Below are 141493 nucleotides of genomic sequence, written 5' to 3'. Positions count from 1 at the left end.
ATAACGGCTACCGATGGCCTCCATAAAAGTAAAAGGGAGCCGCCAGGACCTGTTGTTTGGCATTGCACCCTGTTATAAATACGGCGATTAAAGTCATGAAAAAGAAAAAACTTTGACGGCTATTCACAACAGGGAGTAACGGCAGTGTGAAAAGGGCCTAAATAAGTCACATTTCGGGGATGCTAAAATGTGTTCCTTTTTCTTTTTTTAAAGGGCAAATCTCATGTTAAAAAACTTATCCACACCTGAAGCAGAGGCTGCCACGCTCCCTCCATAATGCTCTATTATAGAGCCGAAGATTGACGAACGGCTCTCCCATAGAACTATATGGAGGGGGTCGTGACGCCCTCCTGTGCTACAGCGCAGAAGATTGTGGGGGGCCCCAGCGCTCGGACTCCCCGCGATCTACTGTAAAACTTATCCCCTATCCTTCCGATAGGGGATAAGTTTTCTAACATGAGATTTGTTCTTTAATTAACATATTGTGTGCAAAACAACTATTTTCCCATAGACTTACATAGAGAACATTAATGTAAAAAATACTGCAAAAATCGTTTTGTGATTTTGTGGATGCATTTTTGATAATGAAATATGCCTGAAAATACATTGTGTGAATCTTGTGTGAATGTTAAGGTAAGACAATTTCCCATGATAAAAACACATACCTCTAAATAAATCATATAGTGAACAAATAATTATCACTATACAAATACAAATTATCACTATACATATTACCACCATACTGTTACTGACCAAATCCTGTATATTGAGACTAATATTAATGTGGTATGGTGGGGTGTGAGGTGCAGGGCAGATGTAATTACCCTAGGGGCAGATTGCATTAACCCCTTGTCCTTAACCACCCGAAGGTATACCAATGGATCCTGGGCTAGGCAGGGGGGCTGTCAAGGTCTGAGTAGTTGATCCGCTGTGCCACTGGAGAAAGTTTTCACCAGAGCCTGCCGCAAAAGCAGGATGGACTTGCTTCGGCAGGCAAACTTCCAGGTCGCTACTCCTGATACAACTAACCCACAGTGGCAGCCGAGGTGAGACGTGATACAATTTAATAAGGAATTTCAGAGTCAGGGACTGGCAGGAATGTCAGGGCTGGCAGCAAAGAGCGTGGTCAGGAAATGTAGAAAAACGGTACTGGTACACAGTATAGACAGGTCACTGCAAGATACACTTTCTCAATGGCTGGGGTCAAGAGGAAGGGCAGACACTTTATAGGGTCAGCGCCCGGCTAGGATCAATTACCGGTGCGCTGGCCTTTTAAATTTCAGAGAGCTGGTGCGCACGTGCCCTAGGTATGCGCGCGCCGGCAGTCAGAGGAAGTAGAGGAGCAAGGAGTACATTGAGGTAAGTAACCGCCTGCTGACAGAATGCGACCGCAGCCGGACATGCTGGCCCTTGCACTGTGTGTCCCTGATGCTGTACAGGGAGATGGGCTGTGAGTACGCCCATGGCCAGCATGACCAGCCACAGCGTGTCTCATAACAGTACCCCCCCCCCCCCCCATTAGGTCTCCCCCTCTTTTAAGGCTGTAAGAACCTCAGCACGAGATCCCGATCAAGAATGTTCTCTTCTGGTCCCAGGACCTTTCCTCAAGACCGAACCCCTTCCAGTCCACCAGGAAGAATCGTTTCCCCCTGACAGTTTTGGTGGCCAGAATTTTTACCTCAAAAACGTCAGGAGCACCAGACACAGCAGTGGGAGAGACATTCCCCTGGGAGAAGCAGTTGAGGACTAGCGGCTTAAGGAGGGAGACGTGGAAGGAGTTCGGGATGCGAAGAGATGGTGGCAGGCAGAGCTTGTATGGCTTAATACAGTTCAAGATCTTAACTGGGGATCCTCAGACGTACCGTAAATATTTGGCAGACAGCCAGACCCTGTCTCCAGGAGAGAAGACTGGGGTTGGCCTTCTCTTCTTGTTGGCCTGAGACTTCATGCGGGAGGAGGCAAGAACTAGAGAGGGTCGGGTTTCCTGCCAAATAACAATAAAGTTTCGAACCTGATCATCAACAGCAGGAACCCCAGAAGTAGTGGGCAGTGGATGAGGGTGGCGACCGTAGACAATGAAGAATGGAGAAGTTTGTGTAGCCTCAGAGTCCCGGTGGTTATAGGAAAACTCTGCCCAAGAAAACAGATTGGCCCAATCGTCCTGCCATGCAAAAACAAAATGGCAGAGATAATCCCCTAAAATTTGGTTCACCCACTCTACCTGGCCATTGCTCTGCGGGTGATATGCCTAAGAGAAGTACAACTTGACCTTGAGGCGAGAGCAGAGAGCCTGCCAAAATTTGGAGACAAACTGGACCACTTGATCAGAGACAATGTGTAACGGCAATCCATGAAGGCAAAAAATATGCCGGAAGAATTGATCCGCCAGCTGTGGGAAGTCCAGGCAGAGGTTCAAAATGGGCCAGTTTGGAGAAACGATCCGTGACTACCCAAATGACCGTGTTGTTGGAGGAGGATGGCAGATTCGTTATGAATTCCATAGCAATATATGTCCATGGACATTCCGGAATGGGCAAAGGTTGTAAAAGACCCATAGGCTTGAGACGAGGAATCTTGTGATGGGCACAGTTAGTGCAGGAACTAACAAAATCGGTAACATCATGTTCCAGGTTCGTCCACCAACAATGACAGGAGATGAGCAGAACGGACTTCCGTACTCCAGGATGCCCGGCCAGCAAAGAAGTGAAATGTCCCCAGTTCAGCACATTAAGTCTTAGACGATGAAGCACAAAAGACTTCCCCAAGGGTACTTGCTGAAGGTCGACTGGCACTACCTCAATCAATTGGTCAGGAGGAACAATATGCCATAGGGTGGAGTCCAGGCCCACCACATTGGAGGACCTAGAAAGGCAATAAGCTTTAACGTTCTTGGCCGCTGGCTAAAAATGAATAAGGAAATTAAATCTGGAAAAGAAAAGAGACCATCTGGCCTGTCAGGGATTTAGTCATTGAACGGATTGTAAATTCAGGATATTTTTATGGTCTGAGTAAATATTGACAGGATGACAAGATCCTTCCAGAAGGTGACGCCATTCTTCCAGGGCGAGCTTAATGGCCAAGAGTTCCCGATCTAAATGGTGTAATTCCTCTCAGCAGGAAAAAACGTCTTGGAAAAGAACCTGCAAGTCACCGTTTTACCCCTGGAATTCTTCTGGGTCAGAACCGCACCAGGACCTGGAGAGAAGGCATCCACTTCGAGAAAGAACAGATTTTCTGGGTTGGGTCTCATCAGAATAGGTGCGAAAGCAAAAGCTGACTTCAAACAGGGAAAAGCTTCTTCAGCCTGATCAGGCCAGGATTTGGGGTTACCATTCTTCTTGGTGAATGCCACCATTGGTGCTACCAATGTAGAGAAATGCGGTATGAACTGTCGATAATAATTGGCAAATCCAATTAAGCGCTGTATAGCCCGCAAGCCAGAATGTCGTGGCCAGTTAAGAACAGAAGACAGTTTGTCATCGTCCATCTGGAGGCCTTAGTTAGGAACAACATAGCCAAGGAACGGTAAACTAGTCTTCTCAAAGAGACATTTCTCAAGTTCGGCATAGAGACGATTACTCTGAAGACGTCGCAGGACCTGGCGCACATGAGAGCGATGAACCTCCAAGTTAGACAAGAAGATCAGGATGTCGTCCAAATACACCACAACGCAAGTATAAAGGAGGTCCTGGAAAATTCCTGGCAACGGCTGGGGCGTTACAGACACTAAATGGCATCACTAAGTACTTGAAATGCCCGTCACGGGTATTAAGGGCAGTCTACCATTCGTCTCCTTCCCGTATTCTGATCAAATTATATGCTCCTCTTAGATCCAGTTTGGAGAACACCTTGGCACCCCGCAGGCGGTCAAAAAGTTCTGAAATCAACGGAAGAGTCCCCGGTAATCAATACATGGGTGAAGAGACCCATCCTTCTTCTCCACAAAGAAAAATCCAGCACCAGCAGGGGAAGAAGATTTTCAGATGATTCCCTTCTGGAGATTCTCCTTGATATACTCAGCCATGGCTTTAGTTTAAGGAGCCAACAAAGGGTAGATTCTTCCTTGCGGAGGCGTAGAACCAGGCTGAAGGTCAATCGGACAGTCACAGGGACGATGAGGAGGAAGACTCTCAGCCGGTTTTTTGCAGAATATATCTGCAAAGTCCTGATATTGTGGAGGCAGACCCGGCCGAGAAGGAGGAGGCATAGAACACTTCAGTTGTGGAGTCGCCAGACAGCAAGTCAGACAGTCTTACCCAGCGAGAGACTTGGCCGGAATGCCAGTCAAGAACTGGGGAGTGACGTTGCAGCCAGGGAAGACTGAGAAAGAACCGAGGAAGAACAGTGGAGAAGCACACAGAACTTTATCCTCATCTTGTGCAAGACTCCCACTTGCAACATTAGTGGTTCTGTGAGAAATTGCACCGCGTAGTTCAGGTATTCACCATTGGCAGAAGAAATGTATAAAGGCTTAGCGAGGCGTGTGACCGGAAGACGGTATTTGTGGACCAGGGAGGCATTAATGAAGTTGCCAACAGAGCCCGAATCCAAAAAAGGCTGAAACGTGGAACGAGAATCTGGAAGAGATGGAAAGTTAAACCGGCATGGTCAACCTAGGAGAGGGAGTATTCGCACCTAGAAATGCCTCTCCCACGTGCCCTGGTGCGTGTGTTTCCCAGATGTTGAGGCCATAGAGGGTAATTACTGCGGAAATGCTACGGCTGGCACAATAGAGACACAAATTTTCTTTACGTCGGCAAGACCTCTCCTGCTGGGTCAAGTGGGCTTGATCCCCCTGCATAGATTCCTCAGCTGCTAGCGGCATAGGAGGTTGAGGCGGCCGCTGGAACATCGGGGCCAGTCGGGGATGACGACACGTCTGGGCTGGTTCGTGTTCTTGGTTGAGTTATTCCTGCCTCTCGGCAAAGCACACATCGATGCGGGTAGCCAACAGAATAAGCTCACTCAGGGAGGACGGAAGGTCCGGTGCGGCCAGTGCATCCTTGACTCTGCTGGAAAGGCCCTTTTTAAAAGTGGTGCATAAGGCCAAATCATTCCAGTTCAGCTCAGAGGCTAAAGTGCGGAACTGGACCGTGTAATCTCCAACAGAAGAGTCCCTTTGGCGAAGGTTCAAAAGTGCTGTTTCGGCTGAGGAGGCCCGTGCTGGCTCTTGGAAGACGCTGTGGAACTCCAAGAGAAAGGCTTGCAGGTTGGTTGTCAGTGGTTCACTTCTGTCCCAGAGAGGGGTTGCCCAGGCAAGAGTCTTCCCAGAGAGAAGAATGACCACAAAAGCCACCTTGGCACGTTCAGTCGGAAATTGGTCAACCATTAGTTCCATATGCATGGAGCACTGGGTCACGAACCCCCTGCACAATTTTGGGTCCCTTTCGTTCTTCGATGGCAGGTACAAACAACGTTTGGGACTGAAGGATGCCACAGAAGCTGCTAACACCAGAGGAGGCACTGGTGCAGGTTGCGGCTGCTGCTGCTGGTTGGAGAGGGGCTGCTGCTGCAGGGCGGAGAGGGGCTGCTGCATCATAGCGGATAGCTGGTTCAATTGTTGCGCCTGTTGTGCAATCTGCTGAGACTGTTGGGCCACGATGGTGGTGAGATCAGCAATGCTCGGCAGAGGCAACTTGGAGGAATCCATGGCCGGATCTTACTGTCATAGTCTGAGTATTGGCTCCACTGTACCACTGGAGAAAGCCGCACCAGGGAGCAGAGTTTAAGGAGCCGCTGGTTTCACCAGAGCCCACCGCAAAGCGAGATGGACTTGCTGTGGCAGGCGAACTCCCAGGTACAACTAACCCACAGTGGCGGTCAAGGTGAGGCATGATACAATTTAATAAGGAATTTCAGAGTCAGGGACTGGCTGGAAGGTCAGGGCTGGCGGCAAGGAGTGTGGTCAGGAAATGTAGAAAAAACGTACTGGTACACGGTATAGACAGGTCAATGCAAGATACGCTTTCTCAATGGCTACTAGGCACAAAGATCCGGCAGGGGTCAAGAGGAAATACAGACACTTTATAGGGTCAGCATCCTGCAAGGACCAATTATCGGTGCGCTGGCCCTTTAAATTTCAGAGCCCTAGGGAATGGGTACGCGTACGTCGGCAGTCAGAGGAAGCAGAGGAGCCAGGAGCGCGGTGAGGTAAGGAACTGCCGGCTGACAGAGTGCCACGGTGCTGCCCGTCCTTGAAGCTGTACAGGGAGACGGACTGTGAGTACGCCCACAGCCAACATGACTGGCCACAGCGCGACTCATAACAGGGGCAATGAAGACCCCGACACCAAGTTACGGACAACGGTAGCTTTACTGAGGGTAGACAGTTGTTACAGTCTACGCAGTACAGCCAGGGTCCAAGGAGGTGACCAGTGATACAGAGACCTTGCTTGTTTGCTGGGACTTATAGTTGGACCGGAGAATTTAGTGCAGGCCACGCTGGGTAGACAGATGACTTGACTGACTTGTGACTGACACGATGGGGACTTTATCTTACTTGCACTTGACTTATAGCTGCAGGACTTGACTTGAGGTCTCCACTACTCTGGACACCCACTCTAGGCACGACTTGACTGGACCTCAGCAGGAAGCAAGAGGGATAAGCTAGCTCCACCCAGGGCTTATATGGGGGAGACTAGCAGAGAGCTCATAGGTCACTCTGGGGGTCAGCTGGTCACTGGTACCTCCTGGGTAACAATCACATGGTATATTTTATCAAAGGTATAACACATCTTTTAATATCCAATATATATGCAAATGGAGAAACAACCACAGGGAGCCCTGGGGACACTGCCTGATAGGGCAGGAAAGGTACGGGGTAACACCATCCCATACTGGGCCACCACAAACTCCCCCTCTTAATTACAGTCGTCCTTGACGCCCAGTCCTGGGGAGTGGAAGACCGAAGCTACCACTGGGGCCAATGACAGTTCCTGAGGCATTTTTTAAAACAATGTCCTTTCCAGATCTGATGACAGAAATGAGTCCATGTGGCATGGTGAATGCCCATACATGCTCTTAAACATATGCTGGGAATTTTGACCTTGTAATTGTTTTCTTGACACTCTCCAACAACAATATGCATAACAATGATAAGAGACTTCTCGGATTGGGCTGCCGGAGGCTATCTACCTAATGCCTTGGCTACTGGGGTCCCTTGGTTTTACACACTTTGGTTATCTCTGTCTCTGTATGTGTTTTGTATAGCTATAAGGAATACCTTCTTGCCAATAAAGTATCCTGGACACTTGGACAGGAAGAAAAGTTAAACATATTGTCATGTCTGTCCTGGTCTGTATTAACACACAGCCTATTGGTTTTGCTGTATGTAAACAGTTTTATGATTCCTGGTCAGGGAAGAGTTAATGTCTTTGGCTTTTTCAGCCTCAACCTCTGTTAGCCAATAGCCTTTTGGGTGTGTCTATTTATAGTCAGCCCAGCCTAGCCTCAGTGCTGGTGATTATCCTCATTATATCCTGACTTGCCAAGATGCTGGACATGCTGCTGATGGAGGCTGGGTGAAACACTCCTTATTTGAGCTTTTAATCTACTATTTCTGTTTTAGCATGCACTTTGTATTTTCTGGTTTTAGCCATGTTATGTGGCATGCTCTTAGCAGATTTTAAGCTGTGTTTGTTTAGTCGGTTTTAGGATTTATTTATCCTTTCTTCTATGTGTCTGTTCACACTGTGTTTTCTCTTGTATCCGTTTATGTGAAGTTCTGTGTTTTTTTATTTCGGTTTTTCTACTGGGCCAGCATCCTGACCTTGGTGGAGTGTGCCGCTGGCCAGTAGTCTATTTGGATTTATTATTAATGGCTACTCCTATAGTGGAGTGGAGTGGCCAGTTTGTGTGTCCAGTATGAACAGTATCCTATGTTAGGCATCCCTGTTTCTGCTCCATGGTGACAATCCGGTCTACTGGAGGTTTTCTGAGGGATTGTGACTCCTGTCTTGTGTTCAGTGTGAACAGTGTTCTATGAATATTTATGTGTATCTGGCATTCCTATTACATGTCAATGGGGACTTCGTGTCTACTGGAGGTTTTGCATAGGGAATGCGTATATTCCTGATTAGCGATAGATGCCTGTTTCTGGTTCAATGGAACTTTGTGTCTATTGAACGATCTGGGGGATTATGCTATATTCCTGTCTGTTCCTAAAGTCTGTTGACTTATCCCTTTTCCTGTGTGGTGTTTTGAACTCTTTGTTTATTTGTTATTGATTTCAGATCTTTGGAGCTCTGTACATGACTACTGATCTATAGTGTCATCTGTTCACGACCACGGATCTATAGTATCCTCTGTTCATGTCCACTGATAGTGTCCTCTGAACTTAATATATTATAGAGTTGTTCCTGTTATGTTTCTGGTTTGTGACCCAGCACTTTAGTTCAGGAAGGGACCGGCACCCAGTTGTCGATCCACCGTTTAGGGTGGATGGGCAAGTAGGCAGGGAGAGCGGTTTTAGGGTCAGTTCATGGCTCACTCTCCCTGTCCCCCTGGTCAGTCCCTGACACATATATACATACATTTGAGACTTGTGGACTGGGACTACATATAATGTTTCAGTCCTAACTGATATATTTACAGGAATGTGGACTACTTTTACCATATGACTGGACTAGGTGTGGTACATAACTTTTTCAGGTTTTAATGCGAGTTATTCTTTGTACCTTGCTGGGAGTTGTCCTTGGGTTGACCATTGGGACCTACGCAACACCACTTCTGAAGAGTCTGGAACTCTTCGTACAGCTGGAACTGTGGCTGGGTCTTCCTCAGCGAATTCGAGAGTGGGTACAGGCTCAGGACTGGCAGGACAGTCGCTGACTGTGGTGCTGGAGAGACTGATGGTAGAGTTGGCACTCTGGAAACTGGTCTATAAACTGGAGCCAACCGTGACAGGACTGGAGTAGAAATTAATGTTGGTGGAACGGACCCCGAGGTTGGCGAGACACAGAAGACCGCAGGCTGACTCAGGGAAAACATAGGGAAGTCCATAGAGGGATGAATCCCCTCACCTGGGACGTACTCTCTGGTCTGACAGCTGGAGGAGATGGTGCTGGGAGCACTGGCAGATCTTTTAGACACAGTTTGATTCGGTTGCGATGAACAACTTGTTGCTCATACCCAGGCTTTTGTACTTCATACACGTCAGAGTCTGGATAGGGTATGGCCCTCACCGTGTACGGTCCCGTCTCCCAGATAGAGTCTAATTCATGAGTTTTTGGAAATTTTCTCAGCCACACTTTAGCGCCCAATTGAAGCGTTTTGGCGGAGGCATGATGGTTGTAGTCTTGTTGCTGTCTTTGCTGTGAGGTCTTACAGGTATAACAACAACCCACATGGAGTAGTGATCCACCATGGTGAGAGCATAAGTGTACCCTGGGTAGGAAGAAACAACTTGACATGGTCTAGCGCGACCAACTGGTTAGGCCTTTCATTCTGGATGGAATGAAGGGGTGCTCTGGCGTGTTTGTGCACATTCTTGGTGCACCATTTATTAATGTCGCTCTGCATTCTGATCCAATAGAATCTGCTCCTGACAGTAGCTTTGATCTTGTGGACGCCAAAGTGTCCCAACCATCACCGGGTCTCTTCGGGGAACCAGAATCTGATGAAGTCGATCACCAGAGAACGGATCCAAAGAATTTCGGTACAACAGTCCCTTGTGCACAATCAGTCGCTTCCTCTTTCACCACAGATGTTTCAGCTCATAGTCACACTGGGCCCAGTGTAGACGGGTTGGTACCTTTTTCGCCAGAAGGTAATCCAACAGATCCCCCATGACTCGACTTTCGTTCTGAAGAGTCTTCCAGGTGTATAGGTTTTCTTGAACCTTTTCGGACCTGGGTTCGCCATTCCTGAGGGCGGTCACAACATTTTGGTTCACGTACTGTTGATAAAATGGGGGCATCTCCACGTCTTCTCATACATCTTCCGTAGGGGGTTCTTCACCAGGAGTCATCCGAGATAGTACATCGGCATTGACATTCGACTTGCCGCTTCTGTATTTGATGGTGAAACTATAATTGGCTAATCTTGAAGCCCAACGTTGTTTGATGGCACCCAACTTGGCGGTGTTCAGGTGGGCCAACGGGTTGTTATTATTATTGTGTAGACAGTATATGGTGTGGCAGCCAAGTAGTCTATGAACTTTTCGGTCACGGCCCATACCCAAGCGAGAAGTTTTAATTTGAATGAGCTTTAGTTTTTATCATTCTTCTTAGCTCCTCGAAGGTTACGACTGACATAGGCAACTACCCACTCCTGTCCTTCCTGGACTTGGGACAGGAGGGCTCCCAGACCCTCGAAACTGGCATCGGTATATAGCCGGAATGGCTGACTGTAGTCTGGATATGCCAGGATGGGTGGTTCTGTCAGAAGACGTTTAAGAACTCGGAACGCTGTCTCTTGCTCTTCGGCCCATTCCACAGGTAATCTTCCATTGTAGTTCTCCTTCGCCATACCCAGTAAAAGAGCTGTGAGGGGTTCTGCCATCTGGACGAATTGGGGAATGAAGGACGGTAGTAGCCGGCAAATCCAAGGAAGCTCCTAAAATCTTTCACCGTGTGCGGGGTAGGCCAGTTCTTGATAAGGATAAGTGTCCTTATGTGTGACATTGTTCAGCTTCCTGTAGTTGACAAAGAAGCCAATGGTTCCGTCTTTTTTTTGATCAGGACAAGTGGTGCCATCCAGGGACTCTGACTTTCTTGAATGACTTCTGGCATGTCAGCCAGCATCTTGTTGACAGTCTGATACATGTCTGGGGCGACCGGGTGGTGTCTTTCCTTGATAGGTGGGTTGTCGCCTGTGAGGATTCGGTGTTGGATCATGTACATATGCCCGAAATCTGTGGGGTGTTTGCTAAAAGCTTCTTGGTACCTTTTGGTGACATTGATGACTCCCTTGACTTGGTCCCTTGGGGTAGTGTTGTCTCCAACTTGGAGCTGTGCCCACCAGGGCTCAGGAGGACTCTGACTGGACCCTTCGGCCACTTGGGCTGCACGCTGTTGGGCCACCATACGTTCTGTTAAGATGTCCTTTGACTCTACAAGGTAAAACTGGGCTACTGGGGTGTCTTTGGGTAACACAGTGGCAGCATCGGACTGGAACTCTCCCGTTGGTAATGGTGACAAGGCTTCTCGCAGCTTGGACAAGAGGGTGGTCTTCTAGTTGCAGAGGCTCCAGCAGGGCTTGATAGCCTCTATTCTTGACTCTGGAACATGTACGACACCAGATGATAGTCTCTGTGTTGGGTTGCAAGGTCACTGACCTGATGTCTTGTACTCAAACTCTGCAGATTTCACCTTGCTTTTTGGCAAACTTCCGCTCCGCTTGTAGAACTTTCAAGTGGTGCTGCGTAGCCCACTGGCCTGAAGGGGACATATGGGGGGCATGCAAGGCATCTACTTTTTCAACAAAACAGTTTTTCATATTGTCCAGCCCCAATATAAACTCAGCAGACCTCTTATCTGTCACATTAGTTACAATCACTCCCTGCCCGCTAAGTACATGCTCCCCCAAATAAATGGTAGGCTCCCAGTATCCATGCGGTTCACACAATAAACTAGCATCCCAACGCTGATAGAAAACGATTTTAGGTATAGTAGACACTTGTGACCCTGTATCTATCAACGCCTCCAATGGTACACCTTCTACAATTTTTACATAGGGGCAGGAGGCGACATAAAGTGAGAGTCCTGACTTTGATCGTTCTGGGATTGGAACTGATGACTGTTTTCCTGAGGGCTGGTTCGCGACCTCAAAGGAAATCTGTTTAAATCCCGGCACTGTGTTTTCCAATGTGCTGGTTTATTACAATGGGTACAAAAGGGTCTTTGAGTCCCTACGGTTCTACTAGGTAGAGCGTATCAGGGGTCGAAATTGCAGGGAGCAGGAGCAAGGGTAGGTTTTCTATATAGGGGAGGTTCACGGTCAGGTGGAGCGGACCTGGTGGCAAGCTCCTTCACAGCCTTAGTCAGTTGTTCAATGTCCTGCCTAACACTCTGTAAATCTGAGGCTGCAGTGAGTGGCAAAGCAGGAGACACCAGGCTGGGGGCTGGTGATTAGTGTTGCTCGCGAATATTCGCAATTCGAATATTATTCGCGAATATCGCATATTCGCGAATTCGCGTATTTCGCGAATATAGCGCAATATATTCGTAATTACGAATATTCTTTTTTTTTCACAGTACACATCACAGTGATCATCCCTCTCTGCTTCCAGCTTGTGTGGTGTAAAGAAGGCTCTAATACTACTGTGTGAGACTGGCGTGCGGATTTTCGCATATGCGAACATTTGCATATGCTAATTTTCGCATATGCGAATTTTCACTTATGTTAATTTTTGTATATGCTAATTTTCCCATAGGTACATTTTCGCATACGCGAAGTTTTCGCATTTGCGAAAATAAAACGAGAATATTACGAATATGCGAATATTCGCGAATATATGACGAATATTCGTCCATATATTCGCGAATATTCGCGAATTCGAATATGGCCTATGCCGCTCAACACTACTGGTGATGGTGGTGGTATAGGTCTGGCTTCCGCCCCAAGTGGTTCTTGGACAGGTGGACAAGCTCCTTCTAACTTAGTCCTGGACTCAGGTCATTTGGATAGCCAGTCTCTTGAATGCGGGGAATGCCAAGTTGTGAGTTTGGACCGCTAACATTCTCAGCTGGGCTTTGTTCCACTTATTATGAGCCCCATCAACAAATCTGTCCAGTAACACCTTATTGCCCTGCTCGGGAGTTACTCCATCGAGTTTTTGGACAGTCTCTAGGGCATTCTGTAGGGCTACAGCATATGCTCTCAAGGTCTCACCTGACTTCTGTCGCCTTTCATACAGCTGGAGATGTACCTCTGACAGAGAATGTGACTCAAATACCTGATACAGTTCTTCAAAGATCTGCTCTACAGTTGCCTTCTCGGAGGCTGGCCAGGTGCAGACTCTCTCTACCACTGGTCCGTGTAGTTGTCCTGTGAGCAATTGCACCTGTTGATAAGGAGGGAAAGAGTAAAAGACAAAAAAAACTCTGGATCCTTTCTTTGAAATCCCTCAGGGTGAAGGGGTCTCCATTGTAGGTAGGGAGGACAGGGTTCCTCATGAATACCGATGCAGATGCTGGAACACCAGGGTTGTTGATGTGTACTGCAGGCAAAACTGGCAACATTCCGGCCGCTGGGGCAGGTAATGATCCCGCTGCTGGAGATGGAGGGGCACTGTCGCCCGGTTGATCTGGAGAGCTGGGTTCTGACATCTGGTTGGATTTTGAGTGCGCTGTCGCTTTAAGAAGAATAAGGTGCTTTTCCCTTTAAGAAAATTGTTCAAGTGCTGCAACGGCGTGGACTTGGATAGTGGGGGGTCTATAATGAATGCTCCCCCTCTATTTTGCAGGTACCCGATAGTAATTTGTCTTGCGAGCAGACTTGCGGACACTAGTGGGTTAATGCTGATAGCTACCGGCACCAGACACTAGTGATCGTTGGTGTTTGCAGAGTCTGCACTGCAGTGGGTGCTTGATAGAAGACAGCGGAGCTGGGCGCAGCTGCCGGAACCTCCAATATGGCTACGCCCAGGGAACTTCCTGTTTCAGTCCGGTCGGCAAAGTCTTCCCCTGTGCAACACAGGGCGGCTCTTTGGTTCCTCCTCGCTGTGCTGAAGAGGCGTCACCACTGTCAACTGACGGGGCGGAGCTGCAACCGCTCGCCCGCGGGAAGCAGTGGACTAAATTAACCCTTTCAGGTACCGACTCTTTATATTCCACAGTGGCAAACAACAGTCTTTCCTTCACCTCCCACTCTATTTCACAAGCCTTGTGAGTAAAACACTTTTCATAGACAAAGTCCCGTACACTTTCTGGTGCAAACTGTTCTTGCAGACAATACTGGACACAGTTCAGACTAGGGGGGAGGACTTGTGGCATAAGGCACACACCCGTATCCTGTTTGTGATGCCAAAAGTTGTGGTATGGCGGGGTGTGAGGTGAAGGGCAGATGTAATTACCCTAGGAGCAGATGGCATTAACCCCTTGTTTTCATGACGCCAGGGTGTGATTTATCCTTAACCATCCGAAGGTATACCGCTGGATCCTAGGCTAGGCACGGGGTCGATGAAGACACCAAAGCCAATTACGGACAACTGTAGCTTTACTGAGGGTAGACAGTTGTTACAGTCTATGCAGTACAGTCAGGGCCCAAGGAGGTGACCAGTGACACAGAGAACTTGCAGGGTTGCTGGGACTTGTAGTTGGACTGGAGAATTTAGTGCAGGCCACGCTGGGTAGACAGATGACTTGATTTGACTGACTTGTGACTGACAGGACGGTGGCTTTTTCATACTTGCACTTGACTTGTGACTGCAGGACTTGACTTGAGGCCTCCACTACTCTGGACACACACTCTAGGCACGACTTGACTGGACCTCAGCAGGAAGCAAGAAAGACTAGCAGAGAGCCCATAGGTCACTCCGGGGGTCAGCTGGTCACTGGTACCTCCTGGGTAACAATCACATGGTACATTTTATTAAAGGTATAACACATCTTTTAATATCCAACATATATACAAATGGGGAAACAACTACATGGGCAACACCATCCTGTTCTGGTTCTGGGGAACCACATTAACCATAATGGCAGTGTACAAGGAGAAATATTATCACCATACATATTACCATCATACTGTTACTGACCAAATCCTGTGTAATGACCAATATTATCAATAATACCAGTATACAAGGTGGAATATTATTGCCAAACATATGACCATCATACTGTTATTGACCAAATCCTGTATACTGAGACCAATATTACCAATAATACCAGTATAAAAGGAGGAATATTATCACCATAAATATAAATTTTTTGTGTGAAAACTAACACTTTTTTGTCCACAGTCACTAGCAAATCATATAAAATTCTGGACTTCATCAACTGTTCAACTAGGGGAGTTGTATATATGGTTACCTATACTTGCCCACTTGCCTATGTAGGGAAGACAGTCTGAGAATTGAGGTGCAGAGTGTTAGAACATGTGGGTGATATAAGAAACAATAGAGATACATCCTCAGCCAGACATGTACCTCAGCCATCATAGTGGTGACCCCTCAGCTCTTAGGTTTAGGGGTATAGAAAAAATTCAGCTATCTCCACGAGGGGGGACATGGACGGGACATTACTATAGCATGAGTGTAAGTGGATTGTACAACTACAGAGAGTTGCCACCTGGGCCTAAATAAACAGGTAAACTATGCTCCCTTTCTGTGAACATCACCTATCCAGCTATCTTGTAATGAACGCTGTAGTGTATCTGTGTATTTAGTATCCTGTAATGAGATTCATTTCTTCTTTTTACTGGAGCCCACATCCATGTCTGTGCCATCTTTACTCCAACAAATAATTTCAGCAATTTGTACATTCACACATATAAGCACTTTTTTTTGTGACTTACATCTAGGAAATTTGGAACTTTTAGTAAATCTCATTTTTTTGGTCCAATAATATTAGATACAGTATGTTGGCTGTGAATGCATTGCTTGGGGTGCCCCAGTATGAATGTTTATGAAGCCGTGAGGAATGCTGGGTTTATATCTTATGATTTTATACTGCATGTGTACATGCAGTTGTGTATATATATCTTCTACACTGCCACTTTAACCGGTTGCCGTCTGAGGACGAGCTGGCTCATCCTGAGACAGCAACCATTATATTCCTGTAGCTGAGGAGCTGAGGGCCACCGTTAATAGCAGAGATGCGGCGATTGTCGCGGCTGGCTATTAACCCTTTAGATCACCACTGTCAAAGTTGACAGCTTTGACAGCTAAAGGGCCACTTAATCCATCGCCCCCCCCCCCCCCCCCCCCCGCAGTGCGGTTGGGACTAAAAGTGTAAAGAAAAAAGTTGAATAAAAAGTTTTAAAAAAACACCCATTAACTCCTTCCTTATTAAAAGTTTAAGTCACCCCCCTTTTCCCAAATTCCATATAAAAAATATGTAACCATAATAAAAATAAACATATGTGGTATCGCCACGTGCGTACATGTCCGATCTATAAAAATATATCATTAATTAAACCGCACGGTCAATGGTGTACGTGCAAAAAAATTCCAAATTCCAAAATAGCTTTTTTTGGTCACTTTTTATATCATGAAAAAATGAATAAAAAGCGATCAAAAAGTCTACTCATACCGCCCTGTACACCTAAAAAAAAAAATAAAAAAAAAAGTTATAGGGGTCAGAAGATGACAATTTTAAAAGTATTAATTTTCGTGCATGTAGTTATGATTTTTGCCAGAAGTAAGACAAAATCAAACCTATATAAGTAGGGTATCATTTTAATTGTATGGACCTACAGAATAAACAGAAGGTGTCATTTTTATTCTGTAGGTCCATACGCATGTACTGTGTAGAAATGGAAGACCCCAAAAGCTACAAAATGGTGTTTTTTTCTTCAATTTTGTCACACAATTATTATTTTTTTGGTTTCGCCGTAGATTTTTGGGTAAAATGACTGATGTCATTACAAAGTAGAATTGGGGGCGCAAAAAATGATCCATCATATGGATTTTTAGGTGCAAAAATTGAAAGGGTTATGATTTTTAAAATGTAAGGAGGTTAAAAACAAAAGTGAAAAAATGGAAAAACGCTCGGTCCTTAAGGGGTTAAATACATCCAAGGTTATCATTACGCTGGTGGGACAGTCCATTAAAGAAGCTGGGGCCGTCTAAGGTGGGGCAGGACGGCGCGCGGCATCTGACCTACTTACCCAGATGTGATGTCACACGCCAGACCACGTTTAACTCAGAGCGAAACTTCGAGCATTTAACACTTTGCCCGCTACCATTGAGCAGGGCGAGTGGGGCTCTCTCCTCCTCTGAACACCACTGTGCTCTGCAGTATACCGGGACTACGGCAGTAAGGTAATCTTCTGGCTGATGATTAGACGGGACTCTGTTCATTGTTTATCAGGGTTGTATATGTCCCGCTTATGCTATGCTGCTACCTTTTTAAGTTCTCCTGCCGGGTCCGTGGTTCTTAAGCCCCACATGTGGGTACCGTGAGTACCCCAAGGGGACTTTCCTTGAAATAATATTTGTGCCCAAGCATGGTTATTTTTTTGCAGTCTGCCATTGTTTATCCTGATTTTAGATATACTTTGTATCATGCTCTGTAGCCAAGGAGAGACGACACTTGATATTAATGGTGATACCCATACTGCCCCATTTCCGATACTGGGCATATACGCATTCATGCTCAGTTGATAATGTTTGGACCATATATTATGTCTCACCATTGCATTAATTGATGTTATATATATGCTATACCGTTGTCTACTTAGTATCCCTGACTATTCCCCTGAGGACTCTTATTACAGGCAGAAGAAACGCGTAGGGAGATCATATAGGGTGTATTAAAGTCTGGTTCCTGTGTGGGGCCGCCCTTTTCAGGGCAAAAGCAACACTTGCCAAGACGGGTGGTCTAGGGCTATTCTCATAGGGCAAGTTTAGAATCTGACTGCCCGCCATATGCCCTACCAATATCGGCTCCACCACCCGCCCTGACCACTTACATTGGCATTTAACATTTTGGTTTTTGTGTATCACTTTCATCACATTTCGTTTTTCACCTGGTGTATTTTTAATCCAAAGGACTTTTTAGCTGGTCTAATAAAAGTTACATATTAATATGCTGTTCCTCATAATATTTGAGTCTTGATGTTGATGCGAGGAATTCTATTCAAACTAGGGTACAGCATCCCCATCACCAACTGTGGATAATATCACTATAAATATTACCATCATACTGTTACTGACCAAATCCTGTATATTGAGACCAATATTACCAATAATACAAGTATAGAAGGAGGAATATTATCACCATACATATTACTAACATACTGTTGTAGTCAGTGAAGTCAGTATATAGCAGCAATGTCCTGAGCTTCACACTATTCTACAACTTCTATCAATGCTATGTTCCCATGTCCAAATTTCCGTGCGGAATTCCACATTGGTATTCTGCGAGAAGATTCCACAGCAGCAGAGTTTTGTTGTATTCAATGTACTTTCACCCTACTTGTGTCAATGGCAGCTCAGGCAGGCATCGGTTAGTGGAGCTCACTAGAACGGTACGGCAGACAAAAGTGTAGCGTATGTACACAGTGACTCCTTCAGCAGAGTATTGAGTAAGGCTCTGCAGTATAATAAAGAATATAACTCAGGATCAGTACAGGATAAGTAATGTAATGTATGTACACAGTGACTCCACCAGCAGAATAGTAAGTACAGCTCTGGAGTATAATACAGGATATAACTCAGAATAAGTAATGTATGTATACAGTGATCCCACCAGCAGAATAGTGAGTACAGCTCTGGAGTATAATACAGGATATAACTCAGGATCAGTACAGGATAAGTAATGTAATGTATGTACACAGTGACCCTAACAGCTGGAGTACAGAGGGGTCAGGGATGGACAGAGGGGTCTGGTGGAATACAGAGGGGTCAGGGATGGACAGAGGGGTTTGGTAGAGTACAGAGGGGTCAGGCATGGACAGAGGGGTCTGGTGGAATACAGAGGGTTCAGGGTTGGACAGAGGGGTCTGGTGGAGTAAAGAGAGGTAAGGGATGGACAGAGGGGTCTGGTGGAGAACAGATGGGTCAGGAACGGATAGAGGGGTCTGGTGGAGTACAGAGGGGTCTAGTGGAGTACAGAGGAGTAAGGGACGGACAGAGGAGTCTGGTGGAATACAGAGCAGTCAGGGACGGACAGGGGGTCTGGTGGAGTAAAGAGGGGTCTGGTGGAGTACAGAGGAGTAAGGGATGGACAGAGAGGTCTGGTGGAATACAGAGCGGTCAGGGACGGAGAGAGGGGTCTGTTGGAGTACAGAGGGGTCAGGTATGGACAGAGGAGTCTGGTGGAGTACAGAGGGGTCAGGGATGGACAGAGGGGTCCGGTGGAATACAGAGGGTCAGGGATGGACAGAGGGGTCTGGTAAAGTAAAGAGGGGTCAGGGATGGACAGAGGGGTCAGAGATGCACAAAGGGGTCTGGTGGAGAATAGGGGGTCAATGATGGACAAAGGGGTCTTGTGGAATACAGAGGGTTCAGGGATGGGCAGAGGGGTCTGGTGCAGTACTGAGGGGTCTGGTGGAATTAAGAGGGGTCAGGGATGAACAGAGGGGTCTCTTGGAGTACAGAGGGGTCAGAGATGCACAAAGGGGTCTGGTGGAGAACAGAAGGGTCAGGGATGGACAGAGGGGTCTGGTGGAGTACAGAGGGGTCTGGTGGAGTACAGAGGGGTCAGGGATGGACAGAGGGGTCAGGGATGCACAAAGGGGTCTGGTGGCGAATAGGGGGTCAATGATGGACAAAGGGGTCTGGTGGAATACAGAGGGGTCAGGGAGGGACAGAGGGGTCTGGTGGAGTACAGAGGAGGTCAGATATGCACAAAGGGGTCTGGTGGAGAACAGAAGGGTCAGGGACGGACAGAGTGGTCTGGTGGAGTACAGAGGAGTAAGGGACAGACAGAGGGGTCTGGTGGAGTACAGAGGAGTAAGGGACGGACAGAGGGGTCTGGTGGAATACAGAGTGGTCAGGGACAGACAGAAGGGTCTGTTGGTGTACAGAGGGGTCAGGTATGGACAGAGGAGTCTGGTGGAGTACACAGGGGTCAGCGATGGACAAAGGGGTCTGGTGGAATACAGAGGGGTCAGGGATTGACAGAGGGGTCTGGTGAAGTACAGGGGGTCAGGGATGGACAAAAGGGCTCTGGTGGAGTACTTAGGAGTAAGGGACAGACAGAGAGGTCGTGGGGAATACAGAGGGGTCTGGTGAAGTACAGAGGGGTCAGGGATGGACAGAGTGGTCAGGGGTGTATAGAGGGGTCTGGTGGAGTACAGAGGGGTCAGAAATGGACAAAGGGGTCTGGTGGAGTACAGAGGGGTAAGGGAAGGACAGAGGGGTCTGGTGGAATACAGAGGGGTCAGGGATGGACAGAGGGGTCTGGTGGAATACAGAGGGGTCAGGGATGGACAGAGGGGTATGGTGGAATACAGAGGGGTCAGGGATGGACAGAGGGGTCTGGTGGAGTACAGAGGGGTAATGGATGGACAGAGGGGTCTGGTGGAGGACAGAGGGGTAAGAGATGAACAGAGGGGTCAGGTGAAGTACAGAGGAATACATAGCTTGGGGAGGTTTACAACATGGTTTAGAATGGACATTCTTCTTGTCATATAAATAATACTGTAAGTTTCTCTACTCTCTGGCTGCCCTTATTATTCTATTTAAGGGTTAAACCAGCCAAACCAAACTTTTTAGATAAGTACACAGGGGCAGACAGGGAGATCCACGTCCTGGGCTGATGGTGAACTTACCTCACAGCCCCCAGCCAGGATTACAAGAAGACTTCCTTCATGAAGATAGATTAGATAACTCACAATATTCAGCTCTGCTGCTTCCTCAGCGGCGGGCTCCGTCAGCTCCGTGCTCACCAACAAGGGGCCACCTCCTCATTCACTATACAGTGGGGCCACATCTCTTATAGCAGCAGTCACAGCTCTAAAAGCTGTGACTGCAAGTTGCAGCTCCAGCGTATTGAGTGCAAGCAGGGAAGGGGCCCGGCCCACCGGCCAAATGCCCGGTTTGCCCGATGGCCAGTTTGGCCATGGTTTCAGGAAATTTAACTTCTTTACTCAGATGGCTGGATATGCCTGTAATCTGAGGAGGGGAGATAAATCTCCAAAAACATGCTAAAGCAATTTTTGTTGTTTTATGTAAGTCAATAAACTATTGATATTTTTTTAATCTAACCTGAGGATCTATACAAGAGCAGTGCGAGTTCCATTTCTCTCTTTTTTCTAACTTTCATCACTCCAAGATTTGGTTCCTTGCTCAGGATACCAGTAGAGTCAGTGACAACTTGCAGCCCATCTTTACCCCACGATTAAGGGTGATACGCATGACCACTAGTGTGACCAAAGGTGAGAGTCCAACTTGTATTGGGGGTCTCACGAACAAGAGCTGACAGCTATATCTTCATGGAATTACACAAGTCGCTGCAATCTATTCTTTTTCCTCAATATGAGAAGGATGTCTTTATTATATTAACTCCAATATGGCTGCCAAGGGAAGTTTGTGAAAACTAATAAAAAAAATATAAAAAACTGTACAAACACATAGGACTTCATGTAGTATTGATGTTCTGTGTACATTTTGGTAGAAAATGTGGACAGAGGGGTATGGTGGAATACAGAGGGGTCAGGGATGGACAGAGGGGTCTGGTGGAGTACAGAGGGGTAATGGATGGACAGAGGGGTCTGGTGGAGGACAGAGGGGTAAGAGATGAACAGAGGGGTCAGGTGAAGTACAGAGGAATACATAGCTTGGGGAGGTTTACAACATGGTTTAGAATGGACATTCTTCTTGTCATATAAATAATACTGTAAGTTTCTCTACTCTCTGGCTGCCCTTATTATTCTATTTAAGGGTTAAACCAGCCAAACCAAACTTTTTAGATAAGTACACAGGGGCAGACAGGGAGATCCACGTCCTGGGCTGATGGTGAACTTACCTCACAGCCCCCAGCCAGGATTACAAGAAGACTTCCTTCATGAAGATAGATTAGATAACTCACAATATTCAGCTCTGCTGCTTCCTCAGCGGCGGGCTCCGTCAGCTCCGTGCTCACCAACAAGGGGCCACCTCCTCGTTCACTATACAGTGGGGCCACATCTCTTATAGCAGCAGTCACAGCTCTAAAAGCTGTGACTGCAAGTTGCAGCTCCAGCGTATTGAGTGCAAGCAGGGAAGGGGCCCGGCCCACCGGCCAAATGCCCGGTTTACCCGATGGCCAGTTCGGCCATGGTTTCAGGAAATTTAACTTCTTTACTCAGATGGCTGGATATGCCTGTAATCTGAGGAGGGGAGATAAATCTCCAAAAACATGCTAAGGCAATTTTTGTTGTTTTATGTAAGTCAATAAACTATTGATATTTTTTTAATCTAACCTGAGGATCTATACAAGAGCAGTGCCAGTTCCATTTCTCTCTTTTTTCTAACTTTCATCACTCCAAGATTTGGTTCCTTGCTCAGGATACCAGTAGAGTCAGTGACAACTTGCAGCCCATCTTTACCCCACGATTAAGGGTGATACGCATGACCACTAGTGTGACCAAAGGTGAGAGTCCAACTTGTATTGGGGGTCTCACGAACAAGAGCTGACAGCTATATCTCCATGGAATTACACAAGTCGCTGCAATCTATTCTTTTTCCTCAATATGAGAAGGATGTCTTTATTATATTAACTCCAATATGGCTGCCAAGGGAAGTTTGTAAAAACTAATAAAAAACAAAACAAAAACTGTACAAACACATAGGACTTCATGTAGTATTGATGTTCTGTGTACATTTTGGTAGAAAATGCATTTCACTCTATTTATTAACCTTGGGCCCCAAATATGCACCAAAATTTCCCTTTTTTCTACTCTGTGGAGGTTAAATAAATAAAAACCACCAAAGAAGAGAAAGTAGTAAATTACAGCCATTGTGTAAAGTAGTTGGCCTACTTAGATGCTAAAATTTTGGAGCCATTTTTGGCACACAACATTACATTTTGACCACTCCCCTTTTAGTCAAAGCCATGCCCCAAAAGTGTCTTAAAGGTGTTTTAAACATATAATAAATGTAAGCCTGTTTTTACCTTATTTTGTGTAGGAAACATCAGACTTACATATTAAGGGTAGGGTCACACATGGCATATTTGATGCATATTTTCTGTTGCGTATTTTCCTGTGTATTTTCCTGTGGCAGATTTGTGAATTACTTCTATTAAAAAATATTAATCCTTCCAATAGTTATTAGCTTCTGAAGTTGAGTTGCTGTTTTCTGTCTAACTGCTTTCTGATGACTCACGTCCCAGGAGCTGTGCAGCTCCTATGGGGATATTTTCCCATCATGCACAGCTCCCGGAACGTGACATCATCATTGAGCAGTTAGACAGAAAACTTCAGAAGCTAATAACTATTGGAAGGATTAACATTTTTTAATAGAAGTAATTTACAAATCTGCTTAACTTTCCGGAGCCAGTTGATATATATAAAAAAAGTTTTTTGCCTGGAATACCCCTTTAAACTGAAAGTCTCAGCAGAACGGTGGTCAGGCCAGGACATTCCACTGTATTATGGAAGTCAAAATTCATCTGTATTAGGCAGGTGTGAACTTAGCCTATGGTCATGTTTGCAAAAAAAAAAAAGCGGTAAAAAAGTGGTTGATTTTCATGAAAAATTTTTCCACCATTTTTGGTTAAAAAGTGCCAATTTTAAAACAGCTGATTTCCCTTTGTAATAATCTGAAGGGGAAAAAAATTGTGTCAATTACATTTACGGCTGTGAGAATTACACCAGTAAAATAAAGGGGTTTCCAGGATTAGCAAGCCAAAGCTAATTTCTTCCAAAAACAGTGCCAACCCTGTCACTAGGTTGTGCGTGGTATTACAGCTTGTCCCCATTAATTTCAATGGAACTGAGCTGCAATATCACACACAACCTGAGAACAAGGGTGGCACTGTTTTGAAAAAAATTAGCTCTGGTTTTCCTGGACAACCTGTTTAAGGAGTGTCACTATTGAGTGCTATAAGTTGAGTTCAGGAAAAACACTACTTTGTAGGCAAGAATACAATGTGTGAACATGGCCTTAGTGTTCAAGCTGCTTTTTGATTTAGCATTTAAGATTTAGATTAGTTAAATGGGTACTGCGCACTAGACATCTTATCCCCTATCTAAAGGATAGGGGATAAGATGTCTGATCGCAAGGGTCCTGACGCTGAGAGCCCCAGCGATCTCCCTGCAGCACCCTTGCATTGAAACTTGCATTGAGGGGGCATGGTGTGACGTCACGAGGGGCGTGGCAGTGATGTCACAAGCCTCCGGTGCCGCAAATCGGCGTTCTAAACGAACGCCAGTTTGCGGCACCAGAGGCTTGTGATATTGCGGCCACACCCCTCAATGCAAGTATATGGGAGGGGGCGTGGCGGCCATCACGCTCCTTCCCATAGACTCTCATTGAGAGGGAGTGCATGACATTACAAGGGGGACATAGCCGTGATGTCACGAGCCTCTGGCGCCGCATCACTAGTCATGAGGCATAGAGCGAATTTCGCTCTCTGCACTGGGTGACTGGGGTGCCAGAGCAGAAATCGCGGGGGGGGGGGGGGGGGGGTCTCAGCAGCGGGACCCCCGCGATCAGACGACTTATCCCCTATTCTTTGGAAATAGGGATAAGATGTCTAGGGGCGGAGTACCCCTTTAAGCCTTTGCACAGTGACTTTTTAGTATTCAATCTTGAGTATACACGTGGGTAAGATGTTTTCTTAACAAATTATTCAGGATATTAGACTGGGATGTAGATTATTGTGGTGTTGATTCAGATTTACGACCCACAGGTCAGTTTTTAATTACGTTCTTGGCTTTAATTGCTTTATGTTGTCGACTACTTCAGATTATTATTGTTAATAAATAGACTGAACTAGAAAGTGGAGCTTGTTCCATGTGATTATTTGCTTTATTAATTTACACACTCAGTTTGCAGCTAGAGGATATGAAGATCAGGATGGCTAATGGACTATTAATAAACGTATTATACTTTTCTGATAGAATTTTATTTATTCCTACATTGTAACATAATTAAGCCTAACAAACATTACAAGAAGTGACAGACACTGCCTGGTGTCAATTAAGAATCATTTTGCCTCCTACTATAACAGAACACGATAATAGGCTCCTGGCAAAGATACATAATCATCTAAGAAATTCAATTTACATATATAGTCGCAACTCAGGTTCACTACTGTAAAGCTTAAAGAAGTATTGACAGAAAAGGCTTTCATTTGGAAATGGCTAGCAACAAGTCATTTCTGTAACGTGGTAACAAAGTTTTAAAGAAGTCCAGTGGAAAAAAATGTATCCTATATCCACAGGACATGTGTCTGATTGCCGGGGGGTCCAACCACTGGGACCCCCACGATTTCCCATATGGGGCCACGGCTCTACTCTGCTAATGCGCATTATGTACCCAGCACATCAGCTGGTCGAAACACGCCCCCTCCATTCATCTCTATGGGAGAGAGAGACTGATGAACACTGTGTCTCCGCCTCTCTCATAGAAATGAATGTAGGGGGCATGTTTAGGCCAGCTGACTTGCTGGGTGTGAAATATCATTTACAGGAGCCCAGCCGTCTTACTGCTGGGATCCCGCATGATTAGACACTTATTGTCACGTATGGGCAGGGAAGGAATGCAGTTCTGATCTCGCCCACTCCCTCTGTCCCTGCCTACTTGAATATCTGCCCTAAATAGAGGATCGACAACCATGGTGACAGTCCCTCTCTAAATATGTGATGGAAGTCACCGTCAATAAAATGAACTACAATACAGACACAGGTCAGGATTCAGTAAGGGAGCACATAGACTAACAGAAAAAATATCTAAACAAATACACACAATAAGTCACAGTCCACTGTCAATACCAGGAGTTGTCTTAAGGTGCCAAGTCCCAAGTACAGGAAAATAGTCAGGGCAACAATCCAAAATATCAGAAATACAGGAAGATCAGAAATACAAGATATAATGCTAGCTACTGGAGTAAGCAGGTTAAAAAAGGGAGTACACAGGCGAAAGCTAATGAGGTCAGCGGACCATCCCAGACAGCTAAATGTAACTACAGAAACCAGAATAAACAAAAAGCTCTCAGTGCATGTTCTTACACTTTTTTTCACTGGACATATTTTTTAAAGAAACTTAAAGCACTTTTTGTGCGATTTTTGGCTGTAAGGAAAAAGTTACAAACGATCTTGCAATAGATCATTTCAGTTTCCACTTTGAAGTGGTAATGGATTCATCAAGTGCGAATGTCGCACAAAAAGTCGCAAACCCCTCCAAAACACTGCAAATCTACACCAGCCCAGATCTAGCTTATAAAACTGCCTTTAAAAAGCACTTTCAAAAAGTTGTGCAACTGTGGCTTTTTGTGCAGAAAAGAAGAGGAGGAATCCTACAGAATGATGTTCTGAAGTGATTTGTTTTTTGCTTACGTGCGCCAAATTTTTAACCCCCCCGCGATAGTATGATAGTAAATGACTTCAAAACTCACGTTCCAAAGACAACAATGATAAATGTTCCCGCTTACTTTTTGTCATTATTGACTTGCAGCTGTGTCACCTTCATAGGACTTAACTAGGAATGTGTTAAAAGATGGAGGCTCAGTGTGTAAAATACACTGTAACCTTGCAATGAAGTCATTTTAAATTAGAATAGACAAAACACTTGACTTTCAAATAAATTTGTTCTAAAAAAATATCAGTGTTGAAATCTGTGGGGAATACAATCAGGCATCATCAGAGCCACAAGTACTTGAGGGAATTTTTATTTTTATTTTCTTGCATCTTTTTATAAGATTTTCATCTTGATCCAGTTCTGTCAATCAGTACGTGCCTTGGAATTTATGCTCACAATGCTAACAAAGATTTGCGGTTCTACTTCATTTATAGTTAGGTGCAGGTTTTATGGGATTTTTCCTAGTATGCAGGAGTTAAAGCATACCTGTCGTCAAACCATATATTCTAAATTAACTCAGATTATATTCCCTAACTACTCCGAACACCCCTCCTGCTTTAAAAAGCTCTGTATCATACCTTTCCCTTGCTCACATTGTGTGAACTCCCGGCAGGAGAAAGTGGGCGGTCCCAGGAGGCGCAATGTCACTGAAGTCTGTGTGAGCTGTGCCTCGCCCACACGCACTTCCTGAGTTTGGTCTCCTGCCAGGCTGGGAGGAGACCAAACTAATTATTTGACTTTCGTCAGGGAACAGAACAGAACCACCTAGTGGCTGTTTTCTCAATCACTTTAAAACATATAAAGGTTGAGAATTTTAACAGCAAGTAAACAGCAAAGTATCTTATAATTACATAAGGAACAATATATTCAAAGTTTAGTTTGGTGACAGGTACTCCATACCAAAAGTGGTCCAAAGAAACCAGCGAACCAGTTTGTCATCATAACTGGACCAATGATAGAGAGTGGCCTGAAACATGTTTTTTTTTTTATCATGTACAAGAGGTGTGTGTCATTTACCTGAAAAAGAGATGGCACCAAGATGTACTATGGTAAGAAGACCAGACGATAAAGGCAGTGCGATACTCTGGGCAATGTTTTGCTGGGAAAACATGGGTCCTGCCATTCCTGTGGACGTTATTTAGATGCGTATTACCTACCTAAACATTACTGGAGACCTTGTACACCTCTTCATGGCAAGACTATTCTCACATGGCATTGGTATTCTTCAGAAGGATAAAATTAGTTAGGAATGTTTTTTGGTTCCTAAGTTTGATTGAGCATCTATAGGACGTGCCTGACCCATGGAACTCTCAAAGGAGAATATCGCGGGGGTCTGAACCCTTGGCCCCCCCCCCCCCCCCGCAATCTCCTGTATGGAGCCCTGGCTCTCTTCCACAGATGCGTGCCACCATGTCCCCTCCATATAGCTCTATGGGAGAGCTGTTCGGCAATCTTCAGCTCTCCCATAGAGCTATATACAGGGGTCATGACGGCTCCCATTTCGGGCAGGGGTTGTGACGTGACGCTTTGGAAGAGAGACGGGGCTCCATCCTGCGGATAGGGGATACATTTTTGTCCATGATACTTCTTCTTTAAAAGAGTTGCCCAGGTGTAATTTCCCACCCGAACTGGCTTTGGATGTGAAAACTTGTTACTGCATGCTAAGAGATTAGGAAAAGGGAACTGACTTATTCCAAGCGACTATCCTAAACAGGTCCTATTAGTTTGTAGGAATCGTGCACAATACTTAACAGGTGTCAGTTTCTTTAGCACTTAACTGCCCAGCATACCGATCCATCTCTTCAATTATTATGACAGATGAAGCGGGACAAGCCCATGAACAGATCTGCTAGTAAGGTCTTGTGCTACATACAAAAGGACACCTTCTGATGTCTTGGGGAGTCCGAGCAACCAATGAGATTGCTTATTTTTCAAAGGCCTTTTCACAAAATGAAAGAAGCAATCTGATTGGTTCTTTCATTTTTGAAAAGGCCTCTAAATAAATAAAAGAAGCAATCTGATTGGCTGTTATGGGCAGCTGGACAACTTTTCCTCAGCACAGGTCTTGATGAATTTCACCCTATGCCTCGAAAGGGTCACCGCTCTTTGGCAGGGTCAGCATTAGGGCGGGGCAATCCGGGCAATTGCCCAGGGCCCCCATCCCCAAGGGGGCCCCCTGCAAGCTGCTCCGTGGCAGATGCAGGGGGATCCGCCCCAGAGCAGCCCGCAGGGGGCCACATCACATTTGGGACATCCCTGTGTCCCGAAAGATCTTTTTGGGTCACAAGGATGTCCCGGATACCTTTCTGCGGCCCCGTGTTAACTTAAAAAAAAGCAGGGGCTGCCGGGAGGTAGCGCACGCAGGGACGTCACTGAAGTCACGTGCGTGCGCCCACAGCAGTAGATTATGACTGCTGAACGGAGGAGCAGTGGACGAAGCACTGAAGTGGGGCAGTACACAGGCATACAGCCTCCAGCCATACACTGTATATGGCTGAAGGCTGTATGTCTGTGTGTGGGGGGGGGGGGCTATACTGCACATAATGTGGGGAACTATACTGCACCTAATGTGGGGGAACTATACTGCACCTAATGTGCGGGAACTATACTGCATCTAATTTGGGGGAACTATACTGCACCTAATGTAAGGGAACTACAACCTAATGTGGGGAACTATACTACACCTAATGTGGAGGAACTATACTGCCAACCAAATGTGGGGGCACTATACTGTCAACCTAATGTGGAGGAACTATACTGCCAGCCTAATGTAGGGGAACTGTGCTGCCAACCTAATGTTGGGGAACTACAACCTAATGTGGGGGAACTATACTGCCAGACTAATGTGGGGGGAACTATACTGACAACCTAATGTGGGGGGGAACTATACTGACAACCTCATGTGGGGGACCTATACTGCCAACCTAATGTGGGGGGACTATACTGCCAGACTAATGTGAGGGGAACTACAACCTAATGTGGGGGAACTATACTGACAACCTAATGTGGGGGAACTACAACCTAATGTGGGGGAACTATACAAAAATATAAAATTTTACTATTCTGATCCCTATAACTCTTTTATTTTTCTGTATATGAGGATGTATGAGGGTAATTTTTTGCGCTTTGATTTGTAGTTTTTATCGTTACCATTTTTGTTTTGATGGGACTTTTCATATATTTTAGATATTTTTATGGTATTTGAAGTGACCAAAAATGTGCAAATCTGGTTAGTGCACTATTACGACTTTTGGGGCCCCACTTTTGATTTTGTCCAGGGCCATGCTAAGCCTAAAACCGGCCCTGCTCTTTGGACAGCACAGTGGCTCAGTGGGTAGTACTGCTGGCATCTGTTGTTCATTTCTCATCACTGGACACCAACTGTATGGATTTTATACATCTTATCCGTATTTGCATGGGTTTCTTCAAACACTTCAAGGATATCCTAAAAGGATTAAAGGTTTCTTATGAAAACTGCCCCTATGGGATATATCAGTTATAGGGAAATTATATTTTAACCCCTTAAGGACTGAGGGCGTACCCGTACGCCCCCATTTTAGAGTCCTTAAGGACTGAGGGCATATGGGTATGCCCGTGGGAATTTCGGTCCCTGCCACTAGCCGGTCGGGACCGTACTGGGATGCCTGCTGAAATCATTCAGCAGGCATACCGTGACAACGCCTGGGGGGTCTTGAGATCAATTCAGATAGACGATTTGCTGCGATTCCGGGCTGATCGGGTCTCTGGTGACTTGATAGCCTGGAAAATAGGGATGATCGGAGATGTCAGAGAAATCCCCAATCATCCTGAAGGATAGGAGCGAGGTGGCAGTGGTGCCACCTCCTCCTATCCCCTGCCATTGGTTGGTTAGGACTAACCAACCAATGGCAGTTGGGGGTTAAAGTTGAAATCCCCACTCTGCCCGCCCCTGGATGTCGGGGCAGAGCGGGGAGAAGATGGCGGTGGGTACCGGAGTCCAAGAGGAAGAGGCAGAGGCGGCAGCGAGACTGGCGATCGCGGTGGGCAGCGGCGGCAGTAAGGAGGCGTGGCGGAGGCAGCAGTGAAGATCTGTGGTAAGTGATCTTCACTGCTGCCTACTAGGAGTTGCCAAACTACAAATCCCAGCATGCCCACAAAGCCAAAGGCTGTCTGGGCATGCTGGGAGTTGTAGGTTTGCAACATCTGGAGGGCCACAGTTTGTAGACCACTATACAGTGGTGCCCAAGCTGTAGCCCTCCAGATGTTGCAAAACTACAACTCCAAGCATGCCCAAACTGCCCAGGCATGCTGGGAGTTGTAGTTCTGAAACATATGCCCTTCAGATGTTGCCGAACTACAACTCCCAGCATGCCTGGATAGTTTCAGCATGCTGGGAGTTGTAGTTTTGCAACATCTGGAAGAGCACAGTTTGGAGACCACTATACAGTGGTGTCCAAACTGTAGCACTCCAGATGTTGCAAAATTACAACTCCAAGCATGCCCACACTGACCAGGCATGCTAAGAGTTGTCGTTTAGCAACATCTGGCCCTTTAGAGCATTTACACCGCACAGGTGTCTGACAGATGTTTTGAACAGTGGTCCGTGAAAATGAAAAATGTAATTTTTCCACTGTTCCAAATATCTGTCAAATGCCAATGGGGTGTAAATGGTCACTGCACCCCTTATTAAGTTCTGTGAGGGGTGTAGTTACCAAAATGGTGTCACAGGTGGGGGGTTTCTGCTGTTCTGGCATCATGGGACGTTTGAAAATGCACATGGCCCCCAACTTCAATTTCAGCAAAATTCTCTCTCCAAAAGTCCAATGGCGCTCCTTCTGTTCTGAGACCTGTAGTGCGCCAGCAGAGCACTTAAAGGGGTATTCCAGGCAAAAACTTTATTATATATATAAACTGGTTCCAGAAAGTTAAACAGATTTGTAAATTACTTCTATTAAAAAATCTTAATCCTTTCAGTACTTATGAGCTTCTGAAATGAAGGTTGTTCTTTTCTGTCTAAGTCCTCTCTGATGACACCTTTCTCGGGAAATGCCCAGTTTAGAAGCAAATCCCAATAGCAAACCTATTCTAAACTGGGCGTTTCCCGAGACAGGTGTCATTAGAGAGCACAACCTCAGAAAAGAAAAACCTTAACTTCAGAAGCTCATAAGTACTGAAAGGATTAAGATTTTTTAATAGAAGTAATTTACAAATCTGTTTAACTTTCTGGAGCCAGTTGATATATATAAAAAAGTTTTTGCCTGGAATACCCCTTTAACATCCACATATGGGGTTTTCTTAATCGGGAGAAATTGGGCTTCAAATTTTGGAGTCCATTTTCTTCTATTACACCGTGTGAAAATGAAAAATTTGGAGTAACTCCATAATTTTTGTGTTAAAAATCTAATTTTTCACTTTTTCGGCCCACTGTTCAAAAAACCTGTGAGGTGCAAGTACTCACTGTAACCCTTGTTACGTTCCTGGAGGGGTTTAGTTTCGAAAATGGTGTCACATGTGGGGGGTTTCTGCTGTTCTGGCATCATGGGAGGTTTGTAAATGCACATGGCCCCCTACTTCAATTTTAGCTAAATTCTCTCTCCAAAAGACCAATGGGGCTCCTTCTATTCTGAGACCTGTAGTGCGCCAGTAGTGCCACATATGGGGCATTTTCTTAATCAGGAGAAATTGGGCTTTAAATTATGGGTTACATTTTCTCCTATTACCCATTGGGAAAAAGAAAAATTATGGGTAACACCATCATTTTAGTGTTAAAAATCAAATTTTCCATTTTCATGTCCAATTTCAACGCAAAGTCGTCAAACACCTGTAAGGTGTTATGGCTCACTATACCCCTTATTACGATCCTTGAGGGGTGTAGTTTCCAAAATAGTATGCCATGAAGAGTTTATTTTGCTGTTCTGGTACCATGGGGGTTTCCTAAATGCAACATGGCCCCCAAAAACCATGACAGCAAAATTTGTTTAAAAAAATCTCACAGTTGCTCTTTCCCTCTTGAGCCATGTTATAAGCCCGCAAAGCACTTTATATAAACATATGAGGTATTTACATACTCGAGAGAAATTGGGCTACAAATTTTGGGGCTACATTTTAATTAAATTTTGGGATTTTTCACCGAGAAAGGATGCAAGTAACGACGAAAATTTACCACTATGTTAAAGTAGAATATGTCCCGAAAAAACTATTTTGGAATCCAAATAAACAGTAAAAGCATCCCAGAGTTATTAACTCATAAAGTGAGAAGTCAAAATTGCAAAAAAGGGTCTCAGTCCTTAAGTGGTTAAACCCCATTGAGGACAGGGACTAATCTGAATAGTGACAACTAGGGATGTCCCGATACCGATACTAGCCATTTATATGGTATCGGGGACTCGTTTAATGTCCCCGATACCATGTCCGATACCAGGTCCTCCCGTCCGCTTCATAGTGTTCCATGGAGGAGCATGTGACACACACGTCACTCCGCCTCCTCACCTGCGCCCAGCGTAACGCTACGGAGGAAGCGGAGTGACGTATATGTCATAGGATGCCATGATGCGGACCGGGAGGACTGAAGAACGGGGCAGTGGAGCGGTAGCACCCGACGGGGGACAGCCACAGATGAGCTGTGTGCTGCTGCTAATGTCTACAGGGGGGCTTGCTGTCTAAAGGGGGGCCCTGCTGCTGCTGTCTACAAGGGGGGCCTGCAGTCTATAGGGGGGGCTGCTGTCTACAAGGGGGGCCTGCAGTCTACAAGGGGTGGGGGCTGCTGTCTACAAGGGGGCTGTTACTAATGACTGCCAGGGGGGCTGCTACTAATGTCTGCAAGGGGATACTACCTACTGTTAAAGGCAATCTTACAGCAGAGTCACCTGCACTAACTAGAATTTATATGTAGATAGTGCAGGTGACCCGGTTTCTACCGCTGCTCACCATGTGGTCATCTGTCTCACTGCCAATGCAAATTCTCTGTTCTGTCCAATGGAGAAGAGAGAAATCTTCGCTCATACTACAGCAGCCGCCTCCATTGTACACAACAAGGACCCACATATCAGCACTGTAAACAGCGCCAGAAACCGCGTCACACTGGTGTCAGATTCCCTTTAAAATAAAAGTACTCGTACTTGGTATCGGCGAGTACTAGAATTAAAGTATCGGTACTCGTACTTTGTCTTAAAAAAATGGTATCGGGACATCCATAGTGACAACCTCTATACAGTGCTGTGGACTATATTAGTACCATACAGGTTACAGACATAAATCACGTACAGAATATTAGGTAGGTTAATGTTATGGATAATCAGTCTATACAAATGCTTATTATAATGTTACAGCTGAGAAATCATAGTTCTACATTAGTTTCGTTCAGTTGGTATTTTCGCATAGACAGTCCTTTCCACAACCTCAGTATTGGGTTCAACTCAGGACTTTGACTCAACCAGCCCAAAACAAATTATGCTTCCCAGCCATCTAAATATAGACTTGTTTTTGTGTTCTGGATGAATATTTTGCTGCACGACTTATTGAGGATAGATTCACGCTTGGAAATTGTGATAGATTTCTTTTGTGCCAATTTTTTTTTTCCATAAAATTATTATGCAGAAAAATCAACAAGTGTATACATATAAGTGGGATGTATTTGTTGATTTTGGAGCAGATTTTTTACAGTGCTGGTGAATGGAGTCTTACAAGACTGTATTTATACATGGCAGATATATCAGAAAACCCCTTGAAAAGGGTACTCCACTGGCAAACTATTATTTGTAATCAAGTAGTGCCAGAAAGTTAAACAGATTTGTAAATTAGTTTTTAAAATCTTAATCCTTCCAGTACTTATCAGCTGCTGTATGCTCCATAGCAAGTTCTTTTCGAATTTCCTTTCTGTCTAACCACCGTGCTCACTGGTGACCCCTCTGTCCAGGTCAGGAACTGTCCAGAGCAGGATAGGGTTGCTATGGGGATTTGTTTCTGCTCTGGACAGTTCCCAAAATGGACAGAGGTGTCAGCAGAGAGCACTGTGGTCAGACAATAAAGAAATTAAAAAAGAAAATAACTTCCTGTGGAGCATACAGCAGCTGATAAGTACTGGAAGGGCTCAATATTCATCAAATCAATCATTCTGTGGCTCAGTGCATCGCTGGCTGCAGTGATGTCCTGCCTTGGCCAGTGAATGGCTGGGTGGCAATCGGATGTATCGAGTCCCGGCACTGATCTTCTTCCTGGTTGAGGCAGGACATCGCTGCAACTAGGGATTCGCTGAGTCGCAAAATGATGTATCGACCTCAGGGAACAAGGAAGAGCATACTGAGGACCACAGTGGGATAATGAAGGCACCAGCAGGACAGTAGATCTTTTTTTTTTATACCTGACACAATGGAAATTCTGCTAAAAAAAACAAACACAAAAAAACCCTTATACCGTAGCACTCATTTATCAGGGTTGCCTAGGATTAAAGAAAACATGGCTGCTTACTTCTAAAACCAGTGCCACCTCTGTCCACAGGTAGTATATGGTATGACAACTAAAGCCACATTAACCTTAATGAAGCTGCTATTCCCGACACAGCCTATGGACAGGTGTGGCACTATCACAGGAAGAAAGCAACAGTTATATTTTTTTCTTTGATCAGACAAACCCATCTTTTTTCAATATGATTATTTATAGGAGGTTCATAAAGAATCCGATGGCTATTTGTCATCTCACATACTTCCAGACATATGTACATACAAACATGATATTCACTGCTCAGTTGAAGTAAGGATGACATGTTACTTGCCAAAAAGGGACTGGATAACAAAACAGGAAAGCACAATTTATATGAATACAGAGGGGTGAACTAAAGTTATTTGCTTTCAAAAAAACTGTGTACTGTTTCTTTAAATTATATGTCCATAAATTGAAAGTAACACAACATGTTTGTATATATATTTTTTTCAACTATTGCACCACTTTGACATGTATAAAATACGTAGGAATCTCATTTTGAATAAATCCATTTAGCTTTTCTCTTTTAAATATATTTTTGTATGCAGAGAAAACCAATATAGAATTTGTGTATTCAAAGTTCATCGCTCCATATGATGCTCAGATCTTGGAGTGGAAACAAGATATCCATAAATCATGATGTTTCATTTATATTCCCTATTATATAAATATTCAGATAAAACATGGTTATTACCGTGATACAAGATTTCCAAAAAGCCTTTGCAGCTGTGTCATACATATTCTATTAGTAATGAAGAGCCCAGGCTGGTCCTCGTGTTTATTATGTGACTTTAAAGGAGTAATCACTCAAAAAATGTATCACCTATCTATAGGATAGAAGATAAATGTATGATCACTGGGGGGCTACTGATTACTAGAAGGGAGCCCCCCATTCCTTCTCACTGCAGTGAGGAGCTATGATGGAACAGTGGTCATGCACACACACCCCGCTACTTCATTTAATTTCTGCAGAGCTGACCATTAACTCTTTAAAGTTAAAGGAGGATCTAGAAATAGAAAAACATGGCTACTTTATTCTGAAAACAATGGTAGTGTTGGTGCCGAAGAATTTCCGCAAAGTGCTTGTCCAGCCCGGGTGAAAATGATGCTGCGGCTTCTCTGGGGCGCCTCATGGAATGCAGGTGCTTGAACCTCCGACCCAATGCTGAGTTATGGAAAGATGAGGCAGGAGTTGGTGGTACTTTTAAAAGGCTTTAATTAGACGACACGTTTTGTAAGGGGTCCCTTGCTTCATCAGGATGACCTGCATTCCTTGAGGCGCACCAGAAAAGCAGCAACATCATTTTCACCCGGGCTGGACAAGCACTTTGCGGAAATTCTCCAGCACCAACACTACCATTGACCAGACCGATATCACAGGACATCGGGACAGATGCTCGGCAGCCCAGAGGAACCCAAAGAGTGAATGCACTCACAAAGCGAACACCAGTGTTGTGCCTGAGCTAGCGCATCACGACAAAGTGAGTGCGAATAACACACTTATGCCCAGTATATAACCTATGAACGCAGTTTTCATTTTTCAAATCATATTTTTTTAAATCATCATAATTACGGCACTTAGATAGCGCCCCCTTTGTTCCTTTTTATTCTGAAAACAGCCCTACAGCTGTCCTTAGGCTGTGTGTGGAATTACAACTTGGCTCCATTTACGTTAATGGAACAAAGCTGCAATACCACACACAAAATAAGGACAGGGATGGTGCTGTTTATGGATGGATAATCTTTTTCTAATCCTGGATAATCCCTTTAATAAAGTGGCAGGGGCATATGTAACCTCTGCTCTAAACTCCTCCTTGATGCAGTGGAGTGAGACACAGACCCCCATTCTATTAATTGGTGGGAGTCCCAGCAATCATACATCCACATGCCAAAATGTTGATTCGTCACAGTCTTAGTGTATAGATTCTCACCGATCATTAGAACGAGCGAGGAGACACTTGGGGCTGAGTGCTTCATTACCTGGCTCACTGCAATCTCTAGCCAGTTGCCCAAGACAGGTTCATTATGTTTATAGAGATCATTAAAATTGCAGCAAGCCAGGGAGTGAGGAGTAGATCCGTGTGCTTCTCGCAATTCGTTCCCAAAGATCAGTGGGGTCTGAACATCCAGACACATCAAAACTTTTGACCATTAAAACCAATTACCTAATATTGTGCAAGTCTTTCTTATGCTGCCAATGCAGCTCTGACCCACTCTAGCATGAACTCCACAAGACCTCTGAAGGTGTTCTTTAGTATTTGGCACCATTACATTAGCAGCAGATTTTTTTAAAGGTGTTGGCCCACCATTAAGACATTCTCTAGTCACAGGCTAGGGATTAAGTCTTAAATGGGCACCGTCACTTTAAAAACGTCTTGACATGTTGCAGAGACATTTTAAAAGTTTTCACTGGTCTGCGTCAGAGCATTCAGACCCCAACCGATAGGTAGCACGAGCCAGTAGAAGAGTGCGCTAAGAGAGACAAACTTGCATTTTAAGTCTATGGGATTGTCTCGGTCAGCTGTGCTTTTCTCCCTGCTTGTTCAAACAATTGATCGGGGTTTGAACACTCAGAACTGGATCATAAGACATGTCTCTAAGACATGTCAAAAGTTTTTTGAAGCAACAGGTACCCTTTAATGGAGGAACAACCCCTTTCTGTTCTGTAAGTTTCAAGGTGTGATCTGCATTAATTGGACTTAAGTTCTGGAGAATTTTGATCACCTTTTATTCTTTGTCATGTTCCTCAAACCATTCCTGAACTATTTTGTAGTGTGGATGGGGTATTATCCTGCTGAAAGAGGTCACTGACATTAGGGAATTCCAGTACCATGTCTACAACAATGTTTAAGTAAATATTGTGTATCAAAGAGTTCACACGGCACATTTTGTTTTCGTTTAAAGGAGTACTCTAGTGCAGAGTATTCCTGCTCCGTCCTGCCCAGGCTGCAAAATAAATGAATATAAACCATCACTCGCCTCCCTGGGTTCCCGCGGAGCGCCACTACAGCTGATCGGTCCTCCGGTCCATCTCCTTCATACTTCCGGGTGTAACGAAGAGTCACATGTGACGCTTCGTTACACCCGGAAGTATGAAGGAGATGGACCGGAGGACCGATCAGCTGTAGTGGCGCTCCGTGGGAACCCAGGGAGGCGAGTGATGGTTTATATTCATTTATTTTGCAGCCCGGGCAGGACGGAGCAGGAATACTCTGCACTAGAGTACTCCTTTAATGTATGACATCCACATCAATGCCAAAGACTTATTTAGAAACTAGTACTGCCTTCATTCTATATTTTGCCACGGTAAGCGACACATATGTACCAGGCCAACAACATTTTAGGTACTTACAATGATGATGATCTGGAGCAAGTCAGCATGGGCACTCTACTCAGTCGAAGGGCTGCATTAGATGTTCTGAGCCACATTGTAAACAAGCGCCGATCTCTATGATCACCAGAGCCCATTACACGGCTTGGTAACTGTGCGGGGAGGGCTGCATCGTTCGTATTACCTTTTGCTGCTTCCTTGTTATATGATGTGCAGCTATCAGCCAACAAATGAGTGTTTTTTTTGTTTGTTGACTGATCGCTGGCCTTTCACGGTGATGTCTGCCCATTAGTCCCATTTTATAGGGCACTTAGACTATACAACTAGTTTTGGTCCACGGTCTGTACTCATACCTTTCTATCATAAAATGTAATAGCTTTTTCAGCAATGTGTACTACGCTAGCTCTTCCGTGGGACTGAACTAGATGGGCTAGCCTTCTCTTCCTGAATGCATCAGTGACTTTGGGTGGCTAAAACCCTATCACTGATTCACTGGTTGTCATTCTTTAAATCACTTCTGATAGGTACAACTCCTGCATATTAACGTGGGTATTCCGACCAAATACATCTTATCCCCTATCCAAAGGGTAGGGGATAGGATATTTCCGTGCAGCACCTGCATTCTGTGCGGGGCTGCGTTTCTAGGCCTGGAGACATGATGTCATGCCACGCCCCCTCCATTCATGTCTATGGGAGGAACTGTGACAGCCGTCATGCCCCCTCCCATAGACATGAATGGAGGGGGCGTGGCGTCTCAAAAACAGAGGTTTCTGTGCTGCACGGAAATAGCAGGGGGTCCCAGCGGCAATACCCAAACCCCCCCCTCCGGCGATCAGAAATCTTATCCCCTATCCTTCGGACATATCCAACATGTCAACTATAACAACTGACTATTCACTTGCTGTCCAACTTATCCCAGTCTTCTCAGGTCTGATATCATGCTCAGCAATGTTCTTCACTTTACCTGTATTTTTAATGTTATGGCTGATTAGTGTGTAAATAAGTGCTATAAATATGTTGTTGACAGAAAGGCAGGGGGCTTGACATCCACTATATATGTACTGAGAAGAATACCAATGTAGAAATGAAAATTTTTACAAGCAGGGTTATTGCTAGAATCATGAACTTTAATATAAATCTAATATATCAGTTTTGATTCTTGCTTCTTTCATTCTGGAGTGAAGAACAGTCTTTAGTTCATTATATGTGCCAACAGTAAGTTCATTGCCATTCGCATTACAATAAAATGAGGTGTTCTGTCAGTCTCTGGATAATCCTGGGTTATCTATAATCATTCTTTCAAGCACTATGCATTAGGAGATAATATTAGTCCGTTTCTGAGCCTTTGCTCCAACAAGTGTCTTTGCTACTACAAGTTAAAAAAAAAACTGCTACATGACCACAGGTTTCCTGCTTCCAGAAAAAGGAATCTTACAGTATATACAAACAAGGACAGATCTTTTGACATAAAAGAGTATTGAGAAAAGGAACATCACATCTTGCTTCACAACCCAAACTTCCTTTGACAACATTTTGCCTAACACAATGTGTGATGTAACAGAAGTGCATACAACCAAAAGCATAAAATCATACTGCCAGGGGTTAGCATAGGGTATATGCAGCCTGAGAGTAGTATATACCGTATGTGTATATCTACTTCCTGAGATGCCCAGGTTTGCAATTCCAAACAATATATATGTTTATACACAATTATAAATCATACAGGTTAACACCATGATCATATTATATATATTTAAAAAAAAAAAAAAAAAAAAAAGATGAAATATTTTTACATCATGATTGTAATAGTGCTGGGAGCCCTGGTTATTCAGTACATCAAATTTGGTGGCATTTTACATATAGGGATAGTAATTCCCTAATATGTCATTTCTTGGATAATCGACCGTTTGCACTTTGGTAATGTACCAAATGACCTTTACAAGTTTGAGGTGTTAGGTTACATGTACACAACGTTTCTGAGCAGTCTTTTATAGTTCCAAAAAGGTTTTTGTTTAGTTTTTTTCTAAGAAAAAAAAAAGTAGAAAAAAAACCCCCAAAACATCAGATGTATCTTTAGATTTTTTTTTTGCATTTGGGCTTCCTAAGGACCCTTCTTTCCAACACTTTTTTTTTTTTTTTTGGATGACTTGTCCCTAATTTCAGCCATTTATTGGGCTGTAGCAAAAAGCTATAGCCCATTAAAGGGCATTTTTTGTGCTGTTTATACATGTCGAAATACAACTATATTTTGACATATACAAAGACAAAAATATAAGGACCTGGCACTTAAAAAAAACAGCAGTAAAATTGATACATGTAGACACTAGACATTTTCCCATTGAATTTAATTGAGACCAGAGCGTGCACTTGGCCTTAGGATTTTCCACATTTGCCTAATGGTTCTGTTGGTACCATGAATTGTAATATTGACGATGGATCCATTTGGTAACCATTTCTGATGGGTTGCATCAGGAACAATAGGAACCTGATGAAAAAGACTGTGCAGCAGTGTGAATAGTGCCCAAGTGTAAGTGCTAAGTAAAGAAATAGTGTTTAAAGGGGTACTCCAGTGGAAAATTTTTAACTTTCTGGCACCAGTTGATTTAAGAAAAAAAAAAAAAAAGTTTTCCACCGGAGTACCTCTTTAATTTTGAGCAGCTAAAATATGCTACAATAAGATGAAGATGTTAATTTGTATTTTTTGCTTTTTAATGCAAGACACCACTGATACACAATAATGTAGATAGAAAACATACAGTACACTACTTTAAGCATGAAATGGAATTTCTAAAATCTCCAAAATTTTTAAACCACCATTTGGCTTAAATATTTTATAAATAAAACCCACATAAGTACCCTATGTGGTATCTGGCTCTGGTTATTTTTACATACTGAACAGCCGCTATGGTAATGCTTATGTTATCAGCATATGGCTGCAGTAAACCAGGAATTTACCAAGCTGTCCTACTACCAATTGAGTAAATTTTACTTATAAGCGCTTTTTCCTCTAATAAGGTTTTGGCAAATCACTAGGATCACTTATGATCAGTGGAGGTCCAATTTCTGGGACCTCCACCAATTGTGGAAATGTAAGCCGTGTGCCCTTTCCCCTATATCCTTTAATAGTACAATGACAAGCAGTGATGGGGACACAATACTATGCAAATATTGCATCCCCCTCCATTCTTACAATCCGTGGTGATCCCTGGAGTCAGAACCTTGCCGATCATAGAGTGGTTGCATATTGTAATTATAAGCCATTACTTTCTGAAATAGGAATATCCCTTTTGAAAGAATTAGACAATATAAGGGAAGTTTTATGTACAATGCCTCCAAACCAGATATACTAGGCCTTATTTACTCAAAGTAGCCAATCACAATGCAGCTAGATTTTTCACAGTAAGTGAAGAAATTAAAGGGTTTATCCCAAGATTAACAGTAATCCCGTATTCACAGAATATGGGATAAGTAGGTGATCAGAGGAGATCTGACCACTGGGACAAATCCTAATGCTCACAATTGTGGATGGAGTGGCTGCCTAAATGCTCGGCCACCTCTTCATTCTCCGATTATAGGACTTGTGAACATGGACAAATTCAGCGCTCGGCAATGTTCGTATGGCCTATAGAGAATAAATGGAGTGGGGCCAAGCATGCATGCTGCCACTCCATTCATCTAGATGACAACTCCCGATTGGTGGGGGGGGATCAAGTGGTTAAACCTCGCTTGATCAGCTAGTTATGCCCTATCCACTGAATAGGGGTGACATTTAACATCAGATAACCACTTAAAGGGGTACTCCACTGGCCAGTGTTCCGGCTGCATTCTGAACATTTAGCTGTGAACTTGCTGTGGGGGTCAACCATGCCCCCTTCGTGCAGTCGGGCCACGCCCCTCAACGCAAGTCTATGGGAGGGGGCGTAATGGTGTTGTCGACCCCCGCAGCGCACACAGGGGCGCACAGTAGAGTACCCCTTTATGGGCTGATATGATAACAAGGTCAGATTTTCTACTATTCAGTTTTAAAAATGTCAGCCGGGTATTTTAATCAAAATGGATGATTCTGCTGACACAATCCATACAATGCAAATATGCAAATACAATCCAACATGCATATGTCATAGCTAAGGAGGAACCAGCTAAAGTGCAAACTAAACAGATATTAGAGAGAGTCCTTATTTCAGCTTCTGCACACAACACTGGTTTTCCTGTGAAGTAGAAAACTATTAGCATCATGTCTATATTTGTGTAGGCATTTCTATGATGCTAAGTACACAATCCTGAATATTGATGTGATTCTACTATTAGAATTTACTTTGAGTTATCAAAATTAATTGTAAGGGCCCCAGTGTAAATATGCAATCTCCTCAATGGTAGCAGCTCCTTCTGTTTAATACTTTACGGGTAGAAATGCCAACTAGATTTACACTAGAAAGCTTGCTGGTCTTGCTATGAATACTATTAACACCAGAAGGTAATAGGTCTATGGCTTTTATAAAAATAAATGAAATAAAAATTAAAAAAATAATCATGTATACATCGTAGTTACTGAAGTTTCCCCAAATTGCTACGGTCTCTTATGCCAGGAGACGGACTACTCCATTGTCAGAGCCCAGGAGAAGTAGCCTCTTGTTAAATAAGACAGCCAGGTTGGTTAAGGTACCCTTGAAATTTTCCGAGCTGAGTTTGGTTGTGCTGTTTGGCTGTGTTGAGGAGTCAAGAAGAGAGTAGATACCAATTTTATTTGCCACAGTCCCGGTTATTATCTCACTGCCGTACAGATCAAGAGCGTGAATGGGGTCAGAATTGGACTTGAATTGATGTAAAGGTTTCTGCTCAAGCTCCTTCCAGACAGTGAGGGAATGGTCAGATGAGGAACTCACGATGATGTTTCCATCTGATGCCTGCAGGACAGAGAAGATGTGAGTCAACTGGATAGTGAAATCAGATTGGAGGTGTATCACCGTAAAAAAAAAAAAAAAATTTCCATGAACAGATGGACCAACTACTGATGAAGAGATATATCAAGAGAATCAACTTAACGTAAAAGGTGAGGATTTATGACAAGGATACTATACATTACATTCACACAAACATGGAAATTTATCAGGAAATGTAATTAGATACAAAAGATAAAAATTATATTATTCCATAAACCAGCTACAGCACATAAATGAAAAATTGGGTTGTCCAGCCACAGGAATAGTAGTTTTAACAAATCTGAAATTGTAACCGATGACACTTACTAGCATAATTTTACTAGCCATGAGCTGTGATCCCCTTCTGCTCTCATACGGCCGCCCACCTTGCACTTGCATGAGCGAAGGGTCTATGAATATTTATGAGGTGGACAGGCATAGGAGAGCAGAAGGTGACAAAGGCAAGGAAGCTCTCGCCTCCATTGCGCAGGGGATATTAGCAATGGTGAACCTATACAGCCTGGATTTCCAGAACCGAACCCATGGATTGGAGTGAGATGTACCTCCTTTAATCAGGTTCACCCGGCTAAGAGTGAGTAAACAAGGAATTAGTTTCCCTTCTCACATCATAAGTTTTGTTTGGTGCGGGTCAGGTTGCTGAAAAGGGGCAGACGCGCTCTTCTGAGTGATGTACTCACTTGTTGCTGTTCGGCTTTACTCAGAAAGCCAAGCATGCGGTGTACGGAAAAATAGAAAGAAACTCAGAAATTGCATAAATCTGTCCTACCTCCATCAGTGTGATTCTGAGTGGGCCAGTTCCTGTAGGATCGGGATAACACTGGAACAAGGAAAAAGCAGTGACCAGAAGAGGGCTGGGAGAGTCAGTATGGTAGCTGTGGACGACTAGAGGAGGCGAGTATGTTTATATCACCCCCCAACCCTTGAGCAAAGCCCCTTTAACACCTATTATATCCATGCCATCCAGTTATGGCATAGGTCGGGCTCGAGTGTATGGTACGGGCTCGTGCCATACCTGGCTGATGTGGGCTGCTTTCTGGTAATGACATTATTCCATTGCTGGTCATTTAGCGGTTTAGATGTTGCGATCAAAGAATCTAAACAGCTTTCGGATGCATTGTTTGTAGTATAGAGGAAAAGTATTACATTACATTACCGAATTTTTATTACCCACAAAATTGCACAATTGTTTTTTTTTTCCCAATTGGTCTTACAAATAATTTTTCTGGCTTCCTAATACATTATATTTTAAAATACAGAGGGGCAGTAAAAAAAATACAAGTTGACCTGCAAAAAATAAGCCCTCGTATGAAATGTGTTAGATGTCTTAGAAGTTGAGGAGGAAGAAAATGTAAGCCAAAAATCTAAATTTAGATTGTTTAATAGTTTTACTTGAAGGAATGAAAAATTGAAAGGTCGCCTGGACAATGTCACGTTTCTCAGTTTTTTGTGAAACTGTATGACCTTCTAATGGGGAAACTGCAGACTGAGCTAATAGAGAAGTATCACACATTTATATTGACGTTTGTTGAAACTTTAGAAACCTGAAATGTTTAAATCTGATCTTTTGACTGAGAACAAAACATTTACTAGAAGGAGACAAACTAAACAAAAATCGTTGCTGTAATGAAACGTCTTTCGTCATTTCATCTTGTACAACAAAAGCATTCATTATCGCATATTTTATCTGATGTGGAATGCAAGTCAGAATATAAAAGAAACAATATTGTTTATTGCACATAATATCTTTACACAATATGCTACAGTGTGTAGTAAATCCAAATTTCAAGGGTTGAGTAAAGGGACCATCTCCTTAGAATAATAAACAAGTTCTGATGGGATGAACATTATTTCACCTTGACTCAGAAGAGGTTAAACAAACTATCACCGCGAGCAATGGGGCAGGTAAATATAAAGAAGAGTTACTCATTACTGGGGTTGGGTAAGATACACGGACACTTGTCTTTCTTATTTAAACAAACTGCTCAATACAATCCACATAAAGATGGGTAAGCAGTAGTCACCGTATAGATACAATAAAGCTCAGCAAGAACCTATTTTAATTGATGGAATCCAACTATAAAAGCTTGGAATCATTGGAAGCCATGACAATTGTGTTAACAGAGGCCTAAAACAGCTTATGCTCAGCATTAGTGACCTAAAGTAAAAACCAAAACTTCTCTCCAAACACATATTACAAACGGAAGCTCTGAAAGTCTTGGGGGAAGTATGTAGGGACAGAGGTTATCGGACTCGAATAAAGGGAAACTGCCGTGATTACCATGAGGTATCAAAAAAAACTTACCCAGATACACTGGCCAGTTCCGGAGATAGACCAGTTTTAGCTGTCTTTGGGCAATAGAGGCGGGACCTGGCATGGAGGCAGGGATGCTAGATATGCTGGGTCCTTCCTCCATTGTGCATAGCCGGCAATGAATAGGTTAGAAATGCCGGTTAATAACGGGACTTGTTTTGTGTAGGTCCCCCTTGTTCAACTAAAACACCACTAAGCTTTCCAGACATGGAGGGAGATTTATCAAAATCTGTGCTGAGGAAAAGTTGACCAGTTTCCTATAGCAACCAATCAGATTGCTTCTTTCATTTTTGAAAAGGCCTCTGAAAAATAAAAGAAGCAATCCGATTGGTTGCTATAAGCAACTGGTCAACTTTCCCTCTGCACAGGTTTTAACAAGTCTCCCCCTTGCGTGCCCTGTAGTACCTGTCACCAAGACATTGGTGGCAGATCCTTCAAGTTCCATAACAAACCACAGATGCTTGATCAGACTATTGATCCAACACCTTCCTTCAACCCCTTAAGGCCCAAGCCCATTTTCACCTTAAGGACCAGGCCAATTTTAATTTAGCATTTTCATTTTTTCCTCCTCGCCTTCTAAAATCCATAACTCCTTTATATTTCCATGTACAGACCCATATAAGGGCTTGCTTTTTGTGTGAGCAATTGTACTTTGTAATGAAACCTCTGATTTTACCATAAAATGTACGGCGAACCCCAAAACATTTCTTTTAGGAAAGAAATTTAAATGAAAACCACAATTTTCCACATTTTGGAGGGTTTCGTTTTAACACTGTACAATTAACGGTAAAAATGAAGTGTTTTTTATGCTGTGGGTCAATACGAATAAAATTATATCCATGGCTAGATACTTTTATATTTTTGTAACGCTTAAAACATTTTTGAAACTTTTTGTACAAAATTAGTAATGTAAAATCGCCCTATTTTGACCACCTATAACTTTTTCATATTTCCGTATATAGGGCGGTATGAGGGCTCTTTTTTGCGCTGTCATCTGTACTTTTATCGATACCACATTTTCAGATATAAAACTTGAATATAATTTTTTTTTTAAATAAAATGTGACAAAAAAGCAGCATTTTTGGACTTTAAAATTTGTTACGTTTACGCCGTTCACCGTTCGGAATCATTAACATTATATTTTGATAGTTCGGACATTTACGCACGCGGCAATACCAAATATGTTTATAAATAAAAAATATACGTTTTGCGGGGTAAAATGTGAAAAACTGACAATTTTCATTTTTATTGGGGGGAGGGGAAAACCTTTTTTTTTTCTTTTACACTTTTTATGTCCCCATAGGAGACTATCTATAGCAATCATTTGATTGCTAATACTGTTCAGTGCTATGCATAGGACATAGCACTGATCAGTATTATCGGCTATCTCCTGCTCTGGTCTGCTCGATCTCAGACCAGAGCAGGAGACGGACGAAGGCAGGTGAGGGGACCTCTGTTACAGATGATTGGATTGCCGCGGCAGCGCTGCGAGCGACCCGATCATCTATTTTATCATGCGCATTGCCGCAGATGCTGTGATCTGTACAGATCACGGCATCTGAGGGGTTAATAGCGGACATCCGCGCAATTGCAGATGTCGGCCATTACCAACGGGTCCCCGGCTGCTGAGAGCAGCCGGAACCTGCTCAGATACTCGCGGTCACACACAGGACGTAAAAGTACGTCCTGGTGCGCGAAGTACCGCCAAACCAGGACGTAAATTTACGTCCGTGGTCGTTAAGGGGTTAAACTATTCCTGAACAGTTTTTGCCGTGTAGCTGGGCATATTATTTTGCTGAAAGAGGGCACTACCATTATGGAAAACAGCGGTCATGAACTGATGTTCTTGCTCAGCAGCAATGCTTGATCAACAGAACATTGCCTAGATCATCAGACTGCATTCGCAGGCTTGTCTACTCTCCATAGTGCATCGTGGTGCCCTCTCTTCCCCAGGAAAGCAACACTCATGTCATTCATCAAATTCCAACATCTTCTTTTATTGCTTTATGGTGTAGTTCTTCTGATGCTCATACTGTATGTATTGTAGGTTGTATCAGTGGTGGAAAGGTGTTTAAAACATGGGATAGTTCAGGGATGCAATAAAGTAAAATAATTAAATCTCTCTTTTTATTCATTATCAATTTTGTCAGTTTTTAAGTTATTTAGGGAAGTATTGTGGGTTGGACCACTCTTCTGTTGCAGGTCTCCAGGGCTCTCTTATTGGAAGGGCGCCTTTTCCCAACAGCAATTTTAAGATCTCTCCACAGGTGTTCAATGGGATTTACACTTCAGAACTCTCCAGCGCTTTGTTGCCATCCATTTCTGGGTGCTTTTTAACATATGTTTGGGGTCATTGTCCTGCTGGAAGACCCAAGATCTCGGACACAAACCCAGCTTTCTGACACTGGGCTGTACAGTGTGACCGAAAATCCGTTGGTAATCCTAAGATTTCATGATGCCTTGCACACATTCAAGGCACCCAGTGCCAGAGGCAGCAAAACCACCCCAAAACATCATTGAATCTCCACATATTTCACTGTGGGTACTGTGTTCTTTTCTTTGTAGGCCTCATTCCGTTTTTGGTAAGCAGTAGAATGATGTGCTTTACCAAAAAGCTCTATCTTGGTCTCATCTGTTCACAAGACATTTTCCCAGAAGGATTTTTGCTTACTCAAGTTAATTTTGGCAAAATTTAGTCTTGCTTTTTTATGTCTCTGTGTAAGCATTTAATTTCATTTAAATGTCGACGGATAGTTCGCGCTGACACTGATGCCCCCTGAGCCTGCAGGACAGCTTGAATATCTTTGTAACTTGTTTGGGGCTGGTTATCCACCATCCGGACTATCTGCGTTGACACCTTTCATCAATTTTTCTCTTCCGTCCACACCCAGGGAGATTAGATACAGTGCCATGGGTTGCAAACTTCTTGATAATGTTGTGCACTGTGGACAAAGGCAAATCTAGATCTCTGGAGATGAACTTGTAACCTTGAGATTGTTGATATTTTTCCACAATTTTGGTTTTCAAGTCCTCTTTCTGTTGTCCATGCTTAGTGTGGCACACACAGACACATAATGAAAATACTAAGTGAACTTCTCTCCTTTTTATCTGCTTTCAGGTGTGATTTTTATATTGCCCACACCTGTTACTTGCCCTAGGTGAGTTTAAAGGAGCATCACATGCTTGAAACAATCTTATTTTCCACAATTTTGAAAGGGTGTTAATGATATTGTCCAGCCATTTTTGGAGTTTGGTGTGACATCTTTTCCAATTGGCTTATTTTCCTCCCTTTTTTTGGTTTAGTTCCAATAAACACAAAGCGAATAAACACGTGTATAGCAAAACATGTGTTACTGCAATCCTTTTCTGTGAGAAATACTTAATTTTCTTGAAAAATTTCAGGGGTGCAAACATAACATTTACAGCCATGACTGTATATGCGTGAGGGCTTCATTCTGTGTCTCTAGCACTGCTTTAATCTGTGCAGGTGCTCTACTATAGCCCTCAATGACTGTCCCATGTGCAGATACAAGCAACAAAAGCTCTTCTATCGTACATCTAGAAGAGTGTTCAGTTGTGTTTTTTTTATGCAACCTTCTAATATAGTTGTGTTTCTAGTCCATCCTTTGTTTGTTTTTTGCTTGTTGGTCCTGATCATGCCTAGCTTACAAGTGCATGGCTCACGCAGGTTTACAAAACAAACTTTATATATGGAGTTCCAGGGGTTGTCTGAGGTGCAGAAAAAAGGTATAACCTTCCCTTCTCCCAGACAATTCACTTACCGTATTTTTCGTCCTATAGGACGCACCGGCGTATAAGACGCACCCAATTTTTAGGGGCAAAATCTAAAAAAAAAAAAAAAGATTTTGAACCCAATAGTGGTCTTCAACCTGCAGACCTCCAGATGTTGCAAAACTACAACTCCCAGCATGCGCGGACAGCCAACGGCTGTCCGGGCATGCTGGGAGTTGTAGTTTTGCAACATCTGGGGGTCCGCAGATTGAAGACCACTGCAGGAGGAGGTAATACTCACGTGTCCCCGCCGCTCTGGACCCGTCACCGCTGCCCTGGATGTCGCTCCATCGCTGTCGCCGTGTCCCCCGTCGCTCTGGAACGTCTCTGCTGCCGGCCGGGTATCCTTGCAATGACTAGGAAGGAGAGCGCCGGCATACAGGGGATCCCTGAACGGAGAAGACACCGAGGAGGCAGGTAAGGTCCCCCCCGATGTCCTGTAAGCACTAACCCGGCTATTCAGTCGGGCTGTTCGGGACCGCCGCAGTGAAATCGCTGCGTCTGAAGGGTTAATACAGGGCATCACCGCGATCGGTGATGTCCTGTATTAGCCGCAGGTCCCGGCCGTTGATGGCCGCAGGGACCGCCGCGATAGGGGTGTATTCGCCGTATAAGACGCACCGACTTTTCCCCCCCAGTTTTGGGGAAGAAAAAGTGCGTCTTATACAGCGCAAAATACGGTATACCCTGCTCTTGTCTCGGAAGTATACCTCCTGAGACGAGAGGGAGCAGCAGGAACTATAACAGTCTGTAGGTGGTCAGCAGATTATAGGGATTTGGCTAGAAGTGTGATTTTGCAAAAAAGATTACATTACATTTTCTGATGAAAGTTACGGAGCTTTACATGCCCTACTTCTTTACTTACAGGAATTACCATGTTTGTTCTTTTGTGTATTTAAACATGACGATGTGTTGCAGACATTTCTGTGACTGTCTCATTCATCTAAATTGGAGTTTCAAATCTACCTGACGTTACACATATAAGGAGAATACATATAGTTACATTTCCTAAACAATTGACTCATATAAACCCTTGATTTAGACAAGTTTCTAATATACTTTGACCCCTTAAGGACCCAGGCTTTTTCCGTTTTTTTTCATTTTCAATTTTTCCTCCTTAACTTTAAAAAATCATAACTCTTTAAAATTTTCACCTAAAATTCTATATGATGGCTTATTTTTTGCATCACTGATTCTACTTTGTAATGACATTAGTCATTTTACCCAAAAATCTATGGTAAAACGGGGAAAAAAAAAATCAATGTGCGACAAAATTGATGAAAAAAAACACTATTTTGTAAGTTTTGGGGGCTTCTGTTTTTACGCAGTAAATTTTTCGGCAAAAATGACACCTTATCTTTATTCTGTAGGTCCATAGGGTTAAAATGATACCCTACTTGTATAGGTTTGATTTTGTATCACTTCAGAAAAAAAATCATGAATACATGAGGGAAAATTTATATGTTTAAAATGGTCATCTTCTGACCCTATAACTTTTTTATTTTTCTGTGTTCAGGGCGCTATGAGGGCTCATTTTTTGTGCCGTGATCTGAAGTTTTTAGCGGTACCATTATTGTTCTGATCAGACTTTTTGATCACTTTTTATTCACTTTTTTGTGGTATAAAAAGTGATCAAAAATGCTCTATTTTGGACTTTGGAATTTTTTTGCGCGTACGCCATTGAACTTGCGGTTTAAAAAGCGGTATATTTTTATAATTCGGACATTTCTGCACGCGGCGATACCACATATGTTTATTTTTATTTACACTGTTTTTTTTTATTCTTGGAAATGAAAATAATTCAAAGGGTTAATGATTTTTTTTTACACTTTTCTAATGCAATATTATAGCTCCTATAGGGGGCTATAACATTGCATTAACTGATCTTTTACACTGATTGAGGCATCTCCATAGGAATGGATCAATCAGTGCTTTCGGCGATTGATTGCTCAAGCCTGGATCTCAGGCTTGAAGCATTCATTCGGCGATCGGACAGCGCAGGAGAAGGTAAGAAGACCTCCTCCTGTGCTACAGCTGTTTGGGATGCCGCAGCGATCCCGAACAGCTCCCTGAGCTAGCCAGGCACTTTCACTTTCGGTTCAGCTTTGAGGGCACGGCTAAAGGGTTAATAGCGCGTGGCACCGCGATCAGTGCCGCGCGCTATTAGCGGCGGGTCCCGGCTTCACTACGACGCCGGGCCCGCCGCGATATGATGCGGGGTCGCCGTGTGACCCTGCGTTATATCGCAGGACCGGGACTCATGGCGTACACACACACACATTAGTATTGTAATGTGCTGCACAAATGATAACCTATTTAAGTTATCTTGGGGGGACTAAAAATTTTATTTAAAAAAGTTAAACTACGAAAAAAAAATTTACTTAAAATAAATGACTGGTATCACCACATGCATAAATGTCCAAACCATTAAAATTGAATATATAATTTTTATGGTGAATGAATGCAAAGAAAGAACAAGAATGCCCATTTTCAGAATTGCTGTTATTGTTGTCACCTCACCCATCAAAAAAACAAGAATTAAAAAGTGATCATAAAGTTGTATTTGCCCTAAAATGTTATCAATATAAATATAGCTTGCTGTGCCCTCACACATCTCCATATATAGTGATGGGCACAGTCAGATTAAAAATTTTTTTATATGTTGTGCATTAAACATTAACCTTTTTAATATACTTAATAAGAACATTTTATTTCCATTTTATAGAAATAATGGCTTATAAAAAAAAAACAAAAAAAAAAACACCCCACACAATTTAGAACACAACATCATCTTTGTCCAAGCTGAAGCACAGGCATGGACAGTTCAGAAAGTCTAGTAAGTGAGGGTAGGACTAGCACTCCTCTGTGCTCACTCCTGTCCTATGCAGCACAAAAACAGAGACTGCAGCATGATAAGAGAGAGGAAGTGGTTACAGAGATGCCTGCAGTGGATGAAGAGACCCAGCACCCAGGTATGAAGATTATTCACGTAGAGTGAGGACACGCCCCCTCCAAAGCACAGAATGAGAAACCAAGTGAGCAAGAGATAGAAGGTATTTGTGAGAAATATAGGTGCTAAACACATACAAATGTATATGATCAGGATTAAGTACAGAGAAACATAACTTTTTTTTTATGTAGGATTAAGATTTATTTTTAAAAAGTAGCAAAACATAATCTAACATTTTTTATCACCACCATCCTACTGACCCACAGAATACATGGCGAGAAAAAAAACAAAAAAAAACATTTGCACAAAATGGTGCAGTTGTACAACTTGATACACAAAAAAATAATGTGGCTCTGTGAATGGAAAAGTAAAACAGTTTTGGCTGGAAGAGACAAGATTCAAAAGTGAAAAAATGAAAATTGCTGCAGCGGCAAAGGGTTAAGGACTTCCACACAACTACATTGAAACTAATCTTCTAACACCTGGCTTTGATTCCACAGAAATGCTTTGCAATGCTACTTCAGCAATTTATAATGTACAGTGAATTAGTGTATACAGATAGGAGTCAGCAGGAGGCATTAGGATTGCTTCACGGTAAAATGAACGCTGCGCATAATGTTCAAAGGTGGCAGAAAACATCACAGACATTTACTGGACACTATATAAAATGTTTGCCCCTCTGTCAAACCTCCTGCAGAGATCATGTTGTAATAATAGTCATCCAGGCTTCTTACAAATCACCAGTCTCTAGTCCGTGATAAATGTCAAAATGCAATATAATCGAATGTGTATGAAAAGTCAAAGGCAGGCATACATAAGTGTACAGTATACAGCTGCATATGCCTGGGCAAAGCTACACATAAAAGTAACCATGGGGTTGAAATTATTAGGCTGGGCTCACACAGTGTAAAATGGAAACAAAAACAGCAGTAAAATAGGTATAAAAACTGCATTTTTTTTTAAATCTAATAATGTGCTTTATAAAAGTCTATTGAAAAGGGACGATTAGCGCACATATTGTTTTAAAATGCGGCAGTAATATCTATGTTGGGATTACTGCAGTTTTTTTTATAGAATATGTGCACTGACAGACACTTTGTACACTGCTGCCCAGTGTTTGGAACGCCCCCTTCCATAGACTTGCATTGAGGGGGCGGGGTGTGACATCACAAGCTCCCGTCGCCAGCTTCAGCGTTCGGGACAGTTTGTTCCAAACACTGAGCAGCAGAGTACCCCTTTAACGGAACATATTGTTAGATTTTTTAAAAAAAATTAAATTCTGCCTGTTTTTTTTACCTATTTTACTGCAGTTTTTTTGGTTGCAAATCGAGCCTTAAACGCACTTTTCCTTTAACAAATAAAAAAGTTAAAAACTTGCACAATTTTGTTCAACTAATACATCAGAGCAACTAACCCTTGAGTCCTCTCTGTGGTGCAGAGCTATTGGTCTTTTGCTTCATTTCAGGCTGGGCAGAATCAGAGCTCAGCTGTTTGCTAGCAGTACTCACACTGTTACTTTCTTTCCCTTACTTCTATGGCCAATCACAGCACAGTACATACTCTTTGCTATGGCAGGACATACTACTGGTGAAAGCACACTGGGCTAAACAGGCTACACTGTGCTGAGGGAAGATTTACACATTACACTATTATAAATGGCATGTGGGGGGTGGAGTAGGGGTTACTGATGCACTAGCTTGAGAGTTGCTATGTAAGCAGAAATAAATAAAAAAAACTGCAGAAGCGCAGGAATGAAGATATTACTGTTAGCACTGAACTGCTGCTAAGAGCTGAAGTTTGGGGAATATTGGGGCATGCCCTGGACAGCACTGTGAGTGGTCACATGTGAGAGCAGCTCTGCACAGATGCTCGAGGATCTTGCCTGGGGGCCCCATCGGCATTTAATAGGCAGCTGAGACATGTAAATAGAAATCGGCAACCTTGAGACTCAGCTATGAAAGAACAACCTGCGCATCATTTGTTTCCCTAAGAAGGTTGGGGGCACAGATCCTGGTGGTTTTATTGAGCAATGGCTCACCGACTTGTTTCCCGATGGTGTATTTTCCAAGGCGTTTGCAGTTGAACATGTGCACGGAGTGCCAATGTGCCCTGTTCCTCCTGGGGCCCCACCACGCCCGTAGCTTGCCTGGCTTCTCTTGCCCAGATTTCTCTTCTGCCCTCCAAAAGAAACACTGAAAGGAGCTGGATATTCAACATTCCATGACCTATCCTGCTTGCCTTCGCGTGGTAAATGGCAAACGCATTGGGGGAGATTTATCAAAACTTGTCCAGAGGAAAACTTGCCGAGTTGCCCATAGCAACCAATCAGATTGCGTCTTTCATTTTGAAGAGGCCTTGTTAAAAATGAAAGAAGCGATCCGATAGGTTGCTATGGGCAACTTTTCCTCTGCATAGGTTTTGATAAATCTCCCCCATTGTGCTTTGCTACTTCACAGGAGGCTAAAGCATGAGTGAGCTGGTTGCATGGACATTGCTTGATTGAGAGTGACTATTTGTGGTATTTTATTGCTTGTAATTTCTTTTCTTCTATGGCCATTCTATGTTTGCACTAACTGGCCCTTTTTCTCCGTTAGTGGCCCTGAGATTGCATGGACTTTTGGAGGGATTGCCATAAATGGTTTCTATATAGGCGTACTTTTCTTCTATCAAAAGTGTGGGCCCAAGGGGAAATCTCCTTTCCTGTGTGTATTGTCTGTTTTACTTGTTCTTGTAGTCCTATTCATTTGATGTTAGTAGGTATTGTGTTTCTCCATTTATAATCATTTGCTGCCATCTATTGGACCAAGTAATTTACTGCAGGACTACTGATTCTGTTTTAACCAGTTTTAGATCAGCCAGTCTGGATTATATCTGAGTGCAACTACCGCTCTTTCTCTACGTTATCAGGGTGGTATATGTGAGATGCTGACCCGAATTAATCATTTTTATCTAGTCCTATTGTTCTGTTTATTGTATGTTAGTAGGTATTCCATTGTTATGTGTGTTTCCCTTTGCCGATATTATCTGGACTACCATAGTATGCCATAACTACTGTGCCACTGTACTTTTGTTGGTTGTAGTAGTTATTGCAATTATCTGTGCCTCCTTAGGTACGCTACTCAGGTATCTACCCATTTATATGGGTTGTAGAAGTCATTTGCTCTCGTTCTCTCTTTTTCTATCCCTGTTTTTTCTCCTCCTTACCGGTCTTTGCTCTTCATTGTCTATGTGGGTCCCCTTGGTGATGATGGTTTAAAAGGAACCCAGGCCCCTCTCCTAGTAGAATGGTTCTCTTACTCATCCTTTTTTGTCTTTTCCCTAATCTCCCCTTACTTTCTCCTGAGCTGTCTCTTTTCTGGTCTATGTTTCCTTGTTTTGGCAAGGTGTGGCTTATGGTCCTTTTTTGTTTAATCCATTTAGGTATTGTGCTGGTTCTCCCCATACGTATGACACTATATTGGGTGTAGTGGGATTCAATTCCCACCAGTTACTCAGGGTTCCCCTGTGTTGTTTTGATATTTATATGTTTGTGCCCTGTCGTTTGTGCTGGACACCTGCCTAGGGCTGCTGTGAACGATTATTTGTAAAATAGATTCACCGGTCGATTATTGGTTTAGTTCATTGATTAATAAGAGGAAAAAATGGGGTTAGGGGAACGTGGAAGGGTTAACAGGAGGAAGTGGGGACCGCATTGTGAAGAGTTAACTGGAGAAAAAAAATAAAAGAGAGGGGGCACAGCACCTAAAGGGTTATCCTATGAGCTTTGCTGCGTGGGAGAAGGAGCAGTTCACAGACCATAGTGAATGGAATCCTCCTGCACCAGGAAAATCTTTCACTGAACGTAGGATGGAGATTGAAGATTCTGACTAAATAGATAGAGGGGCTCTCGCAATGTCAGGGTCATAGGCTTCTTGTGACCGGACGTGCCAATGAGTTGGTGTCGGCTTCTGGACTGAACTCCAGGCTGTGGTCTCTGTGCTGGAGCTAGGCCAATTTAGCTTGTAAATCTTAATGATAAAATTCTTACCAAAGTCCCTGCCAGTCACCATAATGACTTTATTTTAAGGGTCATTCATTCTGACCAATCAGGATTTTTGCTGCCTGTAGGTCACCCAAATTCAAGTCATAAATAAGGCTGAGTGGGCTATTTCATCTTTTAGATGCTGCCAAGACCTTTCCTCATGGCGGGGCTCCACAAAATTTGGCTTGGGCCCTAACTTTATTAAGTGGATTAGTATCCTTTATGCTGCCACTTGCCAAGGGTACCCTATGTCACTTCTATTATATGCCTTTCTGGTGGAGCCTCTGGCTCTGTGTATTTGGCAATATGCTAATTTTTAAGGGATGGTCAGTGGGAAAATCGCATCGGCATTTATGATCTTATATGCATCACAACCCTCAGTTGTATTGTCCCCGGCTATCTCAGTCTATGGTCTGAGTTAGCTTGTGGGCTGCAGGTGGTTAACTCCTTTAAATATCCGGGGATCATTGGTTGCCTAGGCTCAGTGATAGGCCACTTTAGCCTATCACTGGCTGAGGTGGGACATCGCTGCAGCCGGGGATTCGCAGACAGGCACTGTGACACTCTGACTACAGCCAGACCAGAAAGAAGACAGGGGGAGATACCGGGACACCGGGGGAGCAGCAACAGGAGAATCCTTTTTAGTTTGTTTTATTTGCAGACAACCTGGGCATTATAGTTAAAAAAAAAATGTTATCATGAAACTTCTTTAAGGACGCAGGGCATAAATGCACACTCTGTACCCACTCCCAAACTGTGAAGTATGCTCAGGAGCCGAGTGCCCGTCATAGCTGGTTAATCCTGGCTGCTATCAGCAGCCGGGACCCCTGGCTAATGCCAGATATCACCAATAAGGGTAATGTCTGACAATAACCTTTTAGATGCTGCAATCAAAGTGATTGCAGCATCTAAATTTATTAAATTATTGTGCTGATTAGCTCAGGAGAACTCATCGGGACAAACGCAGTGAAATCACGGTGTCCAGATTGGCTTACAGGATAAGCGGAGGTCCCCTACCTGTCTCTAGCTTGTCCAAATGTCGCTCCAACAACGGACATCACACCCCCTCCCATAGACTTGCACTGAGGGTGTGTGGCCGTGATGTCACAAGTGTCCATGACAGCGAGGTCATAAGCCTCCGTCCCGCATCGCCAGTCATCCGGCACGAAGCAACGTTCGCTCCGTGCACTGGATGTCTGGGGTGCCGCAGCCGAGATCCTTTGGATAGGGGATAAGATGTCTAGGGGCAGAGTACCCCTTTAAGGGGTTATAAACTAGAATACCTTAGAATCAGAAGCCTTCTTGATAAGCCAGAATCCAATCAGATCTAATGAGACACATGGATAAATAAAATCTGGAGATGAAGGCAACAACAGTAGATGGCACCGGTTTCATACTGAACAAGACAGCTGTCGATATGATTTTAAAGTGCCTTGATTTCCAGGAAAAGTCAGCTATGACCCTCTAAGGACTCTCAGTAGTCTAAGCTGCATACAACCCTAGGATACCTCAGAGTACCACACCTGACTTTTCCCAGAAATCAAGGCACTTATCTCCCTATGTTTTGTTTGATTTGGACCCATTTACTGTGGATTTGCTTTTCACTAATAAAGACATATGACTAGCATAATGCAGTGTTAAATATCAGGACAAGGAGCCTTTAAACAGGCTGAACACCTTTTTACCTTCATCTGCAGGATGTCCCCCTCGTGTGCAGGCCATCCTCTTAGTACTAGACCGGTCCTGGTGTCCAGCAGAATAATGAATCCAGAAGAATAACCAGCTACAACACTGCGTCCATTGGGGCTGACTGCTAGGTAGCGTATAAGCCCTGCATTGACGTGGCTAGCCAGCTTAAATTCATGCTAAGGGGGACAAATATGAATATTGAATAACAACATTCAAATTATTTACAGAAATTCCAATCATGTCTATAATAAAACTAAATACAAACTTGGTCATGTTATCAGTCTGACACTAACAAAGTTACTGTGCTTAATTTGTGCCAGAGGAGTCCTTAGTCTGCTGACTTTCACCTACTTATCATCACCTACCAGATACCCTTCTAGCAGCCGACATGCCCCTCCCCTTCCAGATCTGTATGCTGCTGCTATTTCTATGGGATCACAAATATAGTTGTTATACATCTGTTTTTCTTCTATTTTAGCCATAATTTTGCTAACATCTTCCAATCTTCTCTCTTCTGCCCCGCCCCCCTCCATATATCTCTATGGGAGAGCCGAAGATAGTCCCATGGTGATATATGGAGGGGGCGTGGTGGCCCCACCTTTGGGCGGGGGTCGTGACGTGCTGCTCCACAGGAAAGCTGGGGCTCCATACAGAAGATCGCGGGGGGCCCCAACGCTTGGAACCCCCTGCAATCTAAAATTTATTCCAAATCATGCAGATAGGGGATGAGTTTTGTTCCATGAGGCTACTTCTTTAATGTTGCAATAAGGGGGAAAAGCCCCCCCGCCAAAAAAAAAAAAAAAAAATGATAGCTGTCACGCCCCCTTCCATAGGCTTGCATTGAGGGGCGGAGCGTGACGTCACACAGGGGCGGAGGCGTGACGTCACATGCCGCCGACCCTGTGGTCACCGGTAATCAGACCCGGAGCGAACACGCTCCGGGGACAGATTACAAACGGGGTGCCGCGTGCAAGATCACGGGGGTCCCCAGCATCGGGACTCACCCGATCAGGCATCTTATCCCCTATCTTTTGGATAGGGGATAAGATGTCTAAGCACAGGAGAATCCCTTTAAAGGCTGAGAGGTATAAAAGTCCATAAAAGACAATGTTTCAAACAAACGTAATCAAACAAAGTAGGGGAGATTAAACCATATACATTAGTACCTGGAGTCCGGGCTTTCGGGGGTCAATGAAACGTAATACAGAATCAGAGCTTCCAAATGTCACACTGCAGTGAGGAGGCGGCATTGTGGCCACTGCGGTTATAGGGACTTTTGTGTCTCCGGCCTCATAAGTGCGAATGGTTTTACCTGTAGAAATAATTTAAAACCTTAACATTGTTTTCTAGTGGTAGTATTGCTATACACACGGTATCTGCATGTTTGAATGAGCAATTATAAGAGACAAGCTAAGTACTAGTTCCTTCTTAAAGGGCCTATTTACACCATATTTTTTGCACAAGTCACCAGTATATGTCAGCAAACATTGAACCCAATGTGTTCTCAGTGGGCCAATTGACAACAGACTAAACATAAATTAAAAATGTATCTCACAAACATAAAACATTTCTGCGCAGAATTCAAAAGAATGTGGTCTGTTGCACTCGTGAGCCAAGCTCGAGTCACGCATGGTGACTATGTTTGGTCCATTTCCCAAACGTATACTATTACACTATATATGGTTAAAGTCATTTTAGGGAATCTCATCAGTATCACCAGCATGAACCTATTGGTATAGGCATGTAGGCATGGATATATTTAAATTAGAAATATGTGAATTTCCCAAAATAGATTTGGGTCTAAAATTTGGTCAGATTTAATACAGTTCATATAAATTTAGTTGAAAACTGAAATGTCCCGATAACCCAAAACTCTTTCAAACCCCAAAAAGTGTGGAGGAAAATTTTTAAAACCCTGTCTATTGTGCTGTCACAGATTTTCAAAGCAGAATTGACACCTTCTAAATACTTTCAAAAATAGTAAGTAAACATCCATATAATAAAGAAAAAAAAAACACACACTGTCCAATTCCCAGAAAACCTCAATATCAAGGAGAAAATCATAGCACTTTTACAAGAGCCACCACCTTAAAATTCCACTAGATGGCAGGTATTCTGATTTTATATAACTGTTCTGGATAACTTTAACCATTGTAGTTACGAGGTTAATGAGCTGATGGTTTTAACAATCTGTAACTAAGAACTACAGAGACTTTCAGAAGTAAAACACAAAGAAATAACAGTAAATCTTTAGAAACTTAGGCTTTGCTATGTGAAATTGAAGCAATAAAATATACAATACAATAAACAATACACACAGTGTTACAGTGCGGGTGAACCGGATTAAAATGAAAATTATGTATTACTCACCCGATCCGTGGTCCAGTTGCGGAGTTACGCGCTGTATTAGGGTCTATTGCTAATATGTTAATTAGTGCGGGTGAACCGGGAGTCAAATTCCTTTTAATGTGCAAGATTCTCCTGGTTCACGATATTAGTAAACTGCACACAAAGCAATTCTTTACTGTACACCTATTATTCACTTTGCTTCATTCATGTGTGAAAGACATTCATTAAAGGGAATCTGTCAGCTGTACTCGCTGATAAGAGCTTCAGGCCCCATTGGATAGCTGTTAGGTTATAAAAGCAAAATGTACCTTTCCTGGAGCTGATGGTGGTTGCCAAACTTCTAAACTCGCCTTTTATTTCTCAGCCAAGAGGACAAGGAGGCGGAGCCAAGCTGCTCAAGTGCCACAGCCTGACATGCCTCCTTGTTTCCCCCCTCCTCCTAAGCCCATCTTGATTGGAAGCTGAACCCTGTACCTCACTCAAGATGGGGTCGACTAAGGACGCACAGCAGTCTATAGCACTTGAGCAGCTCAGCTTTGCCTCTTTGACACATGGCAGAGAAATTAAAAGAATATTTTAAATGTTTGGCAACAACCATCAGATCCAGGAAAGGTACAGTTTGTTTTTATATCCAACAGTGTCTGCAGCTCTTAGCAGCAAATACAACTGACAGATTACCTTTAATATAGTATGGTAAAGGCAGAGGGGGTATCTTCATTGTACTTAAATATTAATATATTTCAACTAACTTAAAGGGGTACTCCGGTGGAAAAAAAAAATGTCACATCGCCATCATGACAGCACCACCATGAGCTTGTCCCCTGTAGCTCTAATAGGAATAGGAAACACAGAGAGGTTAAATAGGCCCCTCCCCATCCACCCCTCAGTATTTTCTGTTCCTAGGAGCATACACGGAGAGGTGAGGTTCTTACCTCTGGTGGGCTGGTTTTCTGCTCCGGACGGGGCTGCCAGGCAGCGGGGGCCTCGGTCATGCCGGCATCTCCCTCCCCCTGTGCTGCATCGGGTCGTGCTTCCTTCGGGCTGCTGCCTCCTGGTCCCTTCCTCCTGCTGTGGCGCCTGCTGTGGGTTTATGCGGCAGGGGTTTGTTTGGCCGGTCAGGAGCTCCATGGTGAGCTCAGGAAGGACTGAAACCTCCTGTGGAGCAGGCTCCATTCCGGGCTCCATGCTGTAGGGACACGTGCGCCTGATGCTGCGGCGCACGTGTGTGACGTCGGTCACGTGCGTGCCCTGGAAGTCCCTCCTCCAAGATGGCGGCAACCACCGGAACGCCAGAAAAATGTGGAGGGGCGCCTAATTTGAACAGGGGAGTATAAATTGCTCCTCTGTTCCTTCATTCATCCCTCTGGAGTCATGTGTCTGTTGTCCCCCGCTCTGCTCATCTGGAGCGCTCGGCATCGGCTGGAATCGTGAGTAGCTGGCCCTTAGGGGGTTCACTTACATAAGAAAAAAGCAGCACAGAAAGAATCACATGGGGTTTCTTGGCTGTGGTTTCTTGGGGTTAGCACCATATTGCTTTGCTCTATGCTGCTTTTTTCCCCCTATATCCTACTTTCTTCAAGTAGTATATAGTTTGATTCTCATGGGTATCCCTTTCCCCTCTTAGGAAGACAAGGAGGACCTGAAAAATGTGGAATCTGTGCTATATTATTAATGGATAACCATCCTAAACCTCTTTGCAAAGCCTGCACTGACAAAAAAAATTCTCAAGAATCCCCATCCTTTATGGATGAGCTTCGTTCACTTATTAATGAGCAAGTACAATCTGCAATAGCTACTGCTTTGCCTTGTACTTCTGCTTCCGCTACCATTGATATGCCTGTGGCTGAGCCTTCTCCATTAAAAAAGCAAAAAATGGCTACTACTTTGGCTTTAGACTCGGATTCTAATGAAGATTTAAACTCTGGTGTTACCTTTTCTCAAGAAGAGGATGACATTCATAATACTTCTTCTAAGAAGGATGATAAAATATATTTTTCTTCTGAAGATACAGATATATTACTTAAAGCCGTAAGAAATGCCATGAATATTGTTGATACTCCAGAACCTATGTCTGTTCAAGACAGAATGTTTGCTGGACTAAAATCTCAAAAAACTAAAGTTTTTCCAGTTCATAGTATAAAATCTCTTATCACAGACAAGTGGCAGATTCCGGAGAGGCGCTTGCAAATACGTAAAGAGTTTCAAAACCCTTTCCCTTTTGACGATAATGAGGTTAATTTGTGGAGTGAACCTCAAAAAATGGATGTAGAGCTATCTAAGGTGGTTAAAAGTACTGCGCTTCCATTTGAAGATGCGGCTCATCTTAAAGACACCCTTGACTGCGAAATGGATGGTGTACTAAAAAAAATCCTGGGAAGCCTCTTCGCTTTAATTAACCCTAATATCACTGCTACTACAGTAGCCAGGTCTCTTTTCATTTGGTTAGAGTAATTAGAGAGCCATCTGATCAATAAAACTTCTAGAGAAAATATTTTTTTATCTTCCATCTCAATGTTAAAGCTTGCTACAGCCTATTTGGTGGATGCAACAACAGAATCTATTAGATTTGCGGCAAAAGCTACCGCCTTATCTAATTCTGCTAGAAGGGCCCTATGGGTTAAGAATTGGCAAGGTGATGCTACCTCTAAGGTTAAGCTTTGTGCCATTCCGTTTCAGGGTAATCTTGTGTTTGGTTCGGTTCTTGAAACAATTCTAGAACAGGCAACCGAAAAGATTTTCCTTTCCAGAAAAAAACCTTAAAACAAAATAAAATTTTTTGTCCCTTTAATAAGAACAAAGAATATAAAGCTATCCCAAAGGTGGGAAAAGCAAAGACTTTATCCTCAATCCCAATTCCGATAACAAAAAGTAATGACAATCTTGTGGGAGGAAGGCTGTCAACAGTGGTCCCTGATAACAAAAAATCCCTTCATTGTAAATTCCATATCTTAGGGATACAGAATAGAGTTTCAGCCTTCCTCCTCCAAAATTTTGTTCTACAGATCCCGGATCAGACATCTTAAACGAACGTTTTTTTTAAAAGGGATAAAGGATCTCTTGTCTCTAGGAGCTGTTATTCCGGTCCCCATCTTAGAACAGGGTCTGGGTCATTATTCCCATCTATTTTTGGTGCCCAAGCCAAACGGCACATTCAGAACTATTATAAATCTAAGAAATCTAAAAAAGTTTATTTCTTTCAAAAGGTTCAAGATGGAGACCCTGAAGACAGCTATACCTCTGATTCAAAAGGGACTCCTGGATGTGTACCATCGAGTGTGCCTACTTCCACCTACCAATTCATCCTTCTCACCAAAAATACCTCAGGTTTGCAATTCAACACAATCACTCTACCCTCCATTTCCAATCTCAGGCCCTTCCTTTTCGGAATATCCTTCGCCCCGAGGATATTTACGAAGGTGATGGTAAAGGTGATTTCTCATCTAAGACTAAAAGGAATTTTAATAATTCCTTAGCTGGACGACCTACTAATTATTGCCCAGTCAAAGGAGACTCTTCATCAGCACCTCCTTCTGACTCTGTCTTGTCTTCAAAACCTCGGCTGGATCATAAACTGGCAAAAGTCAGATTTAATTCCAGAAAAAGAGAGATACATTTCTAGGCATGATCTTAGACTCTGAAAAACAGAACACCTTTCTTCCAGAAGACAAAATTCTCTCCCTTCAGCAAAAAATTTTCTGATTCAGAGAAACTCTTGTCCTATAAGAACAGTCATGTCAGTTTTAGGATCAATGACATCCTACATACCAGCAGTACCGTGGGCCCAAAGCCATTCGAGACCTCTGCAATCCCTAATTCTTAAAATGTGGCACAGATCCCAACTGTCCTTAGATAAGAGGCTACAAATTCCTCATCAGGTAAAAGCCTCCTTAGCTTGGTGGCTGAAGAGAAAGAATCAATCTATGGGAATTTATTAGCTCCACTCTCCTGCTGTCAAAGTGACGACAGATGCAAGTCTTTGGGGTTGGGGTGCTCACGTCAAACACCTTCATCTTTAAGGCTCATAGTCCCAGAGAACCTGATGTCATTCCTCCAACTTTCGGGAATTGAAAGTAGTTTTAATGGCATTAAGCGCTTCAGAACATCTTTAAAAAAAAAAAAACATCATGTGAAGGTATATTCGGACAATGTAAGCACAGTGGCTTTTCTCAACCACCAAGGAGGGACAAGACACTTTCCTCTAAGGAATCTCTCCTAAAAGATTTTCAACTGGGCAGAGAAAAAGGTTCTTTCCCTTTCAGCTATTAATCTGAAGGGTGTAGAAAATCAGGAAACAGACTTCCTAAGTCGGAACCAAGTGGATCCTGGGGAATGGGAACTAAATTCTCAAGTCTTTCAGTCTTTAGTAAGAGTTTGGGGGAACCCAGTAATAGATCTCTATGCCAACAACAGAAATCACTAAGTCCAGAACTTTTTTTCTCTCAATCCGAGAGAGAATCCCCTTGCAGTAGATGCTCTTCAACAGGTCTGGGACTTTCCTCTTGCTAACACATTCCCTCCTTTGCCTCTTATAATGAAGGCGCTTCAAAAGTTCCAAGCTCAGAAACTTCGGGTTATCTTCATAGCCCCTTGGTGGCCCAGGAGAGGTTGGTTCACTCTCCGAAAACTCCCCTCTATAACAGATCTGATACAGCTTCCTCAGATGAAGAATCTTCTGATGCAGGGACTTCTATGTTACCAAGATCTGGAGAATCTACAACTAACAGCCTGGCTCTGGAAAGGCAGCTCCTACTAAAGAAATGTCTTTCTAGTAAGGTGGTTAGAACTTTAATAAAAAGTAAAAAAGGTGCTACCTCTTCTATATACCTAAGATAATGGAAAAAATGTATTTCATGGTGTGGTCCTTCCCCATCGGACATTCTGAATCCAGACATTCCCCAGATACTGGACTTTATTCAAAAAGGTTTCAAAAAAGGTCTATCAGTACTTTAAAAGTTCAAACGGCAGTTTTAGGGTGCTACTTTGATACCTCTCTAGCTGAACATTAAAGGATAAAAAGACTTTTTTCTGCCATTTCTAGATTAAAAACTAAAATATATAATCTGTCTAACCCATGGGATTTAAACCTAGTCCTTTCTGCCTTAACCAAACATCCCTTTGAGCCTCTGTCTGAGACCTCTGCAAAACTATTGACCTGCAAAACTGTTGTTAGTTGCCATCACCTCAGCAAGGAGGGTAGGAGAAATCCAAGCTCTATTCATTGAACAACCATATTGTATCATCCTGGATGATAGGATTATCTTCAAGTTAAATCCTGCTTTTCTATCAAAAGTAGTCACTAATTTTCACAGGTCTCAGGATATTACATTGCCCTCATTCTGTAATAACCCAAAAAATAAGAAGGAGGAAGTCTTAAACATCCTTGATGTGAGAAGATGTGTTATTCATTATTTGAAAACTACTAAATCCTGGAGAAAGGATTCTAACCTTTTTGTTCAATTCCATGGAACCAATAAGAGCAAGAAAGCTTCGAAAAATAAAATTTCTAGGTGGCTGAAGACTACTATCCAGGAGGCATATAAATCTTGGTGCTCACTCAACTAGGGAACTAGCCGTCTCCTGGGCCGAAAAAGCCTCAGCCTCCATCGAACAGATTTTCAGAGCGGCAACATGGTCATCTCTGCATACCTTCTTCAACCATTATAGGTAGAATGTGACATCTTCCCAAGATCTGTCTTTTGGCCGGAAGGTGTTGCAAGCTGTCGTCCCTCCCTAAAGCCACCTGTTTATCTGGTATGTCTCATGGTGGTGCTGTCATGATGGCAATGTGAAAAGATGGAATTATTACTTACCGATAATTCGTTTTTCATGAGTCCATCATGACAGCACCCTTTAATTCCCACCCTTCTATGTGGATAAGTATTAGAGACGTATTGTTTATGCTCTAGTTGATTTAAAACCACTGAGGGTTGGATGGGGAGGGGCCTATTTAATCTCTCTGTGTTTCCTGTTCCTATTAGAGCTACAGGGGAATATCATGGTGGTGCTGTCATGATGGATTCATGAAAAAAAATATCGGTAAGTAATAATTCCATCTTTTTCAAATCAACTGGTGCCAGGAAATTAAACAGATTTGTAAATTACTTCTATTTAAAACTCAATACTTTCAGTACTTATCAGCTGCTGTATACTACAGAGGTTCTTTTCTTTTTGAATTTCTTTTCTGTCTGACAGCAGTGCTCTCTGCTGACACCTCTGTCCATGTCAGGAACTGTCCAGAGCAGGAGAGGTTTGCTCTGGGGATTTGCTCCTACTGTGGACAGTTCCTGACATGTACAGAGGTGTCAGCAGAGAGCACTGTGGTCAGACTGAAAAGACATTCAAAAAGAAAAGAACTTCCTGTGGAGTATAAAGCAGCTAATAAGTGCTGGAAGGAATAATATTTTAAATAGAAGTAATTTACAAATCTGTTTAACTTTCTGGCACCAGTTGATAAAAAAAAAAAAATTGCTTTCCACCGGAGTACCCCTTTCAAAGGGTTATCCAGTCTTAAAAAAGAAAAATAATTGCCTCTCCTTGGGCCATCAATATTAGACAGACAGGGGTCCTATTCCCTGCACCTCAGCTGCGTAAAGGAGTCGTATACCTTGTGTGAAAATTAAAGGGGTATTCTAGGATTTTTTTTATTTCATTATGCTACAGGGGCTGTAAAGTTAGTGTAGTTCATAATATAGTGTCTGTTCCTGTGTGTGACGGTTTTCTCCCAATTCTTATGTGATTTTCACCCCAATATTTATTTTTACTGTGGTCTCAGATTTTTCCCAGGTTGCAATGTGGCCGAGACCTGACTCACTAGTCAGCTGATGACAGGGAGCCTGTCTGCTTCAATGGGTGGAGGGATCGCTTGGTGGGAGAGAGATCATTCTGCAACTAATGCAACAGCTGTAGGCACCCTGACTGAAAACCACAGGTCTTTTGAATGGATGCAGCTCATTTATGTTTCAATGGGTGGGGTGGCTGATGTGTGGGAGGGAGGAAAATGGAATTATGGGATTTGTAGGCAAAGAAGAAAACTCAAAAAGGAAATTCCAGTTCACAAAAAGCTAGCCACAGTGTTATGGTAATCTCACAACATAGCCATTTAGCCCCAAGACAAGCGCAGATCCTTCCTAAGTATGTCCAATATTTCTGGCAGGTACGTACTAAAATCCCCTTATGGTGGATAACCCCTTTAAAGCCTTTTAAATGTTGGGCTCATACAGGGTAGGTGAGTGAGGCCCTAGGAATCTGACAGCTCCAGGTGGCAGCATATTTCTTACTGTGGCATGCACTGCAGGAGAAATGTATTATTACATGGTGCCTATTGCAATGCATGGCTGCCTTTGTAATAAATGGTTACAATAAGTTATCACTAATCTTTGCAGTGGCTCCCCACTTTAGGGAACAGAGGCAGGTCCTGATTGTAGGACCCCTTTATTACATCCATGTGCCCCAATAAGACAATTCCTTTTAATCACTGTATAAAATACATATACAAACATTTATGTTTTATAGTTCTGAGTTTTCTATTCACTGACATCAAGCAAAAATTCAAAAAAGAACTGAAATGGCAGATGATATTAGCCATATTCATTATATGAAACCATATGAACCAGAACAGGCTTTTTATTTCTGCCAAATCTTTCAAAAGGCTGTAAATGTTTGAACATTGCCACAACCATAGTAAGTATTATTTTATACCTGTATATTGGTCCCATATGCAAACTCCTCCATCACAGCTGACTATCTGCTGCACAGACTCCAGCTGCCCCACATAAAACACGGTCTTCTTATGCTCGGTGTAGACCAGCCGTGGCTCAATATCTCGGGTGCCATCTCCATAGTTATACAAAGGCCATAAGCGGACAGTTTTGTCCTTGCTGCCGCTCAGAAAGAAATCTTCTCCACTTAAAGGTTTAACACATTTGATAGCACCAGTGTGACCCACAAAGCTCTGAAGCTTGATCTGGTGGAAGAAGAAGTGAGGCTCCTGTTGGCTGACGCCAATCTCATACTGCCAGTATGCCAGCCAGTTACCGCAAAGCCCATGGGCACTTTTCTGAAGGTCTTGTTTGAAGGAGTTCTCATCACTCTGGAAATTCTCCACAACAGGACTGCGGCAGGATAACCTTATTGCTGGCTGCTGGGTATCTTTAGGTACTTGAATGCGGTTGCCCACCATGACACTTCCAAAAGTACCCGACTGTGTGTCTTCCTCAGACCTATATATAGGAGCTTTCATTCTTCCACTATATTCGAATGGTTGTGTTTTGCTGTCGCTTTCCTTTGGAATTACAGCTTCTTGATAAACCATGGTCAGTCTCCATATTAAATCACTATTTGGAACCAACTGGGCAATGACATCCCCTAGAATACATAGAATAAAGTACTAATAGTGAATATTCAAAATTAATAGATTTAAATTTAGATTTATCTGACCAAAAAATGAAAAATATATTCTAATAAATAGGATAAAGTTACTACAGACCTCTGCAACCATGCAAAAGCAAAAGACTGCTGAGGAATGGCATATACAGTCTTGGTCGTAAATGTTGGCACCCCTGAATTTTTTCTAGAAAATGAAGTATTTCTCACAGAAAAGGATTGCAGTAACACGTTTTGCTATACACTTTTTTTTTTCCTTTGTGTGTATTGGAACTAAACCAAAAAGGGAGAAAAAAAGGCAAATTGGACTTAATGTCACCCAAACTCCAAAAATGGGCTGGACAAAATTATTGGCACCCTTTCAAAATTGTGGAAAAAGAAGATTGATGCGATTCTCCTTTAAACTGGGGCAAGTAACATGTGTGGGCAATATAAAAATCACACCTGAAAGAAGATAAAAAGGAGAGAAGTTCACGTAGTCTTTGTATTGTGTGTCTGTGTGTGCCACACTAAGCATGGACAACAAAAAGAGGAGATGAGAACTGCCTGAGGACTTGAGAACCAAAATTGTGGAAAAATATCAACAATCTCAAGGTTACAAGTCCATCTCCAGAGATCTAGATTTGCCTTTGTCCACAGTGCGCAACATTATCAAGAAGTTTGCAACCCATGGCACTGTAGCTAATCTACCTGGACAGAAGAGAAAAATTGATTAAAGGTGTCAATGCAGGATAGTCCGGATGGTGGATAAGCAGCCCCAAACAAGTTCTAAAGATATTCAAGCTGTCCTGCAGGCTCAGGAAGAATCAGTGGCAGCGCGAACTATCCGTCGACATTTAAATGAAATGACACGTTATGGCAGGAGACCCAGGAGGACCCCACTGCTGAAACAGAGACATGAAAAAGCAAGACTACATTTTGCCAAAATTAACTTGAGTAAGCCAAAATACTTCTGGGAAAACGTCTTGTGGACAGATGAGACCAAGATAGAGCTTTTTGGTAAAGCACATCATTCTACTGTTTATCGAAAATGGAATGAGGCCTACAAAGAAAAGAACACAGTACCTACAGTGAAATATGGTGGAGGTTCAATGATGTTTTGGGGTGTTTTGCTGCCTCTGAAACTGGGTGCCTTTAATGTTTGCAAGGCATCATGAAATCTGAGGATTTTCAACAGATTTTGGTTCGCACTGTACAGCCCAGTATCAGAAAGCTGAATTTTTATTCCGAGATCTTGGGTCTTCCAGCAGGACAATGACCCCAAACATACATCAAAAACACCCAGAAATGGATGACAACTAGAGATGAGCAAAGTTACAGTGATTCGATTTGTCACGAACTTGTCTTTAGTCTGCATAAATTAGTTCAGGTGCTCTAGTGGGCTGGAAAAGGTGGATACAGTCCTAGAAGAGAGTCTCCTAGGACTGTATCCACCTTTTCTAGCTCACCGGAGCACATAAAAGATGAACTAATTTAGGCAGGCTAAAGTCAGCAACTGCCGAGCCGAGAAGTTTGTGACGAATCGAATCACTGTGACTTTGCTCATCTCTAATGGCAACAAAGCGTTGGAGAGTTCTGAAGTGGCCAGCAATGAGTCCAGATCGAAATCTCATTGAACACCTGTGGAGGGATCTTAAAATTGCTGTTGGGAAAAGGCCTTCCAATAAGAGAGACCTGGAGCAGTTTGCAAAGGAAGAGTGGTCCAACATTCCGGTTGAGAGGTGTAAGAAGCTTATTGATGGTTATAGGAAGCGACTGATTTCAGTAATTTTTTCCAAAGGGTGTGCAACCAAATATTAAGTTAAGGGTGCCAATTTTGTCCAGCCCATTTGTTACTGCATTCCTTTTGTGTGAGAAATACTTCATTTTCTAGAAAAATTTCAGGGGTGCCAACATTTACGGCCATGACTGTAGAAAAGACGAGACCAGTTATATCTATCTTCTGTGTGAACTTTTGTGGGCAAAATGAGCAGGTAAATGTTCTGATTAGGCTGCTTTCACACTATAGAAATGTCCATTTTAAAGATCTGTTATAATGACCCGTTAATAAAACCATTTAAAACGGCCATTACAAAATGCCATTATAGTCTATGGGATTTTTACATTATCCGTTTTAACGGGAGAAAGAGTGGATGCACTATTTCTTCTGTTCTTTCTCCCGTCACAAAATAACGTCAGTTATTAATAACTGGCTATGACTGGTTAAAACTGATAATGTAAAAATCCCATAGACTATAATGGGATTTTGTAACGCCCGTATGGGATTTTGTAACGGCCGATTTTAAGGGTTTTCATAACGGAACATTGTAACGGTTCTTTAAAACGGACAAATTTATAGTGTGAAATGGGTCTTACAGGGGCATATATTCTCAGAAAATTATTGTTATTATTATTGTTTTATTTAACAATTCTTATAAAACTATTAAAATGTCAAAAAATTGTCTCTTTCAATTTGCAAATGAGCCCTGGTATCTAAGTCTTTTTGGTCCGATATTTTGGACCTATTTTCTTAGAGGGGGTATGGTTCTCTCTCTGCTCCCTTCTGTGCCTCAGTGTAGTGTATAATCCAACTCTGGGGCTGGTACTTACCTATAAGACAAGAAAATGGAATGAATGTTGCATACGCCATTTCTGCACTAAACACTTTCTCCAGTTCCTCAATCAGAGTCAGATCCACGGGTAGCGTCCTTCCATCAGAACAGATTACATTTTGTACACATGATTCAACTGTGTTCTGAGCCTCTGCTACTAGTCCCTAGTGATGGAATAGGAGAAAGATGATAACTGCCAATACATTGGCCTTGACTCTACATAATTTTGTGCTTCGTTACTCTCATGGTAGATCTGCCCACACGCTAAAGAGAATAATATGCTTATGAAACTGGAATTGCGTGTCTAACAAAAGAACTCCCAGTGAAAGGAGAATGACGAAGATGTAGCCATGATCAGGGACAACACTTCTCAGATGTATTAAAGCATCAACAAGACAGTCTCTGAACTTTACACCAGAATTCTCATATACCGAAATCACTACAGCGGTCCATGACTAATTGTCACTTGATTTTTGCAATAATAGACATTTCTTCTTAACCGCTTTTCATATCTAAAGTAAAACTGCTGAATGTTCTTGTTTTTATCCCTTTAAAGTAAAAAGCGCTTATAAGTATAAGTCTTTACCAGCAACTAGCAGTGAGAAATGGCTCCACAGAGCTCATCCAATATAAAAAAGGCCCTGCTTCTCTTTATTAGGGTAATTCAATCGGACCACCAAGGAGACAGACCATTTCTACGATGTGGGCAAATTTATAATTAGGTTGGAGGGGATTTTTTTGCAGATTTTTGGAGCAATTTTGAAACACTTTGTGCCTTTTTGAATAGTCACATGATTGTGCCAAAAACAGCCCTCAAAAAAGGCACAATTCCAACCCACCGGAAAGTACAGGGTGGGCCATTTATATGGATACACCTTAATAAAATGGGAATGGTTGGTGATATTAACTTCCTGTTTGTGGCACATTAGTATATGTGAGGGGGGAAACTTTTCAAGATGGGTGGTGACCATGGCGGCCATTTTGAAGTCGGCCATTTTGAATCCAACTTTTGTTTTTTCAATAGGAAGAGGGTCATGTGACACATCAAACTTATTGGGAATTTCTCAAGAAAACCAATGATGTGCTTGGTTTTAACGTAACTTTATTCTTTCATGAGTTATTTACAAGTTTCTGACCACTTATAAAATGTGTTCAATGTGCTGCCCATTGTGTTGGATTGTCAATGCAACCCTCTTCTCCCACTCTTCACACACTGATATCAACACCGCAGGAGAAATGCTAGCACAGGCTTCCAGTATCCATAGTTTCAGGTGCTGCAGAATGGGCAAAACAAAAATTGGAACAGGACCCTCAGTTTACGCAGAAGATTTTGTTCAAGATGGGGCAAACTTTTATGTGAATGGTGAAGTTAACAAACAAAATCACCACTATTGGTCTGACACTAACCCACATTGGATAGATCCCTCCAAGACTGTTGGAACACAAAAGTTGATGGTATGGTGTGGTATATGGGGTACAAAGATAGTGGGGCCATTCTTCATCAATAGAAACCTCAAGGCCACTGGATATGCAAAATTGCTACATGATGATGTGTTCCCCTCTTTATGCACTGAAGCTGGCACGTTCCCTGAGTTTTTCCAGCAAGATGGTGCACCACCACATTATGGGTGTCAGGTCCGAGCATTCCTAGATGAACAGTTTCCTGGAAAGTGGATTGGTCATCGTGGGCCAGTTGAATGGCCCCCAAGTTCTCCCGATCTGACCCCCTTAGACTTTTATCTTTGGGGTCATCTGAAGGCAATTGTTTATGCTGTGAAGATACGAGATGTGCAGCACCTGAAACTACAGATACTGGAAGCCTGTGCTAGCATTTCTCCTGCGGTGTTGCTATCAGTGTGTGAAGAGTGGGAGAAGAGGGTTGCATTGACAATCCAACACAATGGGCACACAATAAGTTTGATGTGTCACATGACCCTCTTCCTATTGAAAAAACAAAAGCTGGATTCAAAATGGCCGCCATGGTCACCACCCATTTTGAAAAGTTTCCCCCCCTCACATATACTAATGTGCCACAAACAGGAAGTTAATATCGCCAACCATTCCCATTTTATTAAGGTGTATCCATATAAATGGCCCACCCTGTACTTTTGTAGAGAAATAATTGCCTGTTGTTTGATTTGTGCCAAAGTTAACAATTGCAGTGTGCCAAATTTAAAGGGGTACTCCACTGGCCAGTGTTCCGGCTGCGTTCGGAACATTTAGTTCCAAACGCTGTGCGCGTGCTTTGGAAGTCGCCCACGCCCCCTCGGGATGTCAGGTCACGCCCCCTCAATGCATGTTTATGGGAGCCACGCCACCTCCCATAGACTTGCATTGAGTGCATGGTCTGACATAACGAGGGGGCGTGGCCGACTGACAAAGCGCGCGCGCACAGCGCTCGGAGCGCTGCGTGTTCGCTCCGGGGACTGATTACAAACGGGGTGCCGCGTGCATGATCCCGGGGGTCCCCAGCGGCGGGACTTCCGCGATCAGGCATCTTATCCCCTATCCTTTGGATAGGGGATAAGATGTTTAAGCACCGGAGAACCCCTTTAATGTTCCCGACTGCAGCCGGAACACCGGCCAGTGGCATACCCCTTTAACACAAGACAACCAGCTAACAAAAAAGGCATTCCACAACCAATGATTTTTTTTTTATTCCTCCCATCATGTAGAACAAATGATGTGCACTACATCTACAGCATGCCCAGCACTGTAGCAATAGAGAGACAGATGGCATAAAATGTCTTAAACCCTTTAAAAATGGGTGGGGCTTCCTGATGTCACCACTGCTGTTTGCTAGCTGGAGCTCACTGCTAGCAAACATCAGCGGTGATGTTGCGAAGCTCTGTCCATGCTCCAAGTCGGTCTGAGAATGAAAGATACAAAAGAAGAAGAAGGGAGAACCGGAGCATGGAGCTGGGACAGGTAAGCATAGTTGTCATCAGTGTCACCTGCACTACCTGTCTGTACTGAAAGGTAGAGCAGGTGACACTCATGACAGATTTCCTTTAAGTACCAGAACAATTTTTTTTCTTCTTCTTTGTAGTCCAGCAACTACAAAGTACAAAAATGAGTAGGACAACCCACTGGACTCCTAAGCCTCAATGTTACTATGCCCATGCAATCTGTGGTGACCCCCTATTTGCAGTCCCACTGTTATGTCTGAGGTCAGTGGAGCATAAGTCACAAAATAAAAAAATGACATACAATATTTGGTATTGTGACAACCATTACAAACTATAAATGAAAAGAAACATGTCATCTATATTTGCAGCTAGGAGCTTCAGACAACATTTAAAAAAAACTGTTAGGGTACAAAAGCAAATTGTATAATAAAACATAACTGCCTTTATATTTCTTAGCCAAGTGTCAACAAGGAGGAGTTGAGCTGCTTAAGTGCCACAGAGCCTGACACGCCTCCTTGTCTGCCCTCACCTCCCAGACCCTTCTTGATTGTAAGCCAAGCACTGTACACTAGTGAAGGAGAGGCTGGATGGTAAGGGTGAGCAAAGTAGTGTGCTAAATTTTGACACCTTAGCAGCTCAGCTCCGCCTCATTGACACTTAGCTGAAAAATACAGAACAGCAATCCAACTGTGTCAGCAGCAAATATAGCTGACAGATTTCTTTTAATATACAGTTTGTTATGATCACAATACCAAATATAATGTATATCATTTTTTATTTTAAGACTTCTGCTCCACTGAACTCCGACATAAGAGCGGGGCTGCAAATGGGGGGTCCCACTTCTGATTGCATGAGTACAGGAAACCTGCATGAGTCCAGCGGGTGGTCCTACTCAGTGATTGACAGTTATTTCTGTATATAAACTCACACAGGGTTTACATACAATGTTATCACTCAGTGAGTAGGACCAACCACAAGTCCAAAATAAACAAAGATTTAAAAAAATAATTATATAGTCTCTTTTCCCACAAAACTATATATCACCACTCCTCCTGCTCTAGAACATGCTAATGGTAGACTGTACAGTACTTCGAACATAAGTTTAATTTAAAGCGTACCCATCAGATCCAACAAAAAAAAAAAAAACTTTTTTTTTTAAATATATCACTCAGTACCTAATCCTGACCATGTACATCCAATTGTTATGTGTCTAGCACCTTTGTTTATTTTTTTATAACACTTTTAATTTAGCTCACTAGTCTGAATTCCTCTCAAAGAGAGGGGGCGTGGCCTCACTGTGCAGGTCTCCGCCCCCTCCCTCAGTATGCTGTCTGCTCATATCTCCCCTAGCATTAGCAAAACTACAACTCCCATCTTGTCCTCACTAACAGTAGTGGGACACAAGCTGACAGTGGGAGGATTTTTCCTCCAGCTGTGAGCCCTGCGCTCACATCTGTCAATCAAGGAAATGTGTCCATGACATAGGTGATGATGCATGGACACAGAAGGACTAGTATGTGTCCAAGCAGGCAGGGGGGGGGGCAGTTGTTTGACTGGCTTTTTCAGTATGAAATACTGAAAATTTTCTAATGAAATCAATTGCAAAACCTATTGGTTTTGCATGCTTTACAACATATGAATAGTTTTTGTATCTGACAGTGCCCATTTAAGGTCAACTCATTTGGACCATTTATTCTAGAGAACCCCGTTCATCTATAGAAAGCAATACACAGCATAATTTCAATTGGTCAGGGTATAAGCTGCATTAAAGTAAATGTATTAACATATACCTGATCATGGATGTCCTGCAGTACAGTGAAGTTACCAAAGAAGATTCTGAGAGCATCGCCAAGATGTTGCTGGACCATTTCTCTTCCTATCCTAAGGCATATAAGGGAGATGAGACTGCTACATTTTACGCAAAGTGCTACCCGGGCTTGGGGACCACTGGGAAACCTGTAAGGAAAAAACACTCATTATTACAGATTATTGTTCAACTACCTTTAAAATAAAAATAAAAAATAAATAAATAAAAATGTTAGGTGTGATTGAGTTAACCTATTGTAACAGAGAGTCCAGGAGTCACATGTTACAACTAAAGATATAAAAGATCTATAAAGCAATTTCTGCACATTTACGTATGGGGAAGTCTGGTGCCAACCAAATTTATTCACATGTAGCAGACTGACTGGAGAAATTTCGGCAACTGCAAATTGGGTCCGTGCATTCTAAGCACATGGATTAGGACAGTGTTTCCCAACCAGGGGGCCTCCAGCTGTGGCCAAACTACAACTCCCAGCATGCCAGGACAGGCCTGCCCAAAGGCTGTCCGGGCATGCTGGGAGTTGTAGTTTGGCCACAGCTGGAGGCACCCTGGTTGGGAAACACTTTATTAGGAGGTTGTAGTCATTTTTTAAACAAGTTTACTGAGTTTAAACTGATCCTTATAGCTCACAAAAAGGGGTGTCACACAAAACTGAATCATTGCAAAGGTTTAGAGAATGGGCAACGTGTGAAAGCTCTGCAGGAAGTTATCGCAACATAATTTTTATAAAACTGCAAGATGCCGCATGGGATGGAATATTAAAAGGGCAGTTATATTATTGCAAAAATGTTGTCCATGTTGCTCTAGCTTTCCAAATAGTCATTGTGTAACATCTCCATAAAGTTGTACGTTCTGCATGAACATAAAAAGTGCCTCTCATGATTTTGTTTAACCCCTTAAGGACCAGGGGTTTTTCCACTTTCATTTTTTTCCTCCTTACCTTTAAAAAAATCATAACTCTCAATTTTGCACCTAAAAATCCATATGATGGCTTATTTTTTGCGCCACCAATTCTACTTTGTAATGACATCATTCGTTTTACCCAAAAATCTACGGCGAAACGGAAAAAAAAAAAAACACGCCATTTTGTAACTTTTGGTGGCTTCTGTTTCTACGCAGTACATTTTTCAGTAAAAATGACACCTTATCATTATTCTGTAGGTCCATACGATTAAAATGATACCCTACTTATATAGGTTTGATTTTGTCGTACTTCTGAAAAAAATCATAACTACATGCAGGAATATGTATACATTTAAAATTGTCATCTTCTGACCCCTATAACTTTTTTATTTTTCTGCATATGGGACAGTATGAGGGCTAATTTTTTTGTGCCGTGATCTGAAGTTTTTAGCGGTACCATTTTTGTATTGATCGGACTTGATTTTTTTGCGCGTACGCCATTGACCGTGCGGTTTAATTAAGGACATATTTTTTATAATTCGGACATTTCCGCACGCGGCGATACCCCATGTTTATTTTTACTGTTTTTTTTTTTTAATGGCAAAAGGGGGGTGATTCTAACTTTTATTAGGGGAGGGGTTAAATGATCTTTATTCACTTTTTTTTTTTGCAGTGTTATAGCTACCATAGGGGGCTATAACACTGCACACACTGATCTTTTACATTGATCAGTGGTTTCTCATAGGAAACCATTGATTGATGATTCTGCCACTTGACTGCTCATGCCTGGATCTCAGGCACTGAGCAGTCATTCGGCGATCGGACACCAGGAGGCAGGTAGGAGACCCTCCTCGTGTCCCACAGCTGTTCGGGATGCTGCGATTTCGCCACGGACATCACGAACAGCCCCCTGAGCTACCCGGCAGTGATTTACTTTCACTTTAGACGCGGCGTTCAACTTTGAACGCCGCGTCTAAAGGGTTAATAGCGTGCGGCACCGTGATCAGTGCTGTGCGCTATTAGCTACGGGTACCGGCCGTTGTTAGAGGCCGGGCCCGACACGCCATGGCCCCGCGTTATAGAAAGGTTAAGAACTCAGGACATACCGGTACGTCCTTGGTCCTTAACAGGTTAAATTTTATAATCCTCCCATTTCACTGCCCCCATCATGATAAACCACCCCCTGCCTTTATTTTTATTATTTTTTAGTGTTCTACCTTGATATTGCTCTGTATTTTCTGCTCAGTCTCATTCACAGACTGGGAAGGGGCGTTCCCCAGCAGGCGTGACATCATCTGCCACACAGGGGAGAATTTCCTCCCTCACTCTGCTACACACAGCCAAGAGCAGTTCAGTGTGTGAGATGAGCTATGATTGGCTAAGGCTGCACACACACCCCTCAGCACTCCAGACTGCATTTCCTGATTTTGGACTTCTGCCAGGCCAGCAGGAGTCGAAAGTTTGGGCAAGAGTTTCGGTGAGGCGGTGTGGCGGGGGAGGGGGGGTTGCGGCATATGTGCTCTGGACAAGTAGGGAGACACCTAGTAGCAGCTTTCTTAAGCACAGATAAAACATAGAAAACTTTTTCATTTTTTTTTTTTATTAAACAAAGTACATTAGAAAGATCTTTTTTTTTTTTTATTTACCATAGGAGTACCATAGCAAAAATGTGTTTTAATGACAGTGCCCATTTAACCTTGACAATTGGCAAAAGCTACTGCTGATAAAAATCAAATCAAAATGTAGATAGAAGATAAGAGTAAATGCTAGACAAATAACTGTCTCCTTCCAGCTTTTTATGCCATGTTACTATGTACATTCCACATTAGAATTATTATATTATTGACACCGCAAATATGGCACACAATGTTTCTGAATGAAACCAGTTTGACCTTGAGGATAAAAGAGACATGTCTATGGACACAGTATAGACGAAGAGGAAATTAAAAGGCAATTGTGGTGAAGTGTCTGCCACTGATCAAAGTTTTATTCAATACCAATGTTTGTTCAAGCCCATGAAAGTATTAGAGCACTGCTTATACAAGAAGAGACTCAAATGCATAATGAACCATCTCACAGTGTTTCTAGGCCTCTTCTTCACATCACCAGCTACATATGTGCACCATTTAGAGCCAGCCATTGTAAAAGTTTTGTTTGCTTACAGTAAATGCTTTAAATGAAGCTCTACACGGGTACAATGTAAAAGTTACGTGCACCGCCCTGCAGAAAAAGTGCCTCAATTGGTTCCTTCTCCCAAACACAATTTATTTCCTTGCACTAGATTGTGTGTCGGCATTGTCGAGTGAAAGTGTCAGATCACTAGTCTTCCCCGTGTTCAAGCACATGTCCCAGCCCACACCAATCACTGTTATCCATGTGAAGAGAAGTAAGAGCGCCATCCGATAATAGTTACTAGTAGGATTAGTCAGGTGAAGTGGCTGAATTAGGCAGGGTTCATACTGCAGAATATTTAGCTGGAGATTCCAAGAGCGGCAAGTGCCCCATGAATAAGTCTGAGCTAGGACAATATAGTCCCCATAGACGGCAATGTATTTCGCTGAAAGAATGAGCAGGATCAGTCTGCACTGTGCAGCAGAATCCCATTGACAGCAATGGGATTCTGCTGTACCAGAATATCCGAGCGCAATCTCTAAGTGGAATTACAAGCACCAATTCTGCAGAGTGACTGTAGCCTTAAAGGGGTACTCTGCCCCTAGACATCTTATCCCCTATCCAAAGGTTAGGGATAAGATGTCTGATCACGGGAGTCCCACCGCTGGGAACTCCCGCGATCTCTCCTGCAGCACCCCCTGTCATCTGGTGCACAGAGCTAAGAGGTCTAGGGGCGGAGTACCTCTTTAAAAAGCATCTGTACTTACAGGTAACCTTTCAGGATATGTTGTGGTCATTATATAACTTGTTCTGTATATGGCCTTTTCACCAGTTTACTCCTGTGCAGGCTCATTTAATCAATGGACTAGCTAATACATCAGCTCCAATACACTGCACACACACGGAAATCATGCTCCCCTATATGTCTGTAGTATATCCTCAGAAGCAACAGCAGCATGGAGAACATTATTAAGCAGTACTGAGTAGTGCAAGTTGTGCTTTGAGAACTGGAGTGGGATAGAACACTTACTAGAGCTATCAGCAGCTCTGTGTCTCTTTCTCTGCTGCTAACTTCTACTCCCTCATCCTCTCTGTGTAGACTTCTATGGGCAGCGGTAACCCGATCCCTCATCGATACAATCTCATAAAATAGTCATAACATGCGATTACTTTTTCTATAAATCATATCTGAAAGGGAACTACCATTTGCAGTGCTTTAGACTAGTTTTATGCAGTGGGCACTGATTCATTATCTGTGACTTTTCTCTGAAAGTCTCAAAAAAGTTTTTAAAAAGTTGCAGCACCGTGATTTACACACAAAATCACACCATGTCACTTCAGCCCAGGAAAGCAGTCTAAACGAGTAGCATGGGCGTAGGAGCCGGTTAATTCATCAAGTGGCGTGCGACCTTTGGTGAATTTGGTGCAGGAAGGTATATTCTTAGGCAACTTTTCACATATATAATAGAACATATACTAGTAAAATATTGATGAATGCCCCTCCTTGTGCTTATACACAGCTGCTAATGTGAGCAAAAAAGCTGCAGTGTAAAGCAAAGTGGACCGACACAGCCTGAGGTAGTGATGAGACAGGAGAGTCGTTTCAGACTACTTTAGTTGCTGCCTAGACTATCAAGTCCATGGCCAAACAACAAATGCCAAAAATATTAAATATCATGCAAGCATCCCTTAATGGGATAGCAACTTATATATAATTTGTTAGACCTTAACTAGAATCCCACTTTATAGGACAATTCATTTATTTAAGAGGTCACTTTATTATACTCTGCTCAATGTTCTCTAAGGAAAGCATTCCATGGTAATAAAAATGCACTTTGCATCAAGTAAACAGCAGTCATTGTATTAGGCAGGAGACATTTCTAGAAACTCCTACTGCACTACATACAGAGATTACTTAGAATCTCCCTAGAACGGTTACAACACAGTGAATTCTAAGAAATGTGCAATAAATAACGACCACAAGAAAACGTGAACAGTAATCCTTCAACAACCGCTGGTATTTACAGGACAGTAAAGCCAAGCTTTTTGTTCTTACTATGACAACGCACACTAAAGAATTTAGCATATTCTAGAACATATTCCTTGGTGTGTACTTCCCAAATTCTTGTAGACTGTGGGACTATGGACCATGAACCATTTTGCAAAGTTAAAAGGGTACTCCTGCCCTAAGACATCTTATCCCCTATCCAAAGGATAGGGTATAAGATGTCTGATCTCGGGGGTCCCACCAATGAAGACCCCCGCAATCTGTCATGCAGCACCCACCTGTGTCCACTGCACAGAGTGATGATCGCTCCGTGTCTGAGGAGTCACGAATACGGGGCCGTCACGCCCCCCCCCCCCCCCAAAGGCTTGCGTTGAGGGGGTGGGATGTGACGTCACAAGTGGGCGGAGTCGTGACATCACAATACTCCAACCCCGTAGTCGTGACCCTTTGGATAGGGGATAAGATATCTAAGGGCTGGAGTACCCACCTTAACCCCTTAAGGACCCAGGACGTACTTGAACGTCCTGGCACCCTGGGTATTAAGGACCCAGGACGTACTAGTACGTCCTGGTGTTTCTCCGGTGTCTGCCGCGCCCCAGGCAGAGATCGGAAGCGGATGCCTGCTGAAATGCTTCAGCAGGCATCCTGGGCAAAGCCAAGGGGTACCATGTAGGCCCCCCATGTCGGCGATCGCCGCAAATCGCCCCTGCGATCTGCGGCGATACCGGGCTGATCGGGTCTCTGGGACCAGACCGCCCGGTAATTTTGCATGATCCCGGCTGTCACAGACAGCCAGGACCATGTTTAAGTATAGGAGCGAGGTGCATTGCTGTAAAGCGACATGCATTGCTGTAATGGGACCCTGTATACTACAACTCCCAGCATGCCCAGACAGCCCTTGGCGTCTGGGCATGCTGGGAGTTGCAGTTTTGCAACATCTGGAGGTCCACAGTTTGGAGACCACTGTGCCCTTCCAGATGTTGCAAAACTACACATCCTCAGCATGCCCTTACTGTCCAGGCATGCTGGGAGTTGTAATTCTGTAACATCTGGCCCAACTGTTCTCCTCCAGCTGTTGCGTAACCACTACTCCCAATATGCCCTTCGGCTGTCTGGGTATGCTGGGAGTTGTGGTTTTGCAACAACTGGAGGCACACTGGTTGGGAAACATTGTCGTTTCCTAACTCAGTGTTTCCCAACCCGTGTGCCTCCAGCTGTTGCAAAACTATAACTACCAGCATGCACAGATAGACCGTGCATGCTGGGAGTTGTAGTTTTGCAACAGCTGGAGGTTCCCCCCCCCCCCCCCCTGTGAATGTACAGGGTACATTCACATGGGCAGGGGGCTTACAGTGAGTATCAGGCTGCAAGTTTGCGATGCAGCAAATTTTGCGCGGCAGCTCAAACTTGCAGCGGGAAACTCGCTGTAATCCCCCGCCCGTGTGACTGTACCCTAAAAACACTACACTACACACTAACACAAAATAAAATAAGTAAAAAACACTACATATACACATACCCCTACACAGCCCCCCTCCCCAATAAAAATGAAAAACGTCTGGTACGCCACTGTTTCCAAAATGGAGCCTCCAGCTGTTGCAAAACAACAACTCCCAGTATTGCCGGACAGCCGTTGACTGTCCAAGCATGCTGGGAGTTTTGCAACAGCTGGAGGCACCCTGTGTGGGAATTGCTGGCGTAGAATACCCCTATGTCCACCCCTATGCAAATCCCTAATTCAGGCCTCAAATGCGCATGGCACTCTCACTTCGGAGCCCTGTCGTATTTCAAGGCAACAGTTTAGGGCCACATATGGGGTATCGCCGTACTCGGGAGAAATTGCCTAACAAATTTTGGGGGGCTTTTTCTCCTTTCACCCCTTATGAAAAGGGGAAGTTGGGGTCTACACCAGCATGTTAGTGTAAAAAAAAAAAAAGCTTTTTACACTAACATGCTGGTGTTGCCCTATACTTTTCATTTTGACAAGAGGTAAAAGGGAAAAAAGCCCCCCAAAATTTGTAATGCAGTTTCTCCCAACTACGGAGATACCCCATATGTGGGCGCAGAGTGCTCTGGGGGCGCACAACAAGGCCCAGAAGGGAGAGTGCACCATGTACATTTGAGGTGATTTGCACAGGGGTGGCTGATTGTTACAGCGGTTTTGACAAACTCAAAAAAACAAAACCCCACGTGACCTCATTTTGGAAACTACACCCCTCACGGAATGTAATGAGGGGTGCAGTGAGAATTTACACCCCACTGGTGTCTGACAGATCTTTGGAACAATGGGCTGTGCAAATAAAAAATTTTGTACAGCCCACTGTTCCAAAGATCTGACAGACACCAGTGGGGGTAAATGCTCACTGTACCCCTTGTTATGTTCCTCAAAGGGTCTAGTTTCCAAAATGGTAGGCCATGTGGGGGTTATTTTGCTGTCCTGGCACCATAGGGGCTTCCTAAATGTGACATGCCCCCCGAGCAAAATTTGCTCTCAAAAAGCCAAATATGACTCCATCTCTTCTGAGAATTGTAGTTCGCCCGTAGTGCACTTCAGGTCAACTTATGGGGTACTTCCATACACAGAAGAGATGGGGTTACAAATTTTGGGGGGTATTTTCTGCTATTAACCCTTGCAAAAATGCGAAATTTGGGGGGAAACACATTTTAGTGAAAAAAATGTTTTTTTTTTTTACATATGCAAAAGTCGTGAAACACCTGTGGGGTATTAAGGCTCACTTAATTCCTTGTTACGTTCCTCAAGGGGTCTAGTTTCCAAAATGGTATGGCATGTGTTTTTTTTTTTGCTGTTCTGGCACCATAGGGGCTTCCTAAATGCAACATGCCCCCCAAAAACCATTTCTGAAAAACATACTCTTCAAAATCCCCTTGTCACTCCTTCGCTTCTGAGCCCTCTACTGCGCCCGCCGAACACTTTACATAGACATATGAGGCATGTGCTTACTCGAGAGAAATTGGGCTACAAATACAAGTATACATTTTCTCCTTTTACAAGAAAATGCGAGTGTAAAAAATGAAGATTGTGAATTTTCTCCTTCACTTTGCTGCTATTCCTGTGAAACACCTAAAGGGTTAAAATGCTGACTGAATGTTATTTTGAATACTTTGGGGGGTGCAGTTTTTATAATGGGGTCTTTTATGGGGTATTTCTAATATGAAGACCCTTCAAATCCACTTCAAACCTGAACTGGTCCCTGAAAAATAGTGAGTTTGAAAATTTTGTGAAAAATCGGAAAATTGCTGCTGAACTTTGAAGCCCTCTGGTGTGTTCCAAAAGTAAAAACACGTCAATTTTATGATTCAAACATAAAGTAGACATATTGTATATGTGAATAAAAGAAAAAAATATTTGGAATATCCATTTTCCTTACAAGCAGAGCTTCAAAGTTAGAAAAATGCAAAATTTTCAAATTTTTCATCAAATTTTGGGATTTTTCACCAAGGATGCAAGTTACCACAAAAATGTACCACTATGTTAAAGTAGAACATGTCACGAAAAAACTATCTCGGAATCAGAATGATAACTAAAAGCATTCCAGAGTTATTAATGTTTAAAGTGACAGTGGTCAGATGTTCAAAAAATGGCCGGGTCCTAAGGTGTAAAATGGCTGGGTCCTTAAGGGGTTAAATAGGTAAAAAGGTTCCTGATCACAGAGTATTTTTATTTTGTATATTATTTTTTATTAGACATGAATTAAACATTCAGCTCTTAAAGTTGACCCCTGATCACTCCACAATGTGTACACAATGGCCCAGATTTATCAAACTGTGTGAGAGAAAAACTAGAGTGGTTTTCCCACAACAACCAATCACAGTTCAGCTTTCGCTTTACCTCAGCTCATTATATCAGCTATGATTGGTTGCTGTGGGAAAATCTCTCTAGTTTTTCTCTCACACAGTTTGATAAATCTGGGCAAATGTGCATCAGAACTGGACCATGGAGCAATGGAAAAAGTGTCCTGGTATAACGAATCATGCTGTTTTCTTTTACATCAATGGTAGGGGCAGGGGCATGTACAACGGTAACAAGGCAACCTGACAGAGTTAGGCCTCTTTCACAGTGCTGTTGTGACACAGCAGTGCAACGCACATTAGGGAACCAGGGGAGAATAGAGGGAGGAAAAAAATACTGCATGCGACATCTTTTTCTCCCACTACTCCAGTTCAAAAACGACGGCGCCCGACGGACCCCATAATAGTAAATGGAATCTGACGGGAACCATTGTTGCCCGTTGTGCCCTGTCCGGAAAATGACGTTTTCAGACGGGGCATAACGGCAATGTGAAAGGTCCTTAGGGTTACTCTGTGGGCAATATAATATTTTGTTGGGAAACCTTATGCATTCCAGCCACCTTGTAAAAATTGTTCAAGAACGGTTAAAGGCTCAGCCTCTAATCTTAACATGACCGAGCATCTGTGGGATGTGCTAGAAAACCAAGTCTCATCCAGGTTGGGCTTTACCTCCCAAATGAGTAGACCTGTGACTTTTTTTTTTTTTTTTTAAGTAATTATGTGTATTCCTCATGAAATAAAAATTCTAGAATAATTCTCTGTTATTTTTATTGGGGATGTGCCCTATACTGTTTGTAAAAAAAAAGCACCCCCTCAACATAACACCCTTGTAACATTTAGTCATAAATTTAAGCATAACACACAGCTATAAGAAACATTCAATAATCGTTATTTCATGGGGAATTCAAGTATTTACTAAGACAGACAGGGTAGAAAAGGTCACCCCTTTTTAAAGGGGTACTCCGGACCCAAAATATCTTATCCCCTATCCAAAGGATAGGTTATAAGATATCAGATCGCAGGGGTCCCACCACAATCTCTCATGCAGCACCCACCTGTGTGAGCTGCACACCAGCGCTGGAGGCTCCGAGTCTGAAGCCTCACGACTATGGGGCCAGAGTATCGTGATGTCACGACTGCATGACAGATTGCGGGGGTCCCCAGCGGTGGGACCCCCGCGTTCAGACTAGTGCTGGGCAGTATACCGGTTCATAGCGAATACAGTTTTTTTTTTTGGTTCCACGATCCGAATTCTTCATATACGGCAATAGTGGTCTGGAGGCTGCTGCGACCGGGCGGTCAGGCGCTATGCCTGCGGGTTCCACAAGTCCCGCAGCAGCCTCAGACTCGGTGGCTGCCCCAACCTCGGAGTACATTCCCCAATCAGTCACCAGGATGGGGCTGCTGCTCCTCCTAACTGTCTCCTCCCGACGCCGCAGTGCCGGCCAAATTTCCACCTCACACCGCCATTCATTTACCCGCTCAGCCTGCCCTGGACTGCAATCGTCAGCCGCTAGCACCGCCGCCCGCCCCTTTCACAAGGTAAAAATGAAAATCTTCTAGAGTACACACTCGCTGTGCGCTATGCTGCGGCCCCGGCAGTCGGCGATCCTCCCATCTGTGTCTGCAGTCTGCTCTGCACTGCTATACACACACCTATGTGCAGAGTAGACTGTAGACAGGGCATTGCACTCTAGTGTCTTTTACAGACCTTTGGGTGCAATGCTCTGCAGTCTGCACATACCCTCCCACGTGTATAGCAGTGTGTGTGTAAATTCCTATACAGTTGGGGGTATAAGCAGAGCATTGCACCATAGTCTTTACTTCAAACAAGGGTGCAATGCCCTGCACATACCCCACCTGTATAGGAATGTACATACACACGGCTATACACATGGGGGTATGTGCAGACTGCAGAGCATTGCACCGTAGGGTCAGCCTGCCCTGGAATGCAATAGTCAGCCGCTAGCGCCGCTGCCCGCCCCTTTCACAAGGTAAAAATGAAAATCTTCTGGAGCACACACTGTGTGCTATGCTGCGGCCCCGGCAGTCGGCGATCCTCGCATCTGTGTCTGCAGTCTGCTCTGCACTGCTATACACACACGTATGTGCAGAGAAGACTTCAGAAAGAGCAGTGCACTCTAGTGTCTTTTACAGACCTTTCGGTGCAATGCTCTGCAGTCTGCACATACCCTCCCATGTGTAGGAATGTACACACACACACTGCTATACACATGGGGGTATGTGCAGACTGCAGAGCATTGCACCCTAGGGTGCAGTGCTCTTCAGTTTGCACATACCCTATAACAAAAAGTAAAAAAAAGTGTAATAAAGTGTGACTTTTTTTTTTTTTTTTTAACTCCTTCCCATTTACCCCTTCCCTAATGCAAAAGCTTGAATCCCCCCCCCTCTTTCCCATTTTTTAACTAAAATAATGTAAAAAATAAATAAGAAAAAAAAGTATGTGGTATTGCCACGTGTGTTAATGTCAGAACTATTAAAAAATAATGTTAATTAAATTGCACGGTCGATCGTATACACGTAAAAAATACTAAAGGCCAAAATTGCGTTTTTTTGGTCACTTCATATGCTATAAAAAAAATTAAAAGCGATCTAAAAGTCCCATTAAAACAAAAATGGTACAGATAAAAAGTACAGACCACAGCGCAAAAAATTTGTCCTCATACATCCCCATAGGGCAGGTATGTGCAGAGCATTACATTGGTCAGTGACTTCGGGCCTCTGAGTCTGCACATTCACTGCTATTCACATCTGTACAGACACTAGAGTGCAATGCTCTGCACATACACATACTCCCCACGTATAGGAATGTACTACACACACCTCGGAGCATTGCACTCTAGTGTATGTACATTCCTATGTTAGCGGGAGCGGGCGGGATTGGACAAACATTTTAGTGAGAGCGGGCGGGATTGGTCAAAAAAGTCACCGGGAGTGGGATTGAAAAACCAGTCCCAGGCAGAGCTCTACATAGTATACAATATTGGGCAGGTGATTTAAATGCTTCAGCTACAGTTGATCAGGGAAAATCTGCATTTAATAATTTGCTCATCTCTATATGAAGATTAACTTTGCTACAACTTTAACCCCTTAAGGACCAAGGGCATACCTGTACGCCCCGAGTCCGATCCCGTTCTATAACGCGGGGCCACGGCATGTCGGGACAGGCCTCTAATCACACCGGCACTGATCGCGGTGCCGCGAGCTATTAACTCTTTAGACGCAGCGTTCAAAGTTGATCGTTGTGTCTAAAGTGAAACTAAACTACCCCCGGTTAGCTAGCTCAGCGGCTGTTCGGGATCACTGCCGTGAAATCGCAGCATCCTGAACAGCTGTAGGACAGCAGGAGCAGGGCTGCCATCAGAAATGTCGGGGCCCCTTACACAGGTGAAGGCCTGGGCCCCCTTCCCCCAATTTACACATACACAGCCTCGACATAAGGCACAGGATCAGACCTTCTGACCCTGTTTTAATTGATTGATTGATTTAATTACCTCTAACAATATCTTACCCGACCTTACCATACTATGCATTTTAATTTGACCAAATGAGAAAAACCTGCGGGTTGCAACCCTACATACACATCCCTTATAAACCCATACACAGCCCCCCCCCCCCACATACACAGCCCCTAAACACATACACAGAACCCCATATACACACATACACAGCCCTATACACATATACACTGCCCTATACACATACACTGCCCCTATATAGACACACAGCCATCATACACACATACACTGCCCCTATATACACACACACAGACTCCATACACACATACACAGCCCCAATATACACACACAGCCCCCATATACACACACAGCCCCCATATACATACACACACACTGCCCCTATATACACACAGAGCCTCCATACACACACACTGCCCCTATATACATACACAGAACCCCATATACACACACACACAGCCCCCATATACACACATACACAGCCCTATACACATATACACTGCCCCTATATAGACACACAGCCATCATACACACATACACTGCCCCTATATACACACACACACAGACTCCATACACACATACACTGCCCCCTTATACACATACACAGCCCCTATATACACACACAGCCATCATACACACATACACTGCCCCTATATACACACACACACACAGACTCCATACACACATACACAGCCCCCATATACACACACACAGCCCCCATATACACACACACAGGCCCCATATACACACACAGCCCCCATATACACACACTGCCCCCATATACACACACTGCCCCCATATACATATACACCGCCCCAATATACACACACTGCCCCCATATACACACACTGCCCCCATATACATATACACCGCCCCAATATACACATACACACACACTGCCCCTATATACACACAGATCCTCCATACACACATACACTGCCCCTATATACACACACAGCCTCCATACACACATACACTGCCCCCTTATACACATACACAGCCCCCATATACACACACTGCCCCATCCACACACACAGCCCCCATATACATATACACCGCCCCAATATACACATACACTGCCCCCAAATACACATACACAGCCCCATACACACACAGCCCTCATATACATATACTCCGCCCCAATATACATATTCACTGCCCATATATACACACACAGCCTCCATACGCCCATACACTGCCCCCTTATACACATACACAGCTCCCATATACACAGCCCCCATACATACATACATACATACATACACAGCCCCCTTATACACACACACAGCCCCCATATACACATACACTGCCCCCATATACACATACACTGCCCCCATACACACACACAGCCCCCATATACTGTACATACATAGCCTCTATACACACACATACACAGCCCCCATACACAGCCCCCATACACAGCCCCCATACACAGCCCCCATACACAGCCCCCATACACAGCCCCCATACACAGCCGCCATACACAGCCCCCACACACAGCACAAATACACAGCCCCCATATAAGTTAATACCTGCATGCAGTGTAATCGACTCTGCTCCTCTATTGCAGGCGCTGGGCAGGGAGAGGAGGTGTGAGACACGTGGGCAGTCGTCACTGGCCTGCCGGTAACAGAAGGCCATGCGCAGGCACGTCTCTTACCAGCTGCAGCCAGTGTGAGCAGTGTGCTGCTCTATGGACGGCGCTTCCTCTAGCTCCAGCCCCCAACAGCCATACCCTCGCTGGGATGAGCTGGTCGTGCCTCAGAAGTAAAAAAAAAAAAAAAAAAAAAAAAAAAAAAAAAGGAATGTGATGATAGCAGCGGGCCCCCTCTCTGGTGTGACTGACTGACTGCTTGTACAGAGTACGGTTAGTCAGTCAGTGTATAGTGACACCCCGCAGCAGTCAGTGAGTGAGTCACTCGTGTTTGGGCCCAGTCGGGCCCCCCTGGAGGTCTGGGCCCCTTACTGGGGTACTGGTTGTACCCCCTAATGGAGGCCCTGAGCAGGAGGGTCCACTTACCTGCCTCCTGGTGTCCGATCACCAAATGAATGCTCAGTGCCTGAGATCCAGGCATGAGCAGTCAAGCGGCAGAATCATCGATCAATGGTTTCCTATGAGAAACCATTGATCAATGTAAAAGAACAGTGTGTGCAATGTTATAGCCTCCTATGGGAGCTATAGCATAGCAAAAAAAAAGTGAATAAAGTTCATTTAACCCTTTCCCTAAAAAAAAGTTTGAATCACCCCACTTTTCCCATTTAAAAAAAAACAAACTGTGTAAATAAAAATAAACATGTGGTATCGCCACGTGTGGAAATGTCCGAATTATAACTATATACCATTAAGTAAGCCGCACGGTCAATGGAGTACGCGCAAAAAAATTCCAAAGTCCAAAATAGTGTATCTTTTATAGCAGGTAAAAATGAATAAAAAGCGATCAAAAAGTCCGATCAATACAAAAATAGTACCCGTAAAAACTTCATATCACGGCGAAAAAATTAGCCCTCATACTGCCCCATATGCGGAAAAATAAAAAAAAAGTTATAGGGGTCAGAAGATGACAATTTTAAACGTATAAATTTTCCTGCATGTAGTTATGATTTTTTCCCGAAGTGCGACAAAATCAAACCTATATAAGTAGGGTATCATTTTAATCGTATGGACCTACAGAATAAAGATAAGGTGTCATTTTAATCGTATGGACCTACAGAATAAAGAGATGCCATTTTTGCCGAAAAATGTACTGCATAGAAAGCCCCCAAAAGTTGCAAAATTGTGTTTTTTCTTCAATTTTGTTGCACAATTTTTTTTTTCCGTCTTGTTGTTGATTTTTGGGGAAAATGACTGATGTAATTACAAAGTAGAATTGGTGGCGCAAAAAATAAGACATATGGATTTTTAGGTGCAAAATTGAAAGAGTTATGATTTTTGAAAGGTAAGGAGGAAAAAATGAAAGTGCAAAAACGGAAAAAACCCTGGTCCTTAAGGGGTTAAGGAAAGCCGTCATGACTTCCATCACGAGTCATTGGGGATTCCCTGGTGGCTTCTCCTCCACTAAGGGTGCATGCACACCACGTTTTTGCTATATAGTTCCCGTATACGGTTTCAAGTTAAAAACCGTATGGAACTGTATAGAAAACCGTATGCATTGACTTAACATTGTAAACCGTATGTCAAACGCATCATCCGGTTAAGTCCGTTTTGCGTCTTATACGGTTGTGTACGGTTTTTTACCCGTACCCAAAACTGTAGTCTACCACGTTTTTTGGTCCGGGTGAAAAACTGTATTAAACCGTATACGTTTTTTTATTTTTTTTTAACATGGCAGTCAATGGGAACTGTACAGAACTGTATGTGCGTACAGTTCCATCCGGTTTTTGACTTTGCACAGTTTTTTTCTTGGAATGTCAATCAAACAACTGAAACTTTATTCAAAATGGAGTGAAAAGTTAAAAACGTCTAAGTTTTTATTCTTAAAAAACGGAAGCAACCAGACATTCCTAAGGCTGCATGCACACCATGTTTTTGCTATATAGTTCCCGTATCAGGTTTTTGAGGAAAAACTGATTCCTCAAAACCTGACTAAACTGTATCAAAAGGTCTGTACAAATTTTAACCCATATAAGGTTGAAAACCGTATACAGTTTGAAAAATGGTGTCCGGTTGCATCCTTTTTTAAGAAAAAAAAACTTAAAAAATACATTTTTAACTTTTCACTCTATTTTGAATAAAGTTTCACTTGTTTCATTGAAATTCCAAGAAAAAAAAACTGTGCAAAGTCAAAAACCGTATGGTGAAAACCGGATGGAACCGGATGCACATACAGTTCTGTACGGTTCCCATTGACACCCATGTTAAAAAAAACAAACGTATACGGTTTAATACAGTTTTTCACCCGGACAAAAAAAAAAAAAAAAACGTGGTAAACTAGGGTTTTGGGTACGGGTAAAAAAAATGACAAAACAGACTAAACCGGATGATGCGTTTGACATACAGTTTAAAATGTTAAGTCAATGCATACAGTTTTCTATACAGTTCCATACGGTTTTTAACTTGAAACCGTATACGGGAACTGTATAGCAAAAACGTGGTGTGCATGCACCCTAACCTTAACTCTACCTGTTTGGGTATAAGGAGAGATCAAGACTAACAGGGCAGGCAGAATCCACCTGGAACCATTTTAATGGCTTGTGGATCAGGCAGCATGAAAGTAATGATAAAAATGGATGTTGTCAATTGCATTTTTGCAAAAGAGCATTTAAACAATATAGAGCAAAAAGTGTGCAGAAATGTAGATTTTGACTAGGGGGCCAGAGTTCTCAATAGGTTAACGGAGGAAGATTCTTTAAAAATATTTTTTGTGTCCGCTAAATGAGGCTGAATAGACCACAGCAGGAAATTAACTAGAACAGCAATATGAAGAAGGCCACGAGTAGAGACCTATGCATAGATCTGTTATACAGATAACTGGCCACAATTCAGTAGGTGTGACACATCAATGCACAACTGGGGGTTAATAGGTATGCAAAAAACAGAGGCTCCACAACTCCCACAATCAACTGAAACAAGCGCATGTCATACAAAATAAATCTGCACATTTTCTTATCTTTAGTTTCTAGAAAATGCATATGAAATAGCTTTCACAATGTATAATCATCCAGTGTGCTCATAATTCGTAGAAGAAAGTTCTCAGAGCTCTTTATTTCTCTCCAGCCAGAGCATGTTAAGCAGGGGCGGTGTTCTGGAGGAGATCTACCGAGACTAAATGTGCCTGAATGCTAGATCTCCTCCGGGTGAGTATACATTGTCAAAGCGGTTTTAGGGTCTATTCACAGTTACAGTATTCTGCACAAATTTCATGCACAGAATTTCAAGCCGTGTTCAGTCAAATAGTTTACATTGGAATCTGCAGCAGAAAATCCTGCGCATCAAATCTGCGCAGAATACTGTAAATGTGAATACACCATTATATGCATTATGCATATGCAATGTTTCTGCAGCATGATAGAAGAGCAGCAAGGAGAAATCTGAAGCTGAAAAACTGATCCCGACCACAATTTGTCATAAAGGACACCATCATGACAAAAATACAGAGGTGGCACTATCCAATCCTCAGATTAAAAATGAATGAAAAATGAAGAAAACCTGCTGCTGTCTGCAATAGAACTGGAAAGATTTCTAAAGATCTAGTAATGAAGCAGCTAAAATCCAGACCTCAATTATTTCATAAAATGTGTAAGCTAGTTCTGTAGTATTATCCATACATTGTGTTACCTTGTGTCACTCGTGTTATGTGTTAACTAAAACAAGTTTTTTTATTTTTTGCTTTCCACACATTTCTTTGATTCTAATGTCATGAAGCGGTACTCTGCTGCTCAGCGTTTGGAACAAACTGTTCCGAACGCTGGAGCCGGGAGTTTGTGACGTCAGGGAGTGACGTCTTGAGAGGGTGGGGCTATGACGTCACAAGCTCCCAGTGGGGGCTCCAGCGTTCGGAACAGTTTGTTCCAAACATTGAGCAGCTGACTACCCCTTTAACAGATATAAATTTTGGTTACAGACATTACCCAACAGTGGCGGAGGTCAGAAAGCTCAACACTGGTAGCAGAACATCTTGGTTGATCTTGGGTAAAATATCCATGAGAGTGGTGTCAGAAAGGTAGATGATGATCTTCTGAGTAAGGGTGACAGCAGCAAGGAGTCCAGCTTCTTTGCGGCTGTTTAGTCTGTACCCACTGCTGGGAGCCACCTAAATGTGTCCAAAGAAAACACAATAAAATAACCATGTGATTGTGAACACTGTTTCCTATAACATCTAGTTGCATAGTTTGAATCATTCTTTATAACTGTTGTTGGACAGTACATTCTAAAGCAACCTCAATGTGTAAGGCTGGGTTCACACTACGTTTTTCAACTACGGTTCCCGCATACTTTTTCTATCAAAAACCGTATGGGGAAAAAAAAAAAAAAATATAAGTTTTTTGAAAATTCTGTCCATTTTTAATGGGAGGGGTCTTTGATGGGGACTTTAGGATGCAAATGAGCATGTGCAAAGAAAAAACGCATACGGTTTTGCCGTATGGAACCGTATACATGTGCGTTTCCTATTGACGTCCATGTTAAAAAAAGGTATGCGGTTGCAATACGGTTTTAAAACGAGTTAAAACCATGGTTGGACACGGTTTGGAGTACTGTTAAAAACTGTATTGCAAGCAAACCGTACGCAACCGTATGCATCAGGGTGCATACAGTTTGCAATGCTTTGCCTATGTATACCGTTTTCAATACCGTTCCATACGTTTTCAATAATGAAAACGTATGCGGGAACCGTAGTTGAAAAACATAGTGTGAACCCAGCCTAAGGAGGAGCTCAACCTGCACCAGCAACCTCACTGTCGTGAGCTCCCCTAGACAACAGCTAGGTAGTCAGGAGCTCCTCCTAAAACAGCACTCTGGCTCGGTAGCTTAAATCACCCAACTAAAAGCTTTTTGTCAGCACAGAAATGTAATATACCTGTTGGGTTACTCTGAGAATAAGCCTAACCTACCACGAGAACAATGGGACTAGTCATAAATGTTACAAAATGGATATAAAACTTGCATACAAACAATCTGCAGAATTGATCCTAAATCAAACAACATTTTGTAGAAATCCTGTAGAAAACATAGTAGTTAATCTTCTTCTGATCTATTCCACTTTCCATTATGGAAATGTTAAAAAGAAAAAGCTTAAAAAGTACCCCTCACCAAATAAAATGTTGTAAACCAACGCAGGCTATGTTCCCTAACTACTCCTAATAAAAAAAAAATAAAAAAAAAAGAGAAATCTTAAAAAGCTCTGTATCATCCTTTATTCTTGCTCACAGCAGGAGAAAGTGGGCGTTTCCCAGCAGGCATGACATCACTGAAGCCTGCTGGGGGGACCACTTCCGCCCTCACATCGTTGCAGTGCTGTGATGACTAGAAGACCTCAGGCTCTGTGCAGCTTTCAGTGAGGCTCTGTGCAGCTTTCAGTGAGGCTCTGTGCAGCTTTCAGTGAGGCTCTGTGCAGCTTTCAGTGAGGCTCTGTGCAGCTTTCAGTGAGGCTCTGTGCAGCTTTCAGTGAGGCTCTGTGCAGCTTTCAGTGAGGCTCTGTGCAGCTTTCAGTGAGGCTCAGTGAAGAAGCACTTCCTGAGTTTGGACTCCTGCCAGGTCGGGAGGAGACCAAACTCAATGTATTAATTGTGGCAGGGAACAGAACAGAGCCACCTAGTAGCATTTTTTCTATTACATTTTAAACAGGTTTATGTTGATAATTTTCAAAGCAAATGAATGGGAAAGGGTCTGCTAATTACAAAAGGAGCACTTTATTAAAAGTTTTATTTGGTAACATGTACTCTTTAAATAAGGAGTGAGGCTTATCATGAACCCTACTGCGATCAAAACAGAGAGGGGAGGCTCCTGTTTTTCAGCCAGACAGGACAGTGAGGCGAAGGAGGTGACATGTTTGACCTCCTGAGACACACAGATTTCTTAATATTTTTTTTAGGTTTTTGTTGTAATATACCACCAAAACACATCAAAATAAAAAAATATACCAAGAAAAGTAATGTGGGGAATTTTTTTTAGTGTTCCTTTAAAGAGTACCTCTCATGATCTTGTTACATTTTATAATCCTGAAATTGCTCTGTATTTTCTGCTCAGTCTCACTATCAGATTCCCAGACTGGGAAGGGGCATTACCCAACAGGCGTGACATCATCTGAAGCCATACAGGGGAGAATTTCCTCCTTCACTCTGCTACACACAGCCCAGAGCAGTTCAGTGTGTGATATGAGCTATGATTGGCTAAGGCTGCACACACACACCCCCTCAGCACTCCAGACTGCAATTACTGATTTTGGACTTCTGCCAGGCTAGCAGGAGTCCAAAGTCTGTGCAAGAGATGGGGGGGGGGGGGGGGTAAAGGTGCTCTAGAGAAGTAGGCACAGTAATTGGAGCTACCCCAAAATGTGGTAGGGGGATAAGCTTCATCCTTAACCCCAATTAAAACCCCTCCTTCAGCTCCTCTAAACAATGACTGTTGCACTTTGCTGAGGCATAGGAACTACTCATGTTGAATCTCTGGATCCGTCAGATCATTCATGTTGGTTACAAAATCAAATTTAATAGTCTTTTCTAGGGATGCACCGAAATTTTGGTCGCCGAAAATGGCCCTTTCGGCATTTTCGGCTGAGGGAACTTTCAGCCGATAATTTAAATCCTAGAGGACGCAGGGCATACAGGTACGTCCTGGGCGCCTGAGACTTAGAGCACCAGGATGTACTTAGCCACCACGGCTATGATGCGAGTTCAGGAGCTGCGCTCGTATCATAGACCAATGGTCCCGGCTACCAAAGTCTTCAAAAAAATATTGATTTTGGGTTGGGTGTAGCAAGGCTTCTGATGAGCCTTCCCCTGGCGCACGTAAGTTATCAGCAAACATGCTCCAGACTGAAAAAAGAAACAGTGACTTGCCATATTAGTATATTATTAAGAAAATGAATTAATAATACATTTAGGTTTCAATAAAGTTTAGGGACAGTGAAGAATCTAAATGCTGAATACGGGGGCAGGTCGGGGCTGGAATAGAGGAGGCAGAGGAGCTGTGGGAGCCGGCTCCCTGCTTCCCTGCAATATGATTAAATGCCAAAGTGACCCCTCATTTTACAGCTCTTTATCTGTACTATAACCCAGCATGTTGGGTTTAGTGCGGTTTAACCAGCTGTGAGATTCTCTTTAAGGTTTTCCATCCTGGTGAGGGGCAAAATGCTCCACTACTAATGAAATGGATCAGAACCGGACCCAGTAACAGATGAGTATCTGCTCCCTTCCTAATTGGGTATCAGGATCAGTGCATGCATGAAGAAAATCACTCTGACACAAAGTTCAGCAAATGATACTTCCTGTATTTATGACAGTTACAAGGGTTTTATAGACTCATGCAATGCGCCGTGTAACAAAGCTATAAGTCATGAATAGCTCTCCTTGTGATTGGTTTCTTCCATCTGCAGGTATCCCTCATCCAGGATGTGGTTTTATCATCTTGGGTGTAGCTCTCTCTGGAGGGGTCATCTTATACACATTGTTTCAAACATGATGGGAGTGGGAGCGAGCTAGTGAGTGGCCATTTTAGCTAGCATATTCTAAATAGACATTTTAGCTTATCCATTACACTAATTCCAGTCTCTCCCATTCAGATTTTTTTCTGCCCTTCAAGATATCACAAAAGTAGGGCCAATGGGATCCCAATCTTCCCCTATTTGTCTACAAGTGATTCAGCTTTACCAAACAAAGTCATCCAGTTTGCCAATGTCTCAGACCTTAGCTTTCATTCGTCAACTAGGGAGCAGAACACATATGGAAAAATAGATCTTTGTGTCATTTACAGTAAGGTCCATAAATATTGGGACATCGACAGAATTCCAAAATTTTTGGCTCTATACACTACCACAATTGATTTGAAATTAAACAAATAAGATGTGCTTTAACTGCAGATTGTCAGGTTTAATTTGAGGGTATTAACATCCAAATCAGGTGAACGGTGTAGGAATTACAACAGTTTGCATGTGCGCATCCCACTTGTTAAGGGACCAAAAGTAATGGGACAGAATAATAATCATAAATCAAAACGTTCACTTTTTAATACTTGGTTGCAAATCCTTAGTAGTCAATTACAGCCTGAAGTCTGGAACGCATAGACATCAGCAGACATTGCTGGGTGTCATCCCTGGTGATATTCTGCCAGGCCTCTGCCTCTCTTCAGTTCCTGCTTGTTCTCTTCAGTTTTGTCTCCAGAAAGTGAAATGTATGCTCAATCGGATCAGGTCAGGTGATTGACTTGGCCATTGCATAACATTCCACTTATTTCCCTAAAAAAACTCTTTGGTTGCTTTTGCAGTATGCTTTGGGTCATTGTCCATCTGCACTGTGAAGCGCTGTACAATGAGTTCTGAAGCATTTTGCTGAATATGAGCAGATAATATTGCCCAAAACACTTCTGAGTTCATCCTGCTGCTTTTGTCAGCAGTCACATCATCAATAAATACAAGAGAACCAGTTCCATTGGCGGCCATACATGCGCACGCCATGACACTACCACCACCATGCTTCACTGATGAGGTGGTATGCTTAGGATCATGTTCCTTTCCTTCTCCATACTCTTCTCTTCCTATTACTCTGGTACAAGTTGATCTTGGTCTCATCTGTCCATAGGATGTTGTTCCAGAACAGTGAAGGCTTTTTTAGATGCCGTTTGGTAAACTCTAATCTGGCCTTCCTGTTTTTGAGGCTTACCAATGGTTTCCATCTTGTGGTGAACCCTCTGTATTCACTCTGGTGAAGTCTTCTCTTGATTGTTGACTTTGACACACATACGCCTACCTCCTGGAGAGTGTTCTGGATCTGGCCAACTGTTGTAAAGGGGGTTTTCCTCACCAGGGAAAGAATTCTTCGGTCATCATCCACAGTTGTTTTCCTTGATCTTCCTGGTCTTTTGGTGTTGCTGAGCTCACCGCTGCGTTCCTTCCTTTTAAGAATGTTCCAAACAGTTGTTTTGGCCACACCTAATGTTTCGGCTATCTCTCTGATGCGTTTGTTTTGTTTTTTCAGCCTAATGATGGTTTGCTTCACTGATAGTGACAGCTCTTTGAATCTCATCTTGGGAGTTGACAGCAACATATTCCAAATGCAAATAGCACACTTGAAATGAACTCTGGACCTTTTATCTGCTCATTGCAATTGTGATAATGAGGGAATAACACACACCTGGACATGGAACAGCTGAGAAGCCAATTGTCCCATTACTTTTGGTCCCTTAACAATTGGGAGGCACATATTCAAACTGTTGTAATTCCTACACCGTTCACATGATTTGGATGTAAATACCCTCAAATTAAAGCTGACAGTCTGCAGTTAAAGCATATCATCTTCATTTTATTTCAAATACATTGTGGTGGTGTATAGAGCCAAAAATGTTAGAATTCTGTCGATGTCCCAATATTTATGGACCTGACTTTATACAGAATGTAGTCTTGGGAAGACTGCAAGGCCAATTGTTCCTCTTACGGAGACAAAGCCCCAGAATTATCAAACTGTGTGAGGAAAAAAATGTGATTTTCCCACAGCAACCAATCACAGCTCAGCTAACAATCTCTGGTAAAGTGAAAGATGAGCTGTGATTGGTGGTTGTGGAAAAATCACTATTTTTTCTCTCACACTGTTTGATAAATCTGGGCCTAAGAGAGGTAATTGAATGGAACATATTCTTATGTGCCTGCAAGCATTGAGTTGGATGACATCACTTAAGGTCACTTCAATCCCTGATCCACCAGGACTGCTTTGAGCAAAAAAAAAAAAATCCCTTGATTAGTAAAGGAACTGCCCCCAAAAAACTATAAATATAGGTTCAGTTGTTCTAGTCACCACAGATGCAAGAGAAATAGGCTGGGGGCTTACACTTCCAACATGAAAGTACAAGGAGTTGGTAGAACTCAGACAGCAGTCTTCAAACTACAGAGAGCAAATGCAGTCTGGGAAGCATTAGAGGAATATCTAAGTGGAAAATACCTAAAAATGTACATCTTTTCTCAGGCATCAGAAAGTGACACATAATCCCTTATCTGCTAAACATATCTGTAGAGTTGTGTTAGCAGTACAACTAAGGGCATCAGAAAACACCCAGGCAGACTAAGTAGTAGATTAGTGCATCCGGGAGAGCAGGAATTGGACAGGTCAGACTTCGAGTTGATAAAGACTTTGGGGGGGGGGGGGGGGGTTCCCCAAACAGACCTGTTTGCCACTCGAAAAAAAAAAGGCAGCTCCTCTTTTTCTCACTAAACCGGAGAGACAATCCCACAGGAGTGGACACTTAAATGGGCTCTGTCACTTTAAAAAAAAAAACTTTTAACAACCCTGGCTGTCTTGAGGAAAATCAGGATGGAAAAGTCCACAGTGATTCTAATGGCTCCCTGCTGGATTATGAGGAGTTGGAATAGATATCTAGAGTCCCTACCAATAGCTCCCCCTCTTTCAGACAAATCAGATTTATTTTGACAGGGTTCCCTATTCCTAAAAGTAGAGAGACTTGTCTGGATTAGAGAGACTTGTCTGGATTCTGAAAGGCAACTTTAAAAAAATTTAAAATAAATAAATAAAAAAGAGGGGCCATCTCTACCATTCATTTGGGAAGAAAGAATTAGATAAATTCAAATTATATAAGAATCTGGAACTAATTTTGTTCATGGTTGGGACCAAAGGGTCCTATTAGATGGCCCAATAGGAGGCAGCAAATAAGCAGAGTCTTTACAAGGCTTAAATGTGCACTCATTTTTGTATTGAACTCTATTTTTGTTTTGAGTTTAAAAAAAGCTGCCACTAGGTGTATCCCTACTTGTCCAGAGCGCATTTTCTCCCATCTTCTGTACAGACTTTGGACTCCTGCTGGCCTGGCAGAAGTCCAAAAGTGGGAAATGCTGAGGGGTGGGGGGGTGCAGCCTTAGCCAGAGTTCATCTCACACACTGAACAGCTCTGGGCTGTGTGTAGCAGAGCGAGGGAGGAAGTTCACCCCTGTATTTCTTCAGATGATGTCACGTCTGCTGGGTTAAGCCCCTTTCCAGTCTGTGAATCTGACCGAGACTGAGCGGAAAATACAGAGCAATATCAAGTTAGAAAACTAACAAATAATAAAAATAAAGGCAGGGGGTGGTTTATCATGATTGGGACAGTGAAATGGGAGGATTTAAAAATTTAACAAGATCATGAGAGGCACTCTTTAACCAATGAGCAGCCCATTTCTATTCATTGTTATTGGCCACATGTACCCTGTTTAGACAGGATAATGTGAGGCAGATGATTCAATGGACACGATCGTTTGCAAAAACTTTTTATATAAAATGCGGGGCTCTGCGCAGTGAGGACAAGCGGGGCTCTGCGCAGTGAGGACAAGCGGGGCTCTGCGCAGTGAGGACAAGCGGGGCTCTGCGCAGTGAGGACAAGCGGGGCTCTGCGCAGTGAGGACAAGCGGGGCTCTGCGCAGTGAGGACAAGCGGGGCTCTGCGCAGTGAGGACAAGCGGGGCTCTGCGCAGTGAGGACAAGCGGGGCTCTGCGCAGTGAGGACAAGCGGGGCTCTGCGCAGTGAGGACAAGCGGGGCTCTGCGCAGTGAGGACAAGCGGGGCTCTGCGCAGTGAGGACAAGCGGGGCTCTGCGCAGTGAGGACAAGCGGGGCTCTGCGCAGTGAGGACAAGCGGGGCTCTGCGCAGTGAGGACAAGCGGGGCTCTGCGCAGTGAGGACAAGCGGGGCTCTGCGCAGTGAGGACAAGCGGGGCTCTGCGCAGTGAGGACAAGCGGGGCTCTGCGCAGTGAGGACAAGCGGGGCTCTGCGCAGTGAGGACAAGCGGGGCTCTGCGCAGTGAGGACAAGCGGGGCTCTGCGCAGTGAGGACAAGCGGGGCTCTGCGCAGTGAGGACAAGCGGGGCTCTGCGCAGTGAGGACAAGCGGGGCTCTGTGCAGTGAGGACAAGCGGGGCTCTGCGCAGTGAGGACAAGCGGGGCTCTGCGCAGTGAGGACAAGCGGGGCTCTGCGCAGTAAGGACAGGTGGGGCTCTGCGCAGTAAGGACAAGCGGGGCTCTGCGCAGTAAGGACAGGCGGGGCTCTGCGCAGTAAGGACAAGCGGGGCTCTGTGCAGTAAGGACAAGCGGGGCTCTGCGCAGTGAGGCTCTATGACATGCCCCTGGCTCACACAGTAGCATGATTGACAAGCCAGGTGCCTGCACAGAGCCCTGCTTGTCTGGCCCACACTATCAGGCAATAGCTGCAGGGACTAGACAGCATTTTTCACACAAAACTATGTACTTTTTAAAGATATATATATATATATCATCATCATATGCAAATTTTCCTGCTTATCGGCCAATTTAAAGAGGGCCTAAAAACTCTATACTTTAGGTCTATGGGAAGTCTATTTAAAACCTTTGCAGAGGAAAAGTTGCCCATAGCAACCAGATTGCCCCTTTATAAATGAAAGAAGCAATTTGATTGGTTGCTATGGGCAACTGATCAACTTTTCCTCTGCATAGATTTTTATAAATCCCCCAAGATGTAAAAAATGTCGCTGTAAAAATGAAAGCTCGTTTACCAAGAGGAATTTTTTCTTTGGGGATGGAAAAGGAAGATGCCTGTACTTCCCAGCGTGTCCAGCTGAACTCTTAATGTCGAACTGGCAAGAGAGAAACGCTGGACTCGTGCTTCATGGTGCCCATGCACCTTATACTAAGGTCAGTCGAAAACTGTGTTGCCAGCTAGGCCAGCCAACTCTAAAGTGTATGGTGTGCTCCCAACTCTACACTGACAGATTATGCCAGTGGAGAACAGAAGTGTTGGGCATTTTGAAATTTTACCACCAGTTTCTATTGTCGAGGAAGAGATAAGCCGTGCAAGCGGTTTGCTGCAGCTTGCACCTTTTCCCCCCATATACATCATATGACCATTCAGCCGAGCAGAACGTCCATGTGTATGAGACTGTCAGGAGAAACATCTGTCGGCTGAATAAACGTTTATGTTACTGTCAGTTATTGAAAATGTATGCCAACCTTTACATGTGAACAGAGCATTAGTCACTAAATCTACATCGGCTTCTATGTATAGATAAATATAAGCAAACAAAAACTTACCAAGTAGCTAATGTAAGGCAGATACTGATACGTTAGGAAAGGTTCTCCATAGAGATGTGCCATGTGCATCAGACAATCCAGCACTGGTTTGGACACTTGATCTCCACACACTGGTCTCTTGACATTTAGTGGGCTATTCTCCTCCATGTTGGATAAAAACTGGTGTCGCTGGTTACCTAGACAAAGCAGAAATCACACATTTTAGACCAAAGCTATACAAAATGAAGTATATGTAGCAACATACAGATTAAGCTGGTCATTGTAAATAGACTGGATTTTGGTACAGCTTTTCCCTTAAAGGGGTATAGGGGGAACTGAACTTATCCAGGATAGAAAACAGGTGTTTGATTCGAGGGGGTACGACCGATGGGACCCCATGTGACCTCCTTGTGGGGCCTGTCCTACTCACCTATCCTCAGAGCACTCAAGACTCCCCCCCCCCCCCCACACTTTTTGAAATAAGCACAAATGAAGGCCAATTAGCCAATCCCCAGTTATGGTGGGACATCGCTGCGGCCAGTGATTGGATGAGCGCCCACCTCAAGAAGGTGGGGGCCAGAGCGTGGCAAGGAGAGGTAAGAAGGAAGGGCCATGTACCAGAGATCACAGGGGGTATGGCCCATTGGTTGGACCCTGTGGAAAGGGGATAAAATCAGTACACCTTTAAAAAGGTATAGGGGCTTGTTAGTGGCTACTAAGATGGGTAACAATACATAAAATTCGATGGAAAAAAAACACAGATGAGCTCAAATGGCATTTGCACATCTGAGGAAGGGGTGTTTTATACAATTAAATACCAAGAATCGTGTATGTGGCTTTGAAATGTGTTATATTTCAATTAACTGCGGCTTTTGGTTAAAAATATCAGCCTAGCAGTTTCTCTACTTGGACCAGTTCCTGTGCCTGACAATCCGGGTATTTTCTACTACTTCCTCAAGATGGGTAACAAGGAACACTATTACAAATATATACACAAAAATATTTGGTAGTGGCATAAAGCCTTATTGGACATACACTGCCAGTATATTATGAGACGATGTGAGATGTCTTAAAGCATTCAAAAGGAGACCATCTCATGAACATTTCTCTTTTAGAACAAGCATGGAATTTATCTGACCATCTATCATACAGCACGTCCCACAGTCGTCCGTGAAGACAAGAGGCAAACAATTACCAACATAACAGGATGTCAGCAACCTCAGCAAATTCCTTGCAATGCAGCGGGAGGTCACGGTAGGACCCAACTTGGCCGAAAGCCACCTCACCATTTTACAGGCTGTATCTGCAACACAAGCAAACAGCTTGATAAACATACAATAAGCAGGAAATATGCCTGACATCTCTAGATAAAGGGGAAAAAATGGTTATTTGTGTTAAAGTTCACTAGTTATAGAGTACTAAAATAAATTCATAAACTTATGTTCGATCTGTTGAAGTCTCCATCCAGTGTGCCTGAACCAGATCAAAAAACACTGCACCCAGAATCTTTCAGTCTGGCAAATTGAGAGATGCCCATGGCTATCTTACCATACTCCATTTAAACTTCAACGGGCACTGTCAGACCCCAAATCTTTTTATATGGTGTTCCTGATGAAAATTAAAGACCTTTTGTTATATGGTTGTTAATTTTTTTTTGAATATTTAATAAAGAAAACAGCTCCTGAAAATCCCGACACTATGGGTCCCCGCACATACTGGGACACTAATCAGTCCTGCAGCAGCATCAGGCTTGTCCATGAGTCATGGACAAGAGATGACTCATGGACAACGCTACATGAGCAGTCACACCAATCACCTCCCACCACAAGGGAGGGACAGGCCCCCTTCCCGAGAGGATTTCTAACACTGTGAGCTAATGAAAAGAGGTATTTGTATAATAAATATAGGTGATTGAGGCATAAAAATTAGATGTACATGGTCAGGTTTAGGTACTAACATATTAAATTATTTTCTGTGGGATCTGACAGGTACGCTTTAAAAGGAGCATCAGAGGGGACAACGAGTGCAATACATCTAGTGTTCTCATCTGAGGTGGTTTCAGATCCTTGGATAAATGTGAATAAACCCTTGCACCCACATAATATAGATGATACTCTTGCTTTGTCAAGTTTGTGCAGTTTAGACTAGAGAGAAAATTAAGGGGATCCTATAGCCCAAATTATTATTCCATTAAGGACATTAGCAGGGTGAGACTTAACAGACGCCTTTTTCCCAGTCTCAAGGCACAGTTCCCAGTTCCCCTGCTATTCACCTGGCTCCACACCAAAGACAAAAGAGATACGCAATATAGTGCACTGTATTTCAAAAAATTATCTTTATTGCACATAAATTTAAACAAAACGCAGACAGTACAGTTAAAATCAATTAAAAGGCCCAAATGGCCACCGCACTAACAAGGGGAGTCCTAGGGGGGCACCTACCCGGTTACTCCTCCATCAGCCGTCTTTTGTTCTTTATGCCCTATGTTACTAGTGAAAACTATTCAGGTTGTATTCAAGTTATTGTTTTTGTTGGATTAAAACTGTATTGGTGTGACATCATTCTAATTTATTTTGTGACGGGCTTGTAATTTACATATTTGTAGAGGCAGGTGCCCTGGGTGGGGTTCCCCTCTTTTAGGGGACTCCCCCTGTTAGTGTGGTGGCCATTTGGGCCTTTTAATTGATTATATTGATAGATATTGATATAGTGTATCTCTTTTGTCTTTGGTGAAGTACTTTTTGGTTGGTACGCATAGTAGCACCCCTTCAATGTTTATGGTGCTGAGCCCGCCCATTCTTATGTGTATAGATTCACCAGGCTCCCGACCAGGCACACTGTATTGTGACAAGCTGTTTCACACACAGAACAAGTGACTTCTGCTTTACACACAAAGCCTCTGTGAAACAGCTGATCACAATGCAGAGTGTTGGGACCAGAGGTGGGTAAATCACAGTGGAACGGAGCTGCGTCTTAAGACGGGGTGCAGGGTGGCTGTTCAGCCTTACCCTGCTAATGCCCCAGTATGGAATAATATTTTTAGCTGGAGTGGGGCTTCAAAACCTGGTATTACTTGGAAACTAAATATTACACAGACATCAGCCGATAAAGGCTTGTGGATGGGTTGCAACAACCTCAACATATCATGTTACTTGAGTAACAAAAAACAATAATATATATTTCTGTAAACTAGATAATACTCACTTCCCTCCACACATACTATACAGAATGCCATCCAAACCTACCACTTGACTATCTGGGAACAGTCAACAAGCTACTTTTAAATGTGTCTAGAACTAGACTAGAGAATATTGTACTGCTATGTGTCTGAAAGGGTTATTCCAGCAATAGAAAGTGTTTACTAAAGGAGTGTGAGTGTTTAAAAATAACAAAACAATACCCACCTGCCCTGACCCCCCCCCCCCCATCCCTAGCTCCCAGTCCTCACTGCTTACACTGATGTGTAATAAAAAACGAGAAAAACAACAAGAGGTGCGCCCCTAGTGAGGACCGTTTGATGGTAGTGAAAGTGTAACATAAAGATGGGTTCTTACCCCTAAGTGTTGCGCTTAGAGCACAACACCTATAGTAGCGTAGAAATCACGGGACACCGCTGCCACGAGGAACCACCCGGTTTGACATCCGTCAGTCCGGTAGTAGGCAATGAAAGGAAATATGTAGATAGATTCCTCTTAGAAAGGCGCTGGTACCCAAGGATGGAGATAAACTTCTTTATTGGCAACGCGTTTCGACGAAGATCCCGGTTCGGGATCGAAACGCGTTGCCAATAAAGAAGTTTATCTCCATCCTTGGGTACCAGCGCCTTTCTAAGAGGAATCTATCTACATATTTCCTTTCATACACTGATGTGTAGGCCCTGCAGAAAATGCCTGCTCAGCCAGTCACGGGATACTCGCCTCAGCATGTGAATAGCTCCTGTGGAGTTGACATGTAAAAAGAAGTTGTGTAGTGTCATTAATTTGGATTCTTCCAGGGTCATTTCATGGCTTTATGGGGAACTTTTGCACTCCTACCATGAAGTCTCCCTTGTTGGTCCGTGAAAAGTGGGAGGGTGATTTAGGGCACTTGTCGGATGTGGAGTGGTCTACTATTCTGTCACAATTCCCCCAGCTGTCCCTTTCTGGGGCAAGATACGTGGTAACTTGGGACTGTTCCGGGGTGGGTGGAAGATGATTTTGAGGACTAATGGGAATGGGGTTTGTATTTCATTTATTGTAAAGGTATAAAGTTCAATTTAAAAAAATCTGATTTAAAAGAAAATTGTGGAGAGCAGTGGGGAACGGGAGCCACTGAAACGGCAGCTGCCAGAGACTGAGGAAGGAGAGTATGTTTTTTTTTTCTTTTTCTTTTTAAGCATCCATAATCCCTTGAAGGAAATACCCATTACCAAAATAATCCTGTAATGCCTTTATAACCTTGCAGCTTTGATTACTAACACAAGAACACTCAATACCTAAGATACAGTTCAAATGCTTTAAAGGGGTATTCCAGGAAAAACTTTTTTTTATATATCAACTGTCTCCAGAAAGTTAAACAGATTTGTAAATTACTTCTATTAAAAATTCTTAATTCTTTCAATAATCATAATTTGCTGAAGTTGAGTTGTTTTCTTTCTGGCAACAGTGCTCTCTGCTGACATCTCTGCTTGTCTCGGGAACTGCACAGAGTAGAAGAGGTTTGCTATGGGGATTTGCTTCTAAACTGGGTGGTTCCCGAGACACGTGTCATCAGAGAGCACTTAGACAGAAAATAACTCAACTTCAGCAGCTCATAAGTACTGAAAGGATTAAGATTTTTTAACAGAAGTAATTTACAAATCTATTTAACTTTCTGGAGCCAGTTGATATATAAAAAATATGTTTTTTCCTGGATAACCCCTTTAATTCCACATTTGATAATCCAACTTGTTCCCATCTCAGAAGTCCAAACTATCACACTGTACTTTAAAGACTGTTGGGTGCATTCTAGATCTTATCTTGTCTAGCTGTTTCATCATAGTCTGACAAATACTGGTGAAATATTCATCTATTTTTAAGGATTACAATTATTTTTCCTAAGTAATTATTTCCTTACCTATCAAGATCTTTTGTTCTTTTTCTTCTGTTTGGTTAGTCAAATCGGTTTCATCTTCTTCCAGTTCTCTACTGTCACTTGCCAGCACTGTATCAGCAGAGGTATCAGTATTGACAGATAGGGTTAGCTCTGAAATACTTGGAGAACATTCTCGCTCTTCTTCTTCTTCAGACTCCTCACTCTGCTTTAGATCTTGGCTGCTATCTCCAGATTTCAGACTACCCTTTTCTCTAATGGAATCATTATCTGTCGCTTTCTCGTCTCCTAAAGAAACTTCACTTGTACTGCTTTTGTCACTTAACCGACCAAGGCTGACAGATTCTGGTTCCTGTGGCTGAAGAGGGTCACTGACATACAGGCCTGACTGAAAGTCTTCATTTTCTGCAAGGTAAACCTGGTCATGAAAGCTGACCCCAGAAGTATAGTCTAAGAGTTCATGGGATGAGGAACTCCGATCTACACTGTTGAGCCTACTTTCTCCAAATTCACAGGAGGCTGGGCTTTCTCCACCACTTTCTTCATCTTCAGCAGCTCCAGAAAGTAGCTTTCCTTCCTCACCTGAACTTTCCACACCAACAAGTATTTGCAGCACATGTGTAAGCAGATTAGAAAGAAATGCTTGTAAACCCAAACGTACTATGAGCTGAGCCACAAAGCAATCTGTGTAAAGGTAAAATCTTCCATGAAGATATGAAGGGTTTTCATATGCACCAATAAGCGGCTTCATTAGATACTTGTTTGCATTTTTAGGACCTAAAGCTTTGGCCACAGGCTCAAAAAGATACCAAGCTGCGTATACAGCTGTGCTTTGATCAGTCATTAAAGACAAGACAAAAGGAAGAATGATTTCTAATCCCTCAGGGGTGATATCACAAAGAATACCATCAATTTGCTGCCACAATTGGAAAACAAGTTCCCGACCTTGGCTGTCATCTTCTGTTCTTCTGGACTGATAGGTTAAAATAAATTTATGAAGATTTGGAAAGTACGTAGGGAAAGGAATGGTGGAACAAAAAGGACTAAGGAGCTGTGCAGGACAGGGTGGAGGAAGACCATTAGAAATGTGGGGGAATTCAAAAAGTTTCACATGTTCCTCAATGTTCTTTCCACCAAAAAGCATGTCATCCGGCGTGTGTATCTGCAACAGTAAGTCCAGCATCTGTAAAAGAGGAGTGGGAATCTCTTTAACATGATGTTTGCTAAGATTACGGACAATGGAATACCGCTCCTTCATAGGTGCTTTTGGTGCCATTGTGTGAATTTTTGGTGCAAAAATAATCTCCGCTATCATCACCCCCAAAGCCTGAATGTCCCTCTCAAAAAAATCCTGAAGGCTCAGAGAAAGCTTTTTTTTAGACTCTTTTACAGGAAGAATAGTGCTATGCAAACCTCGAACTAAAAAGTTGTCCAGCTTTTCTAGTTCTTCTAGAGCCTGTATTGGATTAAAGCCTTCAGGTAGGGATATTTTCCCACCATTTTCATCAGAAACAACCTTAAATTGTCTATTTGACTTAACTAGTAGTGCTCTGCTTTCACTTGAAAAGTTACCAGCACTAGTGATTTGGAGTGAGGGTATAGTGGTGGGTTCACTAGTCTTTCCTGTAGATCCTAAAGCATCTAGAGCTTCAGTCCCTTGTTCCAGATCATCGTCCAAAGAGCCTACTTTTTCACCTGTCCAGTGGCCGTCACAAGCAGTGGCCTCTAGAACCACACTATTGATAGCACCTTTATCATCACTTGCAGCCATCTCATATGTTTTAGATGGGACTATATTAGGAGCTTCAAATAAGGAATACACAGGGCCCAGAAGACGTTTAGGATGTGGTTGATCAAACAACTGTACAACTCCATAGCATGTCAAGTTTGTATGATTATCCACCAAATGGAGACACACATTTTTTTCTTTGACTGCATTCTTTCCTGTCAACTTGTACCCAAATGTGAGATCAATCCAATGGTGAAGATCCTGGGAAACATCCCTACTTTCTAGTAGTGCTCGGTGAACATGGATGAAGTCTTCATAGGAGCTACACCAGGATGGAATGTCGAGATCTGGCATGTCTGGATGAATAGATTTAAATATGGTAGAATCTGTGTAAAACTCTGGAATACATTCATCTGGGGTCCACCCCTGCATGCGTTCCATGCTTGCAGGGTATTCATTTGGTTCCCACTGAGAGCGAACGTGATTGCACAGCACTGCTTTAGGGGTCTGTCGGGCCTTATACACATAGTATGTGATATCAGATAATACATCAGAGATGTGATGAGGAACATGCAACTGGTCTGAACTGCTACCTCCGGTAACAAAAGCCTGCTTTGTCATCTCATATGTAAATTCTAGCTGTTTATCACCCTTGTTGAGTCTGAATTTAGATTTCTTTAGGTCTCGAAATTTGCCATTTTTGGTCGTAAAATCAACAACCCACGGTAGGACTGGATGGTAGTTTGGATCTCCTTCTCTTCTTCCAGCCAATCTGTTCAGGTACATAAGGTAGTCAAAGTTGCTAACTCTTCCATGAATCCAGCCTATAACTCGTTCTTTCAGCTCTGTGTTGCATGAAGTACAAAGTTGGCTACATTTCACTTGGTCTGTAATGTTTTCTGAACTGTTGGTACAGTCCAAAACACTTTCAATCGGTGTCTCATAGTCAATAAAGTTCGGTCTTAACTGACTGCAAAGTTTTTCATCAACAGCTACATTGCATAAAGAAATAGCTCCACTGGATAGGCCTGCCTGGTGACAAGCTTTCATGGCCTGTAGGATATTATATAGAATAAAGAGAACTTTGGCATGGCTGTTTGCAAGCTTAGCTGGGCTAAACGTGACAGCATCATACAAGGAATACTGCACATATGGTAATATAATATAGATCATGTCAGCAGACTCTATCAGAGCCTCAGCTGGAACAATATTTGGACATAGTGACCCAACAACAAAATTGGCACTTTCTTTAGAGGGTGAGATGCTAGCATTTGCCTTCGTTGCGTGTATGAAGGAACAACTGTAGACTTTTTGGAGAGACAGCTTAAGAGCATCCAGGGCCTTCATGCTTGGAGCTTTAGTTAAGCTTTCATAGGGTTGTACATAAGTCCTGCAAGCTTTGTTCCACATATTCTTGTAGTTCTGCTGAGCAACATTGTGCATAAACCTAATCAAAGTCTCAGAATCACCACTATGTCCTTGCAGGAAACCATTGTCTAAAGCCACAGAATAGGCTAGTTTTCTTTTCTGCAGTCCATGAATCTCTATCCTTGTCCAGCCAACTGGTAACTTCTGGACAGATCTCTGCAAAAAAGTCTGTATTTCGACACAACTGAATCCCTCGGGCTTAGGGCATTGCACCGGAACTGCTCTACGCTCCTTAAGGGTCAAAAGCCATTTCTGAGACACAAGGGCAACCACATGACTCTGGGACTCACAGATGCCAAGCTGATTTTGGTCAATGCCAAGTTCTTTCCTAATATACTTTACCAGCCACTCCATTTTGGCAAGGATTGACAGAGCGAGGGTGTAGACTCATCACATTTTAGTATTTGCAGCCTATAAAATTAAACAAAGAATTATTTAAATATTAAGTAAATTTGCTTTACTAACGTCTATTGCTTAGCACTATCAGTCCTTTAGACCACATCTGAGTCACAATGGGAATTTCCTGTAACTTGGAATGTATTACACAGACACTAAACATACAGATATCATAAAAACATCTTTAGTATTAATTGTTGTAAAAATGTAACATCTTAAAGCATTAGTGTCATTAAAGGAGTAATCCGCACCTAGACATCTTATCCCCTATCCAAAGGATAGGGGTTAAGATGTCTAATCGAGGCTTGCATTGAGGGGCGGAGCGTGACGTCACACGGGGGCGTAGGCGTGACGTCACACGCCGCTGTAATCAGACCCGGAGCGAACACGCTCCGGGGACTGATTACAAATGGGGTGTCGCGTGCAAGCTCCCGGGGGTCCCCTGCGGCGGGACTCCCGTGATCAGGCATCTTATCCCCTATCCTTTGGATAGGGCATAAGATGTGTAAGCACCGGAGAACCCCTTTAAGGACCAGACCAATTTTATTTTTGCATTTTCGTTTTTTCCTCCTCGCCTTGTAAAAATCTTATATTTCCATCCACAGACCCATATGAGGGTTTGTTTTTTGCGTTACCAATTGTACTTTGTAATGACATCACTTATTTTACCATAAAATGTACGGTGCAACCAAACAAATCATTTATGTGGAAAATTGAAAAGAAGCCCGCAATTTAGCAAATTTTGGAAGGTTTGATTTTCACACTGTACACTTTCCGGTAAAAAGGACATGTTTTCTTTATTCTGTGGGTCAATACGATTAAAATGATCCCATGTTATATGCTTTTCTATAATTCTACCACTTAAAAAAAATCTTAAACCATTTTAACAAAATTAGTATGTTTGAAATTGCCCTATTTTGACCACCTATAACCTTCTAATTTTCCATATATAGGGCGAAATGAGGGCTCATTTTACTTTATATACATTTTTTATGAATTTTTTTGGGAATACAATGTGACAAAAGAAGCAATTGTGGACTTTTTTGTGGATTTTTTTATGTTTACGCCGTTCTCCGTTTGGGATAATTAACAATATATTTTAATAGTTCAGACTTTTACGCATGCGGCAATACCAAATATGTGTATTCATAATTTTTTTTAACGCTTTTTGGGGGGTAAAATGGGAAAAACGGACGTTTTACTTTTTTATTGGGGGGGAGGGGATTTTTTTTTCCTTTTTACACTTACGTCCCCATAGGGGACTATTCTTAGCAATTAGTTGATTGCTAATACTGTTCAGTGCTATGTATAGCACTGATCAGTATTATCTGTGATCTTCTGCTCTGGTCTGCTCGATCTCAGACCAGAGCAGAAGACCCCAGGAGACGGCCGGAGCCAGGTGAGGGGACCTCTGGCCGCCATGCTGGATGAATGGATCCTCGCGGCAGCGCTGCGGGTGATCCGATCATCCATTCAAAGTACCGCACTGCTGCAGATGCCGTGATCTGTATTGATCTCGGCATCTGAGGGGTTAATGGCGGATATCTGCGCGATTGCAGCCGGGACCTGCCGCGCGCACTGCTCCGGTGCTCACGATCATGGCGGCGCGTAAATGTACGTCATGGTGCGTTAAGTACCTCGGCACCATGACGTTTACGTCCATTGTCGCTAAGGGGTTAAAGAACTGCAGTACCCTGTTCTTTACCAGTTGAAACTTATTTGAATAATTTGATGGTTTACTTCAATGACATAGGGGGAGATTTATCAAAACCTGTTTCCCATAGCAACCAATCAGATTGCCTCTTATTTTTAAGAAGGCCTCTGAAAAATGTAAGAAGTGATCTGTTGGATTATTATTATTTTTTTTTTTTTATTGCAGCAGCCTAGGCATAAAGAGAGAGAAAAAAATACCGTATTTGCTGGAGTACCCTTTTAAGTCTTAAGACTAACTGCGGAATCTCTGGGCAGAATTTCTGCCAGAGATCGAGCCGGCGGTGCTAGGACAGCGTGGACAACATTGCTGTCCCCATAGATGGCAATGCATTTCTGAGCAGATCTCCCAAAAGATCCACCCAGAAATGCAGTCTATGGGGGGCAGCAATATAGTCTGCTCGGTCCTAGCGCCACCAGCTCAATGTCCGGCAGAAATTATGCCTAGAAATTCTGCAGTGTGAACCCAGCCTTAGACTTCGCTTTTAAAGGAGAATCTGCCATAATAAATCAGATCTTGTCTTTGGATTAAAAAGCTGCATCTACAAATCCGAATGTGTGAACACAACCAAATAAGTTTTTTTTCAAACAATTTTTTTGTGACTGGTGAGGGTTATATATCGGGGGACTCCTTAAAAGGGTACTCCACTGGCGAAAACATTTTCTTTTAAATGAACTGGTGCCGGAAAGTTAAACAGATTCGTAAATTACTTCTATTAAAAAATCTTAATCCTTCCAGTATTCATCAGCTGTTGTATACTACAGAGGAAGTGCTTTTATTTTGTAATTTATTTTCTTTCTGTCCACGGTGCTCTCTGCTGACACCTCTGTCCATGTTAGGAACTGTCAAAGCAGGATAGGTTTGCTATGGGGATTTGCTCCTTCTCTGGACAGTTCCCGACATGGACAGAGGTGTCAAAAGAGAGCACTGTGATCAGACATTAAAAAAGAAAAGAACTTCCTGTGGAGCTGATACAGCAGCTGATAAGTACTGGAAGGATTAAGATTTTTAAATAGAAGTAATTTATAAATCTGTTTAACTTTCTGTCACCAGTTGATTAAAGGGGTACTCCACTGGAAAACAATTTTTGTTTTAAAAGTTCAACTAGTGCCAGAGAGTTAAACCAATTTGTAAATTATTTCTATTTAAAAATCTTAATCCTTCCAGTACTTATGAGCTGCTATATGCTCCACAGGAAGTTGTATTTCTTTTTGTAGTTCTTTTCAGTCTGACCACAGTGCTCTCTGATGACACCTCTGTCCATGTCAGAAACTGCACAGAGTACAAGCAAATATTCATAGCAAACCCCTTCTGCTCTGGACAGTTCCTGATATGGACAGAGGTGTCAGCAGAGAGCACTGTAGTCAGACAGAAAAGAAGTCCGGAAAGAAATACATCTTCCTGTGGAGTATAAAGCAGCACATAAGTAAGGAAAGGATTAAGATTTTTAAGTAGAATTCATTTACAAATCTGTTTAACTTTCTGGCACCAGTTGTTTTTCACCAGAGTACCCCTTTAAAAAAAATGTTTTCCAGCAGAGCACCCCTATAATGGTAAAAGTTCTGCTGTATAAGGCCATGTTCACACTACGGAATTCCACGAGCGGAACTCCGCGAGCGGAATTCCGTGGTGTGAACTTAACATTAGTGTGAATGGGTCTCCGCGAGACTCGTTCACACTGCAGAATTTCCGCGGCTGACAATTCCGCTGCTGAAACTATTCCGCGCAAAAGAAAGAACATGTTCATTCTTTGCGTGGATTCCGTGAGCACTGCATAGCCGTCAATGGTGACGGCTCAGTGCCCTGCAGCCCTAGCGCCGAAGTTCCTTCGGCGGTGGCCTCCAGGCGGAATCTCCGCTCGCAGAATTCAGCCCGCGAGAATTCCATAGTGTGAACATGGCCTAACTAAGACTATCCACATTTGCTGTTTATTTCCTGATCGGGCACCACTACATGGTGTGAAGAGAGTCTTAGGATTTTATGATCTGATCCCTGTTTTAGCTTTAAGAACTGCATTAAAAAAAATAAATAAAAAAGGAACATTTTGAGCAGCCTGGTCATAAAGAACCTATGTAGATCAGACTGTGGATTAGTGTTTCCCAATCAGGGTGCTTCCAGCTGTAGCAAAACTACAACACCCAGCATGCCCAGACAGCCGTTGGCTGTCTGGGCATGCTGGGAGTTGTAGTTTTGCAACAGCTGGAGACATTGTGTTTGTGGATGATAAGAGGTTATACAGGCAGGACAATGCTTCTAGATATATTACTGCAAGCAATGTAATAATATACAATACCTGTAAAACTAATACACAACACATACACGTAGAACATACGTTATATAATGTTAGAGCTATAAGGATGAGGAGCCACTTACCTCAGCTGTCACTATACACAGCATACAGCCTGCACACATTACATGACAGCACAAGTGACACCAGCCCGCACAGCAGAGTGCACTGACAGCTCCAGCACCGCTACACCGGGCAGGGAGGGGACACTATACAGACAGCTATGCCCGCGCTGTCCCCTCTATACCGCCGCACCAGCGCTTCCAAACTGGGTCAGGTGAGATGAGGGAAGTCTGGGCTCAGCCATGTTGGATCAGCTGACAGCAGTCATGTGACCCAGCGCGTCCCCCCTCTCTCTAGCGGGGAAGTGGCACGTGGCTGTGAGGCAGGAGCTCGCGCATAGCTGATCACATGACTCTCCCGGGATCTCTAGAAATAAGTTTTCTGGGCTGGCAGCATTGCAGACAGTGGGCACGAGTCATTGTGGTTGAAATGCCAATGGGGTGGCAGTAGCTGAGACTTCTCCTCAGTAGTTTTCCTTTATCTCCCTCCTCAGTAGTTTTCCTTTATCTCCCGCCACACGTTCGCTCATGCATGACTTACTTTATTTTCTGGATTACTCTAGTTTGTTTCCTTGTTTTTTTGCAAAATAAGTTGTAGATTGCTGTGAATTATTTTAGGGTACGCCTAGGGCCTAGTTTATATTGGGTTCTGCGTATGCACCAGTAGAGCCCCCAGCACATAGGACTCAGTTTATATTGGGTTTTGTGTATGCACCAGTAGAGCCCCCAGCACATATGGCTTAGTTTATATTGGGTTCTGTGTATGCACCAGTAGAGCCCCCAGCACATAGGGCTCAATTTATATTGGGTTCTGTGTATGCACCAGTAGAGCCCCCAGCACATAGGACTCAGTTTATATTGGGTTCTGTGTATGCACCAGTAGACCCCCCAGCACATAGGACTCAGTTTATATTGGGTTCTGTGTATGCACCAGTAGAGCCCCCAGCACATAGGACTCAGTTTATATTGGGTCCTGTGTATGCACCAGTAGAGCCCCCAGCACATAGGGCTCAATTTATATTGGGTTCTGTGTATGCACCAGTGGAGCCCCCAACACATAGGGCTCAGTTTATATTGGGTTATGCGTATACACCAGTTGAGCCCCCAGCCCATAGGGCTTTGTTTATATTGGGTTTTGTGTATGCACCAGAGCCCCCAGCACATAGGGCTCAGTTTATATTGGGTTCTGCGTATGCACCAGCAGAGCCCCCAGCACATAGGACTCAGTTTATATTGGGTTCTATGTATGCACTAGTGGAGCCCCCAGTACCTAGGTCTCAGTTTATATTGGTTTCTGCGTATACACCAGTAGAGCCCATAGGGCTTTGTTTATATTGGGTCCTGCGTATGCACCAGTAGAGCCCCCAGCACATAGGGCTCAGTTTATATTGGGCTCTGCATATGCACAGTAGAGCCCCCAGCACGTAAGGCTCAATTTATATTGGGTTCTGCGTATGCACCAGTAGAGCCCCCAGCACATAAGGCTCAGTTTATCTTGGGTTTTGCGTATACACCAGTATAGCCCCCAGCACATAGGACTCAGTTTATATTGGGTTCTGTGTATGCACCAGTAGAGCCCCCAGCACATAGGGCTCAGTTTATATTGGGTTCTGTGTATGCACCAGTAGAGCCCCCAGCACATAGGGCTCAGTTTATATTGGGTTCTGTGTATGCACCAGTAGACCCCCCAGCACATAGGGCTCAGTTTATATTGGGCTCTGTGTATGCACCAGTGGAGCCCCCAACACATAGGGCTCAGTTTATATTGGGTTCTGCGTATACACCAGTAGAGCCCCCAGCACATAGGACTCAGTTTATATTGGGTTCTGTGTATGCACCAGTAGAGCCCCCAGCACATAGGGCTCAGTTTATATTGGGTTCTGTGTATGCACCAGTAGAGCCCCCAGCACATAGGGCTCAGTTTATATTGGGTTCTGTGTATGCACCAGTAGAGCCCCCAGCACATAGGACTCAGTTTATATTGGGTTCTGTGTATGCACCAGTAGAGCCCCCAGCACATAGGACTCAGTTTATATTGGGTTCTGTGTATGCACCAGTAGAGCCCCCAGCACATAGGACTCAGTTTATATTGGGTTTTGTGTATGCACCAGTAGAGCCCCCAGCACATAGGACTCAGTTTATATTGGGTTCTGTGTATGCACCAGTAGAGCCCCCAGCACATAGGGCTTAGTTTATATTGGGTTCTGTGTATGCACCAGTAGAGCCCCCAGCACATAGGGCTTAGTTTATATTGGGTTCTGTGTATGCACCAGTAGAGCCCCCAGCACATAGGGCTCAGTTTATATTGGGTTTTGTGTATGCACCAGTAGAGCCCCCAGCACACAGGGCTCAGTTTATATTGGGTTCTGCGTATGCACCAGTAGAGCCCCCAGCACATAGGGCTTTGTTTATATTGGGTTCTGTGTATGCACCAGTAGAGCCCCCAGCACATAGGGCTTAGTTTATATTGGGTTCTGTGTATGCACTAGTGGAGCCCCCAGCACATAGGGCTTAGTTTATATTGGGTTCTGTGTATGCACTAGTGGAGCCCCCAGCACATAGGACTCAGTTTATATTGGGTTCTGTGTATGCACCAGTAGAGCCCCCAGCACATAGGACTCAGTTTATATTGGGTTCTGTGTATGCACCAGTAGAGCCCCCAGCACATAGGACTCAGTTTATATTGGGTTCTGTGTATGCACCAGTGGAGCCCCCAGCACATAGGACTCAGTTTATATTGGGTTCTGTGTATGCACCAGTAGAGCCCCCAGAACATAGGACTTAGTTTATATTGGGTCCTGTGTATGCACCAGTAGAGCCCCCAGCACATATGGCTTAGTTTATATTGGGTCCTGTGTATGCACCAGTAGAGCCCCCAGCACATAGGGCTCAATTTATATTGGGTTCTGTGTATGCACCAGTGGAGCCCCCAACACATAGGGCTCAGTTTATATTGGGTTATGCGTATACACCAGTTGAGCCCCCAGCCCATAGGGCTTTGTTTATATTGGGTTTTGTGTATGCACCAGAGCCCCCAGCACATAGGGCTCAGTTTATATTGGGTTCTGCGTATGCACCAGCAGAGCCCCCAGCACATAGGACTCAGTTTATATTGGGTTCTATGTATGCACTAGTGGAGCCCCCAGTACCTAGGTCTCAGTTTATATTGGTTTCTGCGTATACACCAGTAGAGCCCATAGGGCTTTGTTTATATTGGGTCCTGCGTATGCACCAGTAGAGCCCCCAGCACATAGGGCTCAGTTTATATTGGGCTCTGCATATGCACAGTAGAGCCCCCAGCACGTAAGGCTCAATTTATATTGGGTTCTGCGTATGCACCAGTAGAGCCCCCAGCACATAAGGCTCAGTTTATCTTGGGTTTTGCGTATACACCAGTATAGCCCCTAGCACCGTAGGGCTCAGTTTATATTGGGTTTTACGTATGCACCAATAGAGCCCCCAGCACATAAGGCTCAGTTTATCTTGGGTTTTGCGTATACACCAGTAGAGCCCCCAGCACCATAGGGCTCAGTTTATATTGGTTTCTGCGAATGCACCAGTGTAGCCCCCAGCACCGTAGGGCTCAGTTTATATTGGGTTCTGCGTATCCACCAGTAGAGCTCCCCCACATAGGGCTCAGTTTATATTGGGTTCTGCGTATGCACCAGTAGAGCCCCCAGCACATAGGGCTTAGTTTATATTGGGTTCTGCCTATGCACCAGTGGAGCTCCCAGAACATAGGGCTCAGTTTATATTGGGTTCTGCGTATGCACCAGTAGAGCCCCCAGCACATAGGGCTCAGTTTATATTGGGTTCTGTGTATGCACCAGTAGAGCCCCCAGCACATAGGGCTTAGTTTATATTGGGTTCTGCCTATGCACCAGTAGAGCTCCCAGCACATAGGGCTCAGTTTATATTGGGTTCTGCGTATGCACCAGTAGAGCTCCCAGCCCATAGGGCTCAGTTTATATTGGGTTCTGCGTATGCACCAGTAGAGCCCCCAGCACATAGGGCTTAGTTTATATTGGGTTCTGCCTATGCACCAGTAGAGCCCCCAGCACATAGGGCTCAGTTTATATTGGGTTCTGCGTATGCACCAATAGAGCCCCTAGCACATAGGGCTTAGTTTATATTGGGTTCTGCCTATGCACCAGTAGAGCCCCCAGCACATAGGGCTCAGTTTATATTGGGTTCTGCGTATGCACCAGTAGAGCCCCCAGCACATAGGGCTCAGTTTATATTGGGTTCTGTGTATGCACCAGTAGAGCCCCCAGCCCATAGGTTTCAGTTTATATTGGGTTCTGTGTATGCACCAGTAGAGCCCCCAGCACATAGGGCTCAGTTTATATTGGGTTCTATTTATGCACCAGTAGAGCCCCCAGCTCATAGGGCTTTGTTTATATTGGATTCTGCGTATAAACTGGTAGAGCCCCCAGCACATAGGACTCAGTTGATATTGGGTTATGCGTATGCACCAGTAGAGCTCCCAGCACATAGGGCTCAGTTCACATTGCGTACTGTGAATTCATTCTCCGTATGCAGCAATAGAACCCCCAGCACGTAAGGCTCAGCTCACATCACATTCTGTGAATTCATTATGCGTATGCACCAGTTTTTCACAATACCTTCTGTGAATGCGTTGACCATATGCACCAGTAGAGCTCCCAGGACTTAGGGCTCAGTTCACATTGGATTCTGCATATACATCAGTAGAGCTCCCTGCACATAGGGCTCGGTTCACATTGCATTCTCTAAATGCAGTCTATGTATGGACCAGTAGAGCTCCCAGCACATTGGGCTCAGTTCACATTGTCTTCTGTGAATGCAGTCTATGTATGGACCAGTAGAGCTCCCAGCACATAGGGCTCAGTTCACATTGCGTTTTGCGAATACATTCATTGTATGCACCAGGAGAGCACATAGCGTTCAGTACATATTGTGTTCTGTGAATGCATTCTGCATATGCACCAGTAGAGCTCATATGCACCAGTAAAGCTCATATGCACCAGTAGAGCTCATATGCACCAGTAGAGCTCATATGCACCAGTAGAGCTCATATGCACCAGTAAAGCTCATATGCACCAGTAGAGCTCATATGCACCAGTAGAGCTCATATGCACCAGTAAAGCTCATATGTACCAGTAGAGCTCCTAGCACGTGTCATATGTATCCATAGACCAACATATGCCAAAATTGTGCAAAGTACATTCTGGATAATGTGCTGCCCCAGGGGCCATTGGATGGAGACTATGCCGAGAGTAGTAGTGCTTGTGGTCACCGGATGTGTTATGAAAATGGCAGTAGTGGGACCTCTGGCGTTTACACACAGTAATAAAAAAGTGGAATGCACTGGTAGTAACAGTCCTTTACCACGGGGGACACCATGTCTGGTGGATAGTAGTTGGGGTGATGTTACTGGTGCAATGGTCTAGTCAAAATTTTAGGGTACGTTCACATGTACAGGATCCTGTGCAGATTTGATGCGCATGATTTGTAACTGCAGATTAAGGTCTGTGTCATTTAGTTTACATTGAAATCTGCAGCAGAAAATCCTGTGCATCAAATCCTGTTCATCAAATCTGCGTACGTGTGAACGTACCCTAAAGGGACGCTGTCACCAGTTTTATGCTGTCCAAACAGTGGGTAGCATAAAACTGGTGCAGGCAACATGATTCTGATACTATGATTTACTGATACTGTACTGATTCTGATACTATGATTTAGTAGTCACAGGGGCACAGTACCCACAGCTATCCCTCTGGTCCTGAGTTACGTGTCTCATCTTATCAGTGTACAAGGAGAAAAGCGTCACTCAGTGCTGGTGAGGTAGAGAGCAGCAACGTGGACTAAACCCCCATGATTAGTTACCCTGGTCCTGGAGGCATTTTTAGCTATGATTTCTTTAACACGTCCGGGCATTTTAGAGTGAATTACAGTGTGTCGGGATCGGGTTGCTTGCAACAATTCTATGATGCCCACAGTTTGGGCAGCATAAAACTGGTGACTGTTCTTTACTGAGGAAAAATTGTCACAAACTTGTGTGCAGCCTCTTGTATGCAGTAGTACATGTGAGATGGTACCCCTCTATAGCTGTAGTGCATGGGACCAAAGGGGTAGTGTTTTCTCCTGAAGGAGTGTCATAAAGACTTGAAGACTTATAGGCCATTCATGCTTCACTGGGAATTTTAGGAAGAGAGATATGCAAAGAAGCTCCCTGAGTGACCAACTCCTAAGAAGACTTCTTAGAACATGATTGGGAATTTAATTAGTCCTTTTGTAGCGCTGTAAGAGCCCATATACACTGAGGAAATTCAGTGAAAAAATTCCTTGTGGAAGCAGTGCCGCCCGAAATCTGTAGTTATTTTGCAGCGGAAATCCCCTTGATGAATGGATTCTGTATACATCCTAAAGTCCTTACAAGGTATACCTCTGATGAAAGGCTCCAAGTCTGAACAGCGCATGTTGTATATTGTATATGAATTTTTTTCCTACACATTTTAGAATACATAAAAATGCAATATGACATTTACTGTTTAGTCCCCATCCACATCACGTTCTGCCCCTGCTTTTAGTTGTTCATGTCTACTGTTCTGCACAGACATTTACATAGTATTTTTTACTCCACAGCCTGTACCTTAGGATGCATCATATACCCTCATAGATGCTCTGTTTCTGGGGCAGAATAGGTTGTGAAACGCAAGTGTGCATGAGGCCTATGGGCCCTTTTACGCAGGCTCACTGGTGCAGGATGATGGACACTGATCTTGGTGCTCGTGTGCATAGCTTTACAAGGTTCAATCAGTTGTGCGGCCAGTTAAATTTACTAATGTCGGCCACGCATCCTTTGCTTAACACATGTGCCGCCAACAACGATAATTTGAACACTTACACAAAAGATTCTCTCAACCAACAAACAAATGCTTTTACCTGATCACTTGGCTTTTACATGGGCCGATTATTTAAAACAAGCATTCCTCGGAATGCTAATTTGCCCAATAATTGACCCGTGTAAAAGGGACTTTTGACTCCATACACACTGGTGTTCTCAAGCCACATCCCATCCCTGATAAGCTCTGCCCACTTTCCAAAGGATAGCGGATAAGATGTCTGAATGTGGGGGTCCGCTGCCGGGAACTCCTGCGATCTCTCCCACAGCACCTCCTGTCATCTTCTGCATGGAGCGAACTTCTATGGAAATTGTTAGGTTGTTTGATTTCAGCATACGAAATAGAATTTTGAGGTATGTCCAATTGTATTAATATTTTTTTTATATTAAAACCAAACTATGTTCCATGTTATTTAGCAATTTATAATAAGACGTGCATATTCTTCACAAACCCTGAACTTTACTGAGGATAAAGGGTCAGCCTCTTGCAATAATGAATTGACCTATGTGACCAATGCAGCAGGCGTGGCATGACTTTACAGATCATTGCTGGAGGTCACATGTACAGAGCCTAGGCATACCAGTGAAGGGTATACACAGGAGTGACGGGATTGATAAAGTAAGTATATATGTTTTACACTTTATTAAGGATACGTTCACACGTACAGAATCTGAAGCATATTGTGTGCAGCTGATTTTGCTACACATTGAAGTTAAAGGGGTATTCCACCCCTAGACATCTTATCACCTATCCAAAGGTGCAGCGTTGAAGGCATGTGATGTCACGGTCACATGCCCTCAATGCAAGTCTATAGGAGGGAGCGTGACGGCTAAAATCCATAAAAGAATAAAACCCGCCTGCAGAAATGCCAAAATTAAAACCCACATGGCGTTTTTCTTGGCGTTTTTTTACTCCCAAAGATTTCTATGGGATAAAAATGCCACGATTTCAGGGAAAAAACGCCATAGGCTCAATATGCTGCAACTTTGCAAAACCGCCAAGGTGCTGAAAAACGCTAAAAAAGAGTGAAAAAACACCAAAGGCATTTAAAAAACGCCAAACTGAAAAACACAAAAGTGTAAAAAGAATTTTGCGTTTTTTCATTGATCTACAGCTAACATCTGGCCACAGCGTTTTTTCAATGGAACGGGCTTCCGTTTCTACGTAGTACATTTTTCGGTAAAAATGACACCTTATCTTTATTCTGTAGGTCCATACGATTAAAATGATACCCTACTTATATAGGTTTGATTTTGTCGGACTTCTGGAAAAAATCATAACTACATGCAGGAATATTAATACGTTTAAAATTGTCATCTTCTGACCCCTATAACTTTTTTATTTTCCCGTGTATGGGGCGGCATGAGGGCTCATTTTTTGCGCCGTGATCTGAAGTTTTTAACGGTACCATTTTTGCATTGATAGGACTTATTGATAGGACATTTTTTTTTTGCCCGCACGCCATTGACCGAGCGGTTTAATTAATGATATATTTTTATAATTCGGACATTTCCGCACGCGGTGATACCATATATGTTTATTTTTATTTTTATTTACACTGTGTTTTTTTTTATTGGAAAAGGGGGGTGATTCAAACTTTTAATAGGGGAGGAGTTAAATGATCTTTATTCACTTTTTTTTTTCACTTTTTTTTTGCAGTGTTATAGGTCCCATAGGGACCTATAACACTGCACACACTGATCTTCATCATTGATCACTGGTTTCTCATAAGAAACCAGTGATCAACGATTCTGCTGCATGACTGCTCATGCCTGGATCTCAGGCACTGAGCAGTCATTCGGCGATCGGACAGTGAGGAGGCAGGTAGGGGCCCTCCCGCTGTCCTGTCAGCTGTTCGGGATGCCGCGATTAGCCGCGGCTATCCCGAACAGCCTGACTGAGCTAGCCGGCCACTTTCGGTTTCACTTTTAGCCGCTTCACTATGACGCCGGGCCCGCTGTGATATGACGCGGGGTTACTGTGTAACCCCGCGTTATATCAGAAGAGCAGGACCAAGGGCGTACCTGTACGCCCTTGGTCCTTAAGGGTTTAATATATTGGATAATAATGGCACAAGGGAATTAAGATGGAGGGGGGAATAATTGCACAGGGGATTAAGTATTGCATTAGTATAAAGGTAAGCACACGCCTTTTGTCCGCAAGTACCCCTTGCGCGTAAGTTCCGCACTAATTTACATGCGAGGGGTACCCACGGACATACTTTCAGCCTTTGGGGGTACAGTCACCAAAAAGGTAGAGAACTATTGATTTAGGGTACGTTCACACGTACGCAGATTTGATGTGCAGGATTTGATGCACAGAATTTTCTGCTGCAGATTTCAATGTAAACTAAATGACTGAGCAAAGCTTCTAATCGGCAGTCACAAATCCTGCGCATGCAATGTGCGCAGGATCGTGTACATGTGAAGTACCCTTTTAAAGAGAGAAATCTGTCTAAAAAAATCTAAAAAGTGTTTGGCCAAGAGATATGTGTATAGCAAGGTTTAGTCTCATGTTTAAGGAAAAAAAAACATGTTTTTTCTTTAGAACCTTTAAATTAAGTATTGTTTTATCAACAACCATAGGAACTTTCCAGTACATTAGTACAATTCTCACTGAAAAATATACAGCTCATATGTGTTTTCTTTAAACAGTCTGTATTAAAAGTGTCCTAATGAGTGTGACCAAAATATATTACAGTCTAGATGAGTCTAATGCAATCTGCTCATAGCCCATCAGGAGATCGTCTGACTGATAACAAACCCTTCGTTCTGCAAAGCACCATCTGCTGTTGTGGTCAAAGACTCGGTTAGCCCATTCTCAGCAGGGCGTGTTTCCGGTGTGTATGGCCTTATTACATGTTATTAGGAGAAGTCACACACAAGTGCATCAAGGAGCAAACAATCGTGCAAGAGTGTGTTTACCCCTTGTTTACAGTATATTGTGGAGATGAGCCCTCCCGAGCTGTCAATATATACTGTGTTTGTCATGGGTTCAGTCATGATTGAGCTTCCTCTCGGTTCATAGTTATGGAAACTGAGTGAACACGCTTTTAAAAAAAAAATACAGACCACTTAAAATCATAAGAAGTTCCAAAAGTCTCATCAACACCTTTTTATTGTTTTGTAAATATATTCTGCCCAAATCACAAATCTGTCGTTATTATTAATAACTACAAAGTAAATTCACATTATATTCATATATTTTAATATTTATAAATTATTTATGTTGTGTGAAAACTAGTAGAGACCTCGAAACAACCCCCTCACATGCAGACACACTAAAGGGAAGTGGAAAGGGAAGCATCGATGACGATAAAATCCTAAACCTCAGTCTAGTTCCAGTTCCCCTGGAAATGCAATGACCAGGTTCAAATGTATTTTTTAATCGCATTGTCTGCTTTACAGATCTTCCTTTTCATATCCTGTTAGTCCTTTGGTCTGCACTGTTAGTCTGGATTCACATGGGCAAAATATGGCTGCATTTTTCATCTGAGTAACATCCAGGCCCAGTTTTCTAATCCAAATGCAAAAATGCAGCCATTTACGTGAGACTGATACCCATTAATAAAGTTGAATTGTTTCTTAAAAAGCATCTATTAAAGGGGTACTCCGGAGGGAAACAAAATATTTAGAAATCAACTGGTGCCAAAATATTCTATAGATTTTTAAATTATGTTTGTTTAAAAATGTTGAGCCTTCTAGTACTTATCAGTTGCTTTTATGTCCTGGAGGAAGTTCTGGTCTTTCAAGTCTGACCACAGTGCTCTCTGCTGATAACTTTGTCTCTGTCAGGAACTGTCCAGAGCAGGAGAAAATCCCCATAGCAAACATCTTCTGTTCTGAACAGTTCCTGACACGGACAGAGGTGTCAGCAGAGAGCACTGTGGTCAGACTGGAAAGAACTACACAACTTTCTCTGGAGCATACCGCAGCTGATAAGTACTGGAGGGGTTAGGATTTTCAAACAGAAGTAAATTACAAATCTGTATAATTTTGAAAATAATGTTTTCCTCTGGTGTACTCATTTAAAGGGAATCTGCCATCAGTGGGATCCACACTAACTTGTTGGTACAGGCTCGTAGTGCAAGTGACACTGATAATAATGATACTTACATATCCCTGATTCGTGGCCCTATTATCCTTCTTATTTGCACAGCAGGCTTGGAGCATGGGCTGCGCTCCAGTAACATGCTGATGTCACTTGCTGCTGCTTCCTTACTCGACCCAGCTGAGAGCAGACTTGAAGGAACATCAGTGGTCCTGTCAGCATGCTCACTCCTGCAGCGATGCCTGTGCACCAAGCCTGCCGCCAGAATAAGGAGGATAGCAGGTGAACAGAGCGACGGATTGGGAATAGGTAGGTATTATTATCTTCAGTGTCACACTACCAGCCTATACCAACAGGTTAGTGCGGGTTACAGTAATAGCAAAGTCTCTTTAAAGGGGTATTCAAGCCTTAGACATATTATTCCCTATCCAAAGGATAGGGGTTAGATGTCTGATCACGGGGGTACCACCACTGAGACCCCCATGATCTTTGTGCAGCTCCCAGCATTCTGTGCCGGGGGCTGCTCCCGAGCTAGAGACGTGACATCATGCCAGGCCCACTCGTGTGCCCACACTTGGGTGTGGTGTTTGATCACGGCACTTGATCATCATTAAGTTGCTGGTGTTGGAGTTCACCCAGGTTAACTCATTAGACTCATACATAAGTATGTTCAAAGTACATTGTTTTTAAAATATTGCCATGAAATGAAAGTGATTTGGTCTCCAATCACAATTAAGGTGTTTACTGCATTTACTGCAAGTTTTTACTGCTTTTTGAATGTTTATGCTAAAATCTTCCAAAATCAAGGTAAAAACTGAAAAAACAAAGCAGCAAGAAACTCAATGGGGGGGGGGGGGATTCATCAACATCAGTGTATGGTAGAGCTTTTTTTTATCACTTTCTGCTGCGTGTATTTGTCATTTAGCTGCGCAAAATTTACTAAACTTGCGCACAGGTCTCTGTGAATCATGTGCAGTAATAGAATCCAGCCCATCTCAGCTCTTGAAAAAAATATAAGGCAGACTTGTACGTGTGCTCGGAGCTGGTGTATATTTGCGCATAAAAATTACACTTGCGTTCTTTTTGTGCGCAAAAAAAAAAGATGCAGTTAGTAAATTCATGTCTACAGGAAAAACGGCTCTACGGTACACCTGAACGGTGACATCTTTAGAAAAAGTTCCACCAAAAAGACGCACAAAAAGAACGCAGGAAATATCCTTGCGCAAGATTTTGCGCAAGAAAATACACCTAAAATTACTCTATATAGATTGATGAATCCCCACCAATGTGTGAACATAGCCTCAGGAGAAGTGTATAGCTAGTATATATCCTACACGCATAGAGATACAGTAGCAGCAGTATAAAGACAGAGCTGTGATAATGTCATTTTTTGGTTCACAAGAAGTCAGCTCACCCAGGAATGCCTTGTTTTTGATACACCAGGTAATTTCCTGTGGGTCTACTAGTAATAAGAGTAAGTTAAGGTAATAAAACACATACATACAGTTATGCTTGAATGAATCAAATCCACGGTGCATCTTGCACGTACCAGGTTGGAGTAATGCCCAAAACTATGAACATTCCAGGCTAGCAACAATGTGGTAAGTAAACAGTATGTAACATGGGAGAGAATATTACGGGTGCATTCACTTAGGGCATAAATCATTGAACAGGTGGTTCCTCAATCCTCCAGTATGGAACCTACAGCAAGATTATGGTAAAAGCATTACAGGAGCAAAGATGCTGTGAAACAATAGTTTTAAGGGGAAATCCCCTAAGAGGGAGGGACTTGCGTGGTTGGGACTGTAAACAAAAATCCTTCCATGGGGCCCAGGTTTTATCATATGTGGCATGTTTCCTCAGTTCCCAGCTCACCGGCTCCTCCATCTGGCATTCAGTATGTGATCAACTTTATTTAGCCTGGCCAGAAGAGATGGATTAAACCTGGAACATTTTAGCAGCTGTTAAAAGCAGGGTAGGTACATTTGCTTTCTTTGGGCAGAATGATGGTTGAGAAGCCCAAAATAGGATTAATTCTGCGGAAAAAAGGGATATTTTTATCGGTGATTGAAGCAATAGTCAATAAAAACTAATTCCAATAAGGTGGTATTATAGGGCAGAAGCCAGATGTGCAATAGGGTGTCTGCAGCGGAGCCACAGCCCCAACAGAAGTCATTGTCTGACAAGTTAAAGGGGTTCTCCGGTGCCTACACATTTTATCCCCTCCCCGGAGCGCTCGAGGCGTTTCTCTCTCTGCAGCGCCCCGGTCAGACCCGCTGACCGGGAGCGCTGCACTGACACTGCCGGCGGGGATGCAATTCGCATAGAGGGACGCGCCCACTCGCGAATCGCATCCCAAGTCATGTCCTGGCGCGCGCGGCTCCGTTCCTTAAGGCGCGCGCGCGTGCCAGCTCTCTATAATTTAAAGGGCCAGTGCACCAATGATTGGTGCCTGGCCCAATCAGCCTAATTAGCTTCCACCTGCTCCCTGGCTATATTACCTCACTTCCCCTGCACTTCCCTGCCGGGTCTTGTTGCCATTGTGCCAGTGAAAGCGTTTCCTTGTGTGTTCCTAGCCTGTGTTCCAGACCTCCTGCCGTTGCCCCTGACTACGATCCTTGCTGCCTGCCCTGACCTTCTGCTACGTCCGACCTTGCTCTTGTCTACGCCCTTGTACCGCGCTTATCTCAGCAGTCAGAGAGGTTGAGCCGTTGCCGGTGGATACGACCTGGTTGCTACCGTCGCTGCAAGACCATCCCGCTTTGCGGCGGGCTCTGGTGAATACCAGTAGCAACTTAGAACCGGTCCACCGACACGGTCCACGCCAATCCCTCTCTGGCACAGAGGATCCACCTCCAGACAGCCGAATCGTAACAGTAGATCCGGCCATGGATCCCGCTGAGGTGCCGCTGCCAAGTCTCGCTGACCTTTCCACGGTGGTCGCTCAGCAATCGCAGCAAATTGCCCAACAAGGACAGCAGCTGTCGCAGTTGACCGCCACGTTACAGCAACTTCTGCCACTGCTACAGCAGCAACCATCTCCTCCGCCAGCTCCTGCACCTTCTCCGCAGCGACTGGCCGCTCCTAGCCTCCGCTTGTCCCTGCCGGACAAATTTGATGGGGACTCTAGACTCTGCCGTGGCTTTCTGTCTCAATGTTCCCTACATATGGAGATGTTGTCGGACCAATTTCCCACAGAACGGTCTAAGGTGGCGTTCGTAGTGAGTCTTCTTTCTGGAAAGGCCTTGTCTTGGGCCACACCGCTCTGGGACCGCAATGATCCTGCCACAGCCACAGTCCAGTCCTTCTTCGCTGAAGTCCGTAGTGTCTTCGAGGAACCAGCCCGAGCTTCTTCTGCCGAGACTGCCCTGCTGAACCTGGTCCAGGGTAATTCTTCAGTAGGCGAGTACGCCATCCAATTTCGTACTCTCGCTTCCGAATTATCTTGGAATAACGAGGCTCTCTGCGCGACCTTTAAAAAAGGCCTATCCAGTAACATCAAGGATGTGCTGGCCGCACGAGAGATTCCTGCCAACCTGCAAGAACTTATCCATTTGGCCACCGGCATTGACATGCGTTTTTCTGAGAGACACCAGGAGCTCCGCCAGGAAAAAGACCTTGATCTCTGGGCACCTCTCCCACAGTATCCTTTGCAATCTACCCCTGTGCCTCCCACCGAGGAGGCTATGCAAGTGGATCGGTCTCGCCTGACCCAGGAAGAGAGGACTCGCCGTAGGGAAAAAAAATCTTTGTCTGTACTGCGCTAGTACCGAACATTTCTTGGTGGATTGCCCTATTCGTCCTCCACGTCTGGGAAACGCACGCACGCACCCAGCTCACGTGGGTGTGGCATCTCTTGGTACGAAGTCTGCTTCTCCACGTCTCACTGTGCCCATGCGGATTTCTCCTTCTGGCAACTCCTCCATCTCAGCCGTGGCCTGCTTGGACTCTGGTGCTTCTGGAAATTTTATTCTGGACTCTTTGGTGAATAAGTTCTGCATCCTGGTGACCCGTCTCGTCAAGCCGCTCTACATTTCCTCGGTCAACGGAGTTAAATTGGACTGCACCGTGCGTTACCGCACAGAACCCCTCTTAATGTGCATTGGACCCCATCACGAAAAGATTGAATTGTTCGTCCTTCCCAACTGTACCTCTGAAGTCCTCCTCGGTCTGCCATGGCTCCAGCATCATTCTCCCACCCTTGACTGGACCACCGGGGAGATCAAGAATTGGGGCCCTGCTTGCCGCAAGAAATGCCTCACGTCTCCTCACAGTCCCGTCAGGCAAGCCTTGGTGCCTCCTCCTACACCTGGTCTCCCCAAAGCCTATCAGGACTATGCTTTGCCTCCTCATAGCCCCTGTCCTGGTAACACTCTGCCCCGTGCCAAGCTTCACCCTCTGCCCTCCCTCCCCATTCCCACTCCTGCTGAACTGCCTGCATTTGATGAGGAAACCCTACAATCGCTCCCAGTGTCCTCGTCCCACGTGAAGCAATTGCCGGACAAAAAAAAGGGGAGACCTAAGGGGGGGGGGGTACTGTTACGCCGAGCGCTCCAGGTCCCTGCTCCTCCCCGGAGCGCTCGTGGCGTTTCTCTCTCTGCAGCACCCCGGTCAGACCCGCTGACCGGGAGCGCTGCACTGACACTGCCGGCGGGGATGCGATTCGCATAGCGGGACGTGCCCGCTCCCCAATCGCATCCCAAGTCACTCACCTGTCCCGGCCCCGGCTGTCATGTCCTGGCGCCCGGCTCCGCTCCTTAGGGCGCGCGCGCCAGCTCTCTAAGATTTAAAGGGCCAGTGCACCAATGATTGGTGCCTGGCCCAATCAGCCTAATTAGCTTCCACCTGCTCCCTGGCTATATTACCTCACTTCCCCTGCACTTCCCTGCCGGATCTTGTTGCCATTGTGCCAGTGAAAGTGTTTCCTTGTGTGTTCCTAGCCTGTGTTCCAGACCTCCTGCCGTTTCCCCTGACTACGATCCTTGCTGCCTGCCCTGACCTTCTGCTACGTCCGACCTTGCTCTTGTCTACTCCCTTGTATTGCGCTTATCTCAGCAGTCAGAGAGGTTGAACCGTTCCCGGTGGATACGACCTGGTTGCTACCGCCGCTGCAAGACCATCCCGCTTTGCGGCGGGCTCTGGTGAATACCAGTAGCAACTTAGAACCGGTCCACCGACACGTTCCACGCCAATCCCTCTCTGGCACAGAGGATCCACCTCCAGCCAGCCGAATCGTAACACTACACATGTTTAATCTTTATATGACTACAAACAGCAAAATAAAGTAACAAAAGCATGGGTTGCGTTGTTAATGTATACCACTAAAATTAGCAAAACAATTAAAAATAAATGTTACAACAAGAAGTGCTAATATCATTCATTCAAATACATTGCTGTTGACAAATTAAAGAGAGTTTTTAGATCTGGAAAAATGAGAACTATATATATAATCCAGAATGGAAAGCAGCTACAAAGTGTGTTTCTCACTTAACGCATCCATGTAGTACACAAACAGCCATCTTTGTAATAATTTACCTCTCCTGTTATGATGCCAAAAAAAGAAACTGAACGCTTCCTGTCAAGATCCCTCACACAAACTGTATTTCCCAAAGTCCAACACTGTACAGACAAGCCCCATTCAGTGGTCCAGGCTACCCAACGTGGTATCTGTGCATGTCAAGAAGTGGCTAGTGATTATGCCCTTAATTTCACTGATATATTTGCTTTATGATGATTGGGAGTTTATGTTCTTGCATCAAAAGTACATGGTTTAAACAAGACCTAAACATCTTCAGCATTCATCCATCAAACATTTGCATCAAGGAGAATGAGGTGAAAAACCTATAAATACGCCACTACAGCGTATAGGGTAAACCCACCAAAAATAAAAGATGTATATAATAAAATAAATAAGAAATATATTAATCTGATAAATCAATAGCCATCAAGTTTAATAAATATGATTTTATTTTACAAAAAATACATATGTCATACACAAGCAAAAAAGATTGGTAATAATATATAGCTATATAACATACATAAAAATAGTAATCATTAGCGCAATTTGATAATGTGTATAATTATTTAAAAAAATATTTTATATATATATATATATGTAAATAAATGAACTTAAAAAATGCAAAGGATAGCAGGGACGGGAAAAGGATGTAAAAAAGGATGTAAAAAAGAAAAGCGTAAATGTCGGGGTCAACTGATCACCAATGGATCATAAAAGCACCTGTTGCTATAGAATACGTGCAATGTGACACTCTGTTTAAAGCATAAAAAGTGTGTTTAACCTTAAAAATAAATATGCATAAAGTGCAATGTGCAACACAGAAATATACGTGTATACAATAGATGTAAAAAAGCAAAAAAGCAGTGCAAGAAAACAAAAAATAAGGTGCTAAAAGTAAAGGTGTCAGAATGTAAATACTTGACCCCACATGTAAAAAGAAGATAGGTTCCACGTCCCTGCAATCACCTCCAACGCATTTCACCGTGACCGGCTTTGTCAAAGCCGGTCACGGTGAAACGCGTTGGAGGTGATTGCAGGGACGTGGAACCTATCTTCTTTTTACATGTGGGGTCAAGTATTTACATTCTGACACCTTTACTTTTAGCACCTTATTTTTTGTTTTCTTGCACTGCTTTTTTGCTTTTTTACATCTATTGTATACACGTATATTTCTGTGTTGCACATTGCACTTTATGCATATTTATTTTTAAGGTTAAACACACTTTTTATGCTTTAAACAGAGTGTCACATTGCACGTATTCTATAGCAACAGGTGCTTTTATGATCCATTGGTGATCAGTTGACCCCGACATTTACGCTTTTCTTTTTTACATCCTTTTTTACATCCTTTTCCCGTCCCTGCTATCCTTTGCATTTTTTAAGTTCATTTATTTACATATATATATATATATATATATATATATATATAAAATATTTTTTTAAATAATTATACACATTATCAAATTGCGCTAATGATTACTATTTTTATGTATGTTATATAGCTATATATTATTACCAATCTTTTTTGCTTGTGTATGACATATGTATTTTTTGTAAAATAAAATCATATTTATTAAACTTGATGGCTATTGATTTATCAGATTAATATATTTCTTATTCATTTTATTATATACATCTTTTATTTTTGGTGGGTTTACCCTATACGCTGTAGTGGCGTATTTATAGGTTTTTTAGTGGTTGTTTTGGGTTTTCCCCAATTTTATTTAGACCACAGTATATAGGACTTTTTTTAGGTTGAAGGAGAATGAGGTGTCAAACCACCAAAGCATTTTGAGAACGCAGACAAGCTAGTTCATGTCTTCGGCCAATGACGGATGTAAAGCTAAGTGATGAGGAAAGGAAAGAAGTTATCAGAAAAATAGTACAAGAAGGGGTAAACAATTCCTCTGACATTTTAATAATGGTTACAATGAATTCAGCCAAGAGAGGGCAGAGACCTTCAGACAAATAGCTCGAGTCTTGACTTTCCTTCCAAGCCCAGACAGTCAATTTGTACATGCTTTCTGACTAGACTGCTAAAGATAGGTTGACCTTAGCCCACATCCAAAGGCTACAGAACGTTGAGTAGCACACATTTATGTCCAGCATCTTTAAACATCCCAGCATAAGCCAGAGAAAGGGGGCATGGAAAAAATTATTCTTTTTGCAGTGATGAACTATGGATATAATATAAACTGAAAAAAGGCACCTTAAAACTGCCAAGAACCATCAAAGAAAATACAGAAGTTCATTTTGACAGCCAGAAACTACACAAAGAATATGGAAATAAAAAACCTTTTCAAGAGAAATTACACCTGGCTTTTGATGATGATGAAAAAAAGTGAAAACTTCTGGTCAGTCTTCAAAACATCAAAAACAAGTTATTTAACAAGGATAGCAAGATGAAAAGGACAATTTCAGGAAAGTAATGAAAATTCGAGTATATTCACCTGTGATCTCATTCTACAGATGAATTAATTTAAAATGGCCAAAAACGGTTTAACCTCTTAAAGAGAATCTGACAGCTATTTCACCCTCACTAAACCAAATATACTGAGTTACAGTGTGGGTGAATAACTTTAAAAAGAGTGTTCTCTGACATTTTTGTTGTAGTTTTGCCCGAGTTCTGCCAGTTGCAATCATATTACCATTGCGTTCCTGTGCACAATGGCGGCAGTGAGCCAACACACCCAGCACCCCTGCTTCATCAAAATTAATTCCCCAGCCCTCCTCTTCTCTGACATCACTGTTAGGTGGAGTGAGGAGCAGAGCTCTCATCGAATACCCAACTGACTCCCCCCTTTCCTTGTCACGGTAGGGGGCGGGCCGAGGTGTTAATATTAATAAGGCAGAGGAATTGGGGTGAGCCGGCTCCCCGCCTCCATTTCCTGCTAGAGTGCAATGGTAACACAATTGTAACGGGCAGAGTTCAGGCAATACTGCACCCAAAAATTTAAGTGAGCACTCTTTTTACAGCTATTCACCTGCACAATAACCAAGTATATTGGGTTTTGTTCAGGTGAAATAACTGTCAGAGTCTCATTAAGGGTGCAGTGATTTTTCATTTTTGCGTATTCATTTTTTCTCCTTGCCTTTTAATAGCCATAACTCTTTCAATTTTCCTAGTACAGGACCAGATAAAGTCACGTCTTATGTCCCATAGGCAACATTTAAAGGGTTATTCCGGTGAAAAACACATTTTTTCATGTAAACTGGCTCCAGAAAGTTAAACAGATTTGTAAATTACTCTTATTAAAAAATCTTAACCCTTCCAGTACTTATCAGCTGCAGAAGTTGAGTTGTTCTTTTCTGTCTGACAACAATGCTTTCTGCTGACACCTCTGTCTGTCTCAGGAACTGTCCAGGATTGGGGAAAATCCTCATAGCAAACCTCTCCTGCTCTGGACAATTCCTGAGACAGATATGGTGTCAGCAGAGAGCACTGTTATCAGACAGAAAAGAACAACTCAACTTCTGCAGCTGATAAGCACTGGTAGGATTAAGATCTTTTTTAACCCCTTAAGGACCAAGCCCATTTTAACTTTAAGGACCAGGCCAATTAAATTTTTGCATTTTCGTTTTTTCCTCCTCGCCTTCTAAAATCCATAACTTTTATATTTCCATCTACAGACCCATATGAGGGCTCATTTTTTGCACTGTCATCTGTACTTTTTATCGATACTACATTTGCATATATAAAACTTTTAGATAATTTTTTATAAAAAAAAAATTTGGAATAAAATGTGACAAAAAAGCTGAATTTTTTTACTTTTTGAAATGTTTACGCCATTCAACGTACGGGATCATTAACATTATATTTTGATAGTTTGGACATTTACGCACACGGTGATACCAAATATGTTTATTAAACAAAAATGTTATGCTTTTTGGGGGTAAATTGGGAAAAACTGACAATTTTTATTTTTATTGGGGGAGGGTATTTTTATTTTTATATTTTTTTACTTTTTTTTTACACTTTTTATGTCCCCATAGAGGACTATCTATAGCAATCATTTGATTGCTAATACTGTTCAGTGCTATCCATAGAGCATAGCACTGATCAGTATTATCGGTGATCTTCTGCTCTGGTCTGCTCGATCTCAGACCAGAGCAGAAGACGCCGGGAGATGGACGGAGGGAGGTGAGGGGACCTCCGTCTGCCATTTTAGATGATCAGATCTCCGTGGCAGCGCTGCTGGCGATCCGCTCATCTATTTTAACATGTGCATTGCCGTAGATGCCGTAATCTTTACTGATCACGGCATCTGAGAAGTTAATGGCGGACATCTGTGTATGACGTGAGCACTGCTCCGATGCTGGCAGTCATACACAGGACGTAAATTTAAGGGGTTAATAGAAGTAATTTACAAATCTGTTTAACTTTCTGGAGCCAGTTGATATGAAAAAAGTTTTTCACTGGAATACCCCTTTAATAGCCATCATTTGATTGCTATTAGTATTCAGTGCTATGAAATGGAACAGTATTGATTAGTAAGATTGATTGACTAAGGCAGACTGTATTAGATCTCCAAATAGTGGCACGAAGGCCAGTAAGAGACCACAGGCCACATCATTACTCACTGGACCCACGCGATCACGCGTGGGGGAGGGGGGGTTTGATGAATGTCCCAGAACTCCTGGCAACACTATTTCCATGCTTTAGATGTTCTCATGAGCATTGATTATAGCAACTAAAGGGTAAATGCCGGACTTATGCGTGATTAGTGATGTCCAGCATTAGCATTAACTCCCGGTTGCTAATTGCAGCCGTTGCTCACCAACTTTGAAACAAGCTTAGCTCCTGAGCTCACTATAAAGTCCCTTGGCACACACAGGGCATCACCTTGGCACACACAGGGCATCCATTTATGCTCTGTGTTGTCTAAGCATTAAATAAAAAAGGCTAGGCCTTATAGCAAGCTTTTAAATGTCCTCTCACTGCTTTGTGTAAAAGATAATGTGTAAGAGTGCTTTTTGAATGGGCAGACTTGTGCACAATACAGTACCCTATGGGCAAAGGACAAACTAGTTTCCCTATAGAAACCAATCAGAGCTGCCGATACAAATGGCTTAAAATTAATTAACTGTAGGGCCCTATTCTTGATAAAAAATAAAAAAAATATTTCAACAGAAAAATATTAGTGATAAAATAAAAGTGATGGACCTTTTAAGCATACCTATCAGATCCCACAAAGAAAGTTAAATAAATAATAATTTTACTCAGTACCTAATCCTGACCATGTACATCTAATTTTTATGCCTCTATCACTTATATTTATTATAGAAATACCTCTTTTCATTAGCCCTCAGGGGAAGGTGGTGTGTCCCTCCCTTGTGATGGTGGGAGGTGATTGGTGCGTCTGCTCATCCAGCCTTGTCCATGAGTCATCTCTTGTCCATGACTCATGGACGAACTGATGCTGCTGCAGAACTGGTTGGTGTCCCAGTAGGTATGGGGACCCCTAGTGGAGGGATTTTCAGGAGCCATTTTCTTTATGAAATATTCAAAAACTTTTATCCTTAAAAAGTAGTATCCTTTCTGCATCTGTTCATGCCAGTTATTGGTGATAACCATTCTAATCAGTTTACAGGTCCTCAGAGCCCCCAATATGAAACTTAATGTGGGCCGAAGTACAGAAAATATTTATTGGGAAACATCACTGTGACAGCATTTATATCACACCATTCAGGGCTGCCATCAGAAATTTTGGGGCCCCTTACACAACTTTAGGCCTGGGCCCCCTTCCCCCTCCCCCCGGAATGCCTCCAGTAGGTAGTGTTCTCCAGGTGAGTAATGCCCCCAGTAGAAAGTAGCCCCAGTAGGTAGTGGTCCCTGGTAGGTTGTGCCCTCAGGTAGGTAATGCACCCATTATATAGTGAACCCAGTAGATAGTTCCCCCATATAGGTCATGCCCCAAGGTAGGTAGTGTCCCACAGGTGGGTAATGCCCCCAGATGAGTAATAATGCCCCCAGTTAGGTAATAATGCCCCCCTTTAGGTAATAATGTCCCCACATAGGAAATGCCCTCAGTTAGGTAAGAATGCCCCAATTAGGTAATAATGCCCACACATAGGAAATGCCCCAGTTAGGAAAAAATGTAACCTCAGTTAGGTAATAATGCCCCCAGTTAGGTAGCAATGCCCCCACATAGGTAATGCCCCCAGTTAGGTAATAATGCCCCCAAATAGGAAATGCCCCAGTTAGGAAAAAATGCCCCCACATAGGTTATGCCACCAGTTAAGTAATAATGCCCCCAGTTAGGAAATTATGCCTCCAGACAGGTAATGCCCCCAGTTAGGTAATAATGCCCCCAAATAGGTAATGCCCCAGTTAAGTAGCCATACCCCCACATAGGTAATTCCCGTCAGGTAACCATACCCACACATAGGTAATGCCCCCAGTTAGGTAACCATACCCACACATAGGTAATGCCCCTTGTAAGGTAACCATACCCACACATAGGTAATGCCCCCAGATAGGTAGCCATACCCATACATAGGTAATGCCCCTTGTTAGGTAGCCATACCCCCACATAGGTAATTCCCGTCAGTAAGGTAACCATACCCTCACATAGGTAATGCCCCCAGTTAGGTAGACATATCCGCACATAGGTGATGCCCCTTGTTAGGTAACCATACCCTCATGTAGGTAATGCCCCAAGTTAGGTAGCCATACCCTCACATAAGTAATGCCCCCAGTTAGGTAGCCATACCCCCACATAGGTAATGCTCCCAGTTAGGTAACCATACCCTCACATAGGTAATGCCCCCAGTTAGGTAGCCATACCCCCACATAGGTAATGCCCCCAGTTCGGTAGCCATACCCCCATATAGGTAATGCCCCCAGTTAGGTAGTAAAAAATCCACTCACCTTTCTACCGATCCTGCGCTGAGGCCAGCTGTCAGCAGAATCTGGATCAGTGCAGGACTTCTCCGGCAGGCTGTGTGATGAAATTACGTCATGACGCGGCCTGCAGCGCAATGTACGCTCCTGTACGTACATTGCGTACGCTATTTGCATAATGTACGTACATGAGCTGGAAAATGCTTTAGCCTGTACGTACATTATGTACCCAATTTGCTTACTGTATGTCCAGAAGCAGGAGACATCTGTTTACACAGCGGTCTTCTGCTTCTGTACTTCTGCTGCCGTAGGGGGGTACAGTGGGGCCCCTTACTGATGTACTGGCTGTACCCCCCTGATGGCTGCCCTGACACCATTTGAGAATTACAAATAATAACATCTAGTAATGCCAGAGATTTCCCCTTATGTAAATTACAAGAAGTAAAAATAATACCTGAAAATATATGAACACCCTTTTCCATATGTAATATGATTTTTGTTGTTTTTCGTTCTTTTTTCCATGCCCTAATCTTTTTTTTACGCACTTGACTTTGTAGTCATAATACCCTCACATGTGTAGGCACTGTCTGTCCCTACTTACCTATATTTATTGTTGTTTCTACAGTTTTTTACTCTTCACAGGTGTGCCTAAGTCACTGAGGAGTGCTGATAATGATATACACCACAATAGGCATTAAAGGGGTACTCCACTGGAAAACATTTTTTTTTTATTAGCTAATGCCAGAAAGTTAAACAGATTTGTAAATTACTTCTATTAAAAAATCTTAACCCTTCCAGTACTTATCAGCTGCTGTATGCTCCACAGGAAGTTCTTTTTGAATGTCCTTTCTGTCTGACCACAGTGCTCTCGGCTGACATCTCTGTCCATGTCAGGAACTGTCCAGAGCAGGATAGGTTTGCTATGGGGATTTGCTCCTACTCTGGACAGTTCCTAAAATGGACAGAGGTGTCAGCAGAGAGCACTGTTGGTCAGACAGAAAGGAAATTAAAAAAAGAACTTCCTCTGGAGCATACAGCAGCTGATAAGTACTGGAAGGGTTGAGATTTTTACATAGAAGTAATTTTAAGCCAGACACAAAACCATGGTCACTGCTGCGGCCTCTGATCTGTTCACATCTATCCAATCTGCTGGTGAATGCCCTTCTATTTTTTCACTCTTGTTTTCCAATTCTACTCTATGGACCTATTCTTATTTTTGAAGCGAGCACCGCCATTTTTCTTTAACCCCTGTAGCTCACTGTGCGTCCCATCCTGGATGTAGAATATTTTTCAGAAGTGCTTACCTGCAGTGCTGACTTTGTTTTTTCTCCTGCTTATCTTTCCTAAATAAAGTTTGACTGGGCATTTGGTGACATACTAAATAAATACTGTGTACGGGAATGTTAGTATATAAGGGATGACATGCTTCCATGTGAGTACTGCTTTTAAACACAATGTAACCATTAGAGATAGCGTGAGATAGCCTTAAGGACCAGTGCATGGATGAAATACTGGAAAGGTTACTATGTAACTAAGTCTGAAGTAAACTTACAAACTGGCAGAGTAACATCTGATCCACATCCAAGATTATTAAGATCTTGACGTCAGTGTATGTTGAAATAGCAAACCCAAACACCTCTCTAGCTTACATACACACAAGGGACTCGTTTTTGTATTACTTGGCTGGGAAACATTAGCACAAACAGAAAAAACAACATGCCACAAAATAGGACAAGTGGAGGAGGGGGAGGGGGTTTAAAGTGATGAACAAAGGTACATGGGAAAGCTCAACCTATGTTTAGCAGTCTAGTCAGAGAGCATTCACAAATGGGCTGCCTGGCTCTCGCTCTGGAGGAGAAGCCAAGAACTGTTTGTCTGAAGGTCTCTGCCCTCACTCGGATAAAATTCTTGTAACCATTATTAAGATGTCAGAGAGTCTGTTCCCGCTTCTTCTTTAGCTTTTATCTATTCCAAACCAATAATAGTGAAATCATCCTGGCGTCTTCTGGTGAGGTAAGTATAGCAAAAAAAAAAAAAACATTTGAAAGGAAGACTTGAATTTCTGCATAATACAGACAAAGGAGCTTGTGATCATTATGCAATCTCAGGAGATGAGAACTTGTAGTAATAGATTATATGCAATACTTACTCCCAATGCCATAGGAAAGGGTGTCCCCTTTTTTATCTTGCCACTTGGATGGTGCATTCTTTGCTACATAATTTGTAGGTTTACCAGAGCTACTTCAATCTACTACTTAAAGGGGTACTCCACCCCTAGACATCTTATCCCCTATCCTTTGGATAAGATGTCTGATCGCAAGGGTCCCGCTGCTGGGAACCCCCACGATCTCTACTGCAGCACCCCATCATCTGGTGCACGGAGCAAACTTTGCTCCATGACTGATGACTGGTGATGCAGGGGCTGGAGGATTGTGACATCACAGCCCCACCCCCTCATGATGTCATGCCCCACCCTCTCAATTCAAGTCTATGGGAGGGGGTGTGGCAGCCGCCACGCCCCCTCCCATAGACTTGCATTGAGAGGGTGGGGCGTAATGTCACGAGGGGGCCGTTACATTAAGAGCCTCTGGCCCCTGCATCACCAGTCATCAGGCACGAAGCGAAGCACAGGGGGTGCTGCAGAAGAGATTGCGGGGGTTCCCAGCAGCGGGACCCCCACGATCAGACATCCCTACTTCTCCAGAGCACATTTCCCTCATCTCTTGCACAGACTTTGGACCCATGCTGGCCTGGCAGAAGTCCAAAATCAGGAAATGCAGTCTGGAGTGCTGAGGGGTGTGTGTGCAGTCTTAGCCAATCATAGCTCATCTCACACACTGAACTGCTCTGGG

The 141493-nt window shown here is 43.4% G+C and overlaps 1 protein-coding gene across 2 annotated transcripts; it reads right to left on the bottom strand.

Moving 5' to 3' along the window:
* Positions 1–39007: 39007 nt before the first annotated feature.
* WDR81 (WD repeat domain 81) lies at positions 39008–115649 on the bottom strand. Of its 2 annotated transcripts, XM_056558695.1 has the most exons (11): positions 115367–115648; positions 107754–111297; positions 103855–103962; positions 102681–102856; positions 93559–93740; positions 75626–75791; positions 70925–71090; positions 67652–68317; positions 58771–58916; positions 57601–57780; positions 39008–42805 (listed from the first exon to the last, which is right to left on the bottom strand). In XM_056558695.1, exons 2-11 carry the CDS (start codon positions 111238–111240, stop codon positions 42479–42481), a joined length of 5604 nt encoding a protein of 1867 aa, XP_056414670.1. In that variant the 5' UTR covers positions 111241–111297; positions 115367–115648; the 3' UTR covers positions 39008–42478. The 2 variants fall into 2 exon arrangements, with proteins under 2 accessions (XP_056414670.1, XP_056414671.1); XM_056558696.1 differs by lacking the exon at positions 103855–103962 and having other exon boundaries at positions 115367–115649.
* Positions 115650–141493: the final 25844 nt, after the last annotated feature.

This window comes from Hyla sarda, chromosome 2, assembly GCF_029499605.1.
Source record: "Hyla sarda isolate aHylSar1 chromosome 2, aHylSar1.hap1, whole genome shotgun sequence".
Taxonomy (NCBI): Eukaryota; Metazoa; Chordata; class Amphibia; order Anura; family Hylidae; genus Hyla; species Hyla sarda.
This window is presented reverse-complemented; position numbering and strand designations above follow the sequence as displayed.

Excerpts from the sequence above, each read along its gene's own strand:
- WDR81 (XM_056558695.1), bottom strand. The coding sequence starts at position 111,240 with ATGGAGTGGCTGGTAAAGTATATTAGGAAAGAACTTGGCATTGACCAA. Across the intron at positions 57,781-58,770 it reads CCCGAAAGCCCGGACTCCAG|CATGAATTTAAGCTGGCTAG; the intron begins GTACTAATGTAT and ends TGTCCCCCTTAG. Across the intron at positions 42,806-57,600 it reads GGGACATCCTGCAGATGAAG|GCATCAGATGGAAACATCAT; the intron begins GTAAAAAGGTGT and ends TCTGTCCTGCAG.